Genomic DNA, 144,179 nt, shown 5'->3' with positions numbered 1-144,179 from the left:
ATCCACTCCCTTCATGTTAGTGAGATGGGCAAAAGAGATTAGGAGGAAATGGAACAAGCCTAATTGCTGGATGGTTCTGGCTAGCGCTGTGCCAAAAATTTATCTCACATTTCCTCCCAGCCATTCTTCATCAGTGTAAGAAATTACAATGGAAAATTATCACATGGGAGAGAAAATGTCAGTGAAAATCTTATGGTTGGAGTGCAGGTTTCTGCTTCTGTTTTACTGCGCTTACCTTACGTTGGAGGAAGCTGAAGAGTCTTTTCCTGCCCCCCCCCCCAATGTCATGATGTAGAAAGAGATATTGCATGACTTGCATGAATCAGATGGTCCCATCCAGACCCCGATGGCAAAACTCTGCAGAAGATATGCTTTTGGTTTTATTTACTTATTAAGATATTTTTTATAATGCCTCCCACAACAGTCTTCAGGCACTATTGAAAACTAAAAATACAATACATTAATATAAACAAAACCCAGTAAAATAAATGCAGCTGCAAAGAGGTAGGAATAAAATGGGTACAGGAATAAGTTTTAAAGAGACACAGAAATGTGAACTGTGAAAGTGCCTGCCTCGGTTTGGTGGGAAGGGAATGCCACAGCGGAAAAGAAATTCAGTATTTATGTATTTATTTAATATATTTATATACCACCTTTCAAAAGGAAAACTCTTCCCAATGAGGTTTGCAACTATATCAACATACAAAACAGTAAAATATCATTTAACACCTATTTATTATTACTTGTTAATTAATGAGCTTCTTAATTATTCACCCACCCCAGCATTATCAATACTATCAAGCCCAGCCCAATATATAAGAAAAGGCAGCATAAAACAACCATCCAAACCAAACCACAAGTATCAGAACCACAACTAGGCCACAATTAGTTTGTGATGTGCACTTTCATAGCCAGCAAACTTGCTTCATTAGCTACATGAAGTGGACTGCAGAAGCTCCCCACCCTCTTCCCTATGGGATTAGAGACATTCCAATTTATGTCAAGCTGAAAAATATTATCTCTGTGCCCTCTTGCTGTCTCTTGGCTATATTCCTAACTGCAAATGCATTTCTAGCTCTTCTGCTTTCACACTGCAAATTAATACATCGCTTTGCTATGTTGCTGAGCCTGCAGCCAGATGGACGGAAATAACCACACTTAGAGAGGCGGCAATTACTCTTCTTTCTCCGAGGTCCTTGTACTAGGGCTGTTGACTTGGAGAGGCTGTTGCCCAAGAAGTAAGGGCTATTCACGTTTTCCTTTTCTGCGGGATCATGCAGCAGATATAAAGAAAAAACACTCCAAAAATGACAAACTAGCTGCATTCCAGATGTGCAGAAGTTGTTAGCTAAGGAGGTGGGGCCAAGGCAGGTCCAGATGTGAATGGAATTCTGTAGCTTCAGGAAGAGGACACACAGTCAAGCCAGAAGTACTGGCACACAGGTCCATTGTGACGATGAAGTCTATTTTTAGGCTGCTGTCTCTCTCGCCTCCTTTCTGATAATGAGCACATTGTTTTGACTGATGTACAGGTTAGCCGAGATGGAGCCATGGAAGGCTTTTTGCTAAGGGTGGTGGTGGTGAAACATATCTCTGTCCTTTGCAATAATAGCAAAGAAGAAACAATGTGAGCTAGATTGTTTCTATGGACACAATCTAGCTCACATTGAGCATTTTTATTGGCCCATTGATTTCAGGGAACTTAAGCAAACTTTTAAAAGCAGGACACCATTGGCACAGTGCCCTTATTGTCCTATAAAAGAGTAATTTGGGGGCATGCATTGTATTACAGACAAAACAATCTGCCTTACCTTATTCAAAATGTCTGCTATCAAGTGCAGATATAAGCATAGCTAGGGTAAAAGTGGCATCAGGGTTTTGATTTCAGACAGGGGATTTTCCAAGCTATACCTGGAAGTGCCAGGGATTAGATCTGGGGCATCCCTCAGATGCTCTCCTTCTGACCTATGGCTCTTCCCCAAAGGGAAGCAATGGGTGCAGGAGGGGTCGGCCATGCACCCCCTCCTGCCCATTGCTCTTTTGCTTGAAATCACTCCCAGCCTCGTTTCATAAGCTCTTGCATATGTAGCTAAAATTGAAGGTCTAACCATTCTGTCTAGTTCTGCCCAAAGAAAGCTAGATAGCATTTGCAAAAGCCTCCCTAGATATTGCAATATAATGACCTGTTTCACATGTGATGTTTTAGTATGGCTTACATGAGTAGTGGTGAGTCTTGGGTTCACACTCTCAGTGCTCTGTCAGGAGGAGGAGATTGGAAGAATCTGCTTCCGCTTTTAAATTTACTATAATTCCCTATCACATTCAAATGTGAGGTAACTCTGGGTTAGTTCACAGCAACCTTTAAACATAACCTGGTGCCTCAACACATGTTATACTTTTAACTCCCACCATCCTCGACCATTGTTTACTGGGGCTGATGGAAGGAGTCCAACAATATCCAGAAGGAAATGGGAAATGCCAGTTCACTCTACGGTTTGCTAACATGCTAGGATGATTGCAAACCATAGTTCAATATTGGCTTGTTTTGCCGAACCATCGTCCAAACCAAATCCTTCGACTTCGGATGAAAAAAATCACTTAGAATCATAGAATTGTAGAATTGGAAGGGACCGTGGGGGTCATCTAGCCCTTGCAATGTGGGAATCTTTTGCCCACAGCCCTGAGATTAAGAGTCTCATGCTCTCTGAGCGAGTTTTCAAAGCAGAACAGAAAACCTTCACTTTTTCTGCCATGGGATTTTGAAGTCTCCCCCTTCATTGCTGAGCTGTTGTTACTGGGCACAGGTCTGCTTTGTTCTGGCCTCTTGATTCCCGTCTCCATCGGGGAGAGCATAGCCAGCTGTATCCACATGCACACAGAGCATACCTTAACCCCAATGGCTGCGCTCTCTCCACATCACTGTAGGCCTGACAGGAGTCAGCCTATATTGTTTCCAGCCCATCTCTTCCCAGCAGGGATCTCTGAGTGAGACTTTTGCCCGAGGAACTGGGGAATTTATGGGAGCCTAGGTATTACATTCAGAGACAGATAAAATTTCTCCTTTGAAAACGCTTGTCCCAGAAGGGATTTTCTCCTCAGGATATTAAATAATTGTGTTTCAAGGAGACCTCCTCCTCCTCCTTTTCCTTTCATTTGATGTTATGTAGGACAGTGGCTATAATAGTATGGCACGGGCAGTGACCCTTGCTTGGTCTATTCACCAAACTCCCTACTCTTCCCATGGTAATGCCTTAGATATACCCTTTTCCATCTCATGCAGTTGAAAAGGAAATCCCCCATGGAAAAGTGTATATATATATAAAAGCAAAATCCCCACTGCCACTTTCCCAACCCTGTTTCTGAAGCTGCTTCTCCCTTCTATTCTGCAACACCCCTTTGTTTCCCCCTTCACCCCCAGTTCCATGCCTCTTCCTCCCTCTTTCCCACATCCCCCCTCATTTCTCTCAATGCCTCCTCTTGCTTCTCCCCAGAGATGCAAATGCCCCCTTAACTCCCAGCCACTTTAACTAGTTCCCTCCCCAGTTCCTCTCCCTCTCCAATTTTCTCCTCAGCCCCCCATGGTTACTTACTAAATTCATACAACTGTCACCCACCCACAACTCCCTCCCTCCCTCTCCCCCATTTCACCCCATCTTCCTCCATTACTTCCAGCCAATTCCACCTGCCTCCTCCTCCTCCAATCCTCCTCTTGCCCTTCTTCTGTCCCCAGATAACTTAAACTGCCACATGGCCACACACACACTCCTCCCCTTACACCAGAGAATTTAAGCAGATGTACAAATAGACAAAGAAGCACACAAACACTTCTGCCCCTTCAGCCTTCCTTTAACCACTTCATCACCAGACTCCTCCTATGTATGGGCACTCATACCTCCCCCAGGCCTTCCCTTAACATCCCTCCAAGTCATGGCAGCCTCCTTAGATGCAACAACAGCTTGAACCTGGCTTTTATTCTCTCCCCTCCCCCATATGTTAGCATTCCGTGGCCATAGAGCATGTTCAGTCCTTTCTGAGCTGTTTTGGGAACACTTCTTTGATTTCTTCCCTCTGAGATTTATTTATTTTTATTTTTTAGTACTTCTGCCAACCTTTGGAGTCCCCTGAGCCTGGCCACCCTTTCCTTTTCTGCATGGCTGGTGCTGTTTTCACTACAAAACACCGAGTTTGCTGTTAGCATATAAGATGCTCCCTTTTGCATATTGAGGTCCTGTATAGCTAGAATAGTTAAGAGTCATTAACACCTCCCCGTGCACCCTGAAAACTGGTGCAAGGAACTGTTAGTGGTCATACTTCATTACGCAGGGTTGCTTCCCGCCCCCCGCCCCCCCCCCAGCTTTCACTGGCATTATGCTGCAGCTTCGGCATCTCACACATAAAATGAGAGAAATGAGAGGCAGTTACAGCCCTCATTACTCTGCTGACACTGACCAAAATGATTTATTGTGTGTGTAGCGTTGAGCACCCAATCCTGTCAGAAAGAAGGGGGGGGGGGCAGGAGAAGTGTGTAGCCTCCCAGCAAACAAACCCAGGCAATGATGGACTATTAATATCTCTTTGGCCAGATGTATTGTTTAGTGGCAAAAGGTCTGAGAAATTAATTAAAAAACCTGGGCGGGGGGCGGACGATTCCTTTGCAAAGCAGATTGCCGGGATATTGAGTCAGAGGAAGGATGCATGGCAGAAGAAGGAGAAACAGCAAGCGAGAGGAGTGGGATGGAGAGAGCTGTCAGTTTGCAGCGAAAGCACACCCATGCAGAGCCGTCTGCGGCTGCCTCTGATTTTAATAACACCAGCTGTACGGAAAGCCAGATTGCCGCTTTGTCTTCAATCTCTCAAACAAACTAGTGATGATAAACGGCTGAGATGTGAATCAGTATAATCTACATTTGATGCGCAGGATGTGGGCTGGTGCTGTGATGGAAAAGGGCAAGAGGAGACCAGGGGCACCTGCCACAGAAGCTAGGAAGACAGTCCTTCCACACCAACAGCCCATCAACACCGCCATCCTCAAGTGGTGACCTTTCACAAGGAGGCTGTTTGGGATGTAACCTACGGAAGCTGCCTTATACTGAGGGAGACAATCAGCCCATCTAGCTTAGCCAGTATGGCAGGGGTGAGGAAGCTTTTCTGGCCAATGGGCCAGGTTTTTAACTCCTCAGTCCCCCCGGTGGGCCAAATTTGACAGGTGGGTAATGTTTTGAAGTCTTGGATGTCAGGACTTCAAAGCCAGAGCAGTGAGGAGGTTTGAAAGCCCTCTTGCTGCTTGCTCACACCCCTGTTTGAGCTCCTGAAGGTGCTGTCCGAAATCCCTTTCTAAAAGGGAGAAGCCCTGGGTGCTTTCGTAGAGCAGCTTTTTCCGCTCCATATCCCAATGGGACAGCCCTCCCCCCTGTTTCTTGAGCCCTGTACAGAATGCAGATATTCCTCCCTTCCTGGTGACCTGATGGGGATGTGAGGGGGCAAAGGTGCAGGCAGGCCACTTCAGTGGGGTGTATGTGGCCACATCAGGGGGCATGGCTGCAGCAACAGGGAAGCAGGAAGAGGCAGTAAGTCCAGTGCCTGGCAGTGGTGCGCTGCATGTGCAGCTGGTTCACAGTGGTGGCAATGCCTTCAGGAGCCTGCCACCCTGAGGCAACCACCTCACCATGCCTCATTCATGCCCTGATTAAACATTGTTCCTTGCTGCATCACAGTACAGTGTTGAAGATTCAACTGTTTGTCCAGTTGGCCTCTGTACATGGAAGTTGGGCATTTTGGCCTTTGCTTCAGACAGCAAAATGTCTTGCTCTGGACCTGGTGGTGCCAGCGACTGATCTGAGCTCCTTCCTGAGGCCACATGGTCAAAATTTCTTTCTTTTAGCTAGCAACAAACTCTGCAGTGTTATTAGACTGGGCATAAGCAGCCATCAGTTTAATCAGAGATGGGGGAGCTGTGGCCATCCAGATATTGGTGGACTACAACTCCCATCAGCCCCGGCTAGCATAGTTTACGGTCAGGGGGATGGGAGTTGCAGTCCCTTGCTCTCCCCATCCCCTAGATGAATGAAGGAAAGCTCAAGCCTATAAGGGAGCTGGTTGGAAAAGGTGATATTTGTACTGTGATACAGCAAGGAGCAATGTTTAATACCACAATCTGGCAAGACCTTTCAGCGCATGTCCCCAAGATATACTTAATCCACCTGCTCCTGCCTTTCATCTCTTCTCCAAGTTACAAGGAGCAACTTGACAGATAAAATCATGTCGAGAATGAGAGTGAACAGCTGTTGCTTGTTCCTATTTTTTGGGCTGGAAGGGAAGTTATAAAGGTCTGTTCACCTTCAAGACCTATTATATTTGCACCTGCTATGGATGAAATCTAATATACTGTTCAGAAAGTCCTACAGAGCAGACTCCGCTGCCTCCCCAAGTCCCTAAGCAATTTCTCCTATTGCCCACTTATGCATATGATCATAAAATTATTGACTTGAGATCTTTTACACTTTGCTCAGTCAGGTAAGGCAGAGCTCTACAACATTAAGTATTCAGCTTCGATATGTAGCCACTTGAAGATTGCTCAGATATTTAAAGGGTAGAGCAATCTGCAGGCTGAGCAATGGTATAGTTTGGTGACCGTCTTGACTCTGTACCCCCTACTTAAATGGTGATATGTATTGATTCACTTCAAAATCTGAAGTATAGTTTTGATGCATATCAGATAAATATCATTAACTACATAACCCATTTCACTGTCTTGGCTTATTTATTTTAAGAGCTTTTCCCTTTATGAATTAGCTCCCCTTTTGGGGTGTGGGTGGGTGTAAACATGTCCTGGTGTAAATGTCTATTGCTTTAAATTGTCATCACTTGCCCTTGCTCTCAATTGCCCTCATTTGTCTCCAGTGATGTAAGCATGTAGCAAAATCCAGTTGTTACTGACACTTAGTAGCAAGGATGGCGAAAGCCAACTAATTGCGTCAAAAATCGCATGATGACTGGCCAGAGTCATCACCCGTGCATCCGGAACAAACTGCAAGCTTGATCAACTGACACTGAACTTATGCTTTCAGTAATATGATGGCTCCCATATCAAAAGATCTGTTCACTCCCTACTTGCAGCCTTCAAAAATCAGACCTAAACTGCTACACCGGGGTCAGATGTCAACAAACAAAAGCTGGATGATTTCATCCTCAGTGGTGCTATCAGGACTTTGAGGCAGACGTCCAAAGCCTCACTCAGCAGAATGAACAGGAGGGTTCCCAACTGCATATGCCAGTCTGGTAAGGAGGCCGCAACACTATGCTTTCATTTTCCATTTGGGATGATGTGAATAATACAGCAACCTCCTTTTGACAGGAGTAAGGATTAATTAATAGTAGCAATGTGGTTTGAAGATAAGATCTAAGTGTTATTATTAAAAAAAAATTACCTGCAATTTGCACTGTAGCTTAGAAGACAGGAGTAATTTACCATGTAATGATGTGATATGTACCATGGGCCAAATTAAGCCCTTGAATGCATGTGCACTGCCCCCATGGACATTAATGAAAGTTGCTATTGAAATAGAGGGGGGTGGGCAGGTGGCATGCTTATGTAAGCATCCTTCTATTGCCTGGTAAATTGCGTAGAATTAACAAGCAGTTAAGAGATGAGTGTCTTGCAATCTGTTTGATACACAAGCCCATGCACATAAAATACATACTCCAAACAATGAAGTGGATTTATAGAGTAATTCTTTTGGAAGCAATTTAAAATCCAAATGAGAACATCAAAGTTATGAATACCTTTGGAAGAGAGGTTCCTTGTAATTCTACAGCATCTGTAATTCTTCTACATTCTCCCTCCTTCCGTAGCCAGATGACAACTCGACAGTGTAGTCTAAAGCTGAAGGGGGAATAATATTTCAAATCCATAATTTGAATATCAATGGTAACAATGTGAGTTCTGGTGTAAATCCAATCATTTTATTTGTCTATGTACTTATGGGCTGCCTTTTAGCAGTATTCAACTGACTTTTGCTCAGACTTAATGGAGATCAATGGACCTCACTTAGTAAAGTAAAGGTAAAGGGACCCCTGACCATTAGGTTCAGTCGTGGCCGACTCTGGGGTTGAGGCGCTCATCTTGCTTTATTGGCCGAGGGAGCCGGCGTACAGCTTCCAGGTCATGTGGCCAGCATGACTAAACCACTTCTGGCGAACCAGAGCAGCGCATGGAAACGCCGTTTACCTCCCCGCCGGAGCAGTACCGATTTATCTACTTGCACTTTGACGTGCTTTCGAACTGCTAGGTTGGCAGGAGCAGGGACCGAGCAACAGGAGCTCACCACGTCGCGGGGATTCGAACCGCCGACTTTCTGAACAGCAAGTCCTAGGCTGTGGTTTAACCCACAGTGCCACACGCGTCCCTTGACCTCACTTAGTAATGCTCATTAATTTCAGTGGATCTACTCTTGAGTAAAATTTAGTTGAATATATTAAAAACAAGAAGATCCAAACCATTATAAAACAGCAGCATCAAGACTAAAACACAGGCCAGATAATTCAAACGTTAGTGAAACAGCAGCTTCAGACTTAAGACAGAGCAAAATATTTTAAAGACGTCTCAGCAGTTGGAAGCAGCAGTGTTAAAAGAACTCAGGAGAAGGCAGCCTGATACAAAAGCATTTTCAAAAGACTTCAACAGCTGTGGCCACATAAAAGATCTACAAGGGCTTACACAATTGGGGCTTAGTAGGGAGGATCCACAACTTGGGGGCCACCACAGAAAAGAATATGGCTTGGTTGTGGCATTTGGCTTCTATTTCATATTGCCACTTAAGCTATACTACACCTGTCATTTGCAAAGTGTCTTATATGATCTCGTTCTAGGGCTCACTACATTAACTGGATATTAAGCCCCATTAGTTTTATTGGGATGCCCTTCAGTTAGAGTGTGCACGGGATTGTGCTAAACTCACTGGCTTGTATCTACTAAGTTAAATTATGGAGCAGGTTCTTTGAAATTAATGAACCCATTAACTTCAATCAGTCTATTCTACATAGGGCCAGCATTGGATACAACACAGCACACTGTGTAAAGCAGGGATGGGAAGCAACATGGCCAATGGTCAGGGAGGATGGGAGCTGGAATCCCAGAACATCTGGAGGGCCACCAGTTCTGCATGCTTGGTGCAAAATCACTTTATAGACATGGGGTTGAAGCCAAATGTTCCTATCCTCTAGTGGAAGAGGTTCTGTGTTTCCTTCCATGAGTGGAAGGGGGCTTTTGGATCCAACCCAACTGCTCACATACAGAAAACCCATGACTTCATTCCCCAATTAAAATTTAAATCATATATGGGGGGGGGGGCAAAGGAGAGAGAGATTAAAAAGATAAATATTAAAATAGAAAACTGATGGTGGTGGGTAGGAGGAACCCCATCAATAAAGACAGACTAAAAAAGACAGACTTGACATGAATCTATGGCCAGTGTGGTCTTTGAAGGCAGCCCTGCCAGGCAGATGTGGTCCCTTTCATGCTTTATTAACTTTAAAAAGGAGAGAAAGAATCGGAATAGTTGACAACAGTATCTTATTTGCAAAACTATATTTTTTCCCTACTACCCCAACTAACCCTTGAGTCAATTTATCTCCTGCTGTTTATCCCATTCATTATCCTAACTAGACAGTAAATGCGTACATCACCGCCAGCAGTTGTTGCACCATGAAAGAGCAAGCTTAAGCTTCAAGGGACTCGGATTTAGTGCTGGGAAGCCAGAAGGCCCATAAACCTAAGTGGCTACGGCAGGGGAAATGGAGAGAGGAAAGCGGCCAGTTTAGACGATGACATCCTTAGTTTATAGGTGAGAAAGCAGCCACCTTTACTTATGCCTGACTGCTTATTTGCTGCTCAGCACCGAATGAGGCTGGTTGAAGAGAGTCTCTAGATAGCTAACACACACACACACACACACACACACACACACACACACAGAGGCTGTAGGGGAAAGGAAGTCGCCACGCATCTGCCCAATGTTAACCTAGAGCGGAGCAGAAATGACTTCCTCGCTATCGTAAACCAACAAGCATCGCTTTGCAAGTATCCGTTTTATCTCTTTTCGAGAGCCTCTGGTCACGTTTTATTTCAGTGGTTTATGAAACTGTGGGCTGAACAGCTTCAAAGGTAGGAAGAAATGTATCTCCCTGAATAGAGCAGTTTGGGGATGCAGCCAGAGAGAACCACCACCAAATAAGGAAGCCTTTCTCGCCTAGTCCCCAGGAGCGCAGAGATGAGGCACCAGCATGAAGCAACATTCTGCAGCTGTAAAATTACAACTTACAAAAGGAAGTAAAACAGGTTAAAAGGCTCTGAATCAGGTTAAACCCACCAGCGTGGGTTCCTATTAATCTGAGGCACTGGAGTATTTTACTTTATCACTCAATGTTTGGAGGGGTACAGGCTTTCTTCTCTTGTGAGAGAGTGGAATAGCTGTCTCCCTACTCCTAGCCCTTATAGTCATGCACCAAGGGAGTCCTGTCAGCATGATGACTCTGACCCAACTTTTGAGCTTTGAGCAGGCCTCAAACAGAGTCAGTGGCGTAGCGTGGGTTGTCAGCACCCGGGGCAAGGCAAGTAATTTGCGCCCCCTAACCCGGGGCAAGGCAAGTAATTTGCGCCCCCCCCCCCCCGCTGCACTGTCCCTCCCCTAGATAGTCCCTCGCTCTCTCTCCGCACTGCACCACACGCCTGGCACCCTCCGCTCCACAGTGGGTGGCGACCCGGCGGCTCGGATCGGATTTGCACAGCCAGCACTGCAGTGAGAGAGAGTGAGCCAGGTAGGGGCAGAGAGCTGCGAGTGCGAGCGCCCCCCCCCCCCCGATGTTGCGCCCAGTGCGGCCGGCCCCCCCTGCACCCCCACGCTACGCCACTGAACAGAGTCCTTGGCCCAACCTGGAGCCCTGCAGGTCTGAGGATGCTCCCATCACCCAGCCATGATTCTTGAAAATGTGTTCTTTCTTCTGTGCACCAAGGCCTGTGAAAGACCTACCTTTGCTTGGTTTCCCTCACACAACCACCCAGGGAGACCCTCACGTTTTGGACTGACTCCACCCACCTATCCACCCAGGATGCTGACTACATCCTTCCAAACAGGAAGGAGTATAAGCTTCCAGTTCCAGTTAAGCCTTGCCCAATTGTGTCCCTCGGCACACAGGCAATTCACAAAAGTCAAGAGGGGGACAGGCTTCGAGGCTCAATCCAGCTCCCCCTTCTTGTGTTCAGACTTAAAAAAAGGGGCATGTCTTTAAAAAAAAAAGGAAGAAGAACTCCTGCAAGAAAATGCAGGCTGCCTTAGCCTGTGCATTCATGTGGGGCAGCGGGGTGGGTGGGTGGGTGGGAGAGGGAGAGACTGCGTGTGCAGCCCCTGGAAGCTTGGCCATGAAGGAATGTTTCTCTTAAATTGAAAAAGAGGTGTGTGTGTGTGTGTGTGTGTGTGTGTGTGTGTGTGTCCGTTCTGAGTCTTATGTCTAGATATGCAATATATAAAGATAAGATGCATATGGATTTTTAAACTTTCCGGCACTTCAGCCATTTTGAATGCGCTGCATTTTATTAGCCCTCTGATTCCACACAGAAGTTTCCTTTCCTTCAGCCTTCTGCTAAATCTGTCTATTCAAAGGCTTCATTATGTCTCAATCTTCGTATTGTTGAAATATTCATTCAGAGAGATGTTGCTAGCCAGTTGGTATTCACAGAGGTGTGTCTGAAGGGATTTGAAGCGATCTGTCTCTTGTAAGAAGCAGTTCTGAATCTGACCTGGCTAGAATTCAATGGTAATCCACAGAAATGTCTTTCAGGTGGTATTTAAAGCTGATGCCCTGATCCTAGCAAAGTCCTCTGGCTGTACAAGTTTCAAAGTTCACACCAAGCTTCCCTGCATTCCCAGAGTTTCTCTGTGCACTTTATAATAATGATTTTATTATTGATACCCTGCCCATCTGCCTGGGTTGCCCCAGCCACTCTGTGCTGCTTCCAACACTAATAAAAACACAGTGAAATATCAAACATTAAAAACTTCCCAATACAGGGCAGTCTATGCTGAAGAGGGCAGTCTATGCATACAAAATATGTATGAACAGAGTTGTCTTCTCCATTGAAATGAATGGAGATTCATGTGCCCATCAACAGAAGATAAAAGGTCTGGACTGGAGCATAAGCCTCCTCCTGCCTTGCTCTTCCTCTCTAGGTAGACTAGGTGAAGGTAAAGGGACCCCTGACCATTAGGTCCAGTCGTGGCCGACTCTGGGGTTGCGGTGCTCATCTCGCTTTATTGGCCGAGGGAGCCGGCATACAGCTTCCAGGTCATGTGGCCAGCATGACTAAGCCACTTCGGGTGAACCAGAGCAGCGCATGGAAACGGCGTTTATCTTCCCGCCAGAGCAGTACCTATTTATCTACTTGCACTTTGACGTGCTTTCGAACTGCTAGGTTGGCAGGAGCAGGGACCAAGTAACGGGAGCTCACTCATAGCGGGGATTCGAACTGCTGACCTTCTGATCAGCAAGTCCCAGGCTCTGTGGTTTAACCCACAGCGCCACCCGGGTCCCTAGGTAGACTAGGTAGTAAAGTAAATCTTCTTTACTACCTAGTCTTCCACATTCCACTCTTATCTTGACTTGTTAACTAACACACCCTCCATACTGTATTAGTCTTTATCTCTTCACCTGTCTGTGCAATAGGAACTGAGTATGGTTCAGGCACCATAGGGTATGAGTAGCCTGTGTAACTTGCAACTGCTAACCATGTTGTTACTTTTGAAGCATCTACCTGATTTCAATCAGTGTCAGGGCTTATCCACACTTCCTCTGGTCCTGCTGCTTTCCCCTGGGGCAAATGGCTGTGTAGTGCTCCATCAATCAGAGCAAATGGCAATCGAGGTTTTCTCCTGATTGACGTTTGCTCCAGCCCCAAAAAGTGTGGGTGAACCAGAAAAGCACTTTAGACACAGGACAAATGGAAGTGTGGACTAGCTGTCAGTCATGTTGCATAATAAATATTCATAATCATCATAGTTGTGTGGTTCTTGCTAAATTACCCTAAGTACGCAAGGCAATTATTGACATTTTTGAGCCAATCGGTTCCATTGCAGTTTACAAACATAAAATAGAACAGTTCCTAAAATCTAAAGTAGCATAAAAACCACAATGCAAAACCAGAATAAATCATCAGCAGAGGATGACAACAGTTTAAAAAAACTGCATTTCATAATAGCTTGGGAGCATTACTAGAGATAATTCTAAAATCACTAGAACTGAGGGCTGTCCAATGAAGCTGAATGGTGGGAGATTCAGAAATAGGGATGGGGTACCTGTCCATTTTGGTTTCTCTCCATTTCTCATTTTTACCAATGTTAAGTTCAGTTCTCCACTTGTCCACATTAGATTGTGACTTATTTATTTATTTTTTTAAAAAAAGCTATTATGAAAAGTTATTATGAAAATCCATTAGTATTTATGCACTTTTATAAAATGCAAATTTACATTATTGCATGTTATTTAACCCAGTATTTGCACTTTTGCATACAAGACATGGCTAGGAAACTGTACTGCAATATTAGGAGAAGTGCAATTTTTGAAAGACGGCTGTGTTTTGGTCCGTGTATTGTTTCGGATGGTGAGAATTGAGTGGCCTTGCTTTGAAAAGCAAAATGAGTGGGATTTCTCCCCACCCCTATTCAGGACAGGCAAAGAAAAAGCAGTTCTTCACAAAAAGCATAGTCAAAACTGTGAAATTCGCTACCAGTGACACAGTGATAGGCACCACCTTGGATGGCCTTAAAAGGAGATCAGGCAAATTCATGGAGGATAAAGTTATAAATGACTACTAGGCCTTGGTTATCTCCAAGAGCAAAAGCTGTCTGCCTCTGAATACCAGTTGCTGGGGAAGAGCAACAGGAGAGTCATTGCATCCTGCTTGGAGGCTTCCCGTGAGTATTTGTCTGGCTGCTGTGAGAAACGGGGTATTGGATCAGGTAGGCTTTAGGTGTGATCCAGGAAGATACTACTTCAGTTTTTAATTAATATTCCTTGTTTGCAGTGTAGTTTCCTGGCAATGAAGAGGAATACCTGTCATGAGACTGATGTTTCCACTGGAAATAGTAAAGAGAAGCCAAGCAAAACATACATTACTAGGTACAATTGTTCACCACACATTTGATATATAACATCTTTCAAATCATGCATGTCCCCAGAGTGCTACAGGGAGTTCCACACGTTCCGACCCCCCTGTTCTTTATACAAATCTAGCCTTTTTCAGTAATTAATGCAAAAGATTACGCAGACACTTGAAAACATCTGCTATTGTTACAGGGATTGTATAGAGGAGTCTGTAGCTAAGTTGTAATAACAGAACATTTAAATAAGCAGCATGGTGACAGCAGTGGGGGTAGGGGAAATTAAGACCAAGTTGAAACATAGCGGAGTCTGAGGGGCATTTTTCTCCCCAATTTTTGCAATTTTGAGGCAGTCTAGAATGATGTATGCCTATTACTCGTGATGGGGAACAAATTTGTTTGGCCTGCTTTTCACAGCAGAACATCACAACCTGATGCTCTCAAACTTGCTTGCAGGTTAGAATTCAGCTCCTTGGCATATTATATACAGTGGTGCCTCGCAAAACGAAATTAATTCGTTCTGCGAGTTTTTTCATTCTGCGAGTTTTTTCGTCTTGTGAAGCACTGCTGTGTGTTGACGGTTTACCATAGGAATGCATTGGCGGTTTTAAAAAAAAGGCGCAAGACGTTTCGTCTTGTGAAGCAAGCCCATAGGGAAATCCGTCTTGCAAAGCAACTCAGAAAACGAAAAACTCTTTCATCTTGTGAGTTTTTTGTCTTCCGAGGCATTCGTCTTGCGAGGTACCACTGTACTTCTCCGGATTGTAAATGCATTTTTGGTGCACAAAACAAGTATTTTATGTAAAAGGTGCATGCAAAATGCATATTTGGCTGGTGATCGCATTGAAAAGTATGTATATCTTCACACATACAAAGACACCTATAGACATACATATATAAATGGCTGCCATCGTGCTGTAGGTTGCGTGATCACTAACAAGCACCCATGCCAAGTCTAACATGATGAACAACAGGCAGACAGTCCAGACAAGCTATTTAGCAGAGGTACTTCACAGAACAACTTAGAGGAAATGTAGTGAATGTATACATATCGCTGGAGCCATTTTTCTCTTCCTTGCTTTTTATATTCTTCCTGATTATTATAATTTCTTTTCACATTCAGAAAATGTCACCTGTCCACATTTGAAAGGTAAACATCTTAGCCTGAATTTACAGCTTGAGATATAGCAGCATCCTGTCTTTGAAAAGCTTTTTGAATGGTTTGATTTTTTTGATTTTTTAAGAAAAAGAGAGTGGGAGGAACAGAATATGCATTTTGCTCGCTACAGTGTCCAGAATGTTCAGGGTGAAGGGGGAGATAAAAGCTCGAAATGAATATAAAATGACAAGCAGTGAAATCAACTTTTTAATTACAACTGGTATTCTTGGCCATGGCAGTAGCCATCTTGTGGAGACATGATTTGCCATCTTGGCACTGCTGGAGCCCTGCATCACAGACTGCAGGCGGGTTTCCGTGCTGCACTGAGTGTCGGCTTGCCAGCTGAATAGTAAGAAACCCAAATGCCAGGAAAGCATGGCTTGCCAAGATTTCTCATTGTGAGGTTGCTGTAAACATCACTTAAATTGCATCATGCCCAGAAAGATGCAGAGAGCCGTTTGTAGACACTGTGTACGAAGAGAGTTCTGTGTACCCAAGTGTTTACAGCTAGAGGCCAAAAAATTATCTAATAGCCCATTGATCAAAATATTCATATTCATATCATTACAGTGGCCTAGAATGACATGAGCTCTACACTGTGACTAATGGATGATCAAGGGATGTTCCCTCTGGGTGCGCTGCTCAAATGACCCAAGCATAGGGAGCTGCCTTCGACTGAGTTATTGGTCCATCTAGTTCAGTATACTTTGTTCTGATGGGCAGCGACTCTCCATGATTTGAGCACACATCCCTTCATGCCCATGGCTTAATTGCTTGAAACCATTCCCATCCTCATAGCTATTGGGCATGAAGGAACCTAAATCTGAAGATACAGATTTGCAGCAGTCATGTTTAGTTCTGACCTAAGAAAGCCCAATAGCATTTTTGAAACCTTTCCTAGATTTCCCAGTGCAATGGCCTGTTTCATACATAATTGATCATGACATGCAGGAGGAAAAGCAGTGAATCTTGGGCTCACATTCTGCCTTCTTCTCCTCTGACAAGAGGTAGAGACTGGAGTCATGTGCTTCCACTTTTACATATACTGGAATTCTGAGTTTGGGTTATCTTAAATCAGCCTTCCCTAGCCTGGTCACCATCATTTCTGAAGGGAATTCATTTGTTAGGGGTTTAGAAAGCTGCCTTATAATACTGAGTCAGACCAAACTCAGTACTGTCTATACTCCAACCATACCTGGAGATACCAGGAATTGAACTCAGAACCTTCTGCATGGAAAAAGGATGCTCTACAACTGAGCTACAGTGCTTCTTCAGATTCCATAGCTGAGCCAGTGCCAGAAAGTGTGAAAGACCGCAGGCGGTCTTTTTAGTGCTTTCCTTATCTAGTTTTGTGTGTATTTTTATTTATTTCTTATCTTTGTTTATCCTTTTTACTTTATAAAACTTAGGAGGGGGGAGACTAGGGGAAAAGCTGCCCCTGTGCTCCATTAAACTGGAAGTTAAAGGACTCAGGAGGCAAATTAGCAATAACGCATTAAAAGAGAAATGATGATAACATCTAGTTAAGGCTGCAAAATTGCTCCTTTGGCTCAGTTAGTAAGAGGCTGGATGGGGGAGTTCATGAGTTTGTAAAGGATTTGTATTTAACGTAAGAGCAAGCACTAGCCGCGGCATAAATAACTACAGAGAAAATGTGCATACCTGTAAATAAGATGTGGAATCTATTCTATATGTTAACCTGGAGTGGCATGCTGATTGCTTGTGGTTACATGTCATGCTATCAGTCATGTCAGCTGCTTACCATGGGAAGCCTTACTACATGGCAAAGGCTCCAGAATTCACTGCACGACGGAAAGCAACCATATAATGTATGTGCCAATCTAGATGACCAACCAACTCATGCATTGTGTATGCCAGGGGTCAGTAACCTTTTTCAGCAGGGGGCTGGTCCACTGTCCCACAGACCTTGTGGGGGACCGTACTATATTTTGGAGGGGGGAGGCAAAGAACGAATTCCTATGCCCCACAAATAAACCAGAGATGCATTTTAAATAAAAGCACACATTCTACTCATGTTAAAATATGCTGATTCCCGGACAGTCCGCGGGCTGGATTGAGAAGGCGACTGGGCTGCATCCAGCCCCCGGGCCTTAGGTTGGCTACCCCTGGTGAAAGCTAATGGACTGTTAGTGCATTTTGACCTGATTGGGCTTCTGTAGTTCTTTTCCAGTTCTAGCAGCTGGATGGAGCATTTCCATTAGTCTAGTTGCATTGATTGTGTTTAAAGACCTAGCTATGTACTGTTTTCTCCTTCAGCCACAGCACAACACCATGTGTGTTGCTGACTTGCCATGTAATAAGCCGGTCATCTCTATTCCCTGCATGTGTTTGGCAAAAGTATATGTTACCTGGAGTGGCATGGAAGCAACCACAGAAGTGGCAGTAGGACAAGTGGAAGTGTGGATGAGCCCTTAAGAGTCTTTTCTGGTATGAAGTGGCATATAACTATATGAAATAAATGAGTAAATATTATGTGAGCAGAAAGGACAAACTAATAAACGTCACATGGAGCAGTTGCAAGGCAGCAAAGTATATGCAGCAAACACGCATGAACATTTATATCATTTAGGAGTAATTGGCCATGTATGGGTACATGTATGTGAGGTCTGGTTTCCACTGTGCATGATGCTGAATGAGGTGCAAAAATGGGCAGCATTTCTCAAACCCCAACAGATTCCAAAAGAACTCTTAAAAGAAGAGCAAGAAATCCATTGCAGTAATAAAGCAGTACAATAAAACATACCAGGAGCAGCAAATAAAATCCACATGATCTAGGGTCTCTAATTATGCCCACAGAAATAAGCTGAAGCTAATGTCATGAGAAATCTCATGGGCAATGAACAGTATTGCGGCTGTTAATATTGCTGTATTAATTCACAGTCATGTAGGTTTCCCCAAGGCTTAATTTTGATGCCCATGCATGTCTACTCAGAAATAAGGCCCATTTTGTTCAGTGGGGCTTACTCCTAGGTTAGTGGATATAGGATCGCACCCTGGATCCTATCATGTGAGGGACCGTGCCTCAGAAGATGTGCAGGAGCAGGGCTTCTGTGGCAAGGTTGTGATTTACCCAAAGATGTGCTTCAGCACCTCCTGGGTGAATTATGTAACTCTGTCACTAATTCCCTTACCAGCAGACTGCTCCTTTCTAGAATGAACAAGGCCTACTGGTGCCATCAGTAGGACAGACAAGGGCAAAAGTGGGTGCCGTAACTGATATGACTCTTGTGCATTAATCTACATTCCAGTCATGCAAAAGTCAAAGGTTCATACTAGGGCTGTGCGTGGCCCCACTCACCCCCTGACCTGCACTGTGCCCCCCCTCCCAGGTCAGGGCATTTCACACTGTTCCACCCTGGGATCTGTCCCTGAAACAATTCAGGGGGCAAATCTTTTCTTTCTTTCTTAACGATACTAAAATCATTTTAAAAGGTCAGGGGGAAACATGGTGCTGGCCAGTGGTCTTTCACAAGTGCTAGTGCTCTTTCAGGGCCAGTTGGGGTGTTGTCTGGGGAGATGGGGCATGATCTGGGAAAGTCCTGAGGGCAGGATAAGAGAGGCTTAGATGGTCACAATTGGTGTCAGGCCTGTAGGTTACCCCACCCTTGACCTTAGAGGGCTACAGTGTGGTGTAGTGGTTAAGAGCTGTAGACTCGTAATCTGGTGAACCGGGTTCGTGTCTCCGCTCCTCCACATGCAGCTGCTGGGTGACCTTGGGCTAGTCACACTTCTTTGAAGTCTCTCAGCCCCACTCACCTCACAAAGTGTTTGTTGTAGGGGAGGAAGGGAAGGAGAATGTTAGCCGCTTTGAGACTCCTTCGAGTAGTGATAAAGCAGGATATCAAATCCAAACTCTTCTACAATCAGCTCCCAGCCCTGATGTTCCTCAACCCCGATCCCTGGTATACAGCAAAGCTTGGGGAAACGTGAGTGGATTGTTTTGAATGAAAATAGGAAGCTTTGTCATATCTGCTGAGACTATTTGTCCATTTAATTCAATATCATCTGCTCTGACTGGAAGTAACTTTTCAAGGTTGCAATTAGAGCTCCTTCCCATCACTGGGAGCTACTGGGAGCTTCTGCTTATAAGGCATGTGCACTGGACCTAAGCTACTGCATACATATCTGTTTCACCATGTCCATGTATGGTGTAAAGTCCTGATTTGCCACAAATTCCAAGCATATATACAACATTTCTGGGGTCATCACCCACCAGTACCACATTTCAATCACCCACAGCTACCCCTGGTTCTTTCCACCAACCTAGGTCTGAATTCTTGATCCATACACTAACCCCAAATCTCTTGGGCAGGTGCAAGGCAGGTCTCCACAGAACCTTGCATGGAACCACTGCTTGTCTATCTCCTTCCTTCACTCAGGGCTGGATTAAGACCTTTAGAGGCCCTAACCACTTAAAAGATTTCGGTTCCACCATTTTTAACCCACCAGGCAACACTGTACTGAGCGCCACTGTACTCACTCTCAGTGGATCACTGAGCAGGACAGCCAATATGACCAAGAAAAGAGTGGACCAAGTGGTAGTTTACCAGTTAGCAGATTCTAATTTTGGTGTATTCCCAAGATTAATGGATATCATTAATCTCTATTAGTAATATTTTATTATTACTATTATATTACTTGTTTTGTCTCTCTCTGTGTGTGTTTCATTTATTGTGGGAATCTTCTTTGTGTAACCTGGGTCAGCTGCATCATATGGTCCATGGTAAATATGGCAATGGAAAATTTCTGTGGTGCTCTGCTTCCCTCAATGCTTTAAGCATGAGAGCCAGTGTGGTGTAGTGGTTGAGAGCGGTTGTCTTGTAATCTGGGGAACCGGGTTCGCGTCTCCGCTCCTCCACATGCAGCTGCTGGGTGACCTCACAGAGTGTTTGTTGTGGGGGAGGAAGGGAAAGGAGAATGTTAGCTGCTTTGAGACTCCTGAAGGGGAGTGAAAGGCGGGATATCAAATCCAAACTCTTCTTCTTCTGCTGCTTATTTTCTTTAATAGTTAATTCAGCCCTGCCCACTCCCCTTCTCTCTCTGTGACCGACTCACTCACACATGCCTGCCCAACTCAACGAATTGCAGAAGTCCTGCTTTTGATGTATTTTTAACATTAGAGGGGAAGGGTGAGATGCTAGCTAAGTCTACTGAACTACTACCATTAAGCAGAACACTCCCCCGCCCCCCACCAAAAAGGGGTTTACCTGTCCTCTGGAATTTTGTTCCATATAAAATTTGTTCACCATCATCAAAATGAAATTAGTTGATTGCATTTCCCCCTTGCCCTGGGCCTGCATAATTTCTAATGCATATCTCAACTATAATTTCCATTCTGAGGCCAATAAGGCAATTGGTAATATGTAAATAGTGTGCTACAAACCAAACCATTTTGCTTAGCAATAACAGCTCTGGAATGTGTTCATGATAAATCTGCCCTTTGCAATATAGCTTTCAAATCCATCATAAATTTTCTTCTAACAATCTGTTTTGGATTAGTTAACAAGCAATACAACTGCCACTCTCTCCAGCTTTACTGAAATAATTCCCTTAATATGGGACATGGAATAGGAAATCATTTTGGATCAAACTGTACCTCCTTGATTCTTTCCCCTTAGATACCCATTTGTTGTCCTACCAAATCGCTGCTGCTTACTTTCAGTATGCAGGCCTCCTGACTCTACTGCTTAGAAGCACAACATTCATCCACTTTTCCACACTCAAATTACTGTAGGTTCCCAGGCATCAACCCCTGTTACTACCCCCAAATAAGTTTAGACTGTAGGGTTTGCCTGAGGGGCCAAATACATAAGTTGCATTTGGCCCTCTGGTCCTCCATTCTCCACCCATAGTCCATTACCTTGGTGTTTTAGCAGGTGGCATCATTACTCCTGCTTTCAAAGGCACTCCAGAATTGCACACACCCCTTGTCCCCCTCTCAACCATGCCATTGTGTTTCAGAAAAAAGGGAAATAGTGCCAGCAGCACATATCATAGGGAAGCACTTTTTTAAAAATTTGTGACCAATAAAAATCCAGCTCGATGCCTCTGAATCCCATCAGGCGGCTTCCCTCTGTTGCAAGGAGTGGACCATATAAAGAAAACTGGCTCTGCCTTCTTGCCTAGCCACTGGGGAATGCCAGCCCATGAGATGCTGTTTCACACCAGAGAGAGGAGACCACCAGCTCCATCTCACACCCATGGGGAATTCCTCCCTCTCTGTCTCCTGTTATGTCTCCGTGTTGTGTAATGACTTTTGATTATTTATACCCCACCCATCTGGCTGGGTTCCCCAGCCACTCTGGGCGGCTTTCAACAGAATAGTAAAAACATGATAAAACATCAAACATTAAAAACTTCCCTAAATCCGTCTGCCTTCAGATATCTTATAAAAGTCAGTTTATTTCCTTGACATGGGAGGGCATTCCACAGGGCAGGCTCCACTACTGAGAAGGCCCTCTTTTTGGTTCCCTGCAACTTCACTTCTCTCAGTGAGGGAACCATCAGAAGGCCCTTGGCGCTGGACCTCAGTGTACGGGCTGAACGATGGGGGTGGAGATGCTCCTGCAGGTATACTGGGCAGAGCCATGATGACTATAGCTCTGTCTCCACAGTTGGAGGCAGCAATGCTGGTGGAAACCACAGGAGGGGGAGAGTTCTCTTGTGCTTGAATCCTGCTTGCAGGTTTCCCATAGGCATCGGGTTAGCCACTCTGAGAACAGGATGCTGGTTGAGATGGACCCTTGGCCTGATCCAGCAGGGTTCTTCTTATGTTCTGCTAGCTTCTATTTGTGTGGCCAGATCTTCCACTCTGGCTGCTGTGCACCGTTGTTGTTGTTTTTCAAAGAGATCTTATTTTCCTGTTTGCAATTAGTGTTTTGAGCATTTTGTGTTCAAAATGGGCACCATCGTTTCTGTAAGAAACCAAACAAACCCAGAAACCTGTACTGTACTGCAGCACATTATACATTTGAGTGTATAGGTCTATCTTGCTCCATATTGTCTACACTGACTAGCCAGGGTTTCGGGCAGCAGAGATGGAATTTGGGACCTTCTGCATACAAGGCAGATGCTTAACCACTGAACTATGATCCTTCGCCAAGCATCCCATGGGGTTTCCTGCCTTTTAAGAAAGGAAAAGTGAACTCCTCTTGGCTTGTTCTAGAATAGGGCTCAGCAAAGTGAAATATTTTCTGTCGCCCAAGTGGAAAAATAGCTCAATTCCTCCCCCCAAATTGATCTCTTTAATTTTTAATTTTTTATTTATTTTTTAGTTTTGAGCTCAATTCCAAAATTTGGATCCTGTCATGCCTGAGCCCCTAAATCAAGCTGAATTGCTGAGAGAATCAAGAGGAGAGTTGTTGGTTGTTCCGCCATGTTACAGAGGCCCAAGTGGCCTCAACTAAAAACAAGGCATTGAGTGTCATTGGTTGTAAGAATATAAGAAGAGCCTACTGGATCAAAGGCTGCAGATGAGGCTGTTGTTGTAAGAGGATGTTAAACTTATTATTGTTATTATTTGGCCAGGTTTCCTTTTGCTCCAACTGCGCAGAAATGTAACTAATGATGACAAACGTTCATGGAAGAGGTTTCCATTTCTCAGGCTTAAGTTCCCAAGCTGCATGTACTCCCTGGTAACAAAGATGCTTGTTCAGAAGACGGAGAGGGGAGATATTTGTGCGCATAAATAACAATGAATTGCTCAGTATATTGTGATGGCGTAAATAAATCCCTAGGGAGCGGCTGAAGTGTTAGCAAAAATACTCCTAGCAATACATCCCGGGTAAAGAGCTTTCTGAAGAGTGAAGCTGCTCAGCTTTCATGATATATAGGGTCTGAGAGGCTGTGGTAGTGTGGTTGTAATTCAGCCCTTTTGCTCAGAAATAAATCTCGCTGAAATGAGAAAAGGGGAGGCCTAGAGGAGGGAAGATATTTTATACAAGATCATTGCTGTTTCAGTCTTAGTTTATCTTAATTCTCTCCCTGCTTTTTACAGATGTTCCTCTTGTGCTTTTTTCCAGTTCTCCTTATGACAGTTGACTTATCAGAGCTCCCATGTAGAAGCTACTTGACATTGCTTTGTGCAGCTAGTTATTTGCTTACCTGAGCTTCCTGCACAGATCAGGTGATTTTCATCTTGTTCCTACAGATGTCCAGTGAGTAGGGTGGGCTGAGCAGAAAATTTTGTTCCATTTTGGTTTCACAGGCACCCATTCATAGTTCTGTTCTGTCCCCTGGCATCCCCCTGCATCCCGTTCTGGGACTGCAACTCAGTAGCAGAGCATCTGCTTTGCATGCAGAAGGTCCCAGTCTCAATCCCTGGCATCCCCGGGCAGGGCTGGGACAGACCCTGAGCTGAAACCCTGGAGAGCTGCTATCTACATTGAGTATTGTCTACACTAATACTGAGCAAGATGGACCAGTGGTCTGACTCAGTAATAAGGCAGCTTCTTAAATTCTGTTGCCTCTATTTCACTCTATTGTACACATTTTGTACACATTCAAAATGTGCACCTCTATGTGAAATTCACTTTTCAAGAGCGCAACCCACCCTCAGAAATTCAGGAAGCTGCTCCCCAGGGGAGGAAATTCTCTATGATAGCCCCAAAGCTCTGGAATTCCCTCCCTACAAAGGTGTATCAGACAATTTCATTGTATAGCTTTTGCTGTGCGCTGAAGATGACACTCTTTATCTTGGCCTTAGACAGCTGAGATATATATTTTAGGACTCACCTTCTTCTAAAGAGGATCAGACCTATTCACAGGATTGTTGACAGGGGCTGGACTGAGGAGGAATGGTGGGAGCTGCCACCCCCTCTCTCTGCACCATCTCAGGAAGAGGATGACAGTGTAGATTTAGAACAGTTGTTTGCTGAAGGGCATTAGGGACGCGGGTGGCGCTGTGGGTTAAACCACAGAGCCTAGAACTTGCCAATCAGAAGGTCGGCTGTTCGAATCCCCGTGATGAGGTGAGCTCCCGTTGCTCGGTCCCTGCTCCTGCCAACCTAGCAGTTTGAAAGCACGTCAAAGTGCAAGTACATCAATAGGTACCACTCTGGCGGGAAGGTAAACGGCGTTTCCGTGCGCTGCTCTGGTTCACCAGAAGCGGCTTAGTCATGTGGCCACATGACCCGGAAGCTGTATGCCGGCTCCCTCGGCCAATAAAGTGAAATGAGTGCCGCAACCCCAGAGTCGGTCACGACTGGACCTAATGGTCAGGGGTCCCTTTACCTTTACCTTGCTGAAGGGCATAGTTCAGAGGCTGATGAGGGAAAAAGCTGGGATATATTGAGGGAACAGCAGGAAGGAGAAGCATCGGGGGAGAGACACTTAACAGATTCAGTGTCTCTTGAAAACATTCGTGATCCTCCCTCTCCCAAAACCAGATGGGCTGTGAGAGTAGCAGAACAGAAAATGAGAGGCAGAAAGCACTGACCAGCCGGCGCAGGGGTGATGTAGATTAGGAGGGACTGAAGGGGTGGGACTTTACTCGGAGCAACGCCGTTATTATAGAGACAGTGTTCCTTTGAATCTCTTTGTGAATATTGAATAAATTACGTAGTAAGAATTCTTTCGGTTATCTGCCTTTTGACTGCCACCAGGGGAGGGATCGTAATTCCCTGAAGCCGTGATAGAGCCTTGGCAATTGTAGAGTTGGAAGGGACCCTGAGAGTCATTTAGTCCAACCCTCTGCAATGCAGGAATAGAATAGAAATTTATTTGTCATTGTCCGTATATACACAGTATACACAACAACGAAAATCAAACACCCACCCAAAGACCGGCTTCACATACACATTTGCACGTACCTCCAACACTCTCATCCCATTCAGACATAATCTATAAAACATACATAATCCAGAATATAACATGACCTATTAAAAGCATATCATGACCTAAACCCTATCTCATTCCTTCCTACTCCCTGCTTGCTATTTCTTACAACTGGCCCTGAGATCATTATTTAGTGCAATCAGAGCTCTTGGATACAAACTATTCAGAAGGCGTGTGGTTCGTGTTTTCATTGTCCTATATCTTCTGCCCGAAGGCAACAGAATCTGCTATTGGTTAAGGCCCTACCCTCTGGAGCAGGAGAAAACAAATTTGCTTCACCTTTCATGTGACAGCCCTTTAGGCATTTGGCTATCATATTTCCTATCAGTCTCCTCTTAAGCATGGAGGCTACTAGCTCTACTTGCTATGTTCTCCCTCCACAGTCAGAGGCACTATGCCTCTTAATAACAGGTGCTGAGGATGACAAGTGGGGAGAGCGAGTTTCACTCCTGTCCTACTTTCAGGCTTTTCACAGGTCACCAGGATGCTGGAGTTGATGGGCCTTTGGCCTGATCTATCGAGGCTCTTGCTTTGTTCTTAGTTCCTTTTAGGCCCCACACCCTCAAGAGGAAGCTTCTCCCTTCTTCAGTCTTCTCTTCTGCCTCCTTTCTTATGACTTCCTATGAGGCTTATATAAGCCATTGAGAGGGGTTGGAGGCTTGCAGCCTCTCCTCTATCCTTATCCTTCCTGTACCCACCTGCAGCCCATCCAGGCTGATTGCTAGTTGAATTATTTGTGACCAAGTAACCAGACCAGTAGAGTCGTACCTTGGTTTTCAAACAGCTTAGTTATCAAATGTTTTGGCTCCCAAACACCGCAAAGTGACTGTTCTGGTTTGTGAGCTATTTTTGAGAGCCAGCATGGTGTAGTGGTTAAGAGCGGTGGACTCGTAATCTGGTGAACCGGGTTCGCTTCCCCGCTCCTCCACATGCAGCTGCCGGGTGACCTTGGACTAGTCACACTTCTTTGAAGTCTCTCAGACCCACTCACCTCACAGAGTGTTTGTTGTGGGGGAGGAAGGGAAAGGAGAATGTTAGCCGCTTTAAGACTCCTTTGGGTAGTGATAAAGCGGGATATCAAATCCAAACTCTTCTTCTTCTTCTTCTTCTTTTGGAAGCCGAACGTCCGATGGGGCTTCCGATTGGCTGCAGGAGCTTCCTGCAGCCAATCAGAAGCCACAGTTTGGTTTCCAAACATTTTGGAAGTCGAACGGACTTCTGGAACAGATTCCGTTTGACTTCCAAGGTAGGACTGTACCTTCTAATATAAATGAAATAAACATATTCAGAATTGCAATGGTTCAGTTCCCTACATCAGTTTGCATTTTTTTAAGTCCTCGTGATAATACATGAACATTTGAGTGCCAATTTCTTTGAATGTACACGTTTTGCTGTGCAATTTTGCCTCACGTACACATTTTTGCAAAGCAATGTTATCTAATATAATGTGTTTTCACTCATTTATATGCCTACTTTACCCTTGCATAAGTACTCATTATTTGGCTGGTGAACTGAGTTGCAAAATTCAGAGATGCATGAATTTTGAAGGATAGTTGTGTTTCGGTTTGTGACTTTTTTCAGAAAGTGCAAACCAGGTAAGTTCACATTTAAAAAAAAACTGAATTGAACTTCTCCCGAACCCTAATTCAGAGTAAGCCCTGTGAAATCAATGGGTTGAAGTTAGATTTAAGGATATATCCACATCTAAGCAGCATCAATGCACTTGGCAGAAGTGATTGTGTACACGTTAGAAACGCTGGTTCTTATGGCTTATATATATATATATATATATATACACACACACACACACACACACACACACACACACGAATGAGAAAGGTTATTTGCTGCTCTCTGTCCAAGTGATGAGAATGTGTTACTTTTGTTAAACTAAGTGAACAAAATGCTGGTCCTGTTGGTTTTCCTCCCCTTTAGCAAGCTGTCACGCTGCTACGATGCTCAAAACATATATGGTCTTACTTCTGCTTGGTTCAGTTGGGACATGATTCTAACAGATTTGTTCAAGCCGAATAGTTTATAAATGGTCTCACTGCAGTAAGTAATAAGGCATGACTGAGTAATGACGCCAGAAACTAGACCTTCAGAGGAGAGTGCCGCTAATGCAGAATTGCAGCCTTGACAATTATTGCATCTCGTGGAATGGTGACAGCTGTCAACACCTGTTGTTCCTGGTTGATGCAAAGAAGAGTTGGAAAGTGCAATCCACATATCATTCCCATGAACATGAGGGATACTCAATAGGGAGTGCACTGTAATCTTGTCACTGGGGAAAGTTGATGACAACAGTATTCCCACCATGAATTTTCCAGCACCCATAAGCTTTTTTAAAAAACAAAAAACCACTATCCTTAACATTGTACTAATCCTACCATCTAGCATCATTTTCTTCTTGCTTCTCACACTGGGCTTGATGGATTGGGCTGCAGTCTTAACTCCGTTTACTGGGGAATAGGTAAAAGTAAAGGGGCCCCTGACCATTAGGTCCAGTCGTGGCCGACTCTGGAGTTGCGGCACTCATCTCGCTTTATTGGCCAAGGGAGCCGGCGTACAGCTTCCGGGTCATGTGGCCAGCATGATGAAGCCGCTTCTGGCGAACCAGAGCAGCGCATGGAAACGCCGTTTACCTTCCCGCCGGAGCGGTACCTCTTTATCTATTTGCACTTTGATGTGCTTTCGAACTGCTAGGTTGGCAGGAGCAGGGACCGAGCAAGGGGAGCTCACCCCATCGCAGGGATTTGAACCACCGACCTTCTGATCGGCAAGTCCTAGGCTCTGTGGTTTAACCCACAACGCCACCCGTGTCCCTTACCGGGGAATACCCACCATTTAATCCAATAGATATACATCTAAGTGGATATGGTTTGGGTTGTGCTGTTAATCACCCGAGAGCTTGTCACTGAAAATGGGACTTCCAATCAGAAGCTGGTCAAATCACCACTGTTGACAGGTATGGAGTTGGAGTCCAACAATGTCTAGAGGGCCAAACATTCCCCACCCCTGCCATAACTAAAAAGGCAGGGTGGTATCATATGTCTGTCAAAATGTTTCCATATATTTCCGAGCACAATTCAAAGTGTTGGTGCTGATCTTTAAAGCCTTAAACGGCCTCGGTCCAGTATACCTGAAGGAGCATCTCCACTCCCATCGTGCCGCCTGGACACTGAGGTCCAGTGCTGAGGGCATTCTGGTGGTTCCCTCGCTGCCAGAAGCCAAGTTACAGGGAACCAGGCAGAGGGCCTTCTCAGTAGTGGCACCCACCCTGTGGAATGCCCTCCCATCAGATGTCAAAGAGAAAAACAACTACCAGACTTTTAGAAGACATCTGAAGGCAGCCCTGTGTAGGGAAGCTTTTAATGTTTAATAGAATATTATATTTTAATCTTTTGTTGGAAGCCGCCCAGAGTAGCTGGGGAAACCCAGCCAGATGGGTGGGGTATAAATAATAAATTATTATTATTATTATTATTATTATTATTATTATTATTATTATTATTAATTATTATTACTACTACAAAATGCCAGACACTCTAGACAAGCCTTCCTAAATGTGGCTCCCACCATCCCTAACCATTGGCTGTGCTGTCTGAGAATTGATGGAAATTGCAGTCCCACAACATTTGAAGGGTACCAGTTTAAGGAAAGCTGCTCTAGGCAAACATTTCCCATGATATTTGCCTTAAATGATGTCCAGAGGGAATATGTGCTTTCTTCCTCTTACTCTGAGTAATGGCAAGAGGAAGCCAACAGGTATTCAGTAATGCCACAGAAATTTGTCAGGGATGAGCTTTGCAATGAATGCACAAGCAGCTGCCACCATGCAGCAAACACTTCTTTGCAGCCCGATTTCTTCCTTGTGTGTACTCAAAATTACCTACTGTAGGTAGGTAGGTATTCACCAAGTAGATGGTGAATATAGGGAGGGGGGGATTTTTTCAGCAAATCTACCTGTTTTTGCATCTCCCGGAATATTATGTGAACTGAAACTCAGCTATCTTTGAATTCACGCTTATTTGTATATTGCAATCCCATTCTCCAACGCAGCGTACAGAAATGCACGTATTAGGGGAATGTGCATACAAATACACAACACACAAAAATGCATTATATTGAGGAAGATTACTTTCCGAAATGTGTGTATTGGGCATAAATGCATACAAAACTGTGCACAGAATGCATAGGCAAATGCTAATGAATTTTCACAAGGACATTTAAGATAAATTGGCAAACCGTTGTGAGAAATGTTTTGAACCGAGGATTGGAAAAAATGAGAGAACCCAAACTGACAGCTAGGTTTATCTGTAACCCCTATTTACCTAATGTGTAAACAAATCAGAGTTTAAATTGGTTCAGGGATTATCATTTTAGGATTACTGACCTTGTAAGTAGAATGCTATCACTACCATCCATCTAAACATCTTTAACCTCCTCTTGGTATCCACTAAATTGATACAAATGTGAAATACCCTGCAAAGCTAATAAAGGCTCCTATCTATCAGCTTTTAAATGAGCTAATGCATTTTAAAAGTGGTCAATAATTTATTCCCTCCTGCCGCAATCATGTACAGTGTAAACCTTCCCTTAACTTGCACCCCTCCACACACCCCTCCAGTGCTCTTTAGGATAAGCCTCGAAGCTCTCTTGAAATAAGAAAAAGAAAAGAATGGACCAAACCATAGTCACATTCAGTAAAGGAAACCTGAATCTGATTTCTGTCACTTCAAGCTATCTTGTTGGTTGGAGGACTTATAACCACTGTTACTTAGCTGTTATTCTGAAAGGCACAATGCCATTTCATCCATCTCTTGTCACATGCATGCTGTCCAGTTTGTTATAAAATAAAAATAAAAACTAAGTGATTCCTGTGCCCACATTGCTTCACCATTACCTTCACACTCCATTGTTTGCCTAGCCTTTCTCCTATATCCATGTCGCTTGCAGTCTTTCAAAGTATATGATGATTTGATTTTGGAGGCTGCATGGATCCAATTGCACATGCTGATATTTTATTTTATTTTATTTTATTTATCATGTTGCAAACCTGTGCCGTTTTATCTTTGAAATTCAGCCAGGTGCTGCAGTTGTACATCATTTCCAATCTAGTCAGATGCAAACTGGAAGTAACTAAGAATTAAAAAGCATTTTTAAAATGAGGGCTGCAGGGAACAGGAAGTTTTAGGGCTGCTGTGCCCTTTTCATATCTAGGTACTTTGGCTTTGAATACTCCTTTGGGACACAAGGGAATTAACCTGGATGGGCTCAGCCTTATGTCTATCATAAATATATTCTATAACTTAGTTAAGGCTTCCCTCTTTTGTTCAAAATGAAGCAGATGAAGTAGAACCAGACGCCCCCATTTACACTGCGCTGACTCTCTACTAGAAGCAAAATTTGAGGCAGAGGAGCAGTTGGTGCTGGAAGGACCTTTCTATCTCACTTACCACCAAAGGAACACAAGCAAATAGGAAAGAGAACCCGCACAAGCGACGTGACACAAAACCCCACAGATACATTAAGTAGAATAGAAACATTGCCACCCGACCCCACCCCCACTTCCCAATCCCCCCTCCACCTCTTTCCCCCTTTTCTTCCTAATGTAACACTAATGTCTCAACAAATGAAACTGATCTGTAGTAAATGTAACTTGACAAAAAAGACATTGCACATACTTTTGTAAACCAAGAAATCTTTAATAGAACTATGTTAGAAACAAACAAACAATGGAAATGGAAGGTGGCCTCAAGGTTGTTTAATTTTATTTCTTTTTTTTTTTAAAAAAAAGGTGCCTGTACAGTAAAGAGATGTCTTGGATGTCATAAGTATATCATTATTAAATAACTGAATAATGCAAGAGCAAGAGCAAGAGCAATTCTATAGATATTTACCTAGGAGTAGCCTCTACGAATTATGCTTTTGAATTATGGTGCTGGAGGAGACTCTTGAGAGTCCCATGGACTGCAAGAAGAACAAACCTCTCCATTCTGAAGGAAATCAGCCCTGAGTGCTCACTGGAAGGACAGATCCTGAAGCTGAGGCTCCAATACTTTGGCCACCTCATGAGAAGAGAAGACTCCCTGGAAAAGACCCTGATGTTGGGAAAGATTGAGGGCACAAGGAGAAGGGGATGACAGAGGACGAGATGGTTGGATGGTGTTCTCGAAGCTACCAGCATGAGTTTGACCAAACTGCGGGAGGCAGTGGAGGACAGAAGTACCTGGCATGCTCTGGTCCATGGGGTCACGAGGAGTCGGACACGACTAAACGACTAAACAACAACAAGCCTCTATGAAGACTCCATTGAAAATCATGGGGTTTACTTCTGAGTAGACATGTATAGGATTGCACTGTCAGGTAAATTGAAAGGATTCATATTTATTCTCCCTCTTCTGCACCTGCCCCTCAGCGGCAGTATATCTCTCTTGTTTTGGTCTCGTATGTCAATGTTTGCAACAATTCTGGAGGACATGCCAGAAAAGGAAGAATTTGATGCCTTAGTCAGCATCCATGCTCAAAAAAGTTCATTTAATCACAATTCTTTTTTCTAAGACAAGTACTAATTTGATGTATTTCCCCACCCCCAGCCAAATGGCTGCAAAGGTCCAGTTTTTCCACAGAGCTAATGAGCTTTGTATAGATTGGTTTCTTCTGTGATCAAAGTTAAGGTAGAACTGGGAAATAATTGACTGTTGAGAGGACCAAGTGTGTGTTAAGAAGAGGCCTGTAGTAATATAATTGTGCTACTTTTTCTCCCTAAGAGCAAGTAACACAAGGGCACCATGAAGAAAAGGAGGCCATAGTGAACGTTTCTGGGCATAGATGGTCTGACCACAGTCATTCATGCTCTGTGCTGACTATTCCTCAGTGACTTTTGCCTAGGCAAGCCACTCACTAGCTTGCCTACCTCTTTGCCCGCCTGCTGTTCTGTTATCATGCTGCAACATGACAACATCATTACATTTTTAGTATATAGCAAGACAAGGAACTCAAGGCTTCTCCTTCCCATTTCCCCCTCCCAATAGTGACTGATTCAAAGTCATCCAGTGAGCACCATCAATTTATGTAGTGTTTATCAATGTTCAAGAGAACAGAAGCTTGACCCGAGAGCCTTATGAACCTGATAAAAAGACAAATTTGGAAGAGGGAAGAAATATTGATGGGGTAAAGAGGGGCAGACACACAATACATTTAGATCCATTACACATACCTCATTTTGTGGACTGGGAGTCAGGGAATATATGGGTTTTTGTCAGCTTGATAACTGTGTGTTGTGATGGGGGGGGGGGGGGAGAGAGAGAGAGATGTCATTTTAGGTTTTTGGACTCCCATTTTAAGACCAGAATGCTTAAGTTCCTAGTATGCAGCTAAGCTGGGAAATGGTCTGATGATGATCATGATCATGATAATGATTAACAACAAATATTTTATTGTTTATATCCCACCCATCAGGCTGGGTTTCTCCAGTCAGTCTGGTCAGCTTCCAGCAAAATATAAAAAATAATAAAATGTTAGACATTAAAAGCTTCCCTGAACAGGGCTACCTTCAGATGTTTTCTAAAAGTTGTGTAATTCTTTATCTCCCTGATATCTGATGGGAGGGCATTCGACAGGGAGGGTGCCATTGCCAAGAAGGCTCTTTCCATTGAACTGTTACATTTGTCTGTCTTTAGAGAAAGCAGCGAAGGCTTCCAACTGAATCCATGACTTGAAGGAAGCCAAAAGAACTGTTTCCTTAAGGAGCTGGCATCTGGGTCTGTGTAGCAATCACAAGCGAAGAGCTATCTATGCATGCATATTTGATAAGTGAGAGCAATGTGGGAATGATAGCAACATCCTCGCAATTGACTATGCTAGGTAAGAACAAGACGTGCTAAGAATTCAGGGATGGCAATTAAATATATGCAAAGAAAGCTAAAATTTTATTTTGGATCATGAGTCGTTGAAGATTTTTAAAAGTTTGTGCTTCTGTTCTTGCAAGACACAACTTGCTCTTTCTAATTGCTGCAGCACCTTTGATGGGTACTGATCCCTCCCAGAGCTCCCAGAATCAGTGAAACGTGATGGAAGTGAAGCTGCAATGATTCAAGTGCATAATTTATGTTTTTTAAAAAATAAAATAAAATCTGCATTAAAAGTTCCAGTCTATGAATTCTAACTCAGTGAAATATTCAAGAGACAATAAATACATTTTCAGGTATAAGATGGCTCTGGCACTGCAATAGCTCCTTGGACGTCAAGCCAGAGAGTTCCCAGTCGTGTTGGTGACTCTCTGCCAAATGACTAACGTACTGTAAGACATGTCTTGCACCAGCTGCCGGGTAACTAGAACTGCTGAGCTCTGACAGCTTGTTTGCACATTTGTATAATATGCTGGGAAGAGGTGGTGATGCTCCTTTGGGAACCTCTTTATTAAATAATGTGCTTCTGCCCTCTGCATGATTGGTATTCGTTGAATAATTCTAATTTTTTATTTCTTAAAAAGGACTGCACAGCAGACCCATTCACTGCAATACACAATCCCAATGGGTGACACCGGGGTGATGAACATTTTTTCCAGACCGAAGGCCACCTTCCTTTCGGGACAGCCTTCTGGGGGCAAATGGACGTGGAGTGATGAATGTAATTTTTACCTTTGTATAGGTGGCTAATTTCAACACACACACTCACCCAGTCCTCTGTCCTCCATTCAGGAAAGCAAGAGGCATCACCAGAGTTCAAGGACACATTCCAGCCAGGCAAAAATACTCAAGGGGAGCTGCAGCGAGAGAGGTGTGGCCTGGGGAAAGAGCAGGGCCAGATTTAGGTTTGATGAGGCCCATAGCTACTGAAGATAATGCAGCCCTTTATATGTCCAGCTGCCCTTTCCCAACAACAAATGGTCACTGGTTTTTTTGTGTTGAATATATGCTATATCGTATTTGCACATAACAAAATATGTATTTTATCAAAGTAATTCTTGAACTGAAATACAATTAAGAAGGAGTATATTAATAGTGAAATACAATATAAAAAAATGGGGGCTCCTAAGAGAGTGGGGCCCTAAACTATAGTTTGTTTAGCTTATACGTAAATCCGGCACTGGGAAAGTGTGTGTGACTGAGAAGGGGTTTAGACTGGGGAGGATCCCGAGGAGGAGAGAGAGAGAGAGAGCGCACTGAAGGGATGCACTTGAGTCAGTGTTTTTTTCTTTTCTTTTTAAGGTAGATTTTCCAACTCCACAAGTTGCTTGTCAGAAATGCTACACACACACACACACACACACACACACACAAGGGAGGGGGAATTAAAAGCTAAATGAGCACAAAACATTTTCTCTCTCCTTGCTTAAACCCTGTATCAGTGATGGCTTCTCCACAGAAGTTCTTCTTTACTATACAGTAATGAACAGGACAATCTAATGGCCCTTTTGCATGTTCAGACCCAGACACCTCCCCCCTAAATAATTTCACACTTGACTCAAATTTTGGTTTTGGTTTTTGGCAGAATTTAGGCCACAACTTTTATTGATTACAGAAAGTGACTGGTTGCATAGGCTCTGGTTCAACTAGCTACCTGCCATGCAGGTAGCACTGACCCAGGGCACCAGCATAGGTCAGCCAAGGGTGAACACCTGGATAAGTGGAAAGCTGGGAATGAGCTAACTCCGCCACCCAAATGTCCCCCTAGACTTAGGCACAGGCACAATCCCCTCTCAGGGGTTGACCAAACCATTGAGTCCCTGGATTCCTTTAATGGAATACCCTTCACATAGGGAGGGCGAGAGTGTTCTTCCATCCCTATCATCTGAACCAGCGCCTATCCGCAACCTTACAAGTTGTGACGATTTGCTACGCAGCAGGCGAAACCCAAATCGCAACAGCCAATCAGCCAAGTGGGGAAAATTCCTGCCGTGCCCCTGTCCCAATGACAGACAACACACGACGGCATAGCAAGGTCAAGCGCAACAAGCCCTAAAAGTAGGGAGAGGTGGGCAGGTGTTCCAAATGCACACACCAAAAGAGGAAGCTCTGGGTCATGTGCATGGGCATAAATAGGTCCCTCGAACTGTTTAGACTGAGTCCCATTGGCCAGATTGCACCCAGCTTCGAGGGACCTACCAATCAGGTGTTGTGGCTGACCAATGTACCCACCCACAACACAGGGTGTTGGTTGTCCAGGTCTCACCGCAATACATGCCCTCTTTAAGGGAGGACCCGATTTGCATCAATGTAAATCCTAGCTCAGTGACACACCAGTGCAAGGGCCATGGTATCATCTTGAAAGTTAGCTATATATTGATGCTGCCTCATCAAACTTGTGCTGTCCAAATTTTACCTCTCAAGCATTGGGTTTCTCTTGATTTCACCAAGATGGCTTCTTAAGCACCACTCCATTTGTGTTTGTATGTGGGTGTAACACTCCTCCAAGAAAGCAATAAATAAATAAATAAATCTGTTTCCATGGATGAAGAATTTGGCCTTGAGGATGTTGAGAGTGTGTGCTCTCCATGGCTTTGAGGGAGAAGGTCAAAGGATTGCCAAATGACAAGAAAGTAGGTCTGATCCTCGCCTGCATACTCTGCCAAATGTCGAGAGGTTCATAACTATTGCACTCAGAGGTAAAAGCAGGGCCTCACTGTCTGGAAAGAGAAAACTTCAATCTTTACAACCATTCTAGTATACCAATATGATTATACTATGATCATATGAGAGAGACTTCAGACCAGCTGTTTTGCATTGGCTGCAGAAAATGGGACACAGGGAGTGAGATAGGCCCAAGGCACAAAAACAAGAGTAATTCAAGGATTATAACTATAAACTTCCCAGAGTGAGTCATAGGAAGTGCCAGAATGTTCTTATGCACTGGCTAACTTAGTTGTTCACTTGTCAAAATGTTACAGGAACTGGTCTGTAGTATTTGGAAGGGGCTGGAGAGCACAGTTACATTAAATACACAAAACACTGACAGAGAAGTCGATCTTGGGATGAACAAGTTTTTCTGATCACCAGCTCTTTGTCTCTTTTTGCACAATGCTCTTACTCGCAATGGGACTTACACTCAAGTAAGCGTGGATAGGATTTCCATCTAAGTGACACAATCAAAGCTCTCTGCAAAGATTTCCCATAGTTCATTACTTCCGGGAGCCTTAGAGCAGCAAACCACAAGGGAATGACAACTTTAAGATGCAAAGAGTGTATTGCCTTTGTGCACAGCTATATGTGAGAAATAAAAAAATATATACATTTCATCACAAAACTCTGCCTTAATGTAACGCAGTAAGCTACTCAGCAAAATCTGGAATGTAAAAATCATCCGTCATCCTGTGGTAAATGCTCTAACGTACTTGAATCCAGCAGTAACTGCAGGACTCCCATCAGCAACTTCCCATTTACCGTATTTTTTGCTCTATAAGACTCACTTTTCCCCTCCTAAAAAGTATGGGGAATGTGTGTGCGTCTTATGGAGCGAATGCAGGCTGCACAGCTATCACAGAAGCCAGAACAGCAAGAGGGATCACTGCTTTCACTGCACAGAGATCCCTCTTGCTGTTCTGGCTTCTGAGATTCAGAATATTTTCTTTCTTGTTTTCCTCCTCCAAAAACTAGGTGCGTCTTGTGGTCTGGTGCGTCTTATAGGACGAAAAATACGGTACATCGTTGTTGTTGTTGCTGCTGCTGCTGAAGCTGCTGCTGCTGCTGCTGTTGTGTTATTATGGGAGAGTTGCGAGTGTCAATTTCACAGACGGGTGTATGCGATAAACAGAATCTCAGAGCCATTGTTCTTGATTGAGAAGGTTGAGGAAAGAGCAAAGAATATAATCTAGATTCCAGTCAAATCAGAAACTAAGGAAAGAATGGGAATGTGTGGAAAAATACATGGCAAAACATTGTTCCAAAATTAAATTATTGATATGCATTGAGGGAAGTTTGTGAAGTTAAGGATATATTATGGAAAGATGGAAAGTGGGGAATACGTAAAGTACGGTATATTTACAACACAATATAAAAGTAATGAATAACAAAAGAAACCAAGCTTTGGTACAGGGAAGCCATAAAGGTAAAAATAAGGAAAATATATATACTAACAAATAGATACATATATATTACATAATGTATAACGTGGACTGTATGGCAAAATGAATGATAATGTGTAATTGAATGTAATACTGCAAAATAAAATAAAATAAAATATTTTTAAAAAGAAAGAGCAAAGAATAAAAATATTGTGGTTGTGGGGTGGGGGTAGGAAAGTGATGATAGATAGATGATAGATATAGATAGATAGATAGATAGATAGATAGATAGATAGATAGATATAGATGATAGAACAAACATGCAGCTTTGATGATTCTAAAGAGCAAAAAGGGTGGACATATAAGAGACGAAAAAGGAAGGACATCTTCCCTGGGAGAGAGGGATATTAGATTTAATGGAGCTCTTTTTTAATACAAAAAAAGTGAGGGGAATTTGTGGGGAAGCAGCAGCTGTGGGGATTGTTAACGATGAGTTATAGAAAATGTTTCATGTGAACTCAGCCCCTGAGCCTTTTTTCTGCGACTCTGCATGGGATCAGATCTAGAATATCAAACATTTCTTGTCTGGTTGCCAGTTATGACTAAATAATAAACTACATTTCCTTCCATGCAGCCCAAGGGAATTGCTGAATGGGGTAAATTGCTGATTATGTGAGGGAAGATGGTTTTGGAGGCCAGTATCCAGAATATTGAGGACAATGGCATGCTTCCTGCATCTCTGAGGTACTAAAAGAGAAATAAAGAATGTGTTGAAGACAGTTCTCTTTCTGACTTTGGTCATTTTAGACCCCCCCCCCCATGAATATTATGCTCTCTGCATTAGGTTGCTATTGGCACCACATTCCTGCCCCTTAAGATTTCAAAGGTAGAATGAGAGGAACCAAAATGATAAAGCAGCCAATGCTCTTTCCCTGTGAGGAAAGGCTATGATACCACTTTAAGAGACATGGCTTCGCCTAAATAATCCTTCCTGGGAGCTGCAGTTTGTTTAGGGTGCTGACAGTTGTTAGGAGACCTCTATTCCCCTCACAGAGCTGCAATTCCCAGATTTCCCTGGAAAGAGTAATTGGTTGTTAAACCACACCAGGAATTGTAGCACAATGTGAGGAACAGGAATCTCCTAATAGCTCTCAGTACCCTTAACAACCTCAGGATACTCAACTTGGTATGGAGCTTTGACTCATGTACACATCTGGGCAAGCGATGTCACCTAACAGAAGACAAACATTGGTTGGAGGAATTGCATCACAAAATTCAACAGAAAGCAAATTTTGAAGGATGGCTGTGTTTCGGTTCTCCTATTGCTTTGGAAGGAGTAAATTTGATAAAGTCATCTTTTAATCCAAAACCGCATCAAATTTCTCCCTCATCCCTAAATACAGGTCCTATTGGAGTCCAACACCATCCAATAAGGGCCATAGGTTCCTTAACACCATTTATGGATTTTATTAGAAGACTGAGGGAGGGACTCTAAGTCAGGGGGAGGCGTCTTAATTTACCTTTTTGAGAGGGTAACATGCTACAGGTAACAACAACCGTTGAACAGCATACCGTACTTTTGATGTTTAAGGATTCTGTTTGAGAACGATTCCACTCAGTAGAGCATGAGACTTAATCTCAAGGTTGTGATTTTGAGCCCCACATTAGACAAAAGATTCCTGCATCACACGGGGTTGAATTAGGTGGCCCTCATGGTCCCTTCCAACTCTACAATTCTATTATTCTAAATATTAGTGAAAGAAAGACTTCAGTTGCTTGCCTTGCTTCTGAACATTCCCCAAGCACAATAAAAAAGGCAATGGAAATATTGCATTTCTTTTTAATACTATCACATTTCCAGCATGCAGGACTACTAAAATACTCATTAGATAGGGCTCATTTCCTACAAGCTAGTTTCACAACCCAAGCATCTCAAAGTAGTTTATGAAGCAATGTGCTATATGAGTCACAATAAATGGCTGTGTGTGTGTGTGAAATTAGCTACTTAGTGTTCAAGTATTCACAGCCTTTAGTGAGAAAGGAAAGCTAGCCGATACATAGTAAGATCTATAACAAGGTGGTGTAGGCCTTCAACTTTTCTGAGAGATGCTCTATAGACACACCATCAGCTTGGAGAAGTGTGCTGTATTCACTCCTGTTGTCTGCTGGCAGCACATGGTGGATTGGATTGCTTGGCTTTTTATATTATTCTGTGTTGGGCTGTTCTGTGGTGTTTACTTCTGCACTCCCCTTTATGCCTTCTGAGCCTGTGCATTTGTAGATACAATGGATGATCACAGAGACACCACATATTTGCAGGGCTGTCTCTCAGACAGTGCTTGTACCCACCACTTGGGACAGGTATGCCTTGCCTTGTGGGACAGAGCTGCAGCAATAATATAATAATAATTTATTGTTTGTACCCCGCCCATCGGGCCGGGTTTCCCCAGCCACTCTGGGCGGCTTCCAACAAAGATTTAAAAATACATTAATATGTCACACATTACAAACTTCCCTAAAGAGGGCTGCCTTCAGATGTCTTCTAAATGTCAGGTAGTTGTTTATCTGGTGGGAGGGCGTTCCACAGGGCGGGTGCCACTACCGAGAAGGCCCTTTGCCTGGTTCCCTGTAGCTTTGCTTCTCACAGTGAGGGAACCGCCAGAAGGCCTTCGGCACTGGACCTCAGTGTCCGGGCAGAACGATAGGCGTGGAGATGCTCCTTCAGGTATACTGGGCTGAGGCTGTTTAGGGCTTTAAAGGTCAGCACCAACACTGTGAATTGTGCTCGGAAACATACTGGGAGCCAATAGCCTCACTGCACCCCAGCAGAGCCATTCTGGGAAATCCCTTCCATTCCTCAAGTCAAACTCCATAGGGCCTGCTTGAGGACTTCTAATAGGCATCTGGATGGCCACTGAGAAAATAGGATGCTGGAATAGATAGACCTTTTAGTCTGAATCAGCAGAGCTCTTTACTATGTTCATTGTCCCCAAGGCTGACTAAGTTATGATGGCACCTGAGCAGCCATTATTGATCTCTACACATTTATGCTTTCAATAAGAAGAGGGTTCCTTCCTTCTTTCTTTCTTTCTTTCTTTCTTTCTTTCTTTCTTTCTTTCTTTCTTTCTTTCTGTCACTTCTTTTATGGAATGAGTCCCAACAGCATTTTGTAAAAAAAAATCGCTGCTTTGCATCCAGCTATTGGCAAGAGTGCTCCGTTCCTGAATAAAAACACTTCTTTAAAATCCTCCATCCAGTGAACAAAGCTGCCTAGAGAGACGCCTCAGGATGTGGGCCAAACCCCAGCGCTATTTCAAACAGGTTTTTACAGGAGACCTTAATCAGCTAGCCATCTATCTGCTCTGCCACCGTGCTGTGCGTTCTGGATTAATGCACTTGATGAAGGAGATGGATCAGCTGCTCGAAAATGGCAGCTTTATTGGGTATCCGGTACCTCTAGGGAGCAGGAGCTGATTGGCTGAGAGAACGACATAATGTGTTTTCTCATTTGTCCTTCCTCAAGGTCACTGCCGGCTCGCAGCAGCTGTAAAGATCCTAGACCTTGCTAATTTACCGCAAACCCCCATGTTCTCCACACATGACAGTTTTTGCTCTTCCCGTTGAAAGTTCTCTTGACTCCTGCCGAACTCTGCGGAGGGAAAGTGAGTGAAGGGGCCTCATTATTTTAAATGGGGCTTGACAGAACCTAACAAAGAGCATAAAACAGAGCAATTTTCACAGGCAATAGCACCAAGGCAGTTAAAGCAAGGCTGAGAACTCAATTACAGCCCATTACTGTCGGAGCTGTCTGTTTCTTTCCAGCACATGCTTAGTCTCTCTGGCCATCGCCTTTTGCATCGTACAATCCGCATGGGCAAAGGTTGCTCACTATACTTCTATCTCTTTGGTTAATGATATTCACCAGCTCTCAGGATTCCTCCAAATACAAAGGAATCTCAGGATTCCTCTAAATACTATTTGTGTATAGTAGTCTTAAAAGGACTGGATTAACGGTTGCAAAAATCAGCCAAAAAGACAAGGCAGAGTTAGGTTCCTAAGAGAGAAATTTCATCGCTCATCAAAAGGTAACATTGAGATTGATAAAGCTCCATGAAGGAGGCAACTTGTGCTTCCTCTGTAGAGTTGCACAACTTGTGATTGCCCTTACAGTTTGGCTGCTACAACCCTGCTGAAGGCAACACCTTTCATTAGATGCTGTCCCATATCATTAAAATTATAATATGGCCACATGAGGTACAGGTGGGTTTGCCGTTATGAACCTGATTAAAAAGTGGGGATGAGTGATGATGAAGATGATTTCTCACCTGTCCTTTAACCTCAGGTCACAGCATTTAAAACTTTAAAAAACAAATTGCAATTGCAAGGAATGAGTGGGTCCTAAAATATGCCTCTCAGATGTCAACCATGAAGTCAGGCAGGCCTTGGGGATAATCTTATAGAGGTTAGTTGTATGTAGTCTATGACTATAGACAGTGGTGGCTGCTGTCCATTGAAACTGGTAGGGTGGAAGGCAGGGAGATGCTAGAGCAGTATAGGGGGTGCTAGAGCCAATAACAGACAGAGACAACTAATTCTAGATTTCTCCCCATCTTCCTCCCAGCTGAGTTCTGTAACAGCAGTATTGAGACCATGAGCAAGGCAGCACCACTCCATGGAGCCAGGTAGGGGGAAGCTAAGCAGGTGGAGACTGGCTGAGGACAGACAGAACTTGGTGGGACAGACAGAACTTGCGTTCATGGACTAGTCTCCCCTAATTACAGGACTAGTTTAAATAGCAAAGTCTCTCTCTCTGTGTGTAGGGGTGGGACGAGAACGAAATAAATGAGTACTATTTAATACACAGTTATTCCACACAGCACCACTCAAAGTTAATTGATGGGAGATAGAAGAGGAGTAAAAGACAGAACCTGGTGTATGAATACATCCATTTCCACCAATAGTTCATTTCTTGAGAAGTGGTAATGTTAAGCTTTCCTAAGGCAGACATAACTTCCATTCCTGAATCCCTGCACTCTTCTTCCAGTTGCAAGGAGCTGGCAGGGAATATTTTTACTTTAATTACATATATATACAAAATATTTATATAAGGCATATTAGAACCACAGATAAATGCAACAGATAATTCAAAGGACACTATTCATTCACTCATTCATGACATTAAATACCGGTAAAGGTTTGTGTACACAGGTATTTCTTAAACAAGGGCCAGGATGTCATCAGCATTGATTCTTGTTGGAGCGCCAACAGGAGTCAATTCCATTGAAAGGGGGCCACCACAGACAAGGCCCTTCCCCTCATTGCTGCTAACTGAGATTGAGGCATAACCTGCTACTGAGCACTATGCTGAAACAGGGCATTAGAGATAGAGGTAAGTCTGAAACCACCGTGGTCTCAAAAGTTATTCAGGGCTTGACAGGTTATAACCAAAGCCTTCAACTTGGTGTGATAGATTATTGGTGAGGCAAAGGCTCTTTGTGCATTCTCAGAGTCACTCTTATTTCACAACTTCCAGAATAATACCCTAGCATGGTTCTGGAGCAGATTGAGACCTGCATTTTTAAAAATCTCTCGTATGTTTCCTATGAAACTTCCAATGCCTTACAAACTGTGGGAAATGCATGCATCTATAATATTCTACCGCCTCACCTAGTTTGCAGTTCAGCTGTGCTGACCCTGGCACAGGGCCCAAGAGGTGTGTATCACTGGCCTAATTATTCCTGATCATTCCATTCTGGGGTCAGCTGCAGTCTCAATCAAAATTTTAGCATAAATTGGAGCAGACTGAAAGGCTGCTCTAATTTACAACCAGCTGCTCACAGCATTTGGCTCAAGCTGCAGGTGAGAATACCCAAAGTTATGGAACACTTTAGCCACACCCCCATTTGCACACATGGTGGGGGAGGGAGCAGAGGTGGCAGAGAGCCCATTGTGCACCATCTGGCGGGCTAAGAGAAAGTAGCTGAAACCAAATAGACCCTGTGAGTGCCAATTGTTTCACAAATGGGATTAACACACCACAGTTTATTAAAGGGCTTTTTGAGAAGATCAGTTCCTAGAGCAGCAAAAGCACTGGAATGTCTTTTGTTTAGTTTGTTGGCTTGTGAGTCAGAGGTCTCCTCTCAACGAAACATGTCTGTTGCATTTGCCCAGCATCCAAAGCACAATATATCAGGCAGTAGCCAGCTAAATAGATCTGCTAGTCAAGGATTTATGCTTGTGCAGTGGAACTTCTCCTCCCTCTCTCTTCCGACACACCCTTTAAATTTGTTGTGGGTTTCCCCCCAGACCTCTGGAGCAGCTTTGGGGAGGCTGTGAGGGTGCACAAAATAACACAAAAGGAAAAGGAATTGAAATGGAGGAGGGGGGAAATGGCACATAAGGGGCAGGGAGAAAAGTTGTGCCATTTCCACTGCTAATGGTGAGCCCCAAGAATTTATCCTCCCCCTTGAGATATTTGATGAAACAGTTCTTCCAATTTCTCTTCCCACAAATAGGGTAGAGATTTCTGAGAGATCATTTGCACACAGCTCTAAGAAAAAATTCTAAATACAAATCCTAGACTCTTAAGCACCTTGCTTTTGTCACTTGATCCTGTGTAAGCCCCTCTTGCTTTTGTGAAATCCTGAACATATATGATGAAACAATCACAAATGTTTCCAAAGAAGTTGAGCACTACAGTAAAGAATTGTTTCAAACCAGAGCTAATTCTGTATGGATATCCAGTTTTGTTTTCATTTGACTGGCAACATCATAGGGTATATGTGGCACCTGAAAGCACCCTCTGAGTTGACTTTCCCTTCATTAGATGTCTTCTAAAATCTCATTTTCTTAGACCATTGAGCTAATAAATCCAAGGTGAAGCTTTCCTGCCCTGTCTAATCCATTGCAGGTGGCTGAATCATAGGTTTCTCCAGCTTGTCAGATCAATGTACCGGTATTTGCACATAAGAAAGAGGCAGGTATCCTTGGAAATATGCTTAGCTATTCTGGTGAGCAAGCCATGCACAGCATTCATTTTCAGAGAGTACAAGGACTACTAAAGCAAAGCACTGATTGGCCGGTTGGAGAGAGCGCTGCCTCTGATGTGACCCTTGTATTGCTGTAGGCAATCACTTATCCCCCGTCTTCCAAGCCCTGAAATGTGGTACTAATCTCCCATCTCCCCTTCATCTCCCATCTTCCAAGGCCCAAAATCAAAGGGAGTCCTTTCCTCAGCCACCTTTGGAACAAAAGGAATTATACTGGCGATGCTGATGATAATGATACAAAAGTAATGTAGTAGAAATGTGATTGTACAGTTGGAAGGAAGTGATAACAAGATCTAGAATTTTATGTAACTAATAGCTTTAATGAAACTTGATGGCTGGTGTCTATTAGCTGCACCATCTGCTCAGGTGGGGCAACAGGAATTAAGAGGCAGCCATTGCCAACAAAGTGTGCAGCAAAAAGGAACATGCTTTGGAGATAGTCTTCAAGAGTATGCTGTTTGCTTTTGTGTTTCTTTAAAGACTTGCACCATCTGGATGCTTGCCCACTTTCCACACTTAACTTTTGTAAATAGAGACTGCTGGACTCCTTCGTCATCACAAGAAAGCTGACCCCAGGCTGATTGCAGTCTTGCACAGCATTCCCCAACCTGGTGCCCTCCATGAGCTTTGTACTACAACTCCTGTCCATCCCAGAAAGCATGGCTGAGTTAACTGGGGTTTATAGGAGCTGTAGTAGAAAGCATCTGGAAGACAACAGGTTCAGGAAGACTGGCTTTTTATTATTTACTTACACGCGCACACACCCCTGGAATCCACCAGTGATCCACCAATGTGTTTTTAAGGTTACGAACAGGAGTGGCTTTAGCACACATAGCTCTGTCCACCAACACTTCACCTCTGCTCCCCATCCCTGCCAGCATGTGCCTCTTGAGGCAACTTCTTCACTTGCCTAACGATAGGGCTGGCCCCAAGTAACACAAAATGCCATTGCCACCACCAGGGAATCTGGCAGCTGAAGCCCACAAGCCTCTTCCGTCTGCCTCAGCCATTCTTTACTCAGCAGTATAGTCAGACACCAGCAGGAAAGGAGGAGAACAGGCTGACAACAGTGGCTGAGGAGCTGTGTGGCCTCTGACCCGTCTGCTTGTCTGATTTCCTAGTGGCAGGAAGCCAAGAGCTTTTGGGGGATTTGGACAGCCATTCTGTCTGTCATTATCCAGGTTGATTCAAAGAGCTAAGGGCATTCTGAACAAAGCAACAGAAACAGCAGCTCTTGCATTTCATTTAGGAGAGGAAATACGGAGGTCAGTTTTGGACTGTCGGATATCACATTCACTGAACAGGAAGGCAAAATTTGGCCTAGGACCAGAGCTGCTTAATTGGAGGAGGGGCAAAAGATGACTCTCTGTAAGGCAGTGGTTGGCTGTTGATGTCCATTGGGACTGGTAGGATGTAAGGATGTAAGGAAGGAAGTCAATAGTAGGTGCAGCCAGAGCCAATGAGAGAGAGATGGGAAAACTAATTGTAATTTTGTCCCTATCCTCCCTGCTGAGTTTTACCAGTGAAACATGAGGCTAAAGAGGAGAAAGCTGACAGGCAGTGCCACCTGACTGGTTGTAAGAAAGAAAGCAGATAAGCGAGGGCTGACTGAGGGCAGATTGATGCTGCTGGGGCAGTGCCCCCTTTGCCTTAATGGACCAACCTCTTCTGCCCTCAGGACTCACTCTTTCTCCCATTTTCCTGCACCTACCTTTCCTCTTTGTTTCCCCTCTTTCCCTCCCATCGTCTCTCCATGTCTGAGACTCTGGATGTTGTCATCCAAGAGCTCCTCGTAGTTCTTAACAGGGATTATATGAGACTTGTACAGGAGATTAGAAAGACTGTCTTGTGTTTATCCTTCTAATTTATTGAGCCCTCTCTTGCCTTTTATGAGAAGAGTTATTTCCTTACGGTTACATTTCTAATTTTCAATTTTATTCACTGGGTCTATTGAGGTCTGATTTCCTAATAGATGAGGTGATTGTGAATGGATTGGCAGAAGAAGGAAGGGGAAATATCTTTATTTTTGGTGTTGGACCAGGACCAAAATTGCTTTCTGAAAAGAGGGGAGATGAGAGAATCTCTTACAGTTTATTGAGCAAAGGACTCTTCCATGCTCACCCGTTTAAGCATCACAAAGCTCCTTTTTACCCCACCCCAAGTACCTCGGGTTAAAAACTTATTTCATTCTGGAGATCCATTCTTAAGCTGAAACTGTTCTTAACCTGAGGTACCACTTTAGCTAATGGGGCCTCCTGCTGCCGCTGCACCGCTGGTGCACAATTTCTGTTCTCATCCTGAAGCAAAGTTCTTAACTCGAGGTACTATTTCTGGGTTAGCGGAGTCTGTAACCTGAAGCATCTGTAGCCTGAAGCGTCTAACCTGAGGTTCTACTGTACCTTTTATTATTCCTCTCAATACCAGCTGTTGGAGAACATCAGCAGGAAAGTGCTATTGTAGTCATGTCATGCTTGTGGGCTTCCCAACAAACATCTGTCTGGCCTAGATGAACCTTTGATCTCATCCAGAAGGGTTCTCCTTGTGTTCTTATGGAAGCAGAAGCCTCCGTGCTGAAGGAGAAGTGGGAAGCGCAGGAGTCTGATGCTCCCCAGGCTCATTCAGGCTATAGCTCAGAGTGTCTGCTTTGCATATAGAAGGTTTCAGGTGACATGGAGGGCTGACTTCAGTCACCAGGCTCATTGGCAAACCAACTAGGCATTACAAAGCTATCTACAAACATGACATGAAGGCTGGCAACATCAACCCCACCATGTGAGAATCCTTGGCAGATGACTACAGTGCCTGGAGACAGACAGGTCACACATTAGTAGCAGTGACCCAAGGAGGAATGACAACCAGACAGCTTCATCTGCCCAAGCTGCAACACAACATGTCTCTCCCATATCAATTTAACTTCACTCCTAAAGGTGCACTCCTCCACTGTCTCTCAAGACAGACAGATGCCAACAAGGGTAGCACTCCCTTAAGACTGAAATGACGTTTCTGTTTTAAATTGTATGAATTTATATTCTGCCACCCCAAATTATAACTATTTAGGTGTTCAGTTCTCCTAAGGTTCTCAATCCTAACATGGATTTGGATTATTTGGTCTCTAAAAGCTGCCTCATTAAAATTGGCAAGAGGCTCTTTCCTTTGACCGCCTTAGGGTCCGCCTAACCTAGAACAGGGGACGCGGGTGGCGCTGTGGGTTAAAGCCTCAGCGCCTAGGGCTAGCCGATCAAGAGGTCGGCGGTTCGAATCCCCGCAGCGGGGTGCGCTCCCGTTGTTCGGTCCCAGCGCCTGCCAACCTAGCAGTTCGAAAGCACTCTCGGATGCAAGTAGATAAATAGGGACCGCTTACTAGCGGGAAGGTAAACGGCGTTTCCGTGTGCGACTCTGGCTCGCCAGAGCAGCGATGTCACGCTGGCCACGTGACCCGGAAGTGTCTTCGGACAGCGCTGGCCCCTGGCCTCTTTGAGTGAGATGGGCGCACAACCCTAGAGTCTGTCAAGACTGGCCCGTACGGGCAGGGGTACCTTTACCTTTAACCTTGAACAACTTTACTTCAAAACTTCATCCTTGGAGTGCCTCTCAGTCCTGCATGATAAACTGCCTTGTTTGAAGAAATTTGGTTTGGAAATTACTGTGTTATAAACATTAGAAAACTGCCTGCTGAGCATGCACAATCCATTACCTTCTTTGCTAATTTAAGATTGCACCCCAAGTGTGATTAATGTCCCCAGGTGTGGCTATTTGTTAGTGCTCTCAGAGAAATTATAAATGGAAAAAGATCTATAGCATCTAATTCGTTGAAGATATCCATGGTTAAAGGATTCTTCCCGATAAAAGGCATACTTGTCAGGTGGCAGCGGAGAAAAATTATAGAAGCACCATTCTTCAAGAATGAAGGAATGTTTTTCTTTCTTCTCTCAATCTGTTTTACTGTGAGCTTGACCTCTGAATCCTTCTCCTCTAACCAGAACATCTCTGGCATCGCCAGGTAGGCCTGGGATGTCCCCTGCATGATACCTTGGAGAGTCACTGCCAGTCAGTGTGGACAACACCAAGCTCAATGGACCAATTCGGTATAAGGTAGCTTCCTATGTTTTTATAAATTTTGGGACTGAATCAGCTTTGGACAACCTATATCAAAAGCAGGACAGTGGGAGTGTGACTCTGCTTCTGCTTTTTAAATTTTTCAGTGGTTTTTTATGAGATTGACACTCCTGGACCAGCTGTGGGATGGACAGTGGGGGCAATATTTTACAGTGGTCCCACTCTTTCCAAAGGGGCATGTCCAGAGAACAGCCTTGGCAGAAATGATAGCGGTGTTGTGTGTTCCAAGTTCTTGAGTCCAGGAGCTGGCCTGTCCTGTATGGTTGCACTTTGCTGGAAGGAGAAGGTTCATAGATCAGGAACACTCATGGATTCAACACTGTCACGCTTGTTAGTTCCACCACCCTTGGAAGTTTGGTGGGTGGCCTGGCAGATGGCATTCTAGTGGCACCCTTGAGTTGTGGAATTCCCTCTCCACAAACGTGCATCTGGCACCTTCACTATATGTATTTCAGCAAATGCTGAAGATATACCTCTTTATCCTGTCCATTGACACCTGAGACGTGCATTTTCAAGACCCACCCTGTTCCTGCTAATTAGATTTAACTGTTTTAATACTGAATTTTAAAGTCATGTAAGCCACCTAGAGTGGCTGGTAATGATGATGATGATGATGATGATGATGATGATAATAATAGAAGATTGTGTTTTGAACCCATTCTCCTTGTGCTATGGTGTACCACAGGGTGCAATCTTGTCCCCAATGCTAGACCAGTCTACAATGAATTTGTATTTAAAGCCATAAAGTCCTGTCATTACATCCTATGACAGTGAATTCCATATATTTATTAAAACTGTGTCTTCTTCTTATTGCACCCTTCAAGAAAGGATAAGGCAGCAGCCATATTTGCTTCCCTCTCTTTCAGACTCCCTCTTTCATCAAATAAATATCTATGTAGGGTAGTGGGTGTATCTTTCTGGAATGCACTTGTGTAAAAATGTGTGTGCATGAGCATGAAGTGACTGTGTATTGCTCCCCTCCTTTCCCACCATAACTGCCTATCAAGATTGCAAAAGCCGCTGAATGTAAAAATAACAAAGAGTGTCTTTCGACTCTTAAGATTTACTGTGGCAGAAGCTTCTGTGGACTGGAGCCCACTTCATCAGATGTGCAATAAATCTGTGAAGTCTTTATGGTGCCACAAGACCCTTTTGTCATTTTTGTTGCAACAGACTAACGCGGCGACTCCTCTGGAAGCATGTTGGATGCCTTCAAGCTTTAGCTATTCTGCCAGATCCATTGTGAGATTAAACTTTCTTTGGGGTGGTTTCAAGCATGTTGCAAACTCTCAAACTGTGGCACTCACAAAAGCTTAGGTAATTGCAAGCATCCTTGAAGCAAACTCCCCAACTCTCTTGATGCTGAGAGTTTGTCATGAGCTCTCCCTGCCCAGAGGAACAATAATTGACCTTGGAGTGCTAGAAGGAGGCAGGTGGAGGGAGTCACAGAATCCTTGGCAGGAGAAGATGCTCTGCAAGGGCTCCAGGTGCAGTCACAATTCCTGCTGGATTCATTGCTGGTCAACTGCTGGTCCCTTAGGAGAAGAGAGTGGCAGAGGTGGTAGAATTGCTAGAATAGGACGCTTATAAGAACATAAGAAGAGCCCTGCTGGATGAGGCCAAAGGTTCATTCAGTTCAGCATCCTGTTCTCACAGTAGCCAACCAGATGTCCATGGGAAACCTGCAAACAGGACTTGAGTGTAATAGCACTATTCCCATCTGCGATTCCCAGCTACTGGCATTCAAAAGCATACTGCCTCCTCTGACAGGTACCATTTTGGGGTTGATCCTGAGAACATTTCCCTTCCAATCCAGGGGTTAAACAAATAGCCAACATTCTGAATGAAGAACATTCAGTAGTGGTGCAATGATGATGATGTTCCGATTTTAATTAACAAATATAATAGAAATACATAAGAAAGAAACTATATCTGCCCACATTAACCATAAGAATAACCTATCAATTCATATTTAAACATAAGTAGTCCAAACGGCGCTTCTGTGAGCTGCTCTGGTTCGCCAGAAGCAGCTTAGTCATGCTGGCCACATGACCCAAAAAAACAGTCTGCAGACAAACGCCAGCTCCCTTGAGCGAGATGAGCGTGCAGCCCCAGAGTTGTCCGCGACTGGACCTAATGGTCAGGGGTACCTTTACCTTTACCTAGTCCATATGCCCAAACAGATATTCAAATAAGACTGATGATTATTCAGGTATAGAAAGGACAGTAAGATCTTCAGAACATGGAGTGGTGGGTGCTCATCCTTCCAGCCTTTAAGTATAAGTCTCTTTGCTACTGTAAGGGCTCACTGGATCTTAACAGCCCTTCACCATTAGGTCCCAGGGGACGTTACATATAATATACATATTATATAAGAATTCAATATTAAAACCAGTTAAAACAACTTACAACCATAAGAACAGAATGGGTACACGCACCCACACACATGACCAGGGTAAAGCAGTAACTCAGGCAATCATCTTTACCCAAAAGTGCTATGCAAGTTTACTCAGAGGTCAGTCCCATTAAGTTCAATAGGGCTTAGTTTTTAGGAGCATGAATAGAACTGCAGCCTTAGACTGGGCTGAATGTGCCCCCCAGATCTCGCTCCCTGCCCCTGGCAGTTCTCCTCAGTAATTCTGCCTGGCATCCTCAGTGACCTGTGATGATGCCTCTTGCTTGTATGTATGTGTGGAAACCAATGAATTTTGTGTGTTTGGAATGCAGCCTACTGCCTACACTACAAAGCTAAGAATCACATCTGTTTCTTGCCCCACTTCTGCCTGTGGCACCACCCACTTCTGGCAGCCAGTCCCTGGAAAGTTGCAGCTGAGGGAAAGTGGGTCCCAGGGCTGAAGCAGATTCCCCAACCCCCTGCTCTACATTTGTACTATAGGGAAAACCTCTGGAACTTACTTCTGAATAAACATGGATACCATTGCTCAGTTATTGTAAGAATAGCAATGTTATGAATTAGACATGCCCCTGTTTTTGCCTCTTGAAAAATTGTTGGAAGGTTTCCAGGATGTTTTGTGAACCTTGGGTGCACCATTGTTTACAGCTCATGTGGGCTTTTATCCTCCTGCAATAACTAGGCTGCTGCTGCTGTTGTTTCTTTATTTGAAGACAGTTTTAATATTTTCCTTTCCTTTCATTCACACACCAGATGTGCAGACAGTCAACATGTGCCTCTTCAATACTCTGATGAATTTGTTTACAAAATCAGAAAAACAGAGTGAGGTGACTTTGAAAAGGCATCTCTGCAAGAGACTGCAAAATATGAAGGCATGTGAATAACCAGGGTAGGCAGACAATAAGGGTGGGTGGGCAGATAACATTGGACAGAGGAAATTATCCTTATTAGTTAAGGTGGTTCAATAACCAAGCTGTGTTAAGCAGCAAAAACAACAGCACTGTGGAACTTTAAAAGCAAAGACATTTATTTTGGCATCAGCTTTTGTAGTGTCATTCTTCAACAACCTGATGCCCTCTAGATGTTTTGGGCAATTCCTGTTGTAGTCCAACTGGCTGGAGAAGATGGGAGTTGTAGTGTACAGTGGTACCTCGGGTTAAGTACTTAATTCGTTCCAGAGGTCCGTTCTTAACCTGAAAGTGTTCTTAACCTGAAGCACCACTTTAGCTAATGGGGCCTCCCGCTGCTGCTGTGCGGCCACCACACGATTTCTGTACTCATCCTGAAGCAAAGTTCTTAACCTGAGGTACTATTTCTGGGTTAGCGGAGTCTGTAATCTGAAGCGTATGTAACCTGAAGCATATGTAACCCGAGGTACCACTGTATAGAGGTTGGCAAAGACTGGGTCCTAAAAGTGTATACAGTGGTACCTCTGGTTACAAACTTAATTCATTCCGGAGGTCCATTCTTAACCTGAAACCGTTCTTAACATGAGGTACCACTTTAGCTAATGGGGTCTCCCACTGCCGCCGCACCGCCAGTGTGTGATTTCTGTTCTCATCCTGAGGTAAAGTTCTTAACCCGAGGTACTACTTCCGGGTTGGCGGAGTCTGTAACCCGAAGTGTTTGTAACCCGAGGTACCACTGTATATCAAGAGACTAAGGCATCTTCAGCATTTGCCACCAGCTGTATAGAGAGGAAGTCAGATATTCAGTGTCGCACTGTCCCACATACAAATACATTGCAAATGGGATGTACTTTTGCCTTATGAAAGAAGCAGGGTGGTTTCCCCCTGTTAAATTACGACAATCCAAATATATAAATCATATATCACCATAATATATAAGCCATCCTATCTTTAAATCAAAACATAATATAAATTTATAACTGCTATGGACAGCAGCAACAATGCAACTCAGAATTGTATCAGTGATGAAAGTAATACATATGGCGGAATGTTATCTTGATATTTCACATTCCAGTGATTTATAAATAAACTCCACTTTTTAATGAATTTGGCTGGTGAGCATACTTTCTGACATCTCTGATGATATGTCTCGATTGGCTTACAGAACTACTGTCCAAATGTGCTTATACTAGGAGAGAAGCAAGGTTTTAAGCAAGACCGTAAAGAGATCAAGATTCACAGACGTTCTGGTTGTTCCCATCTTAAATGAAAAAAGAAAATGGAATATATCTGAACCGGGGAGATGGGCCACTGCCCTCTGTTGGTGGGCTAGCCTTCCCTGGCAGATAGCACCAGTGGTCTAAGCAGCACTAGATGGTAGCTGAGGGCTGTTGTTTTAATTTCCACAAAACTGGGAAGGCCCAGGGGAAGTGTCAGCAGTAGATCCTACAATTTGCTCTACAATGTTCAACAAATAAATAAAAAAATGCATCAACCCTACAAGAAACAGGTTCAAAAGACTGAAAGAACATAGGAGCAATTCTGTCTTCACATGAGATGAATACTGACCATTTAGAAAACCATCAGACCTGGGGGGGGGGGGGGACCTTGAATTGCACTTATCTCAATGAAAAACAATTGATGATATTAACCAGCAGAAAATTAGGCAAAAAGAACAATATTGGCAATAAATCTTCGAACAGTTGATTGCTTTGGTCAGAGTTCTTGGCAGGCTAAACCGGGCATTACGTGGTACAACTGAAACATTGTACACCGCTAGGAATAGAATTTTTTGAAGTGTGTATAAGTGTGTATCTAGCCCTTTTTGATCCTATCATGAATGAATGTTAGCACAGAGTTAAAGATCAATAAACAAGGATTAACTACCTAGAAAAATATATCCAAAATGAGCTTATACAGCTTCTGGTAGCTGCTATAAAGCAGAAAATTTTAACACATGCAAACTCAGCCAAATACTAGTTAATTATTCTGCACTGCATGTCTGATATAAGTCATACTGAACAAAGAACCATTTTACTGTGTTATGTTGATGTAATCAAACCATCAGATAATGAGATGTTCTGAGCCTGAGGTCAGAGAGAACATTTCTTGGGAGCTTGAGCAACTGGGATTACCAGTTGAGAATCTGCATGGTCAAGGTTTTGATAATGGGAGTAACAGTAAAGGAAAAGGAAATGGCATACAAAAGAGGGTTCTGGACATAAACTCATGTGTCTTTTTTCCCCCTGCAATGCATATGCTTTAAACTTGGTAGCCAATGGTGCTGCTAAATGTTGTCTGGAAGCAACTAGTTTCTTCAGTTTCATTCAACAGATCTATATCTTTATGTTATTTTTTTGCACCGACTCAGCATTGGCAAATTCTAACTAGCCATGTACCAGATTTAGGGAAAGCTGTTAAGTCATTGAGCAAAACAAGGTGAGAGAGTTGGATCAATGCTGTGAAACCACTGAGATATCATCTTGGGAGTATATATGATGCTTTAATAGAGATCTTTGATGGCCCAGGCTTAAAAGGTTTACCTGGAAATACTTCCTGAATTGAAGCTCAGGCCCTTGCTGATGCAATTTTAAAGTTCAGGTCTGTGATATCCTTTGTTACATGGTACAACTTCCTTTTTGAAGTCAATCTTACAAGCAAGCTACTACAAAATAAGGAAGCTGATTTAAATTCAGCTACAAGCCAATTGCAAGTGACCCAGAATTACCTTGTGGGCTGCAGGTGTGATGAGGGTTTTCAACAAGTTTTGATAGATGCTACTGAGATTGCAAAGGAGCTAGAAATACTATCGAACTTTCAGACAGAACAAGTTAGGAAAAGGAGAAGCAAACAGCAGGCATGGAAAGATCCAAAGCAGAAATTCAAAGTAGGTTTCTACATTGCTGCTTTAGACACGGCCATACAGACTGCTGAGAGATTTCAACAGCTACAAAAATATAATTCCCTATTTGGCAGCAAGAATTTTGAAAAATCATTGATGCACAATGGAAACAAAGATATTGATGCTGAAGATCTGTGCTGGGAACTTATAGCAATACAGTGGTACCTTGGTTCTTGAAGTTAATCCGTTCCAAAAGTCTGTTCCAAAACCAAAGCATTCCAAAACCAAGGCATGCTTTTCCATAGAAAGTAATGAAAAATGGATTAATCCATTCCAGACTTTTTTAAAAACAACAACCCTAAAATGGCAATTTAACATGAATTTTACTATCTAACAAGACCACTGATCCATAAAATGAATGCAATAAACAATGCACTGCAGTCGCACAGTCAATCAATCAGCAGCTGAACTGGGTTCCACGCAGTCACAAAAACAAAACAAAAAAGCTGCAAAAACAAAAATTCAAAAATAAATAGCAAAAACAGACTTCAGCCTAACACTCAGAACGGAAGTGTAGCACTCAAATTGGAAGCGTAACACTCAAAACAGAGCATGTTCAGCTTCTGAAAAAGGTTCGCAAACCGGAACACTTCCTTCCAGCTTTGCAGTGTTTGGGTTCCAAGTTGTTTGAGTACCAAGGCATTTGAGAACCAAGGTACAACTGTAGTTCGAAGACTTCCAAACTCTATAAGGAGTACTTCTCTTCATACTATAACAAAAACCTCCTGGATAATGTGCCTAATGTTTCTCTTGCTCTAAAGATCCTTCTCATACTTCCGGTGCCAGTGACAAATGGTGAAAGCAGTTTCTCAAAGCTCAAGCTTATAAAAACGTACAATCACCCAACAATGGTGCAAAAGAGACTAGTTGGCTCAGCAACTATATCAACTGAACATCAGCTCTTGATCTGAAGGAATTGGTGACAAAATTTGCAAAGGAAAAGGCATACAGTGAGATTTTGATGTGCCTGAAATTGAAACTTTTAAGAGACATAAATATTAGCATCACAATTCACAAGATTATTCAAAACGATTTCTGTGCTGAAACATTTTCTTTCATATTTGAAAAAGATAATTTCATTGCTGTAATACTTATTCTTGTGATTTAAAATAAATTTAGCAGTTTCAAGTTTTGCGCTTTTCATTTTTTCTGCAAGAAATCTGTTTCTGAAAATTGAAGTTGGCATCTTTCTTTGGGCTAGCCGGGCACTGGTACTGCTTTCAGACTTCCTATAGGCATCTGGTTGGACACTGTGAGAACATGATCTGGATTAGATGGCATTTTTGCCTGATCCAACTGGGCTCTTCTTATGATCTTATTTTTATGCTTGTAAACAGCATGTTTTATTTTCCCCTAATTGTCACAGATCTGCACTATTCTGTGCTGCTTTTCCAACCTCTGGATGAAAGATCCACATAAGAATATAAAGAGAAGCTTGGAAAGACATTGTCATTAAAAAAAGAAGAAAAATAATTGTTTTGAAATCAGGTCATGAAATTCAAAAGGTGATCTATCAGAATAGAAAATGGAATTTATTTAATTAGCTTTAGAAATTAGAGTTGACAGTATCCCTCCAAGCTCATTACATCATGTTCTGTCCTTGTTCACTAATGAGAATGATTGGTCTCTGTCCTTCTCTCTCTCTCTCTCTCTCTCTATATATATATGAAGACATAGTTCCATGTTGATATGACTAGGTTATTGGACTTTAGTGGTATATTAATAATCTTCCCTGGAGTCAGACAGCAACCTGAATTGCAGACTATGCTAGCTATTCTTTGCCTAATGTCACATCATGCCACCATAAAATATTGTTCGGAAGGAAAATTCTTAACGCAGTGTGTATCTATGGAGAACAGGCACTACTTTTATGTATTGTCTCCTGCAAGGTAAAATTTTTTGCTCAGAACATGGCAAACAAAGGAACAAATCAAAGGTCAGTCTAGTCCAGGGAGTGGTCAACTAGATGTCCCTGGAAAGCTCATGTGCAGGACCCTAGTCCACTAGCGTTCTTCATGGGAGGTACATGAGCAGGACATACACACAATAACCTTCTCCCACTTGCGATCACCAGCAACTGATATTCAGAGACATACTGCTTCTGAAACTGGAGAAAGTATATAGCCACCATGAGCAGTAGTTATGCATTGTCCTTATGTGCCATGAATTTCTCTAACTCCCTTTTAAAGCCATTCATGTTGGTGGTCAGCACCACATCTTGTGGTAGCTATTAAAAGCTGAGGGAGCCAGAGAAGCTGGTGGATGAGGTCTTCAGGGACCTGTTAGTGGCATCTCACTGGCAGGGTGACATCTGAATACCTCTAATTAGTAGAAAATGGGAATCAGAAGTGGCTGTTCTGCTTTCGTCCTGTTTGTGGACTTCCCAGAGGCATGTGGTTGGCCACTGTGAGAACAAGGTGCTAGACGAGATCTGATCCAGCAGGGCTCTCCTTACGTTCTTACAGGTTGGAAAGCAAGAATCTTAGGAACACAATTAGCACCGTTGCCATGGATATTGATACAGTTATTCCTGTCAAGAAAGCTCAGGGGAAATTCAAAGTCAAAACAGCGAATAAATAGGAACTGCAGGAGCAAATGATAGCTTAGCCGGGAAGACACAACCTTTGCCCTTTGCTATGTTTTATGATTGAGAGGGCTATCTTTACAATCAAGAAGATGGCTGCAAACTTAATATACAGTACAGGCACATCCATATTTCTGCCACAGAAATTAGGGAGGGGGAACTTGCAGAAAGGCAATTTGTCAACAGGTTCATAAAGGAGGAGTAAAGAATGGAGCAGATGGGGTCCAATCTTCCATTCCTCTTGCTTTCTAATGGAATTGCCAATGACTTATGATGTAGTGGCACATCAGGAGTTTAGATGGGCAAAAATTATTGGGAAGCTTTGCTCTCTGACAGAAGGGAGGATTGGCATTTAATGGCACATGAAATCCACTCCATCTGGCTTGAACAAAGCTATTATTTTCGAAAGAGTTGTACAGGCCCAGAAAGCATTTTCTTTCTCTCCCTCCCTGCTTTCCGGTTCTCAGTGGGCCCATGAATCTTTCTTTCAGACATCAGGTGTGAAGCAAGCTCACTGGGAAACAGACTAACTCAAGCATCCTGGTGTAGATATGATTCACTACTTCAGGAAGTTTTTCATCTGGACTTTGGTGATGCTGCCCAAAGACTACAGGCAGATTGTCTTTTACCCTGCTAGTTATACTGAATCTGAGTTGCTTGGAGTTATCTCTGAGGTGGTGTGCAGCAAATAGGGTGGCCATGTGCCCTGATTTACAGAGGACATCCCTCTGTTTGAAGGAGTCCTCTGTTTGAGCGGTTGTCTTATTTAAGAACCATAAGAAGGGAGAGCAGGCACCTTGAAGTTGTCTCTTCTCTCCTCTCTTTTGGTGATTCCTTCCTTCCTTCCTTCCTTCCTTCCTTCCTTCCTTCCTTCCTTCCTGTGATGTGTAAATGGTCACCTTAGTACAAAAGCAAAACAAATAGCTGATCATGTGTTTAATCAAATATGTAAAATATGGACCACCAGCTTCCTTCTTCCAATGACAGGCCAGCTAACATCCAACAACTTTGTCCAGGATACCTTAGGAACATCTTTAGTTCTTATATCCCCGCCTGCTTTTGAAGGCCTTCAAGGGAGTTGTTGCTATTTACTTACTTGCTTGCTTTCATATTTATATGCCATACTTCTAAGAAACATATCAAGGCAGTATCCAACATATGAGAGTAAGGTCAACAAAGGTATTCATAAATCCCTCATTAAAATATCAACAGATACTACCACTACTAATACTTCTTATCAGTGCTCCCCCCCCCATGGGATACTCAAGGGTACATAGTACCAGCACCTCATTTTGTTGTTGTTAAAAAGTGTGACACTTACTGTAAGAACTTTAAGGTGAGTACCTGTACCTATTTTTCTAGAAAAAAGCGCTGCTACTTACTACTACTACTACTACTACTACTACTATTTAGACTTGCTTGTTATCTTAAGGTCTTCAAGTGAGTTAAAACACATTTAAAAATATGATTTGTTATTGTTGGTGGTGGCGGCATCCATCTGTCTCAGGAGACAATGGAGGAGTGCACCTTTGGGAGTGAAGTCAAACCATTGGAGAGTTACAGTGCCTGCTGTGGCTGTAGAGACAGATATGGGACAGACCTATTTTGTTGCAGCTGAGGCAGATGAAGGCGTCCAGTTGTGCTATTATTTTACACTAATATAAATACATTATAACATTAAAAAAAAAATCCAATCCCCATAACAGCCGCTGGAAATTTGGGCTGCACACTAGCAAAATAAATAAATAAAAATCAACATCTAAGTCTATCAGACAGATGTCAATATAGACCAACATAAGAGGGGGGATGTGCTATGGAGGAGAAACTCCAAAGGCCCCTTCTGTGTACATCCAAAGTTAACAATAATTAAGTAAATAAAACACCAGGGCTGTGCATGCCCTTCCCTGGTCTTATTTGGGGCCTGATCCAAGATGGTCTAAGGACTGACCAGGAACCTAGATCTGGGTCCTGAACTGTTTCAAGGGCCTTGAACAGTATTTAAGGTTTAAAGTAACATGCAAAATTTCTGAGTGGTGGTTACAGGAGCTAGGGAGTTTTGTTAAATGAAAAAAAGACAGCTTCAGGCTTGTGCTCTGATCAGCTGGTGCAAAACATCACAGGGAAGCTGGACGCAGAGCTGATTTGACAGGAGTCGATATGTGTGCATGTGGCACAGGACTTGAATGTCTAGTCTTTTCCAGGAAAACTTCAGTAGCGTAACTAGCAAAGAGCACAGCACATACAAGAGCAAGATCATACATTACTTCCACAGAGCACTGTCACTAGAAAGCCATGGTAAAGCTGGACCTATAAGGAAAACCGTTTCAGTTTTTGCAAGCACACTATGAAGATTTTTCTTATTAAAAAAAACACCAATATGTGAAGTGGCCCAAAGCACTTCAGTGGTTCCCACGTTGGTTCAGGGTGTTTCAGAGAGATCCTACCCCAAATCTGTCTGCTACAGCCATGCTTCAATTCTCAACTGGTGATTCATCCAAATATTTAGTGCACCCCTAATTGTAACATCTTCCGGCACTTGTGATCGTACTAGTAGAAACATGAGTATGGAACCTGCTAATCCTGCTATGCTTGGAGGGTGAAGGATGCCATAATGTCCTAAGCAGTTTGAGAAATTCTGAAGGCACTGATTTCTTTAGAAAAGGTTATTTAAATAGATTTTGTTGGTATCCACCCAGAGTGGCTGGGGCAACGCTGTCAGATGGGTGGCATATAATTAATAAAATTATTGACTTCCGGGGGCGGCGCGAAACCGTGATGGCGGACCTCTTCGAGCTCTGAAGAGGGGCACCGCAGAAAAGGGTTGTTCGCGACGGCGCAGCGACAACCCATCAAGAGAAACCACGGGCAGAGTGAGTCCGTGGCCGTGGGACCCGGCGGGCACCTGGAGCGACCCCGAAATCACGAAAGGAACCCCGTAAGGGGCTCCGGAGTGAAGGAGGGGGAGTGGTGCTGTGGGTTCATCGCTCTTTCTGCGGAGGCGAAGCCGCGCGGCTGTCACGGATGAGCGCTGATCCTTCTTCCAAGAAACATCGGGCTGAAACATCAAACCCGTGAGTAAGGACCTAAGATCCTACAAATTAATTCGGAAAATTTGGCTGAAAACGGGAGACGAGAAAGAGGAAGTCCGTCTTCCGGCACTGCTTGCAAGATCAAAGCAGATGATCTAAAGAGCGGAAAGCGCTGTGAGTAGAGAAGCTTTCAAGCTTTAAATTGGGACTTTCGTGCACATTGGAAACTTTCCTTTTAAGAATAAATACAGCATAAATTGGACCTGAAGTGGTCCCCCAAGAGGCAAGGGAAGACTCTAACTCCATATTCCCGGGTGGCCGGTCAAAGTTGTATAAACTGCGGAACTGTTGCAAACTTCCAGACACTTTTTGTAATTGGAAAGTGTAACTTTGAGCTTATTTAGCTGAAGTGGATACATTTGCAGGCACCTTGCTGGAACTTTGTTACATGTTTAAAAGTGCTCTGCAGGACTCTTTTCTTAGTGCGTTGGAACTAATTCGCCTTTAAAGGTGCTTTCAAAGGTGCTTTAAAGGTGCTTTCAAAGTTGGAACAAAGGGACTTTGATGGTGGAAAAGTTACCTTCTTCTCACTAAAATTTTGGTGGCACTCCCCCTAGAGGATATTGGTAATATAGAGGCCTGGGAAAAGTTTTCTGTTTATCCTCTCTCAATGGACTGTTTTTAAATTTGGGCTTGTCTTTCCCATGGGACTATAACATTTGACCTTGAACATTGACTGATGAGTGGCGCAGGAAAGACAAGAGCAGCCAAAGCTAAAGAAGCTAAGGAGAAAGAGAAAGCAAAAAAGCAGGCACAGCTTGTTCAAACAACTTTAACTCAGGGACGCAGATTATCAGTTCCAGCTGTGCTTGCGACACAAAAAGTAGAAACCGAAAAGCCTGAAAAATCAGAGGAGGGAGATATGGCAACAGGAGGAGCTGAGGGTGTACTGAAACAAGTTTTGGAACAATTGGCAGTGATAAATCAAAAAATTGATAATCAATCAATAAAAATTGATCAATCAACATCCTCAATCCAGAAGTTGACAGAGCAGGTTTCCCTACATAACCTAGCAATTGAAAAATTGCAAGGAGCATCAGAAGAGAATCGTAAACTGGCAGGGGAAGCCGCTCAAATTGCAATATCGGCTAAAAAAGAGGTTGAGGAAGTTAAAGCGGAAGTTAAACCTCTTTACAAACAGATAGGTGACCAACAAACCTATCTCTCATTGGTGGAATTGAAAAATCGGGAGACTAACCTCAGGCTGAGGGCAGTCCCAGAAATTGAGCAAGAAGATTTGATTGGACTCTTGACAACAGAGTTTACAAAGTTCTGGGATCTAAAAGAAGAAAGTGACTTTAAAATTGTATCGGCTTTTCGGTTGGGAAGATTGGTAAGAAAAAATAGATCCAGAGACTGCTTAATAGCTTTGAGATCAAGGGAAGAGAGAGACAAAATACTAGGCCTACACTTTAAAAACTCAATTGTGATACAAGAGAAAAGGGTGGAAATTTACCGAGACATTCCCAAACAGTTATTGGATTTGAGAGCCACCTATTCAGAATTGGCTAAATTGTTGAGACTTAACACAATTCCTTACAGGTGGGAGTTCCCACAAGGACTATCATTTACTTACAAACAGAAGAAGGCTAAAATAAGATCACCAGAGGACCTACAAAAGTTCCTGCACGACCACGGAGAAGATCTCCAAAAAGAAGCAGCAGCTAATTGGCCTTTACCCAACCCAGGTGGACCAACGCCTGCACCTTCGGAACCAGAGGAGAAAGAAGACACACCGCTCTAGGTGTGACAGAATAGTTCAGGATGTCTCTGCGGCTACTCAGTTGGAATATTAATGGCGGAAATTCCCCGGAGAAAAGAAGGAGGTTATTTCACATATTGAAGAAAGAACAATTGGACATTATTTGCCTACAAGAAACTCATGTGACCAGGCTCCATAGAAAGGTTTTAGTTAATAAAAGATTAGGCCAAGAATTTATATCGTCGGACAAAGTAAAGAAGAGAGGAGTGGTGATTTATGCTAAAGAGAGTCTGACACCTAAATTTTTATTCAAGGATGAACAAGGTAGAATTTTGGCAATTGAAATTCAAGCTCAAGGAGAAAGAATATTGATATTAGGAATTTATGCTCCAAACGATGGGAAATCAGAATTTTTCAAGAAGCTGCATGAGACGCTGCTGGACTATCTGGATTATGCTAACATCATAATGATGGGAGACATGAATGGAGTGGTGTCTACACACATGGATAAGTCTTACAATCAGAATTTAACATCAGATGGCAGACTGCCTAAAACTTTTTTTGAACTGACTGACAATCTGGATTTGATTGACATATGGAGGACAAAGAACCCCCTAGGTAAAGAAGGAACTTTCTTCTCTGAGGCCCATCTGTCCTGGTCAAGGATCGACCAAATTTGGACCTCCAGGGGGATGGCACCAAAGACTAAAAAGGTGGAAATCTGCCCAAAAACATGCTCCGACCACAACGCCTTGAAAATAGAATTTAGACTAACTCAACCCGGTTCCTTCAGATGGAGAATGAATGACACATTATTAAGAGATCAAGAGATTGTGAAAAAGGCCCAAAAAACACTAAAGGACTACTTTGAGATAAATTTGAATACTACAGTAGAAAAAAGAACGATCTGGGACGCAAGCAAAGCCGTTATGAGAGGGTTTCTGATACAGCAGAATACAATCAAGAAAAAATTCTGGAATGGAAAGAAAGATAAAATATTGGAGAAAATACACCAAGGAGAGAAAAAATTGAGAACTAAACCAAAGTCAAAGGAGGTGCTGAGAGAAATTAAATTCCATCAAGCAGAATATTCAAAATTGATTAATCAGGAGATTGAATGGAAAATAAAACAGATGAAGCAAAGATCCTTTGAATCAGCGAATAAATGTGGAAAGCTGCTAGCATGGCAGCTGAAAAAAAGACAAAAGTTAAACACGGTTACAAATCTAGAGATTGAAGGAAGGATGATTCAGAAACCAGAAGAAATCAGGAAGTGCTTCCACAGATACTTTAAAGAACTGTATGCACAGGGGCCTCAGAAAGAATCAGAGATAGATCAATTTTTAAAGACAAATGGATTATCAAAGATAACTCAAGATAAAAAATTAATCTTGAACTCTACAATAACTTCACAGGAAATTGAAGGTGCCATTCAGAATATGCAACTAGGCAAATCTCCAGGCCCGGATGGGCTTACCTCCAAATATTACAAGACTTTGAAGGACTATTTGATACAACCCTTGTTGGAGGTATGCAACCAGATCATGGAGGGGAAGAGGGCACCAGAAACGTGGAAAGAAGCCTTCATCACATTGATACCCAAGTCAGAATCTGAAAAGACTCAGCTCAAGAACTACCGTCCCATCTCACTCCTAAATGTGGATTACAAAATATTTGCAGACATTTTGGCAAATAGACTTAAAAAAGTATTAAATGAAGTAATTCATAAGGACCAAGCAGGCTTTCTCCCTGGTAGACACTTATATGAAAATACTAGAAACATCATTGACATTTTGGAACTTTTGCAGACTGATAGGAACACAAGGGCGGTGTTAATCTTTATTGATGCGGAGAAAGCATTTGACAACATATCTTGGATGTTTATGAAGAAGAACTTGGAAGGGATGGGAGTGGGACGGGGGTTTGAGAATGGATTACAAGCAATTTATTCAGAACAAAAGGCTAAATTAATAGTGAACAATGTGGTGACGGAGGAATTTAGAATTGAGAAAGGGACACGACAAGGGTGCCCCCTATCCCCTCTGTTATTTATTTCAGTCCTGGAGGTGCTATTGAACATGATCAGAGAGGACCGGTTGGTACAAGGGATAGAGGTCGGAGTGAAACAATATAAACTGAAAGCATTTGCAGACGACCTAGTTTTGACACTGCAGGAGCCAGAACCCAGTACAAAAAGAGTTCTTGAACTTATATCTGAATTTGGTCGGGTGGCGGGATTTAAGTTAAATAAACAAAAAACTAAGGTGTTGACCAAGAATTTGACAATTACAGAAACAGAGGGGTTTCAGAGAGAAACAGAATTGAATGTGGTAAAAAAAGTGAAATACCTAGGGATCTATTTGTCCTCCAAAAATTTGAATTTATTTAAGGATAATTATGAGAAATGTTGGTTGGAAGTTAAAAAGGATTTAGAAATTTGGTCAAGATTGAAACTTTCCTTGTTGGGAAGAATCGCAGCTATAAAAATGAATGTGTTGCCGAAAATGTTATTTTTGTTTCAAACCTTGCAGATCGTGGACAGAGTGGATTGTTTTGGAAAATGGCAGAAGGACATATCTAGATTTATCTGGCAGGGCAAAAAGCCCCGAATAAAGTTTAAAATACTAACAGATTCAAAAGAAAGAGGGGGGTTTGCCCTGCCGGACTTGAGGTTGTACTATGAGGCTGCAGCCTTCTGCTGGCTGAAAGATTGGTTTTTGTTGGAAAACACTGATGTCCTAGATCTGGAAGGATTTAATAATGCTTTTGGTTGGCACGCATACCTATGGTACGACAAGGTTAAAGTACATAAATTGTTTAAAAGCCACATTGTCAGAAAAGCAATTTTTGCAGTCTGGATGAAATATAAAGACCTACTAGAGAGTAAAACTCCGAGGTGGTTATCACCAGTGGAGGCCAAGGCCCGAAAAAGACCCAATATGGAGGCCTACTGGCCGAAATATTGGGAACTAATTGAAAAAATTGGAGACAATTGGAAGCTGCAGAGCCAGGAGAAATTAAAAAACAAGGTGCGAGATTGGTTACATTATGCTCAAATTCAAGAGGCTTTCAAAATGGATAAAAAAGTTGGATTCCAGGTGGAAAAGTCGAAACTAGAGATAGAATTGTTAGAACCAAAGACAAAGCTGTTATCTAGAATGTATAACTTGCTGCTTATGTGGAATACACAGGATGAGATAGTTAAATCTGCTATGATTAAATGGGCACAGGATGTTGGACACAACATTATGTTTGAAGACTGGGAAAGGTTATGGAACACCGGAATGAAATTCACGGCAAGTACTGCCTTGAAGGAAAACATCATGAAAATGATATACCGGTGGTACATGACCCCAGTCAAGTTAGCTAAGATACATCACCTGTCTGACAACAAATGTTGGAAGTGCAAAGAAGCAGAGGGGACATTCTTTCACCTCTGGTGGACTTGCCCAAGGGTTAAGGCCTTTTGGGAAATGATTTATAATGAGTTGAAAAAGGTATTTAGGTATACCTTTCCCAAGAAACCAGAGGCCTTCCTGTTGGGCATGGTGGACCAGAGAGTGTTAAAGAAGGACAGAATTTTGTTTATGTATGCTAGTACAGCAGCAAGAATACTCATCGCTAAGAACTGGAAGACACAAGATCTACCCACGCTGGAGGAATGGCAGACGCAGTTGATGGATTACATGGAGATAGCTGAATTGACCGGCAGAATCCGAGATGTGGATGTAGAAACAATTGAGGCGGACTGGAAAAAATTTAAAGATTATTTGCAAAAGTATTATAAGCTGTATGAATCTTAAGATTATGCATGATTTGGAAATGATATGCTTTAGCAACTATGATTAAGTGAACAGTAAATTAAGTGAGAAAAGAGAAAAGGAGATAATATGAATTGAACATGTTACGTTTATTTTTAAAGGTATAAAAATGGTGACATAATATATTGAATTTGGATACATAACATGTGAAAGTTACAATAAGGTATGATATAAGGTAACAAATTGCTGACATTGTTAATACAAAGAATGCAGAATCGGAAGGGGTGGGGAAGTCCAAGTTAGGACTCTTTTTTTGGTTTGATTTATATTGTTTTGCTATACAAAAAAAAAAAAAAAAAAAAAAATGGTTTCTTGTAAATTTGTAGGTATGTTTGCAATGCACAAAATTTGGAAAGAAACGCAATAAAAAATATTATAAAAAAAAAATATAATTAATAAAATTATTATTAAATTGATTAATAAGTATGAGGAATAAATAAATAATGATTAAATCTGTTGGGAAGAAAACAAAGCAGTCATATAACAAGGTAGGCACTTATCAATTAATTGCAAACAGTAGGGAGGCAGCAGGATGACAGACAGAGCTGGTCTCACACCAAATGGATCAATGTAACCGTCTTTTTATTTTGTTTTTATAAGGATGACACTGAAAGCTGAAAGTAATTGGCTCTCAGTTTTGGAATCTGGAGCATCTGGAGAGAGCTCAGTAACATCCAGCTAATCATATTAGCTGGATTGATTTCTGTTGTGGATATGGGACAAATAAGCAAACACTGGCATTTTCTACTGCTCTTTTAATTTTTGTCAGAATTCTCCTATGTCCGTAGAAATCATTAGCCTGTGCCTCTTGACTTAGGCATGGCATGAACTATTTCTGTCCCCATGGAATGGAGGTGTCCCCCTACCTCTATGAAAGTAGAGCTGTAGCAGGTTAGTCTACTAGACCTGGGTCTACATCACCATAAACTCACAATGCCATTTATCAATGTCCATCCACAAAGTATCAGCATAGCACAGGGATGTGGATCTGCCAGATTCTTTCGATGGCTTCAATATACACCCAAGAGCAACAAAACAGTATGATGGATCTGAAAACGAGGAAATTTGCCCATCTCTACTTTTAAGCAGAAAGGTAGAATACTGGTAGATAGTTTGCTATGTTGACAGCGTATTTTAATCTGAACCAATGTTTTTTTTTCTTAAAAAATATTTAGGGGTACTCTCATTTTCCTACTCACATTGAAACACTGCCCTTCAATGAGGCCAAACTAAGATTCACAAAATGTTTAGGGGTATGCGTACCCCTGCGACCCCCCAGAAAAAAAGCACTGGTCTGAACCCCCTCCACAACAGTGGCTTGAGGGCATTTTTATTTTAGTGAAGTTCGTTTACTCTCCAAATTCTGTTTCTTTTATTTTACCTTTCTTCTTCCTCTTGCATTACCAATAGCTGTTCACATATTGTGCAGTACCAATGCCTGAATCCTTAGCATATCCTGATCCGTCCTTTGGGATAAGAAAAATAAAATAAAATCTAATTTCCATGCATAAAGGCATTTTTGCAGTGCTGCCAATAAATCCCCCACCCCCATCTGTACTGCATCTACTGTGGATGCTGTTAAAGCTCTAAAGAGAAGGAAAGACAATCATTTTCAAAGTGGATGCACATTCTGATCAATGTGACTCTTCATTTGGTTCACAAACATGGAATTTAAATAGAGTTGCTAACATTGCTTCATTTAATAAATCCATATCTACCTTTTTGTGAGAGCTTTACAATAAATGAAGAACAAATGAACAATATCCAAAGAGTTAAAAACTAAGATATAGCAACTGAAACAGCAGGGGGCTCAAGCCAGTAAAAAAAATTCATTATGGAGTAGAGCAAATAAACATGTTTTTGATGCCCACTTAAAAGAAACCAATCAAAGGGCTTACACCCCTCCAAGCTCAGGGGATTTCATAGCTAAGAGGCCACCACCAAAAAGGCCTTTTACCTGGGATCCCCCAGCCCAATATCTCTTAATGGTGTGCTAGAGAGCAGAGCACCAAAGGCAAAATTCAAGGCCAAGGCAGTTTCATATGAGTGAAAGCAGCCCACCAAATAACATCATTTGTGAATTATCCTGATCCTATATATGCTTGCCTGGATGTAGTACTAGTGAGTTTAGTCAGGCTTACTCCCAACTAACTGTGCATAAGATTCAAGGATAAAAGAGAAATTATTTCAAATGCAGGAGAGAATTTATTATTGTTGTTATTTAACCAACACAGAAAAAACCTTTTGTAAACAACAGCACATCATGCCATACTTTATAATTTTAGATTTGACAGAGATGGTTAAAAATAATTACTTGCTTCTTTAATATAGTTATATCTCACCTTTCTCCCAAAGTGGGATTCAAGGCAGCCTACAATGTTTAAAAACAAAATTCTACAGTACAAGGTAATAAAATCAACCTAGCTTAAAAGCAATAATTAAAATACCATACACTCCAACACCTGGACAGCAAAATCCAGAACATCATCTTCCAGGGTGCCATCTTCCTGTTTTTTTCCTCATGACAGCACAGTGGCTATTTGGGGAGCTGTGATGTCATGCAATTTTGTTTCACAATTCTGCCCTGTCCCCCCAAAAAGTGCTTTTTCGGGCAAGGCACAATCTTGGCTTTCAGCAGGGATAACAACACGAAATCATGCAAGATCACAGCACTCCAAATGGCCGCCGTTCTTTCTGGGACATTTCTGCAGTATGAAATACATCAAAACACATTTTAAACCAGCAATTAAATACCAGCAGTCCAGTGATCAGCATCACCTGCACCTTAATTTCCAAAGGCCTGTCTGGACAAGAAGGCCTTAGCCTGCCAGAGGAAGGATATCAAACAGGGAGCCAGTCTTCTTGGAAGGGAATGTCATAATATGGGAGTATCCCTTGCTGGTATTGATGGGACCGAGAGAAGGTTAGCACCCAGGCACATTTGCATATTAAAATATGAACTTTCAGGTAGCCTGGGCCCAAATCACACGTCCTTTATAATGTCCTTACAGTGGTGCCTCGCAAGACGAAAATAATCCGTTCCGTGAGTCTCTTCGTCTAGCGGTTTTTTCGTCTTGCGAAGCAAGCCCATTAGCGGATTAGCGGATTAGCGCTATTAGCGGTTTAGCGGCTATTAGCGGCTATTAAAGTCTTAAGGGATTAGCGGATTAGCTGCTAAAAGGCTATTAGCAGCTTAGTGCCTTAGAAAAAGGGGGTGGGGAATGGGAAAAAAAACCCCAGGAATCGCAAGACATTTTCGTCTTGCGCGAAGCAAGCCCATAGAGAAATTCGTCCTGTGAAGCACCTCCAAAACGGAAAACCCTTTCGTCTAGCGGGTTTTCCGTCTTGCGAGGCATTCGTCTTGCGGGGCACCACTGTATAAAGTTTTTTGTTCACCATCCCAATGTCAATCAGAGCAAGCAAGGCAGTTCCAGTGCCATGACTAGGCCTGAAGTCACATGCATTTCAAAAACAGGGGAGTGGAACCTGTGACCATCCTTATGTTGCTGGACTCCAGCTCCCATCAGCCCTAGTCCACATAACCAATGGTCAAGGATTATGTAGTTCAGAATACCTGGAGGGCCCCTGATTCCCACCCTGGATGTAGCGGAAGAGAGGTGCCAGCTTATGAGAACAATTGGAGGTGGAGACCAGTGTCTCACACGTGACATCCCAACATCCTAATGTCCCGACGTTGTACATGTGACATCAGGACATTGGAAGGAGCCAGGAGCAGAGCCAAACATGGCGGCCATGTGACTTCAATGGCCAATGACTCCTCCTCTGCCTCCTCTTCATGCTAACATCAACAGGAGGCTGCTTCAACCCTCCTTCCCCTCTGTGGCAGGAGGAGGAGGAGGAGGAGCCTCTACACTTTTCAAACATGGGGGGCATTCATGGGGGGGCAACCCCAAAAACATAGGGCCCCAAAAGGGCTCAGCCCCCTGCAGTTGGTGCACCCATAGTGGAATCTCAGAGGATCCATTGCAAATGTGCCTTCTCCCAGGAAAGGATGCCTTAATCTTCAGTTCTGCTAGTATAAGGGCTACCTGTGTTTTTTTTAATAACTTACTCCTGTTCTCTTACAAAAGAATTGTGAATCCATTCCAGTTAGCGTTAGAGACAAGTCTGACTAATTATACTGATGAACTGTATTTCTAAAAAGCAGTTCTCCAATTGCCTCTCTGTCCCAGCACGCCTTTGATCTTTTGTACGGGTCACGGTTGTCTAACCTAATTAGACTGCAAGGGCTTCCCCCATCTTTAAGACTGAAACAGTTTGCAAGCAAGGCTTAACACGGTGCCCCCTCTCTCTCAGACATCCTCCTACCACACCATTTAATTTCCTTTTAACATTCAGCCTGAAAATGGTTTTTTTGCGGCTCAGAAATCATGCCATTCCATGAACATTGCTTTGTCTTTATTCTTTGCTAAGATGCTACATTCATATTATACTACTGGCACAGTGGAACAAATGGATGAATGAATGAATCCTGTCACAGTGAATTGGATAAATAGGAGATATGGGCAACTGATCTTGAGATCATGATAGTTCACTGGTGCCTCCCTTGAATGTGTGATGGGGTGCTGATTTTGGCTTTCTTGTCCACCTCTTCACCTTCTGTGGATCTGAACAGGAAGCAAAGGAGCTCAGCAAAATTGGAGAGGGTCAGAAATAAAAAAAAGATTCAGAAGTGTCATCCTATATAACGAAGCCTTCCTTAAAGATCAAGTCTCTGCGGGTAACCATAGAAATAAGTGGCAGTCAAGACTCAGGTCCACCAACACTTGCAATCAAAGGAAAGTGATAACCTGAGATAAGTCTTTTTGATCCACACTTGCAGCTCTGATAGAAGCCGGAAAAATCCAGGCTCTGTTACAGGATGTCTCTTCCGTTGCATTTCATCTTGTTTCAGAAAACAGCAGAAAAAGAAATGACAAAAGCAGATGGGGTTTGGATCAATGTTTCAACTTTCCAAATGCTCTTAGATTGGTGTGTTGCACACATATAAGGCTTCCAGTCTTCTTGCTAATTTTAGCCATTTCTGCTTGCCTGGAATGATCACTACACATCATTCCCCTTGCAATTTTGTTTTACATCTTCTCTCAACACCTATTTATTTTGGCAGACTTATCCAAGATAACATCCTTTGTAGATTTCAAATGCTAGATTTTATCTTAAAATGTTGCCCAGTCTGGGGTGTAATTGCTTTGAAAATAGCAGTAGCAGTAATAATAATAATAATAATAATAATAATAATAATAATAATGCACATCAGGTCCTGTGATCTCTTTCTTTCAGATAAGTTATTTAGGCTTTTAAAGGCTTTGCTGCTGCTGCTTCTTTTGTGGCCTTCATTATTGCTGACTATGCTTCTGTTTGTTTATATGTTAGGATTTTGTGATTTTACTGCCATATTATCCATGGTTATGTTATGTCTTTTGTATAATGCTTTGGGGGCCTCGGGGCAAAAAAAATCAATAAATCAGTCATAGACACTTCAAATGAATGACTGAACAAACACCACCACCATGCCTGGAAACAAAATTCAAGATGTTATACATTTTTTTTTTTAATGAATACCTCTTCTTTTATTTAGCTGGGAACATGCTTGTTGCATGCCCTGGCCCCTTCCATTGGGTGCTTAACAAAACGGTATTCCTGGTTGAGTCTTACACCCATCTTTGTGTGTGCTCTCTGCAGGCTTCCTGCCAGGAGCTATATGGGTGCTGTGTTGTATGGGCTCCCTGTCATGTTCTCTGACCTCAATCCCCACTCTGGTTCAACAAGAGACTGAGAAGGATTGCCTGGGCAGCCATTGTCACTTGCTCCAGAACTATATTATGTTCAGAGGATGTGGTTTTGCCCAACTCATCAGACTCAGAGGGCACTTCCCCAAGGCAATCCTTGATTCTCCTTTGCCGTAGGAGTCAGCAACCCTTTGAGAAATGGACAGCTCCTCACAGGGCTTCACAAAAACAAACAAACAAAATATACAAAGAATGGAATTCACCAAAAGTTAAGCTTTTTCAGCTATTTAATCCCTTCCATTTAATCAATGGGATTGAAAAGCAGCTTGATTGAGCCCCAATTGTTCAAAACACCTTTACCTGTTACTCAAAAGAGATGTTTAAACTTGGTCTTTGTCCTGTTCCTTTCATGTTCCTTACATCCAATTGTTTGTTTTTGCTACTGTGGTCAACCTTCCTGCCACAGCATGGAATATTTGTTCTTTGTCTTTCTTCTGTGTGGCCAACATGCATAGAACAATCTGACTATGGACAGCTGTGGAAATGACTGTTAACAGTTATTTTTATCTAATGTATACCTCTTAATGTATACCTTCTCTATTCAAAAAGCATTAGAAAGTTCAACCAGAACACTTTCAGAGTTGTTCCCTGCATGTGAAAATTGGCACAATGCAATTGTTCATCCCATTTATGCTTGATGGCGCATGTGTGCAATGATCATGGATATAGCTGGGAGCAATGTTTGTGATTGTAGCTAGGAAGAAGTTTTAGTCTCAGGAAGAGCTGTTGTTGGTATCTGTGATGTCCAGGTTCACCTTGACCCAAGTCTTGCCCAAAGATTTTGCCTCGTCTGCTTTTTTTAAATGTGCTGATTGATTTGCACTTTCTGGACTAATACCCAGATTGAAATACCATACTTTCTCAGAGGTCTGAATTTTGCAATAAAGTATTCTGCCCAAAAATAATACTGAAATGCATATAAAAACATTTATAAATGTTTTTAGAATTCTAGAATTTCTTTAAAAAATTAGAATTTAGAATTTTTAGTAGGAAATGACTATTTTAGAATGATGTGCATATACAAATGTGTGTCAACACATGGAAATACAGTATGCACATTTTACAGAAAAAAATACCAAAAATGGCATGAATTCTGTGAATTCCCCCCCCCCTTTTTAATGCAGTTGATGTGGAAACGAGACAGAACCGACTTATGAATACATGTGAAACTCACATGGGCCACCCATTCCTGAGCCCAGCTGTAGTCATGCTTAAGTTATTGGGGCTTATGTTCCATTTAGATCAGTTGTACACCTGATTTACATATGTCAATAGGTCTTAGGCATGACTAATATTTCCTTCACTGAGGTCGTTATGTTTTTTTGTAAGTGTGCAACCTCAGGAATGACTGCAATTTCTTGTATGGACAAAGTATTTATTACAAAATATATACTCAACTAGGCCTTACTGAGGGTTTGATTTCTTTTTTCTTAAAAAAAATAAATCCCCAGAAATAATAATTTGGGGTGATTATGGAAAAAATTGCTCCCAGTTGAGCTGAGAAGACTGGGGAAAGGTTAAGGCAAATCAATGCTAAGCTTATTCCAGATCAGATAAAGTTTAGAGTTTTGATAATAAAATTGGCTCTGAACATCTAGCATTTATGCTGTATTTATCAGATACGCTTTTCAATTGAATTTTAATGTCTTGTGAGGGTATCTTAACTTTCTTCAAGACTGCTTTTTATGGCTATTTAATCTTCTCCAGGTTTCTTAATGAGCTAGCCCCGCCTTTCATGCCAAGATTTATAATTGTTTTTTAATTAAGAAGTCATCAAACAGCACTTGACAGGCCATTTTCTGCCTCAGTACAAACGTTTTCTTGATTAAATTTTAGATACAGTCAACATCCTGTAAATCAGAAAGGTTCTGTGTTCTCCTTCCCATAGTCCCTGAATACATGCGACAGGTTTATTCTCTGTCAATAATGTCTATTTATTTTCTGGTACAATACATATTAACAATGAGCTGTGGGGCTTGCATGAGCTTAGTTTACGATGCATGAGCCTAGCAAACGGGGGGAGGGGGAAAGAGAGAACTGCATTCAACACAATCATAACTGTGATGTGGATAACTGGCAACTCGCATAAGAAAAAAGGGAAATGCTTATTAATGCCCAACAGACTTTGGTTGAGCAAAGACTTTTCTATATAGTTTCACATGTCAATGGGCTTGCAACAAACCCTTTTAAAAACTTCTTTTATCTGATTTTGAACAAAGCAAGAAAAACATGATGACACAAGAATCAATGAAGCACAAAGAATTGACATATGTTTCCTTTATAATACAGAAAATCATTGCAAAAACCAGACTGGTACGTGGATGCTTCTTTTCACTTGGGTATGCTTAGGATGAAGGGGGAGGGTGGAATATGCAGGTGTCCTCTCCATGAAGTGATCTGGGTCATTGTTGGATAGAACAGAACTCCATCTCTATTTACATAAAACAGAATGGGTCTCCAGATGCATTCAGAGTTATCCCTCCCATTTTGCTGCCCCTCTAAGTGCATCAAACTGATATGCCAATCGTTCAGATAAGGCTGCGTCCCATGTTTTAGCTCACCATCCTTTCCTAGTGAATCCAGATGTCTTCCAGTCACTAGCTCTTTTCAAGAGGGCTGCTTCAATGAATAAATCCAAAGACAAAAACAGTTAAGCTTGCTGGGCAGTTGTTCTGTGCAGTGGGTAGGGACGAGCAGGTTGTGCCCTGTTGTCACACTCTGGCTTGAGGAAGATATAGAGCCCAAGGAGGGGCTATGGAAACTAGGGCAGGCTCATTCTCAATGTCCCACATTGAGTTCTATGATACATTGTATTGAGCTCCAACTGGCAAGTAAAGCTGAGGCAATTCTATCCCATGCCAGTGTTAGGAAGTGTCAGACTTCAGGGAATCGACTTCCTCCTCCCTTGGCAATAGATACGCAGAACAAAGATAAAGGAGTCTTCTTACCAGTTAGAGACTTTAATGATCACAGCGAGAGAACAAAGAATCCATTCCTAGGAATGAAGGTGCTCCCAATTAAGGGTTCCACCCACTACCTCCCTAGTCACCCACTCCCTAGTTCATAACCACTGTGCTTTCTGTGATGCCACCTTATCTGCGCTTCTTGACCTTGGGCTGAGTGAATGAACACTTTCCAGAGAAAGCGAGTCTGTTAACTCTCTCTCCTCCAGTGCTTTCCCTCCTAGTTGTTCCCCATCCAGTACTTCCCTGCTTCTGCCTTCTGAACTATGTCCCTCTGCAAACCACTGTTCCAAATCTATACTGTCCTCCTGCTCCTGGGAAGATTCAGGATTCTAATCAGGAGCAGGTGGGGGGAAGGCTCCCACCATTCCTTCTCAGTGCAGCCCTCCTCAGCACGGTCCCTGACAGGGAGCAGGCATGGCCCCCACTCACACAAAGAATACAGAAGCTGATAAGCTATTCAAAACTCAACATCTCAGAGTTATTCAACTCTTCTTCACTGGAGGTTTTTAAGCAGAGGTTGGATGGTCATTTGTTATGGATGCTTTAGCTGAGATTCCTGCATTGCAGGGGAGTTAGACTAGATGACCCAGTAGGGTCCCTTCCAACTCTACAATTCTATGGCTATATGAAATATTAAATCTGCCTATATCACTATTTCTCAAGGCCTACGGAGACGTTGACACAGTACAGCATTCCCTCTGGGGTATGAACTGCAGGGTTGAGCCTATACAGATTCATTTCTAGAGGGTTAGGTCAAATATTAAATATTGTAGCATTATCAAATTCTGTCAAATATGAACTACTGTTGCATAACAGCCATCAAGTAGTGGTCAAATATTAAATACTATTACATGGCAAATATTAATAATGTCAAATATTGAAATCAAATATCATCAACTACACATATCAAATATTCGGTGAATCTTTGATGAAGAGCTGAATACTCCCGAATCTGTCGGTCAATATTTGACATTAAAAAAACAACAACCATAGAGGAGAATTTTGAGAATTTTGTTTCAGTTACAGCTAGCAACCCACAGGGTGACTCCTAAAGAAAAAGGTCTTTAGACCATTATCACACAACACACACAAAAAATGCCTTGGAGTCTCTCTGAGGTGTTTATGTGTGACATGAGTGAATGAGGTGAAGAAGAAGAAGAAGAAGAAGAAGATGAAGAGGAGGAGGAGGAGGAGGAGGAGGAGGAGGAGGAGTAATTTGGATTTGATATCCCGCTTTATCACTACCCGAAGGAGTCTCAAAGTGGCTTACATTCTCCTTTCCCTTCCTCCCCCACAACAAACACTCTGTGAGGTGAGTGGGGTTAAGGAAGGACACATGATGGAAGGGGGCCATTTTAAAACTGAATGTTCATTCTTCCCCATGTAGTATCTACATTTTGCATGACTGACCGCCTAACTGCAAAAAGCACTTTTGTGTCAGCCATGAAAACAGCTTTAGATGGAATGGAAAGGCTTTTCTTCCTATTTGATCCATTCTCCTAATGGACAGTATAATACTTCCAGGTGACCCAAGAAAACATAGTCATATATTAAAGATTACAACATTTATCAGGACCAGGTTACTTGAAAGACCACCTTAGTCCTTATATGTCCAACGGATCACTGTGGTCTGCAAGAGAGTAATTCAGAGCAGGGCTTTTAGCAGGGCTGCCCTTGTTTCCAGCATTTGCATTCCTGTCAATATATGACAGCTGGCCACCATCTGCACTTTCTGGAAACAACTGAAGACATTTTTATTCCAATACTCTGTCCCAGCTGGATAAATGGGTCTTTACTAAGAGTGTTTGGCTGTTAGGGTTTTAGGCTTGTTTTAAATGTACTTGTTGCTTTTCTGTTTTCAACTATATTTAATTATTTTATATGTAAATTGTCTTGAGATCCTGCTTTACAAGGTGATTAATTAATCAATGTTCACCACCATCATCAAATACTGTTATGTGTGATTGCATCACAGCAAACAGGAAGCTGTCAATATTACTGAAGGACAAATAATGCTGTAAAATACTGAAATCAAATCAATATTTCAAGTAATGAAATTTAATTAAATGCAAATATCAAAAGGAGGAAAGGGAACAAATGCTGTTTCCCTGAGAGAAAACATTGTGCTTTATAGAAAACAAACACAACTGTAATCTCCCTTCAGATATATTCCAAAACATTAGCAGGTGATAATTTCATCTAGTTGATTGCCTTCTGTTTAAAACTCCTCTGATCTTTTAGAGTTTGTATTGTTTGCTCTTTGATATTTGTGGATCATAAAAGAGATCAAATGAGAATGATGTGATGGCAATTTGACAAAATTGCTCAAAAAAGATATTAGCTGGGAAAATGCAGATAAGAGGATGTTTGATAAAAGCAACTGGTGGGGAATTCTTCTCCAAATGGAGAATATCTAGGGCAATGTTACTGTCCCTAAATAGGGGGAAGAATTTTGGGTGACTGTTTTCTTAGTTCTTGCTCCTCGGCTGAGCCAAAATCTCTCAGAAAATGTGCTTTTTCTGATATGCTTTCTGAGAATTTGTTTTCGAATGAGGGTGTGCCTTGTACCTTTCAACTTCTGTTTCTTCCCTCTGCTTATTTCGTTCTCTGGAGTACAGAAAAACAAGCAGATTAGAATCCCTAAATCATAGCATGGGAAGCCGGCTGATAGGCCAGTTTGGCCGGCTCCATTCTTGTTGCAGAAGTTCAGAGGGACAGCATTCCCAACCAATAGCTCTCCAGCTCACTGATCTCCAGCAAGAGCAAGCCTGCCCACTCCCTTCTAGAACATGGCTTCCACCATGAAACTGCTGTGGCCAACAAGGAATGTCTCCTGATATTCAGCCAAAATGTACCCTTCTGTAACTTAACTTGCCCTATCTTCTGGGGCTTCAGAGAGCAAGCCCTTTTCTCTCTGTGTGAGACAGTCCTTCAAGTATTTGAAGTGTGCTATCATGTCTCCTCTCTCTCTCTCTCTCTCTCTCTCTCTCTCTCTCTCTTTTCCAGGTGATACATAGCCTTTTATTTCAACCTCCTCCCTCTAGGACTTGTTTGCTCTACCACTTCCCCCCTCTGAACCCATTCCAATTTGTTGATATCATTGTAAAGTGTAGCACCTCAGACTGGACACGGTACTCTAGAGAAGGTCTGACTAACAGCATCTCAATGTGGTAATGGGGTGAAGTTATATGAAACTAGTAGCAGAGATTTCTGCTGGGGTATTAGCTGCCAGGGGAAATCATGGAGAAAAATGGGCCATTTAGACATTATGGAGGATCAAATAAAGACACAAGGAAGTGGGTCAACAGTTCCACTAAACCACCAGACAAAGTATAATAATGCTCATGTTTCAGGGTGTAAATGATTGCCTGTCATAGTTCCTGTCTTTTACAGCATTACAGTATACTGGGTTTTTCTTCTTCCCTCTGAAGAGATAGTACCACTTCCTTAATTGCATTGCTTGTAAAATTAATACAAATGAAGAGAATGTGGTTATGTGGATCTGCTGCTGTCAGACAGCCAACATGAAAAGTTAACCTTTATATGGAAGTTTTTATTACATTGCCTACAGGATTCAATATGGCAGTTGTGCCATCATTTCCTGTTGGAAAATCTAGCAACACTGAATAAAGGAGAGTGTTAAGAATAATTTCCATAGCTCTTTGAGGGCAAAGTCAGTGATACCGAGTTAAATGATGGATACTCTCAAGGAAGTATGAAGAGGATTATGCAATCATGCTTGTACAATTCGGGGACCATCTAAGTCCAACTGCCTGCTCAATGCATGATCTGCAGTGCTGAATGCATCTATGATATACTGACAAATGGATGTCCAGCCTGAGATTCTGCATAAATATCAGCAAAGGAGAGCCAACTCCACACCCAAAAGACATTCTGTTCCACTATTGAAGAAACCATGCCATTAGAAAGCATCTCATATTGTTTTCTGAAATCTGCTTCTTCACATTAATTCTACTACTGTTCTCTGAAGTAGCAGAGAACAAGTCTGCATGACAGTCTTTCAGATATGCAAAGACATGATCTCATCCGTCATGACATCAATCTGACAAGCTGGTTCCTGTTTCTGAAAACTGAGGTTGTGAGCCAATGGTCAAGAAAGGGTTGAATCCAGTGCTCCCAGGTCTCAGCCCAACCATATGGTGACACCATCAGATGCTAAAGGACATTTTGAAGGATTTTTCTTTGTTATTCCAGGTCTCGAAGATTCAAGAAATAGTATTTCTATGCCTCTGGGAGTTGAGAGAACATTTTGACAAAGTGTCTGCTCTAGCTACCTTGACATAAATCCAGTGCAATATAGTGCCAAAAATAGCTAAGATTCAATTTTATTGTGTGGCTGGGGATTTAATCCATGAATGCAGATTGGAAGAATTAATGGCTGTTTGAAAAGGAATAGTGGGGGAAAGTACCCAAGAAGATATGTGGTGACATCCACAGGCCTGGTAGTACATGTGATACTGGGAGATTTGCTTTCCTAAATGCCTTACCTGTGCAGAATAAGAGCCCAGTTACTTCAGTGGCATTTTTAAGAAACTAAGTTTGGAATTCTGCTCTAGACCTAGACTTGTCACGAGGCCCATGGAGCTGTCTTGGAGAGGTTTGTCAGCTTAAGAATAGAGGAGCTTGAGGAGCTGGAGTTTGATGAGGGACAAGGTTCTTAAGGAATCTAGTCCAACTCTTTGCCATCACTCTTCCTCACTCAGCCCTCAAATAATATTCCCCTCTCCTATAGAGCTGTGCTAGCCTCATTGGGAAATGATATATAACGAATTGAAAAAAATGTTTATATATACCTTTGTTAAGAAACCAGAAGCACTCTTACTTGGTATTATAGGGAATGAGATAAATAAGAAAGATAGGAAGTTATTTTTATATGCAGCGACAGCAGCGAGAATATTGATGGCTCAGAAATGGAAGCAAGAAGAGTTACCAACATTGGAAGAATGGAGAATGAAGATGATGGACTTTGCAGAACTTGACAAATTGACAGGAAGAATTTGAAATCGACGAGATCAGATATTCACAGAAGATTGGGAAACGTTTACAGAGTATATGCATAACTTAAGTGAAAAACAAATAATGCTTGTAAGCTTTAATGAAGCTCTGTAAAAAAGAAAATGCGAGAATGTGAGCGAATAAGATTTAAAATTACAAATAATAGGTGAGATTTTAGAAATGTGTAAGAAATTAAGAAGGGAAGGAGTACCAGCCAAGTTGAGGGAAGTCAAAAAAAAAGAGATTGGATGTAAAAAATGTATGAATTGTATTAATTTGTTTTATTTGTAAACTAAATAAAAATTATATATATAAAAAAGAGCTGTGCTAGCCTCCTAGAGCTGTGCTGCTTGTCAGAGAACACTATGTTCTCTGTTGTATACAACAGACCTAAAGACTGATTTTACAAGAGCCTTTTGTCCTAACACTCTGGAAAATCAAGCATCCTGTCAATTTTATTCTGCTGCCTGTCACAAACATTGGAAAGTGCAGCAAAAGTGTAAGGGGGCGGAAAATGATATTGTAGAGGATTCAATGGGTGGCAACAGAATGACAGAACAGAAAGCTCATTGCAATGTATGTCAAGACATCCACCACTGCACTTCCATCCTAAGTGGATGTCTCAAGTGCATACCCAGTCAGAACAGAGTGTTTGAGAACCTTCTTCTAACCTCCATTCTGTATTGCATCAGAATTTTCCTTCTCCTAGATGGGCTACCTTCCCAGGTTGATGATCCCCATCTGCCCCTTGCTTCCCTCTACAGTAACAGCCTTCTTGACTGTTGGACCTTGAGCCTAGCCTGGCAGTATCAGGGCAACATCCATGGAGAAGCACTCTGGTGCATGCAAACTCCACAAACATGTGAAGATTACAAACCTAGTAAACTGTGACATGCAATGAAATTTTCTGTAAGGGAACAGTTTGGTCTAGAGGTGCCAGCTTGCGAGAGTGATAGGGAGGGCTGAGGTCATGCATGTGAGCATCATGTCTCCCTCCCCAGCCAGGGCAGAAGCTTCCACTCACCGCATGCCACTGCTAGTAAACATAGAGGAAGTTCCTTCCTGGAATAATTCAGAAAAGCAAGTACAATAGAAACTTCTTTTTCCCTTGCTGTTTTCCCCAATCCTTCTATTCTCTTCAAACCAAGTGCATTAAACTTCAACAAAGCACCTCTTTGTTCTAGCCAGCCTTGAAGGTTTAGTTTCTGAAAACAAATGGGATACTACTTTGTCATGATGGAGTTTCATTTTCATACTGCTTAGCTGGATAGTAATTACAGTGCAGTGTAGGTGGGGGGGAGAGAAAGAAGGTATGTCCTAAATGGTTAATGATCCTCGGCAAGCAATCTGTCCAAAGAAGGAAAGATTTCTTCCGTACTCTGGAAATTGATCTATAATCTTGTTCTGCTTCATTGGTGTTCTTGGCCCTTCCCCACCTTTCCTTGTAGGGTTGCAAGTGCCTCTGATGAAACTGCCTGATATTATTTATCAGCACATCGCCAAGCCATCAGGCAATACTTCTGTTAATTTCAATGTATTTTCTTGGAGAGGAAAGCAACCAGGGTTTAGAAATGTATGGATGAGATTCTCCTTACAGCCCAGGGGGTGTTAGCTCTGATAAGTAGTGAAAACTGGAAGCAAGAAAGAGTTTCCAAGTGATTCTAAAATATATTGCTTTCAGAAATTCCTGATTGCAGGGAGCAGCCTGCTCTTCAGAAAGGACAGGACGGTTGCAACTTGGGATACCGTGGGAAATGAGTTCTCATTTTTATGTAAAAGTGCCAAATCCACACTTCATGGACCAATACAAGGACCAAAATGCAGCTATACTTCAAAGTTTCGTTAATATGTATGAAAATGAATATATTTGGGGAAATAGCATACCAAAAAAATACATTGCATATGGGAAGACTGGTAACAAAAAAATTGTACATTAGGCAAAATGTGTATTTTAGGAGGTATATGCACAAAAGTATACTGATGTGGAAATGGGGCAAACTGAACTTAAGACTGGAAAAAGATGAAAAGGGGGAGAAACTGAAATTGATGCATAGAAACTGAAATTGACAGATTCAGCCATCCATGAACAAGGGCAATTTTGGTTGTATACCCAATCTCAAAGCATTATTAAATTTGCTCGGTAAGGGGGATGTCCTGTTGCGTTTTCTTTTTGGTCAGAAATTATTTCTTGTATCAATTTGGTCTTGGGAGAAATCCTTTATATTTGTGGATGTTTAAGTGCTCTTAAATTATATTCTTGTGGTATGGAGGACAAAGAAAAAGACAACAAAAGTGGGTTCTGCAAACCTTTGTGGTGGCTAAGAGACTTACACAGCAAAGCTGGAAGGACATAAATCCATCATTCAGTAGTTTGAAGATCTCACCACCCTTTCTACATTTGAATGTATGGCTTATAATCACCAATTGCATTTAAACACCTAATTGGAATGCTTATATTAATGTATATGTTTAAATCATAATTGGTGCAATATTCTTATTGTCAATGTCAGCTGGCAATAGATTTTTTTTGTTGCTATTTTGTTCTTATTATTGCTTGTGTTTGTTTTTCTTTTCTTTTTTTCTTACAATTGCAAATTAAAAATGGGGGGAGATTAAAAAGAATTTTTGAAAATTGCTTAGTAAATGCTATAAGTAACTAATAGTTTATTTTTTGAAAAATAATGGCTTGCAAAAACATTGTGAGAACTCTAGGGATACGGCTATCTCTATATTTCTAAAAAGAGTGTTTCATTCTTGGACAACATTCATCAATTTAGCACCTGCCTCACACTTCAGATGGTGCTACCCACCATCCCTCTTTCTTCCCTCAAATATACTGATGGGCAAACTTCTCTGGCTTAATCAAGAATTGGCTTGGCATTCATGAGCTCTCCTAAAAACATATTGGGAAGGAAATCTCCTGAGAATTTTCTTCCAGTCCATAATGTTGGTGCATGCATGTTGATGCACACATGCACCTTATTGCACCCTTTGCTGGAAATTGTAGCATTCAATTTACCTCCTTACTTTCTCCCAAAAACCATATATAGGGAGAAGATGAGTCTTTTAATCTGGAATAGGAGGAAATAATCATGGAAACTAACCCAAGCAGTGAAAACACCAACAAAAGACTACTTGGTCAGGTGTTCAGGATGCATAAGGCATGTTCAGAAATATGCCTCAACAAATGAACACTGTATCCAGGGATGGGAAGCAGGGACGTGAAAGAACTGTGAGCTCCGTTCAGTTCTGGTCCTATTTTTACCCTCTTATGCTAAGAATTATTTCATTCTTTTGAGCCAAGTTCCAACTGGTGTAACTTGGGGTTCTATTAAATGACAAAAATGGACCATGAAAGCCTGAAGACTTCTGAGTCCTGGCATCCACAAATGATGCTAAACAGCTCAGTGGAAGAGCACATACGTTTCATGAAGTAGATCCCACGTTCTAATTCCTGGCATCTCTGATGAAAAACGATCAGGCAGATGGAAAGAAGACAAAGTCCCAATCAGAGAAGAATGGCAGACCAAGCTGACGATCTATGCCGAAATGATGGGAAAGATCAGAAATCAGGAAGACCAATTTTTTAAAAAATTAATGACGGGAATAGTTTTATAACATATCTTAGAGACCACTGTAAACAGTTGAAAACATTAGCAGAAATACAATAACACTTGTAAAGTAACATGAACTTTAGATACTATGGATAGATTACAGTAAGAGATGCAGGAATAAAATTTAGAAATGGAACCCAGGGAAGGAGGTCTGAAAGTTCGAGAGAACCTTTTGCTTTTTCTTTGGAATTATGTTTGTTGTATATGATTATTATGCAAAACTAAATTACAAAATTACAAAAGAAAAGAAAAATGATCAGGTAGCAGATGTGGTGAAAGACCTCTGTCAAAGACCCTGGAGAGCCATTGTCAATGCTAGGCTAGATGAACAAATAGTCCAACATGGCAGGGTGCAGCTTCCTATACTCCTAAGTAAGTACCGTATTTTTTGCTCTATAAGATTCACTTTTTCCCTCCTAGAAAGTAAGGGGAAATGTGTGTGCATCTTATGGAGCGAATGCAGGTTGTGCAGCTATCACAGAAGCCAGAACAGCAAGAGGGATTGCTGCTTTCACTGCGCAGTGATCCCTCTTGCTGTTCTGGCTTCTGAGATTCAGAATATTTTTTTTTTCTTGTTTTCCTCCTCCAAAAACTAGGTGCGTCTTGTGGTCTGGTGCATCTTATAGAGCGAAAAATACGGTAATCACAACCTCACTGAAATTGATAAATCATTGCCTCCACAAGCTACATTTGGAATACTAACCTTACGCCCCGCCACACACACTAAATATTACTTCCAAATTTGGGCTGTTTGATGTGCATATGCCAGGCTTAACGACTGCTGTATTTTGTATTCCCTGTGGGCCTATTGAATCCTCAGAACTGCAGCGTCTTCTGATTTCCTTTTCTCCTCTCAAACCCATAAGGAATGAATGAGACACAACTTTAGGTATGGTGCACAGCCCTGCTAGTCACCAGCTTGTATGTAAACAAATAGATTTGATTGTAATCTGTACAATGCATCCTATCAAAAGCATCGTTTCCCCTGTACAATGCCTACTTCTGATTTTGTGGAATCAACAAACACTTTGAAGAAGGGGAACAATGTAATCAAGGGAAGCGATGTAAAGGATACTAATTTTGAATTTCATTCAAAATGTGAATTCCGTTCTGTGTCTGTTTTTACTTCTTTTTCTTTCTTGCAGTGAGCAAAAGGTTAACCACTCTCCTGTGCAATGGGCAGTTCCAGGAAATGGACATTGTAATCAGCTGCTTTGAATGTTATTGCTGCCAATAAATCCAGGTTAATAAGAAGGTCTGCACTGTTTACTGCAAGCACTGAAACTCATGTTCAGATATACAAAGAAAAGTATGTATGTATCCCTATCCACACACACACACACACACACACACACACGTTGGAGTGTATGGATACTACGCACTGCCTCTGGCCTGGCCTGGCCAAGTATAACATAAGTCTGCTCTTGCTAAGCACCCATGCAGAGTTTCAAAAAGAACTAGCTTTATCTATTGACACGGTAACAACTACAGCATGCACTTCAATATACTTGAGTGCTGCTCAGCTCAGTTAATGCTCTCTTAATGGAATGGCAGCGAAGTTTAAGTGGCTGGAATGATTTTAATGGCTGCTGCTTAAGCATCATAATCGAAAAAGCAAGCAAGGACAACTAAAATCAAGTTCCTTTAGTTGTGGCACAACCAGGATATTCAGGCCTATGAACATTGGAGCCTAAGCCTGAGGCAGTTGAGGGGATTGATATCTGGTAGGTTTTTCTCCTGCCCACTGGGGAGCGAGTAGGGAGGCAGCAAGTAGGTTGTCTGGTGCAAATGCAGAAGAGCTGCATTGAGTTTGCCAGTGCATTTGCACCACGCCGGCCTTTCTGTCTCCTCTCACCTCCCCATCTCATAAGCAGCAGTGACTCGCCTGCTGGGAGGTCAGATAAGTGCATCCTACCAGTGTGCCAATGGCTGTCAGGCAGGAGAGGAAACAGCTCCCGCAGGTTGCCGGGAACAGATAAGATAAAGAAAAGTTCTTACCAGCTGCTTTTTATTCAATATTTACACAGAGAGGCTTAGAATGCAGCCTTTTGGAATAATGGAGTTGTCCTGAGTGACTATCCATCCCCTTTTACTCCCACTTTCTCATTTTTCATCATCTCCTCCATGGATGGCACTGAGGGCTCTTTGCTTCTTTCAAGGCTCACTGGGTTCTGGGAGAGGGGAGGTCTGGAATGTTTTCCAAATATACTGTATCTGTCAGCTGTTTCCCTCCCGGTGCTTCCTTCTCCTCCTTTCCCATTATTTCCCCCTCATCTGCCTCTGAGCTGTGACCTCCCTCAACCCTCTGCTGTAATTCTGAACTGTCTTCTTTTTCTCTGGAAGGGTCAGGCTGGGGAGGCCGTCTCCACTATTCCTCTGCTGCCCGGTCCCTGACAATGGTTACTGGTCAGAGCTGAAATTCAGGCAGGAGTCAGGAGCAAACCAGACATAGAATCATAGAAATGTAGAGTTGGAAGGGACCCTGAGGATAGTCTAGTCCAGCCTTTCTCAACCTTGGGTCCCAGATGTTTTTGGCCTACAGCTCCCATCACCCCTGACCACTGGTCCTGTGAGCTAGGGATCATGGGAGTTGTAGGCCAAAAACATCTGGGGACCCGAGGCTGAGAATCACTGGTCTAGTCCAATCCCCTTCAATGCAGGAATATACAGCTGTCCCATACTGGGATCGAACCTGCAACCTTGGCATTATCAGCATCATGCTCCAACCAACTGAGCTGTCCATATCATGGCCATGGCACAAAGAAGCCAGCCAGATTGGGAACATCATGTTGGGAGGCTCCTATAACCACTATGATGCAGTTGGCCTTCCTCTCCATCTCCTGACCCTCATCATGATGAGGTGCCTTCCTCCTGAGCCCACAGCATTTCCTTTTCTGGTTAAGTTCTATTGCCATGGCAAAACACCAGGTATTTTTAAACATCAGGCAAGTGTTCTATCTCAATTTAATCTAGGGAATCCCCACCTTCCCGGCTTCAGAAAGAGTGTTCAGGGTGGATTAGCTTAGAAAGCAAAGTCCAGATGGCTCTATGAAGTGTTTTTCATTATAATTATGCCATGTCCCACTGCAGAAATAGTTTTGCAAAGCATTCTGGTGTTATTGGGCCCCAGAGAGCATGAGGCACATACTTATGCTGCTGTCACCTGCTCTGAAAGCCCCAGGACCACCCTCTTGTTCCCAGTGAGATGGTTTGAACTATTAACAGATGGCTATTATGGGATCAGAAAGGAACAGATCAGAAGTTCAGTGGTCCTAAGGGGGGTTAGCAAATGTTCCCAGCAGGAAGGTGTCAGTGGAGCTTTAATTTCCACGTGCATTGTAGCTTGCCACTTCCCAGACGTCACATAAACTGGAGCCTCAGCAGACTCACAGCAGGTCCGGGTTATCAGATTCCATTCAAAGGCTCAGTTTGAATCTGCAAGAATATTAAGTTAACAGCAGTAGTTAACCATCAGCAACTGCTATTATGAGTCAGAATGGAAGCAGTGGGTATTTGCTCCACAGCAAAGGAAACACAGTTTAAGCGAGCAGAAATGTAACCTGCATTTTTTATATAACTAGGTAGAGATACCAAGATTAGCAGTAGGGATGGGTGGGGAAGACCTACGAGAAATGTTGCTTGTCCAAATTCAGGGACATGTGTTGAGGGAGAGTGGAGGGCTGTTCAAGACCTTGTTACTAACATAAAGCACTGAACAATGTGGTACCACGTTACCTCAAGGACTGTCTGTCCCTGTGTTGACTTAGATCTTCTCTTGAACTTTTATTCATGGCACCACACCTTACAGAAGATCATAGGATGGTGATCCCCAAATGGGCATTTTCTGCTGTTACCTGCTAAATTTTGGGATGGTTTTCCCTCTGCTATACATGAAGCATAATCCATTATTTGCTTTAGATGTCTTGTAAATACATATTTTTTGTGTATTTTCCCCTGATCCACAATAATGAATAACATATCACTGGATTTCTGTTTTTGTGATATTGTTTTCATGTGTTAGTGTTGATTTGTATTGTTTGTACACTACTTAGATTTTTTAAAACAACAACAACAACTATGTGGTTTAGAAAGATTTTTAAATAGATTGATAGACTGTGTTGCTACTTTGGTACAATGATTGGATCATTTAATTAATCCAGCATGGATGTGTGTGCCCAGCACATCCTGTCCCTTTCAGAGTGGCTGGATCCCACCACACTATGAATCCACCAATGGAACTGGGACATCTCAAATTAATTTTAGGCTGGGGGTGCAAGATTAGAAAGTCATATGGACGGAAAATCCTGGTGGATTGGATGTTTTCCAAAATCAATCACGTCAGTGATGGACTTGGGTAATATGGCACCCTTTGTGAGACTAAAAAGACAATAAAAAAAATGGCTGACTGATTGCCCACATAGGTAATAAAACTACCCTAGATTAAGATATCTTACCCTAGAGTAGCTGTACAAAGAATTGTAAAGGTAAAGGTACATGACCTCCTGGACAGTTAAGTCCATTCAAAAGCGACCACGGGGTTGCGGCGCTCATCTTGCTTTCAGGCTGGGGGAGCCAGCGTTTGTCCGCAGATAGCTTTCCAGGTTACATGGCCAGCATGACTAAACCACTTCTGGCACAACAGAACACCGTGACAGAAACCAGAGTGCATGGAAATGCCGTACCAGTACCTATTTATCTACTTGCGTTGGAGTGCTTTCGAACTGTTAGGTTTGCAGGAGCTGGGACCGAGCAATGGGAGCTCACCCCATTGCAGAGATATGAACTGTCGATCTTCTGATCGAAAAGCCCAAGAGGCTCAGAGGTTTAGACCACAGCGCCACCCGCATCCCTGATACAAAGAATTGTGTTGTACATCAGGTGCACAAGGGCACAAGGGCCATCTTCCCAGCTACTTCAAAGGGAGAAATGGAGCCTGCACACCTTGTAGCAGTTGTTTGGACCACACTGATGAGGTCTGCCTCCCCTCTGAGAACCATGGCTCTAGCAATTTATTTTTGGTGAACTGAATTTTTGGTGATCTGGCATTCTAGGGCAGTTGCCATAGTTCTAGTGACAGGGCCCACCATCGCAGATGCTTTCTCTGGGCACACCATTGCCCATGGCCTGGGTCCCAGCTTACCAAATGGCAGCTGTGGACAACTGTGAAGCTACCATTCAAAAGTGCCTATAATGCCCGGAGTGCAGCTATGTTTCTGGGGCATTAGGGGGAATTCCTATGGCAGGTAACTTGCAGCCAGTCACTGCAAATTTAGGTAAAACCATGGCTGCCCTTGCTTGTAAGCCTGCTTTAGGAGAAGGGAGTTGTGATGTTGAAGGGAGCCCACTGGAGTGCACTTTGATGGCAGTGCCCTCACACCTTGGAGACAGGTATCTACTGCACAGAACCCTATGGTTGCTGGAAGTTGCTGCTGGCTGGAAGACAAAATAAGCCAGATGAAGATTGAAAGAAAACAAAAACAAAAAAACCCCATGAACATTAGACATTCATTCTTTCTCTGTTTTCCCCAGCAGGGAATAATTGCTGGTCAGGCCCAGGCAGGAGGTATACAGTAATAATGAGCGTAGCTGTCAGCGTAAGTGACAGATATCTGCTGCTGTTCCTTCTGTTCTGTTAACACAGGAGGGACATTTTTGAATGAGAAACATTGCCATTACAATCATTATTTATGTTCACGTGTTGCTTTCACTGCAAGCCACGGACCAAAAGAGAAGAAAGCAGACTGAGTGTAGGTATCAGAATTACAGGCTCTTTTTTCTATTGTGCATCGAGGCCCCGTGACCGCCCTGTTCCCTAAAGTGTAAATAGCTAGACACCACACAGGATATTAGTTTGGGATCAAATAAGGCCACAAATTTATTGGTTAGAGAAGTGAAGTTTGGCCATAGGCATTGTGGTAAGCAACTGCATATGTCACTCCTGCCCATCCGCTGGGAGTGTTTCTAAGGGTGAAGCTGGTGGGGGGGGGTGCCCTGTGCCCTACATAAAATTGGGGTGTCTCTCAAGTGGTCCCCATTGTGAGGAGTGGTATGGCCTAGCCCCCATCTAGGCATTGGAAAGGAGCCACTCCTCCTGGATCCTTTTTAACAGGATACCCTTACCCATGGAGGGGCAGGCGGAGACTACAACCTCCCCTCCAACCAAGACTAGGCTTACCCAATTCCTATCCACCATACACAGTTGTGATGATTGCTACAAGGTAGGCAAAAGCCTGAATGGCAATGCCAATTAGCCAAGTGGGAAAAATCCAAGTGGGAAAAATTAGGCGACTGACATTGTCTATAGCAAGGTCGTACCATCCATGAAAACCCTAATCTGAGGGAGGGTGGGTGGAACGCCCGCTACCTCCCGCCGCCATTGGCCCATTGATGGCAGGAACATGATCCAGCCAGTGACAGGCCAATTTACAAGGAAGGCCCAGGGCCTGCCCGCAAAACCACCCACCCACAAAGGGGGCAAACGGACATACTAAATTTTGCTGGCTGGCATATCAGGACTTTCAGGAACTGCAGAGCTGCAGTTCCCAGAGTTCCCTGGGAAGAGGGATTGGCTCTGTGAGGGAAATGCACCCTGATAGCTGAAGATGAGACTTCATGGACAAGATGAAGTAGACTGCAGTCAATTATAAGTCTGCTGCAATACTTTTTGATGTGTTCATTCACAGAGCATTCCCTGAGAAAGGCATAAACATGGAAGCCCCTGCTTGTGTAGAGCTTACAATGTTTACCAGAGTTCCCACCTAGCACCCTGGAAATACTGGACTGAAGCAAACATAATTTCTCAGAATACTTCAGTACTCCTTATTTTCTTTGCTCTGACTGCGGATATATATTCAGTCTGTGTTGCATGCAGTCCTTTATCCCTTCACTCAGGTGGTAAACAGTACAATATAGCATGGCAATGGCTGATTCCGAAGGGGGATCACAGTCCTTTTTAGAGACACCTTCTGGCATTTGAGAAGCACACAGGCTACTCAGAAGAGAAGTGTAGGTTTCCTGGGATACTAATGGAGCCAGATCTGTCCAAAATTGCCTTTGGGCAGATGAAAATCCAGTTGCAAAGGTTGTAGAGGTTCAGAAAATGTCCCAATTTCTTTGGCTGATAGGGAAAGAGATGTCCCTGCAGATCTGGATCTTTAATCTCCAAGGAGCAAGAGTACAGTAAACTGGCTGGCGGGCTGACAGAATACATGTAAGGGTTTGTATCTCCTCCTGCTCAAACCAAAGGTTGTAAATTCTTCCCTGTCAGAAGCTTTCCCCATGTAATACTCACACACACCTAAATAGGGAAAGTGCAGCCTGTATCTCTGCTGGCAATGCTGCAGAATGTATAGATGGAAGTATGAATTTATAGGCCAAGATTTCATTTTAAATCAGGGTTCAAGAACCTCAGGCCTGTGGGCCAAATGTACCCCAGCAACTATTCATCTGGCCCTCTTAAGTGCCCCCAGGCAACCCCCCTCACTGGCCCTGCTTCATATCCCATGCAGTGGCATAGAGTGGGTTGCCAGTGTCTAGGACCACATGGAGTGGGGTGGGAGGGAAACAGAGTACGCATACACATTCAACCACCTAAAGGCATCCGCCAACCCAGGAGATCGCAGACACAGAAATAAGAAAAAAAAGTGTTGTTCCATTGTCTGCAGAGATCAATCCCTGGTTCACATGGAGAAACCATTTTCAATGGAGCCCAGTGAAAGAAGAATGCAGCTGTAATGAGGCAGCAGTGGGTGTTGAAATTTTGTGCCTCTAACAATTCTGATCCTGCGGCAACTGCCCCAGTTCCACCCCATGCTATGTCGCTAACCCCACAGGCTTTTGCCTGGCTGGAATTTGTCCTTGAATGTGCCTATAAATGCCTGCTGCATCTATGGATAGAGATAGAAAAGGGTGTGTGAGTCTGTGTGTGTAGAAATGAGCCTACGTTACTAAGGTAAGTTTTGCATCCATTGCTCTGCCCACTTTTGCCACTGGTGCTGCCCATCCCTGGCATCTGGCCCTAGGCAGATTGCCCGAAAAGGAATGTGGCCCCTGGGATGAAAAAATAACCCCTTCATTATCCCTGTGTTTTTTTTTTAAAAAAAACCAACAACTCTGGGTATCAGTGGCAAGGTTTGTAACACACCTAATACCATGATATTAGGTGTGTTACAAACATGTCCTTATTTTCGTTTGTGAAATGTTGGAAGGTGCATTGAAGCAGCTGTTTTTAACTAAATGTATTCTGCAAAACAAACCACTGTTGAAAACTTATGTTAAAACACAGATAAGGACCCTGTGCCCCTCAGATGTTGATGGATTCCAGTTCCCATAAACTCTGATCACTGGCCGTATTGCTCCAAGCTAATAGGATTTGGAATCCCTAATAGCCATCTGCAGAATCACAAGTTTCCCATTGCCATGTTAAAATGTTTCTGTTTGTTTGTTTTTAAGTGGGAAGTTTTGTCTAACCTCACTCTGGCAGACATATGCTGTAATTTTTGCTTTGGCAAATCAGGCATACTAGATATTTCTTTCTCTCTCTCTCTCTCTCTCTCTCACACACACACACACACACACACACACTGCAATGTGCCTTTATTTTGCTAACCCATTTGCACAGCTAACAATTTTCCCTTCATCTCCATGAATGTAATAAACAATTTTGACCAATGAATGCCTTTACAGAATGGAAACTCCTGATGTTTGGACCTTGACAAATAGCATATTTTCTTATATATATCTCTCTCTCATTGAAAATATGACATTTTTACAACAAAGAGAAAAACTCAGCTTTCCACCCGAGGGTGAATAAGACATGCTGAACTTTATGTCATCTTTCTTGTGAAAACTCCCATCAACTGGATTGTATGAAACTTTTGGATAGAACGTAAGTGTATAGTTTGATATAATCAGACTGGCTATAGAATTTTTTTAAAAAAGCAAATAGAGCGAGCACCTATTTCCCACATACTCCGTGTTTCAAAGACTGGACAGCAAGTGCCGTTTGGGGTTATTTTGGGGAACGATAAGAGCAGGCTAGTTCTAATAACTTGCAAATCTTGATAGACATTGGAAGGATTTCAAAACATTTCTTAATCCATTTCAGCTGCATTGTATTATGCACCAAGATAAACTAAGCCATTACCACCCAGAGTTAAATCTTATCCTTGACTAATTTAAGTCCAGTTGATTTCAATGTGTCTACTCTAAGTATGATTAAGTTTGGATCCCATCCTGTGTGTGCCTTTCAATGCTGAATATTTATGTAAAGGAACCCAGAGTCTTGTAGCCCCTTAAAGACTAGCAGAGTTATTATGGCACAAGCTTTTATGAACTGCTACAGTTTACTTCATCAGCTCTATCAGATCAGCTATGAAGTTTGCTGCAGATCTCAGTTACGACTCTACTTTAACCCAATCATTGTTTCTGCCTCATTGTTTTGTATTTGGGGCTCAAAAGTGTCGTCCTATTCAGAGGTGGATGCAATGCCCCACACCCAACACATCTGTACCAAGCAGGAAAAGGGAAGGAGAGATGCTGCGTCCTTTTCCAACTTCTCCCTCAGAGTTTCCCTGCGATATTCTGTTGCAAGGCTATGACATGGTGTCGAGTCGCATTAAATGAGATGAGATGGGAAAAGACAAACTCTAATACTCCTTGATTGCCTTCAACCACTGTTAGCTTTGGCAATTAAGAAGACAGTGTTTCGTGGGCAGCTTATGTCTTGACTATATGAATTCTACTGTTGGAAATTCCCTGCCTTGTATAAATACTCACCTCTTGGACTTCACAATCTGGGTGAATCTGCCTGTTTGGTTTCTCTTAGTTTCTTATTTTTTCAACCTACAGTTCAGTTCTCCATATTTCCACATCAGTTTGGATTTTATATAAAGAAGTCCTCTTGAAAAGCCGGCAGTATTTTAGGGTAAATTACTCCTAATATACACATTTGCATGTCATTTTGCGTAATATATACACTTTTGCAAAGCTATCTTTCCATGTCATTTCCACTAATACCTGCAATTTAATGCACATTTTACCACAGTACATTGCATTTTTGTACACTTTATTTGGCTGGGGGAAAAATAGTTAGGAGGATTTGCTTGGTATTTTAATGCTAATAAGAAGCTAGATCATAACACTGTAGATGGGTGGGATGGATTATGCTGTACTGAATCCCTACCACCCATTTTATGAAACTTTTCACCAACCAGCAAAAATGAGGTGCACTTTTCTGCTTGCTTGCTTTGCCAGGGCTTGGTGATCTTTCTGAAAAGCACAGGAGGAGCAATTTCACTCCCCATTGTGGGTCTGAGTGGTGAAGCTTTAACCAGCCCTGCCATGTTACCCCTTCCTCTTCTTCTTCTGGAAAACATCAGAGCAGGTTAGAGCACTCTGGAAACAGGAGGTACTGCTATGTCTATTGAGCTGTCTTGACTCATAGTTCCAGATGTATTAGCTGGTGCTCAGGCCTGGAAAACATGTGTGAGGGAGTCCCATGAATGCAGAAGGGATGAATTCGCAGAAAAAATGCTGACAGACAGGAGGGAGAGGGCCTGGCTGGAAAATTCAGAAGGTGCAGCAGGGCCAAGCTGGGGAAAACCATGCCTTGTCCATGAAGCTATATCTCCTGCAGCTGGAAAAACCAAGGGGGCAACTGGTGTGCCATTTCAAAAGGCTTGGAGGGATGGAACTGGCTCAAAGACTGGCAGATCACTACTCCTGCTGTAAAGCAGGAACAAATCCTTTTCAGCCTAAGGACCATATTCCCTTCTGGGCAAGCTTCTGATGGCCAGAAGCAAAAGGTGGAGGAGCAATTAATGTACAGTTTACCTTTGTACAGTCAGCTGGTTTCTGTACATGCTCACACACCCTTCTGTACTCCATTCAGGGAAGCAAGAGACATTATCAGAGTTACAGTTTGAACTCTGAAGCTTCTGAAGAGGATATGAAGTAACCTAGTGGAGACAAGTCTGGGGATGGGTGTCTGCCTTAAGGAGAATTCTCATGGCCAGATAGAGGGACCTGGGGGGGACCACATTCAAATATCAGTCCTAAGGACCCCTACCTGCTGTGAAATAAAAATAAAGGGAAGATTACACAACTCAACCACCTCATAAAATTATAACTTGGTTGTGAAGGTAAAAGCTGTGAAAAATCTCACTGAAGTTCTCCCACTCAATTCCCTCCCTCCATCCCCCCACAAATGTTCAGGGGATGAAGGGCAAATACCCACCAAAGCTTCCAGAGTTTTCTGATTTGAAACTCTCTCACGCTATTTGCTTGTCTATGGATCAAGTATGACTCATCTCTGTTCCTGCACATCTCCCACTTCTAGCAACTAAGTTTCCTTGAAAAGCTCACGCGCATGCTATATTTAAAGAAAATAGGTTGCAATTAAGCAAAGTTATTAATCACCATTGTGATTCACTATAATGAGGGCAATTTGAGCATTCAATTTTTTTTTCCTCCCCGAAAGCATTAAGACAGATGTATGCTTCAACAGAGTCTAACTAATGCTCAAATCCAATCTTACGCTTTCTGTAGAAGAAACCCGAGGTTTCAAAAGAAGACCTTGGAACAGCAAGCACTTTGTTTTGGTTGTTTCGTAGCACTTGTATCTTTCTTTGTCATTCTCCACCATCTCAGAGGCCAGCTGGTTTGGTGACAGAATTATTCTGCCTCAGCTGTCCTCTTCAGCAGCCATTCCATCAGGCTGCAGGAGACAGAATGAGATGGGGGCAAAGGGGCTCTTCTAGCGGCTGCACTGAAATACCAGTACCATTCATTCATCCACCTCCATAGTTCCGCCCGGACACTGAGGTCCAGCGCCAAGGGCCTTCTGGTGGTTCCCTCACTGCGAGAAGCCAAGTTACAGGGAATCAGGCAGAGGGCCTTCTCAGTAGTGGCACCCGCCCTGTGGAACGCCCTCCCACCAGATGTCAAAGAGAAAAATAACTACCAAACATTTAGAAGACATCTGAAGGCAGCCCTGTTTAGGGAAGCTTTTAATGTTTAATAGGTTATTGTATTTTAGTATTCTGTTGGAAGCTGCCCAGAGTGGCTGGGGAAACCCAGCCAGATGGGCAGGATACAATAAATAAATTATTATTATTATTATCATTCATTCATTCATTCAGATTATTTGGAATTTCATCCCATTTTTCACCAAGTCCCTAGGGCGGGTTACAAAAATAAGTAGTAAAGTAAGCACAATGAGCATTGCAATTATAAAATAAAACCACAAAAACAACCAAGATCAGAATAACAAAGCAGCGGTGAGGCATAGCAATTGACAGAGGTGCAGGAGGAGAGAAAACATGCACTCAACCAAAGGCCTGGGGAAAGAGGTGTGTCCTGACCAATCATCAAACTGCATACATGGATGGTGTATTCATTTATGGAATTTGAGCTCATGATACTTCTTCCTTTCCCCTCACTCTTTCTATTCCATTGCAATGGCAATAGTATCAGATGTATCAGTATCAATGGCAATAGTATTCCTTTTTTTCCTCCCTACCTCCTACAGCTCTTAAAAAAGTGCTGTGATGAACTCTTTCCTCAATTTTTTTTCTTCCCCTGGGAAAGAGGATTCCACCTTTCTGCCTCATTCTCAGGGCACCTACTTTATCATTCCTGAGGGCTGAAGCTGAGGGTAAACCTTTCTTCATCATTCTGCAGCTTCCCCATTTCCTGATCTGAAAAGCCTAATGATGTCTTCCCTAGGTTGTAATGGAAGGGTAGGAACTCAGGAAGGCCACAGTTTGCATACCATTGATGAGATGCTTGAAAGAAAGGACGCTGAAAAATACCCCTTGTAAAGTAAGCATGACAAAAACCTTGTAGCCCACCTATAAGGAAATTCACTGAATTTTTCTACTCCCTTTGATATTTTCAGATTATTATTTTTTATTTGTTGGATTTGCATATAGCTGTTCAAATTTATTAAATTTGTATACAACTCTTCATCCAGTTAGCAACAGAAAAATACAAAATGGGAACTCAAATTCATAATAAAACAAAAATAAACCAATAACACCTCCCCCACAAACACATTTTAAAAAGCCATGAAATGTCAATCAGCCAAATGCCTGGTTGAAGAGAAGCACTTTTGCCTGGTGCATAAATATATGTAATAAAGGGGCCAGGCAAGCCTCCCTGGGGAGAGCATCCCACAATTGGGGAGCCACCACAGAAAAGGCCTGTTCTCATGTTGTCACCCTCTGGACCTCTTGTGAAGGAGGCACACAAAGAAGGGCCTCAGATGGTGATTGCAAGGTCTGGGTGCAACAGGGTTCTCATTAGTTGATGGAGGATGGATGAAAAAGCATAAAAGTGTTTGGCACAGCATTAACAAGAACAGGACCATGGACAGCTCCAAGGGACCTGCAGGCTGAAGCATTATCTTTTTACAGCAGCTACAGGGAAATGTTATAATCAACAGCGGCCTAGAGGCAAAATAAGCCTTTCATAGAATAGTGAAAGCTTTCATAGAAGCTACAGTTAGAACTGGATATAGAACAACTGATTGGTTCAAAACTGGCAAAGGAGTACGACAAGACTGTATATTATCTCCCTGCTTATTTAACTTATATGCAGAATTCATCATGCGAAAGGCTGGACTGGATGAATCCCAAACCGGAATTAAGATTGCTGGAAGAAATATCAACAACCTCAAATATGCAGATGACACAACCTTGATGGCAGAAAGTGAGGAGGAATTAAAGAACCTTTTAATGAGGGTGAAAGAGGAAAGCGCAAAATATGGTCTGAAGCTCAACATCAAAAAAACGAAGATCATGGCCACTGGTCCCATCACGCCCTGGCAAATAGAAGGGGAAGAAATGGAGGCGGTGAGAGATTTTACTTTCTTGGGCTCCACAATCACTGCAGATGGTGACAGCAGTCATGAAATTAAAATACGCCTGCTTCTTGGGAGAAAAGCAATGACAAACCTAGACAGCATCTTAAAAAGCAGAGACATCACCTTTCCAACAAAGGCCCGTATAGTTAAAGCTATGGTTTTCCCAGCAGTGATGTATGGAAGCGAGAGCTGGACCATAAAGAAGGCTGATCGTCGAAGAATTGATGCTTTTGAATTATGGTGCTGGAGGAGACTCTTGAGAGTCCCATGGACTCCAAGAAGATCGAACCTATCCATTCTTAAGGAAATCAGCCCTGAGTGCTCACTGGAAGGACAGATCCTGAAGCTGAGGCTCCAATACTTTGGCCACCTCATAAGAAGAGAAGACTCCCTGGAAAAGACCCTGATGTTGGGAAAGATTGAGGGCACAAGGAGAAGGGGACGACAGAGGACTAGATGGTGAGACAGTGTTCTCGAAGCTACAAACATGAGTTTGACCAAACTGTGAGAGGCAGTGGAAGACAGGAGTGCTTGGTGTGCTGTGGTCTATGGGGTCACGAAGAGTCGGACATGACTAAACGACTAAACAACAACAACAACAGAACAGTGAGACTGAAAGGTTCAAGCTCTCTAGAGGAATGTCTGGGTGATTAAATGTCCTCACCTTGTTGAGTGGCCTTTGACTTCTGTGAGACTGGGAAGGTAAAAGTACTTCATGGGATACATATTATGTGTCAAACGATGGTGGCAGGGCTATATCTTCCAACAGGGCTGGATCTTCTGCTTTTTCCACTGAGGAAGCAGCCTGAAGGCCATCTTCATCAGAGTCTATCACCATGCACTGAAACGTCTGCCACTCATTGATCATGATAATCTCCAGGTTCAGAAGCAGCAGGTCCCTGAATACCAGTCACTGGGGAACAAGACTGGGAGATGGCTCTTGTCCTCCTTCCCTATTTATTGGAAAATAGGCGTCTGTTTGGCCACTGTGAAGACAAGGATGCTGAACAAAACTGGCCTATGCGTTGATCTTCTTGTGCTTGTGTACTTTGTGTCTATGAATTGTTAGCTTCAGAAACATGCTAATTTAAAAAGAACATTTTTTTTTTTAAGTTCAGAATATTTAACTTATTTATAATGGAACATCTTCCTTAATTAAATAAATACTTCATGCAAAGAAGACAGATTTATGAATGAGTTTGTGCAGGCTTATGTGAAAGCTGAGAGTAACAGAAAATTAATTAAAAACACCTTTGACTAAATGACTGGGGTGTGTGTATTCCTAAGGATTATTAAACAAAAGTAATAATTAACAGTAAACAATGAACACAGTGTAAAATAAAACAGAGAGTGAGTGAGTGGTGACGGTTCCTCTTAAACATTGTCTTAATTAATTTTATGTTGCACACCAATATAAATAACAACTCAAGAACAAGAGTAAAGGCAAAATCCAACCCAAATATAGCATTGTTCTCAATGGGGGGGGGGGGGGAGTGAAGCTGAGCACATTCTTCCCTTTGCCACTGAAATCGATAAGCCGTTTTTAACTGGGTGCTGGAGATATTTTTCTGTCCAGCAGTTTTGATGAAGCTGCATGCTGCTGGGTACACATTTTGGAGTATAATTAGAGACAGCAGGGGAAGCAGTGCATATCCAGGGCACTAGCAGCCTTCCGTGATGGCAGGGGAATACACAGGCCTGCTACTTAATGTATGCATCAGTCTCCCTGTTTCTCTTCTCAGGACTCTCCCTTTGATTATGGGGTTGGAAAAGAAACAGCATTTTTTTCCAGCTCTGAAAACGGAGGATAGAAGCTGCTACGTTGGTTTACATCAGGAGTGTGCAGCTAAGGAGAGCTCTGCTGGAGTAGACGTCTGGCTAGCCAGATGCCTGTAGGGATCCACTAGCAGGACCCATGCACAAGAGCACTGTGTCCCCCATGCGGTTTACAGCAACTAGTGTTCAGAAGCATTGCTGACTCCAGCAATGGGGGCAGAGCATCACCACCATGACTAGTAGCCATTGATAGCCTCATTGTCCATGAATTTGTCCCATCTGCATTTAAAGCCATCCAAATAGGTGGCAATTACTGCCTCTTGTGGGAGCAAATTGCATCGTTCAACTGGTGGTATGTTGAGAATCAGTTGTGAAACAAAACCAGGGGAGAATAGGAGTAGATGGCTGGCAGAGGCTGATGAATAGGGAGGAATAGCCATCACAGCCAGAGGTAATCAGGTGGCAGGTGGGTGGGAGACACTAGCTGAAAAAGAAGACATAGGAAGCTATCTTATGCCAAGCCAGGACTTTGGTCCATCTAGCTAAGTATCACCTACATTGATACATGTATGGTTGGCCACATGTCTCCATCCTGGACATTTGCTTAACTTCTTTCTTCTTTGGCGATCACTCGTAGGTGAGTAAATTGTCTTCGGTAAACATGGTTTTAACAGTGAGTCCATAAGTGACAGTGGAGGCCAATTCTGGATCCACACATCCTTCCACAGTGGGGACATAGATTTCTGGCCAGGAGCTAATCATGGTGAGGGTTTGCCAAGTGTGCCTTCCTCTTAGCACGTTTCTCCCTTGCATCCTGAGTTTGAGTGTCTTCAAAGTCCATGACACTTTTGGTAAAGGCTGTTCTCCAATTGGAGCGCTTGCAGGCCAGTGTTTCCTAGTTGTCGGTATTTATACTGCATTTTTTTAGATTTGCCTTGAGGCAGTCTTTAAACCTCTTTTGTTGACCACCAGCATTACACTTTCCATTTTTAAGTTGGGAATAGAGTAGTTGCTTTGGAAGACGATAATCAGGCATCCGCACAACATGACCAGTCCAACGAAGTTGATGTTGATGTTGAAGAATCATTGCTTCGACATTTGCTTAACAACACCCTAGATGTGTACAGACATTCTCGTTCACCATGGCATACACTGGATTCTTTTTAATGTGCAATTCCATTCAGAATAGTTTCCACCGAATAGTGATACATTTCAAATGCAATTAAGGAAGATCATTTAGCACATTATCTATGATAAATGAGAGCTTTAGATTACTAATGGCTTTGTGTGAACAATTGAGCTTTGGTAGGGATGTTGATTAGGAGGCAGTTGCATAATTAAGGTTTGAAGCAGGTTTCCTTTATTTTAAATCTTTTTTTAAAAAAAGTTCCAATTATCACATTAATTAACATGAAGGCACTTCAATGATATTCATCAGTAGAGATAGATAAAGTGGGGGCAGTCTAACATTTCCTTCTCATTCAGTATTCTGTACTGCTCCATCCATTTCAGCTATTTATTTTTGGCCAGGTTTGAAGACTATCAGAAGAGTCTCTGGAATGTGCAATTTGAAATCTAAGGCATATTCGAAAGATACCTTCTTTGCAATTTTAATTTTTTTATTATTATGGACATACCATAGCTCAAGAATAGTTTGCCCTAGAAATTGAAGTGTGGCTTTTTCCAAGCGGTCTTATTTATTTATTTCACTCTACTTAGTGGATAGGACTTCTGGTGTGTTGCTGTTTTTATTTTTGGTAGTTATTAGCTGCTGTGCTAGAGAGAGAAACATAATTTGTCACCTGTTGAGATTCAGCATACCTGATTACTGTCACCACAGTTGCACTGGAGTTGCATAGACTTAAATGACAGGTTGGCACAGAATTTTTTAATGGATTTTTGAAGGGTCACCAGTGGTTTCCCCCACCTGACAGGACTCCCTTGCTCTTACATGCTCCTGTCAAGCAAACATTTCATAGGCAAAGCTTTTGCCTGTATTTGCAATATGCATTTAAAGAGGTAGTACTTTCGTAGTAGGAATATTATTCCGTTTGTCATATTGGTTTCCTGCCCAGTTTTAAAAATTGCTGTTTGTTTGTTTCTTGTTATATTGCTGTTGCTATTGCTGTTGTGCTTTGTTCATAGCTGGGGAAGCAAGTAATCAAGAGAGTAAGATAATATATACAATGAGTCTTTCCTCAGTGGAGATTAGGGTGGGGTGCATCCCATTTTATTCTGTTATTACATTGAGGGAAACAGTGATTTACTCAAGGTGCTGAGCAGGGATTTTTGAACTGAGGTGTCCAAGGTCAACACTCCAGCTACACAGCACTGCCATACTGGTTTTACTTATTTAGCAAAGCATTTTCTAACCAAAAAGAATGAGATACAGCCAGGATCCTGTAAGGATTGCTGAGTTAGTACGTTGCAAGGCTAACAGTGCCCCTTCCTGCTTCCAATGTGCGTGACAGCCATGCCCCACACAAGTGATCCCTACAGAGGCTGCCTGCAAAAACGAGACTTACAGGTAACCATGTAAGCATGTATATGACTGCTGTCTTAACACACTTATTTTCTTTTCCCAGTTTCATTCTTTTGTGCCCTGTATGACAACCTGTTCTGGCTGTGCCCTGTTTATTCTTCATACACCAGCCACAGAACTTTGCTCCTACTAAGCAATCAACCAATCAATCAATCAATCAATCAATACTACCAGTGGATGAATGCATATGGAACACCTCCATACTTCCATACAGCCTTCTCTGGAAACAAGTTCCACTATGATTTTGGTTCCCAAACCTTTACTGGAGACTACAGAAATCACAGCAGTTCAAGTGTGGCTTTGTTAATTTTCTGGTCACTCAGTTCCATTATGTCACTGTGGCTATCAACACAACTGCTGACAGGCTGTGGATTTTTTATTTTACATGCACATGCAAATGGGAGTACTTTAAGGCAACTGGAGAGCTAGTAGGGTTGTGGAGAAAGCAGTTCAGCTTGTATTTGACCCTACCTAATTTAGGGTTGCCATTTTTCAAAAAGTAAAAACAAGGACACCTCAAAAGTTGTTGACAAACACCAAAAATGCAAAAAATATATGTGTGATTTTTTGATTGACTTGCCTAAGATCCAGGACAAAGCACCGCATATCAAAAATTCCCCCCAGGTGTCAATTCCACCTTTGAAATCCTGGTAACGTCTGGATGTTTGGCAGTCCTACCTTATTTGAGCTGGTCAGTATTTGAACCAATATGCAGTTTTCCTTTGAAGCCAGCACTTCTCTGATTTTTAACAAAGCAGTACTCTGACTTAAAAATGCATGTTAAAAAAAATGTGCCTTTGGGGAAGGTGTGCAAAATATGCATATATTAGTTAACATAAAAATGCATCATTTTGAAGGAAATTGCTTGCAAAAATGCATATCTTTTTATGCACTAGGGTTGTATATATATATATGTATATATGTATGTACAGTGGTACCTTGTTCTTGAACAGCCTAGTTCACAAACTACTTAGAACCCGAACGTCACAAACCTGGAAGTGAGCATTCCAGTTCTTGAATTTTTTTTGGAAGTCGAACATGTCCTGAGTCCTGAACTTCCGTTTTTACTGTTGCGCTTCCGTTTTTAGAGAGATCATGCTGATTGGGGAGGTGAGAAGCGTCCTGGCAGTGCTCTGTGGCCCAGCCACTTTGATGAGAGAGAGAGAGATCGAGAGAGAGAGAGAGATCGAGAGAGAGAGAGAGATCGTGCTGATTGGGGCGGTGGGAAGAAGCGTTTTAGGGGTAGTTTTTCAACAGCCGGGAACAGATTAATCCATTTTGCATTACTTTCTACGGGAAAGTGTGCCTTGGTTTTGGAATGCTTTGGTTTTGGAACAGACTCCTGGAACGAATTAAGTTCAAGAACAAAGGTACTACTGTGTTAGGGTAAATGCACACAATCTTCATATCTATCTATCTATCATCTATCTATCTATCTATCATCTATCTATCTATCTATCTATCTATCTATCTATAATCAGAAAGTGATGGAGACTGAGAGAAACTGAGATTGACAGATTCATTCAACCCTAGTAGCTGGTGGCCATGAGAGGAAGAGGAGGGGAAAGCTAGGACCTGTGGTTTCAGAGCCTGGGAGAGAGTTGCCTACGGAGAGACATATGCATTCCCCCACTGCATTCACCAATGTGGAAAAAGAATTCATTTCCCAGAGCTACCGCCCAGAGAAAGGCTCGTCCTATGCACACTTTTCCTGGACACAATGCAACCATAATGCAAGTAAGTGGGGCTTACTTTTAGTAGCCATGCATAAGGGATGAGGCTATAAGCAACATTGATATCCAGATTATGTCCCAACATTATGTCCTAACATAAATTATATTTTATTGCCATACTATATTTGTTCAATATGCCAACATTAAAATGACTGTAATTGAAGAAGCTGGAGCTTTTGTCAAGTGACTGAGTGGCCTGCATCCCAATGCCTCAGAGTCCCTCAGAATCTGGAAATGGAAGAACAAATGATCTATGATGTTGCACTGAGTGCAGCACTCAGTACCCCTCCCCTAAATTATTTATTTGATGGCACCTTGAGCCTAAGGACTGAGCCATTACAATCTTTCCCTTGCAGTTATGGAAACTGATAGTCCATTATAGGCTTCTTTTGTCAGTTTGAGTGGAGCTGAGAAGAGTTTTATGGGACAGGCTTAAGATGGCTTGAATTACTTCAGTGAGCCTGATCAAAACAATACATTTATTTTATTTTATTTTGTCCACGCCAGAGTGGTGCACAAATGGCCTCTCAAAATTCTTCACACTATTTGTAAGTTAAAGGGGTGGCGGAGCATTTCACCAAATTTCCACTGGCGGGAAGAGAGTAATTCTCCAACCATTTCTCAAGGGTAGGACTCACAATTAGCAGTGGCATTAATGCAGCTTCTTCCTTTCCCCCTATTTTTTGTCTTTCTTAATTGTTACTTCAAAGGGCAGTAGGAGCAGCCATGTTGGCAGGCCACCAACTATTTTGCATCTTTCACAATTTCTCTGGATCTAGGATCATTCCAGGGCTTTGGGTTGAGTCAGAGGGACAGCCACAGCAACAGTATAGGAAATGGTGGAGGATATGTAAAGAAAATTTAGTAAAGTGGTCATATTTCATTTTTATTTTTTTCTGGGTAAGGGGATTAAAAAAAGAATCTTGACTATTTTCCCAGGAAAAAAGTCTTTTGAGAAATGTTGACTTGACTCTAGTCCATATACAATCTCTTGCACAGATGAGAAGCAGTAGTGGATGGTGTGGTGGGATGGAGGTGTCTACCTGCCCTTCTGGCATGTGAGTTGATGCTTACCAAGAGGGCAAGGGGGAGGCACTGATGCACTGCAAAGGCTCCAGTGGAGCTGATCTGGTGCTTCTGCATGTGCACTTTCCCACTCTCCAGACAGCCTGGCTGCTCCTACTAAGCAGCAATGACTCATCTGCTGGGAGTTGAGTCCATCCCACCATTCACTATTGGTGAAAAGTACCTCTAAAGTCAAGGATATTGGGTTGGGTTGTATCCAATGCTGGTTCTACTCAGACACATTAAAGCTATCGAACACAAGTAGCTTAAGAACATAAGAAGAGCCTGCTGATCAGGCAAGTGGGCTATCTAGGCCAGCATTGTGTTCTCACAGTGGCCAGCCAGATGAACCTCAAGCAGGTTCATTAGGTTCATTGATTTCAGTGGATCTCTTCTGAGTGTGATTTAGTTAGATGCAAACTATAATATCTGTCATCACTTGGTTGACTCATTACATTTGCCCATTTGAAGATACACACAAGATGGACAAGAACTGCTTGTTGTTGTATTTTTTTTAAAAAAAAAACCCTATTGTGTAAACTTCTCTTCTCTTTTCCTACTTTCAATGTTCTTTCTTATCATACATTATTGTTCTTCACTTGTGTAACACCACTGATGTATATGCTTAGGGCTGCCAGGCTGCAGGTGGGAGGAATCCACCCCCCCCCTTACCTTTAAATCTGCTGACATTTAAATCTTCTTCTAAATCAGGAGATAACACAGCCATGGCCTCTCCTGTCTGCAGTCAGTCCTACTTGGTAGAGGAGGGTGAAGATGAGAAGCAAATCGTAACCTGATTCTCTAAGGTTGCAAGCTAGCATTCCCACACAGTGTTTATGCATTGCAAGTATTCATAATCAAAGAAGACAGACCTCTGCCTCAAGGAGCTTGCAGTCTAAAGGTCAGCAGAGGGAGAGACAACAAGGACTGTGGAGGAAAGGAAGAAGAAAGTGTTATTGATTTGTTAATTTTATATCGCACCCTTCATCCGAAGATCACAAAGTGGTTTACAGTATAAAGAAAAGAGGAATAGGAGTAGAGGGGTTACTTCCACATCACAAGAAAGAGAGGAATGGCATAAACAAAACGAAGAACCAAAGAGGACATAGATTTGCATCAAATGTACACATAGAGATTGATGTTGAGAAATCACTACTATTATTTGAAATGCAGTGATTTTCATCATAGTGGAGAAGAATGTGTCCAAGGGCCTATATGCCTGCTCCTTCTGTTGTCCATTGATAGGCAACTTCAAGGACCTTTTGCTCCCTTCTTAGGGTTCTTTATCTTCCTTGATCTTTAAATCAGACTTGGGCCAGACAGCCCTTCAAATAGAGCAGGGGTGGCCAACTCCCAAGACACTGTGATCTACCACAATTGAGTTAAAAGCTGGCAGTGATCTACCCCCTTTTTTGGGGTGCAGACCAACACTGTTGAACTTTTTTTAGGGGAGACAAAGTTGTTGAGCTTGTTTGGGGGGAGCCAGTGATCTACCACAGACATCAAGTGATCTACTGGTAGATCATGATCTACCTGTTGGATGAGCCTGAAATAAAGCATGCCTTCAAATGGGAGGCGTGACAGCCCTTAAAAGAAAGGACTCTTGTTTAAATTAGGACACTTCAGCACCCTGAATGAGAGGTAAATATAATCATTTCACAAGCATCATTTCAGCATCCACCCACCAATTTGTTTATATAAAAGTAAACACCACAAGACAAATTAGATGTTACACAGTATAGCAGACACATAGCAGGGCATTTGCAGGAGCCTTCAATGGAGGAATATGAAGGCTGCTCAGTCCTCTCCCTTTTGAGTGTTTTTCTCCTCTTCAAGGTGCTGTTCCACTTACAGAGGTAAAGATAGAGAGTTTTCTTCCACCCCTGGGTGAAAAACCAGTTTAGGGGGTGGTTGTGATTTCGATCAGAAAACCACTGGAGGTAAAAGGATTAAGCAGTCCATTGTCTCACCCTGCTTCTGCTCAGATGTACAGCCAACTGTGGCAGCTTTTCATATTAAAAAATAAATAAATGTGAGGAAGTTGTTACATGTATCTGCTGTGGAACATCTAGCATGTCTCCCAGCTCACAGATTTCAATGCTTATGTGCTCAAGAAGAGGAAATATTGCAGTAACACTAAACTTTTGCATGCAGTTGCTTAATTAACCCAAACACATGTAATGGCTTCGTGTTTTCTTCCATTTGTATGATATGACATTGATCTTTGCCTGTAACATGCTTTAAAGAGAGCAGCACTGGTTTGCATATGGACAGCTTCAAATTACTGAATGAAAAGAACAACAACACACACCATCCAGTACCCTATGAACTACCTGACAGCAAATGATATTTGAAGCTGCTAATTGGTAATTATCAACTGACATTCATGCTTCATTCTGTTTGATGTCAATTGATATTAAGCAAGGGGGAACAGCGGCGAATTGGTGCAGAATAGTCTGGTGAGTAGAACCTGCTTTAGATTCAGTTTCTTTTTAAGGATGATAAAACCCTGCAAGGTGTTGTTAGAGGTGTTTACGCAGGTTCGATAGCTGCTATCAGGGGGTAATGTAGTAGTAGATTTATTGCACTGTTGGGCAAGATCAGCATTTCCCAAATAGTCCAGCTGTTTTTGAACTACAATTCCCATCATCCCTGACCACTGGTCTTGCTAGCTAGGAATGATGGGAATTGTAGTCCAAAAACAATTGGAGACCCAAGTTTGGGAAACACTGGGCTAGATGTCTTTGGGGTACTTACAACTCTTTCATTCCGTGATTTTATCATGTCCATCATCTGCTGTGAAGCCACCCTCTTGACACCGGCATTGCTGCCACTTAGCAGGATGGTGTCGAGAATGGCAGTGCCTGTGCACTGCCATTGGGCCTGTGCAGGTACATCAGTGGAGCAAATTTGGCACTCCCACCAATGCACCAAACATTCCTCACCTTGCTGCTGCCCTACTCTGTCCCCACAATCTTCTGGTAAATAGCAGAGATGTCTGTGTTGAGAGGGTGGCTCCACAGCACTACTCACCATGTCAGCTGCTGCTGGAAACATGGGGGTCATGCTAAGGGCTTCTAAGAACAGGTGGGTTTATGTATGAATGAAGTAAGCAGAGGTTCTGGGAGGCAGTTACAAGCAGTTGGGGCAGCAAGGGGGACATCCCTTGTTGGAATGGAAACACCACCGGCTGACTAGGGGTACTTGAAGAGCCCCCCTCCTCCACAGCTGCAAGAGCTGCTCCAGAAACAGGCTGCCCATCTGAAATGATATGCTGAGTTTTGAAGCAACAGACCAAAGTAAACAATGGCCCGTCAAGTGTTTGATGAAGGGAAAACAGCAAGGGAGGTAGAAGTAACCAGAGAGAGATGTATAAAAGTGGACAGAATCGCTAGGCACTAATAACATCTATTTATAGCTACTGGAGGCTGCTCCAGTCATAAGCAGTTCAGGTTATGCTCTGTGACAGTCAGATTTCTAGATAGCCAGACCGACACCAGTAATAACCCGCAGGTGTGTGTGGAAGGCATCTCAGAGCACAGCTAAATGATTTGTGATTTTATGAAACCATATTCCTCCTTGAAATCTCATCATCGAAGCAGCAAGGGAAACACGCACACTATTTTTTTCTGGAAGACGATTGAATTCTGCTCCATTCTCTTAACCCATGTGGAGTGGAGAGTGAGCTGACTGGTTACAATAAGCACATGCGATGCTTGATACCTTGAAAGATGTCACCAGCTGACAGCATCCAAAGTTCATTGTCAGACCAAATTAGGCAACGTCTGCCATGTCAGTGGAAAGAGGCAGGAAAGCGTGCAAGATGCTAAAACATCTGAAGGGAAGCAGGCTCCCTCTCTTTTGTGCTTGCCTCTGCCTCCCAATGACCTCTATTTGTGGGGCCTGAAGACACAACAGTGTCGACAGCTATTAGCAGGCACTGGAGTTGCATTCTAGCTCATGAAGCCCAGCTTGCCTTATTCTGGTGGTTCCCAAACTTCTTTCTCCATGGACCACTTGAAGATTGCTGAGGGTTGACCACTTAAGGATTTTTCTGCCTATTGCAGTGATCCTAATGTGCTAGGTGCTTTGGGGGGGGTGTTCTCTTATTTATTATATATTGCATTTTCTTGAATTTCGCAGAATCCCACCACCAAGCACAGATCCACAGACGTGTGAAAGAGTATCTGAATGAAGCTTCTCGACCACTGATGGTCTGTGGATCACGGTTTGGGAAGACTTGCCTTATCCCAGAAACTGGAGACTATAGAATCTCCAGTGTTGGTGGACAACAATGGGTTGTATCCATGACTAGTCATACTCAGAGTAGACCCACTGAGATAAATGTACATGACTATCTTAGAATTATTCATTTCAATAGGTTTGCTCAGAGTGGCATTTAATTGGATATAGCCCAAAAGATTCTTGTAGAAGTAGCCAGAAAAGGTTACTCTCCTCATTTGATCCTTATTTTTACCCCCACTAGAAAAAGCTATATGTGCTGAAACCTTCAGGTGCTGAAACTTTCTTTTGACCCTCACTATAGAGTTATAAATAATTATTAAACGGGTAGAAAGCGTAGTGTGATTTTTTTGTTTTGTATTCAGGACTTGCTTAAAAAAGTCTGTCTGTCTGTTTGTTTCAACAAGTCTATGCAGGCAATTAATTTTAACATACCATTTTACCAAGTAATTGTAATATGTATAATTGCTTTATATCCTGCACAGATTTGAAGAGCAGATGAACAAGGTTAAGAGCATTGTTAGCTTCATAAACAAAACTATAACATCCACCTTTCAGATGACTTGAAATCAGGTTTGTGGTGGAATTCTGTGGGGAGATGACCATGCCCAAGGAAGGACCATGCTCTTAGAAAGTGTCACTCTTTCACATTACACCACCCCAGCACATAGATTATTTGGAGGGGCATTATGGGAGGAAATGATGGCTCCCCAGTGCTGGCATGGGTCACAATTTTCCCCTCTTAATGGCCCACAGAATGACGCTAAACCAAGCCATCTGCCCCATAGGATAGCCAAGTGAACACTTAGAAGCAGAGTTTCAAGCTGGCTGGTACCCCGGTCTCCCTAGTAACTGTGTTCCAGGCATTTGAGGACATTTGGTTAACATCATCTTTCCATCCATGAGGCTTACAGCATGTGGGGCTCTGCCGTATTCCTCGCCCGAAGAACTGTGGTTGGAATTCTTGAGCAGCAGATGGAATCTGTCTCAAACACCCAGAGGCAGCTTCTGTCAGGCATGAAGGGAAGTAGAGCAACGGAAGGAAAAATAGTACAAAAGGGGAGACTCTCCATTGTTTTCCAAAGCTCTCCTCTGCCAGCTTGGCTGTCAGTCCACCCAATTACACTGTGAAGCTTGATTTTGGGGGGCACACTATGATTCTTTCATAAGGCCTCCCAATTGATTTCTGAAGGCAGGAAGCTATAGCAAGGTTTACTCAACTGTTGGTGATTTTATTTAGAGCAAGTGTTAGCTGGACACAAGTAGTTGCTTCTAGTAGCAACCAATTAAAGTCCACTTTGTTCCCAAGTCCTCTTGTTTCCACAGGTGCAATTTTCTAATTTCAGGGGTGAACACTTAAACAGATTGCTGTGGGAGGAAAACATTCTCAACAAGATTTACAGGGCCACTCTTCAAGATGACTCTGCAAACAAACAAACACACGCTACAAATTATGAGAAATGAGTACTTTGCTGTGGATATTTCTTAATACCTCATTAACAGTAGCAGCAGAAGTGGGTCACTTGGTGGGACAGACCTGTTACGCTATCTTCCTGGCAAGTGAGTTGCTGAGGGGAAAGAAGATTGGCAGGGTGAGACCCCCCCCCCATCACCTTGCCCCCTCCCCTCTCCCTCCTGATAAGCAACAGAAGTCCACTTTCCAGGAAGCTAGCTAGCACACACACTCACACAACTTCTGTATAGCAGTGTTGTTAGTTATCAGCACAGGTCAAATGCTCTATATAGATTGGATTGTGAAAGGCATGTGTCTGAAACCTTGGAGACCTGGTGCCAGCCAATATTGACCAGAGATAGCTAATCCCCTTCCCTGGGGTGTGATCTGGCTCCTAAGTAAAATTTATTGCCTTTTAGATCCCACCAAGTTTGGCAGCAGCAGCAACAAACAGAAAAGTAAATGTTAAAATAAATGAAGTGTTAGAAAGGTCAGACATCTCTGCCCAGCCCAGTGGCCTGATGGGGGAAGCAAATTTCCCAATCTCTAGTCACCAGATTGATCATTTGATGGATGGAAGGGGCCAATTACTCTCTTTCTCAGTTGATAATTACAGATGAACTGAGCCAGGGTGTGTGTGTGGCATTGTATGTCCTCTAGTTTTAGCGTCTGTGGATGTGTAAGCATGAAAGTGTGAGGTGGCTATATCAATTTTTAATCAGATCCACTGGCATGAGGCCCTCTAGGAGGTTGGTCAAAGGTGAATGGTTAGTTCCTCCTCAAAAGTCATAAAGAAAGAAAGAAAGAAAGAAAGAAAGAAAGAGAAAGAAAGAAAGAAAGAAAGAAAGAAAGAGAAAGAAAGAAAGAAAGAAAGAAAGAAAGAAAGAAAGAAAGAAAGAAAGAAAGAAAGAAAGTTGGACACACAGACAGACAGATATTCATTTGAACTCAGTGGGATTTACTTTTAAGGAAACACACTTTGGATTGTGTTGACTGAGTACCTTATGAAATCACCCACTGTTAATAACATGAAATGCAGCACAATATCACTCAGAAATTCCCAGGCAAAGCAGGACATTGTATTGCATTGGCACCATAGCTCACGGACCATACATCTTCTGACACAGCTTTATACACTGCCCAGCAAAAATAGAATGAGTAGGAAGACTTAGGTGTGATGCACTCCATCACCTTCTCCAACTCTGATTCCCTTCCAAATCCATTTCAGCACTCCAAGACGAGGAGGTTGGGCGCCATCATCCCTCTAGCAGAAGGTTCCCTTTGCAAAGCACTGCACACAAGCTGAGAGGCTTCCAGAGAGTCCTTCAGGCGTCATCTGATGTCCTCGGGGAGGTAGAAATTAAATGGGATGTATTTTTAAAAGAAAAGCTAGCAAGCCCTCCTGCTGCAGCTGAATAAAGTTGAGGCAGTTCTGTCAGGCACATGTCTCCACAGTGCAGGGAAGCTGTCAGTAAGCTCTTTAAAGTTGGGGGAACTTGTAGAGGCAAAACAATTGTGTGTGTCACGAGTAATCTGCATGCACAAATTACAGTATATATCAAGAGCCGGGAGATTCATTATTATTCATATAAATATATCTTGTAGATTTCATTAAGATACGGGGCAGGCTTTTGGAGTTATCACATTCGGGCTTGTTTGCAGTTGTGTTAATCTTCATTTGCAAATGCTGATTAACAGCGTAAAACTCTTGCTGTTTACCGCAAAACGCCTTCCGCTCCTCTTTTCTTCTTGTCAGGGAGACTCAGGGAAGGAGGATTTTCAAAGCCGGGAGCAGCAGCCAGAGGGAACTTGAGACCAGGCCTGCTTAAATCAGAGAATGTGGGTTAGAGCGAAGAAGGATTGAAATGGGTTTCAGAACACTGGGGGAGGGGGGGAGGACTACAGTAGTTCAGCTGTTTCTGAGCTATGTGATCACTGACATGCACATGAAATGCCATGATGAAGGTTCGTTCTGTTCCTCCATCTACTCATTGCAACCGTAGTTCTGAAGGAGGAGACTCATAACATTGGCTGCACAACATCCTCTGCACATTTCCTCTGGCTAAGAAGTGCCTTACTGGTTTTGACCAGGTATTATCAATGGCTGCTAGCCACTAATGCTATGTTCTACTTCCACTGTCAGAGGCAATATCCCTCTGAATGCTAGTTTTTGAAAATCACAAGTGGCTGCTTTCCTGCTCATGTTCTACTTTCAGGCTTCCCATAGGCATCGGGTTGGTCACTGTGAGAAGCGGATGCTGGACTAGATGAGCTATTGGACTGAGCAGGCTCTTATGCTCTTAAAGGTCCATCTAGTCCAGCACTCAATGCGTAACAGAGGGACTAAAGCTGCTGCCCATTTTAAGGGCTCAGGACCCTCCTTGGCCCTGCAGGATCTGATTTCTTTCCACAGGGCCTGTAAGACAGAGTTGCTCCGCCTGGCTTTTGGCTTGGAGTCAATTTGATTCCCTTCCCCTCTTTCTTTTCTTCCTTTCTCCTCCTGTGATGAGGCTGCATTTTAATGTTTTTAATGTTTTAGTGTTGTGTTTTAATCTTGTTTTTAAGTTGTACTCATTCAACTTGTTTTTATTATTGGTTGTTAGCCGCCCTGAGCCTGGCCTTGGCTGGGGAGGGCAGGGTATAAATTATTATTATTATTATTATTATTATTAAATGACAGCTGGCAGTCGCCAGCTAATTAGACCTCATTTTGGAGGTGGGCATGTCTGACACCTTTTGGAAGCTGGGATAGACTGGTGTTTGGCATTACCATTGGGTCTCTTTCATTGTTGCTATCAGACCCATCTTGTTGGTTGAGTATTTGGGAGCTGGACAGTAAGGATGTGACATCTTCAGTTCTACATGATGAAGGGCTGGGAAATCCTAAAACGACAAGCCAGGGGAGAGCATAACTGTGCCACAACCTCAAGTTCTTCTATAATGTTAACATGGAAAAGAGGGGAAACCTCTGTTCACTTGCATCCCACTATGCTATTATAAGCAATGGCCAAGATCTATCTCTAGCTGCACTTCGTTGCATGTAATTAATGGTCTGAAATAAGGCTGCTCATCTTCTTCTGCATCAGATGTTTGTATCATATTCACTGGGGACTTGGTAAGCATAACATAATTCACACCTGCAACATGCTGGTTCATGTTGGTTGCCTCCAACTAAGTTATACTCAAAGTAAACCCATTGAAATTACTGGACTTAAGTCAGTAAGTCCATTGATTTTACTGAGTCTACTCTGAATATGACTTAGTCAAAGCAGCACTTGATAGGAAGAGACACAAAACAAATCACACAGAAATCAATGGGGAACAAACAACTTCGATTTTCCTGGAGCTCTCTCTGAGCATTTCAGATTTGCAAAAATGGGGAGCAGCGAGAGTGAGATGCAACAGAATTAGAGTTCATTAACAAATCTGACACTATCTCTTGTTTTAAATCAGGATTAGGGGTGGTTATCTCACTACAAAAAGTTATTTTCCCCAATGTGGCATTAACAGCTATTGTTCAGTACTCTGTGTGCTGATCTTCCAGGAAATGTAGATTATGTTCAGATTCTTAATTGTAGCTCTGCTATTCAGGTTGCCCTCCTGACATTTCCAGTATCTTTGGGTCTCAAGTTCTTCATCTAAATTTTTGCTACACCTTACCACTTACAGGAAGGCAAATGACAGGCTGCCCAAGTCACCCTGGAGAATGTAATAGCACTGGAAATGCTTGCTCCAGAGTCTTGAGTTGCTCACCACAAAAAGCAGGGAACTAAATATCCAAAGGTTTGAATGGCTGTTACAGACAGGGTGCCCCAAACTCTGGTACATCAGAAAAGTAGTCTCATGGGGTGGATAAGAACATCAGAAATGAGTCTGGAAATTTTAATTCAAAAATGTTGGCATGTCAGTTTGAATAAGAACACTCTGTACCATTTAGTCCTGCATCCAGTTCTCACAATGACCAACTGGATGCCTATGGGAAGCCCATATACAGGATCTCTGTGCAACAACATCTCCCCAGCTGTGATTTCCAGTAACTAGGATACAGAGGTATTCTGCCTCTGACAGTGGAGACAGAACCCAGTCTGTCTGGTAGTTATTGATAGCTTTGAGCCATCCAGGTTTATGTCTATTATTGTTATCATTATTGTTATCATTATGCTATTCATTACATTTTTATCGCACCTTTCCTCCAAGGAGTTCTCTTCCTCCTCATTTTAATCCTCATAACAACCTTGTGAGTTACGTTAGGCTGAGGAACTGTGACTGGCCCAAGGTCACCCACTGAGCTTGATGACGGAGTGCGTATATGAACCCTGGTCTCCCAGGTCCTAGTCCAGCAATTCTACACTTGCCGATCTACTATTTCCCAATACCAGATCTGCAGAAGTTGATCATAATTGGAGGGGCTTTGAAAAGTCTCACCCGAATTGCTCTGTAGCTTTTGAGTTTCCAACGTATTTGGCCTTGTTTTTCAAATGGAAGCAGCATTTTAAGACTCCTCCATCACTTCATTTTCTTGGTGCATTTATTTATATGCTCATATTAAGTAGTAATGGTGAGTAGTTGAGTGGGGTGCAGCGACTATGGCAGTAGCATCTTCCTGAGAGTTGCAGTGCTGTGCTCACTGTGGCAGGGCAAGACTGTGGTAAGGTGGTAGGATCTCAAAATTGGTGGTGTCCCTCCCCCCTCCTCATATGTCACAACTGATATTGATACTGGTTTTCCTACAAGGAAACACCAATAACATAAAAGAGGGAAATGAAGCAGAACTTAGTTCAGTCCCATAATTTATTTGAGAAGCTCTCCTAGTTAAATCACAATTGAGGAGCAGTGGAACTCAGGGCAGAGCGATTCTTTGCAACAGCAAATGAAAGGATTGTTCTCATTAGCTCAAACCTAATAATACCACCTGCCAGAATGAAATTAAATAAGACTTTCCACTTTGTTTTTGGACTATAATTCTCACCAGCCCCAACTAGCAGAACCAACAGTGAGGAATAACGGGAGCTATTGATCGGAGGGCCACAAGTTCCTCATTCATGTGCTTTGAAACATCAGGGGGGAAAATACTGAAGTATTTGAGTAATTAGATTCAGGGATGGTAGATACTGCTAGCATAGCAGTTCTAACACACACTAGTTCTTCTTTTCTCATTGTTAAGTGAGGCTTTACATTTCCCTGTTGGTTAAGCAGGATCCTGCTGGAAACCTGAAATACTATTAACAGGCTGATAGAATGAGTCAGCCTTTGGTCTGGCATGTTAAAGATTTAAATTTTAGCTTTGGCTGTGGTATAATCTGATCTCTCTGTTAGCTCATTTATCTGTAGCACAGAGGAATGGCAAACTGCAAAACAGACAAGGGAGAATGACATATAGCCTGATCCCATGCAGTCCAATCTGATGCATATTAACTCAGAAGTATATTCAGGTAAGTGAGCAGAAAATATACTAAATATTAAATGATCCCCCCCAAATGCCTTAAACTAAGTCAAGGTGATCCACAGCAGGAAAAAACAAAGGTCAAAATTACAAAGAAATAAAAGCTTATGAATGCACTAAAAGTGGTCATTCCCCAAGGATACCAGGATCACCATAAGTTAACCGACAAAAAAAATAAATCACAAAGCAATAGACTGAAAGAGTTATGTTTGGAGCAGAGGAAGCCATTGCCTGGTGCCATAGAGATGCTAATGATGCTAATGTCTGCACCAGATGAAGCTCCCAGTATTTGAACATGCAGCAAAATCCTCTGTATGTTTACTCAGATTTAAGTTCAATTGAGCTTAATGAGACCTACTTCCAGGTAAGTGGGCCACACTTCCCCATGGGCAAATGTCTGGGGGTCACATGTCAGTAGTGGGTGTGGACAGAAGCTCATGTGGGTGGGGCAACATATATAATTGACCTTTGCACCCATGTAAATGCCAGGTGTTTCTACCTCCCCCTCTCATCTCTCCATCCTCCATCAATGAACCACATTTCCCCAGTGCTGAATTATGTAAGCAATTGTGTACTGCAATGCTCACTAGAAATGGGATATTATAGGACTGTGACCTCTTTCTCCCATGTATTCTTTTTCAGAAAAACAGGCTGGCTTATTTTGTTCACACAGTAAGAAAAACACCTTTAATGTATAGCTGAATCTTATGGCCTGTAATATTGTGTAAGCTATGGTGTTTCCTGACACCAGAACTTGTGTCTGCTGGCCCAGCTGACTCCCAGTTAACATAGGTAACTGAAACTGGAAGGTGAAAGATTTTTGGGGGTGGCATTACTGTGGATACTGGTACTGGGCCCATTAAACAAGAGACATTATCACAGTTCATGGGCACATTCCTGCCAGGCAGAAGTACTCAAGGAGGCCACAGAGCAGAGCTGCAGAAGGGTGTGGCCTGCTGAGAGATTTGAGGACAAGCCATGGGCTTAGGAAAAACATAGGGAAACATAGGAAATTGCCTTATACCATGGACATATACCATCTAGGGTATATGTCCATCTATCCTGGTATGATCTATGGACTTCCATATCACCTTCAGACCTTCTGCATGCAAACTGAGCTACAGCATTTTGATGTTTGCTTGGTCTTATTGATTTCATTGCAGGTGCCTCATGCCTATGCATATTTTAATGCATTACCACCCATGCCAAAGCTCCTTCTGCACCACACACTGTTTCCAAGGGAAGGTGTCTCCACTGGCTTTTTCCAGTCCTAAAATAAAATATGATCTTCCTTACACATCTTGCTTTAGTTTGCAACCAATCCTTCTTTCCCATAATGTCTCCATGAGGCATTGGTTTTATCCCTCTGCACTTGTCACATCCTTGTATAGCTCTTATTTTTATATATGGGAGCCACTGTGGTTGGGTGATATAGTTATTGTGCTATACAACCAGCATATTTTCTTCTCAAGTATCGCCATTCATCAAAGTCAATAAAAAGTCAACTCTCCCTGACCTAAATGGCTCTTTGTGGCTCTACTGAGATTTCATCAGGACCGGGGGCCTTGACTCTTTTTGTTTCTATCTAATGATTCTGCCATTGTCTTCTGTGTGAGCTCCTTCACTGTTCTCTGCTTGGGGAAATTTCTTCCAATTCCACTCTGTCATTTTCAGCATTCTGCAGGTGATGAAATTATCTTGCCATTGGTTTGTATCACTGTTCTCCCTCATTTTCTTACACACTCACATCTTAATTGCTATCACTCTCATCAGCCTTTCCTCTTTGTTTTATTATTTCTGCCATTGTTGTTGTTGTTTAGTCGTTTAGACTTGTCCGACTCTTCATGACCCCATGGACCAGAGCACGCCAGGCACTCCTGTCTTCCACTGCCACCCGCAGTTTGGTCAGACTCATGTTTGTAGCTTCGAGAACACTGTCCAACCATCTCGTCCTCTGTCATCCCCTTCTCCTTTTGCCCTCAATCTTTCCCAACATCAGGGTCTTTTCCAGGGAGTCTTCTCTTCTCATGAGGTGGCCAAAGTATTGGAGCCTCAGCCTTCTAGTGAGCACTCAGGGCTGATTTCCTTAAGAATTGATAGGTTTGATCTTCTGCCATTATTTCCCCCCATATGTGCCAGGTGTTCTGGAAACCTGGTATAAATGGCATCAGCACACTCTCCCATGCCTTCCCAATGATGCCCTCTTTCTTTGGGGCACCTACTGGTTGGCTAGCCTGCGGTATCAAAAACAGCAGTAAATACTAAACATGAGGCAATCTTTGTCTCGGGACAAGAACAACACCTATTGCCCAACTGATCCTGACTCATTTGAAATGAAATAAAATGCAGGAAGGTGTTTAATAAGGGAAGCATGGGAAAGGAAAGCTATTTCAAAAATATAATAATAAATATTCCTTTCTCCCATTGTTGTTAAACAGCATGAGGTGGTCTCCATCCAGCTAGTGTCCATCTACTGTCAAGAGGCATTCATCAGTGGAAGGGGGGGAGAGGCAACTTTTGTGATCACCCCATTCCCTTGCAATCCCTGAATCCCTCAACCCTCCAGGACACATGTGAAGGAGTTGCAGAGGGGTGGAGGAATTGCTTGACTTCCTCTCCACTCTACTGGTGGATGCTTTTCAGCAGTGGAAGAACAGCAGTTGGATACCATCCTTAGCTTGCATAGAACCTACTGAAGGAAAAAGAGCATGGAATGCAAATATAAATGTAGTCCAAATATAAATGGGTTCACTAATTAGTGAAAGACAGCTCAGTTGGTTAAAGCGTGGTACTGATAATGCCAAGGTTGTGGGTTTGATCCACATACAGGCCATCTACATATTCCTGCATTGCAGGAGGTTGGACTAGATGACCCTGAGTCCCTTTCAACACTACAAATCTATGATTCTATTATTCTCTGTATTGGGCTGCACTCATGAGCACATAGTGATCATGTCTTCACAGAGGCACACAATATCAGAACCATGGACAGCACCTTAGAAACTGTGTGGAAGCTAAGAAAGGAACATCTATTGGCTTAGTTGAGATTATCTGTACAAGCCTCATGACCCATAAAGCCTTGGCCCTCATCCTCTCCTCCCCTCGCACTTCATTCCTGTCTTGCATTAAAGCAGTAATCCCTATTATGTCACAACTGAGTCATTTAGTGTTGGTTAACTTACTAGGATAATGACAGAGCAATCCCAAGTATAGAAAGCAGGTGGAATTTACTCCAATTTAAATTAAGATAGAGTAATCACGCTGATTCCAAACTCTGTTCAGGAGCAGAGCTAGTGCTGGCTGAGCTGGCCTCAGACTGGCAGAAGGAAAACAAACCTTTAAGATAGAGTTTGACTGTCATAAGTTCTGCTGCATCCTGTGACAAAAATGAACAGAGTTAGGATCCAACATAAGTCTCTCCTGCCCAGTCCCAGCCCTGCCACTCCTTGGAATGCCCTTACTCTTGCTCATGTAAGGTCTGGCTGAGACTCGGCTTAGCCCTGGCTGAGCTCAGATGAGGGAGTTTGCCAGCATATTTCTGGCTGAGCCTAAATGTGAGGCGTATACTGGTATGGCTCAACTATGTTGGGAATTGGCCAGCTTATCCAAAGACCCACTGGATCCTTATCCCAGTGGATCTTGGGTTTGTACTCCTTCCTTAGGATCTATGGCTTAATACCCTGGTTAATTAACCAAAATCAAACCAGAGTTCCACAGTTTGGATGGAACAATGAACTCTGATATGAGTTCAGAGTCAGATATGAAGCACTGAAGCTGGTGTACAAAGGAATAGATGAGAGAGGAGAGTGTGAGTCTGGTGCTCGTTATTGACTTCATAAACCATGGTTTATGAAGCTGGAAGAGGCATCTACACCCAGTCAATATGTGATCACCACCACAAGGTGTTCACCCCATTTTGTCCTCTCTAACTTTGAACCATCTCAGGTGTATGATACCATTTCACTGAACTGTCATATATAAAAGATTGCCAATTGCCTATCAAATAAAATACATGTTTGGCAGAACAATGTCATGATTCTGAGTGAATTTATAGCTTATTCATTCTAGAATCCAAAGATCTAGTTTAGGGTGGGCCAAAGATTTATGCACATCTTTGAGCAACAGACCCTCGTGTCAGTTCTCTTCAATTTCAAAAGTGTTGTAAAAGAAGAAGAAGAAGCAAGTGGTTACAGCTGCTCATAGACTTTGATGGTCTTAACAAGCAGGTTCCATAAGGCTAAGACAAAAAGATGGTTCCATGACAATTGACATACATCTACAGCCATGCATTTTATTCTTTACCATGTCACAAAAGAGCAGAGACTCCCTCCAGGAAATCATAAATAGGAGCTTATATCCCATTTACCCTCACACTTCCCAATGCCCAATAGCATTTCCAGCAAAGCAAAAAATAAAAAAAAATCCAGCAACAGTATCTGATAAGTGGGTTAGATGTTTGGCCTCTAATTGTAACACACAATCAATACACTGGGGGATTTAGGTAGAGAAGAGGATTTGCATAGTCAGCAAATTGTTTGCCTAAAATAATCAGCCCAGCTTGACCTTACACTGATGGAGATGTTACCTGGAGGAGAAGTAATGAAGGGAAATGAAACTGCTTTGTAAAGTTCCCCAGTGTAAGGCTGTGGGAAGTGTTTGTGCATATTTCTCCAAGAAAATATTAACAGCAGGGTCCTCTCCTACCCTCCCTTCAACCGCCCCCTCAATGAGTAATAAGTTATAAGAAGTTATAAGTAACAGTACAAAATTAAACTTGGTGAATATGCTGAGAGGTAATCCTGAGAGAAACCTTATCGCTCCTGAATATACAAACACACCATCTTTGTCTGCCGGATGTCAATTACTGCACTACATCTATTCAATTTGCTCTTGTACATACAATATTATCTTCTATAAGGAATGGTAAACTGCCATACATATTTCAGTAAACACCATTCTGAATCAACAGAAATGGCTTCAGTGAGCACTTCCCAGCATAATAATCCTGAAATTTAATATCATTTTGGGACAGCAGTTGAGCACAGCAAAGATCACACTCTATTCAGTAGTGTATTACTACTTAATAAATACAGCCCCATTTTGTTATGTGTGCATGCTGTTGGAGTGCTTTGATTTCATACCAAATGCCAGAGCTTATCTGCCCTGCCCCCTTACCTTCAGCAGACCCCACTGAAGGTCTTAACCAAGAATGGGGAACGTGTGACCCTCCAGATGCTGTTGGACTCAAACTCCATCATCCCTGCTGGATCAGGCCAATGGACCATCTAGTCCAGAATCCTGTTCTCACAGTGGCCAACCAAATGCCTGTGAGAAGCCAGCAAACACAACCCCAGGCACAAGAGCATTCTTCTCTCCTGTGGCAACTGGTATTGAGAAGCATTACTGGAGGGCCATAGGTCCCTGATCTAAATAATGTTTCACATAAAACACTTTAGAATGCTCCAGGTGTTAGCTGAGTAATCCTTTCAAGAGCATCATCTCATAGAACAGCATATTTATCCTCAAAATACAAATGGAAAAACTGAGGCCAAGGTTAGGTGCTATTGGGTCTGTTTCAACAGTTAGAAAACAACAACCCCTCTCTACAATGGCATCTAAAGGTAAAGGGACCCCTGAGCGTTGGGTCCACTCGCGGACGACTCTGGGGTTGCAGCGCTCATCTTGCTTTACTGGCCAAGGGAGCCAGCGTACAGCTTCCGGGTCATGTGGCCAGCATGACTAAGCCGCTTCTGGCGAACCAGAGCAGTGCACGGAAATGCCGTTTACCTTCCTGCCGGAGTGGTACCTATTTATCTACTTCCACCGTGTGCTTTCGAACTGCTAGGTTGGCAGGAGCAGGGATCGAGCAATGGGAGCTCACCCCATCGCGGGGATTCGAACCGCCAACCTTCTGATCAGCAAGTCCTAGGCTCTGTGGTTTAACCCACAACGCCACCCGCATCCCTACAATGGCATCTAGAACTGCTCAATTAGCACATCTCAAGCAGTAGTAGCTGGTGCAGTGGAAAAGGCAGGGCTGTGTAGCTCAACTGGCTTCCCAATGCTGCACATCATTGTCAGTTCCTGAGAGCGAGAGGGACAAGGCAGCAGGGAGCTCAGTGCATGTAAAACTCCCAACTGCTTTGCCTCTTTCCTTCTCCCAGTAACTGGTAGGCAGTGTTGGCAAGGCAGGTTAGCAATGCAGCTACATCCACCTCACTCCTCTATAGTTGCTGCTGAGCTCAAGACAGATACAATGGGTTTCAATAATTCTTGACCTGAGATAGCTCTGCATCCATTCTGCATCGCCACCCTTACAGCCAGAACTCACGCCACTTCAGCATTGTTTGATGGGGGAATCACATAAAACTTGCGTTATATCACTTTACGTTCTGGTATGAGTTCCGTCATTTGAGATTTGGCCACAGGACAACAGCAGATGCATTTCAACAAGAATGTACAGCTTGGGCCACAGCCTGTGATTCTCAAACTCCAGGGAATATTGGGATAATGAGCATTCATCCTGATTTGCTTGTGGGATGTTTACACATCTTTCCATTAGTCATTTGTTCACCCCACACTTTCCAGGGAATTTCCCTGTCTCGCTTTCCTAACCACAAGAAAATCCATTTTTAAAAAAGTGTATTTATTGTGCTTGGGCTTCGATCCACTTCAACATAAAGGTATCGTACACACTTGGATTCCTCCCTCAAAATAGTGACAGTCAAGAGGAATCCTCAGATCATGCCACTTTTCTCTTAGTGCATTGAATACTAAAATTCTTAAACTCTTTCTGGGTTTAGGACACATCATGTAACAATATATATATGCATGTATATGCACGGGGGATGCGGGTGGCGCTGTGGGTAAAAGCCTCAGCGCCTAGGGCTTGCAGATCGAAAGGTCGCGGTTCGAATCCCCGTGGCGGGGTGCGCTCCCGTTGCTCGGTCCCAGCGCCTGCCAACCTAGCAGTTCGAAAGCACCTTCGGGTGCAAGTAGATAAATAGGGACTGCTTACTAGCAGGAAGGTAAACGGCGTTTCCGTGTGCTGCGCTGGCTCGCCAGATGCAGCTTTGTCACGCTGGCCACGTGACCCGGAAGTGTCTTCGGACAGCGCTGGCCCCCGGCCTCTTGAGTGAGATGGGCACACAACCCTAGAGTCTGTCAAGACTGGCCCGTACGGGCAGGGGTACCTTTACCTTTATTAAGTATGAAAAGGACTATAAGGAGTTGTCAGGAAGAGATGTAAGACAAGGTTGCCTCTTGGCTCTTTTGGTTTTCAACTTTCAACTTTGATTTTAATGGAGTGATGGATGGTCTGAAAGAGGATCGATAACACCCTCCAAGAGTTATGTCTTAGATATTATTATACACTGATGATATGATTATCTCATACTCTTGCACAGATGGATTTTTTTTCTACTCAGGAAAATCTAGTGGCATTTCACCAGCAAACCAGTTGCTTCTTATTTGTAAATTTACATAAAGCTTACAAGTTGTTCACACCGGGACATTTAATTGAGAAAGTAAGATCTTTTGCACCTATGGGGGGGGGGAGGGGATTTTTATTTCCAAAATGATAAGGTCATTAAAGCATATGGGAATCTGCTGTTAAAAATTCTTCAAGCCGTGCTTTCTATTTCTCACATTATTTCTGTGCTATTTGGTTTGTGCTTTGACCCAGCAAGCGGCCTTTGTTCAAGAATTTTGCTCATATGCCCCCCATTGTGTGAGGGGTAACAGAGCAGGGACTTGCTTATTGCCCCCACCTCCTTCATAGGGATACGGAATAAATTCAATTCTGTTTGCATTTTCATGAGAAATTACTCAGTTTGCACTTCCTGAAGCCATATGCAACCAAAATGCTACCCTTTGAAATGTGCATTTATTCAAGCAGTCGACAGTACTGAGTTACTCGGTATAAGAGTTCTTATGTTTTCTAGGGTCACAGCTAGGGATGGGGACGAAATTCAATTCAGCACCCATTTAAATCTAAATCTATCAAATCCACACTTCCCCAAACAACATGTGAACCGAAACACAGCCATCCTTCTACATCTGCACTTATCTGCTACATCTTGCAACTCAGTTCTCCAACCAAACGATGTGTACAAAAATGCATATATTAGGGGGAACTGTGTATAAAATGCATGTGCCAGTTGAATAATATACCAAAATGCATTATATCAGGGAAAATGCTTGCAAAAATATATGCATTCAAAACTGTGTTTATTGGGAGAAATTCGCACTACAATGCAGATAAATTTCTACAGAAATATGGAGATCTTGGAAAAAAGAGAAACAGATAAGCTCTTCCATCATGTTCTTGGCTGCCCCGTCCCACCTCCTCCATTCTGCTGGGGCTGAACCACTGCAGTGGTCTATTTATGCAGAATCCCTACACGATGTAGGGTTCTGAATTGTGTGGGAAGCCTATATAAGTAGAGATGGCTCCCCACTGCAGAAGTCCAGCCCCAACGTGTAGAAGGTGGTAAGGCTAAGCCTTGAGGAACAGAGGGGATGGGATCAATAAACAGGTCCCTGTTCTCTCCAAATATCATGTGATGGGACTAAGGGGAAACAACTGAATAATATAATCTTCTATATGAAGATAATAAATGCTAGTTTACTATTAATGTTTTTATTCGAAATCATTATAACCCGCTTTTCACCATCTGGGTCCTAAAGCAGCTTACAAAATAAAAGCATACTTAATAGGCCTTGAATTCATCTTGATTCATCTCAATTACAATCTGTGGTTTTTATCACCGATAGTAATTTACTCCCCATCTCACTGGGTTACTACTTACAAAATTCAAACTCTGACTGGAGAACCCAAATAACACTGCTGCTTTGGAAAGGAATTGGTAAGGTAAGCACTAATATCCAAATTAACATACATGGATTGTATGTTCTTCGGACTGTAGGCAAGGGGCTGGCGTTCTTGGGCGAGTGCTGATGCCCCTGTACTGCCACCGATATCCGATCCAGCATAGCTCTATAGCTCTTCACTGTTATACCACTCACACAGAGAGCACTTAGTCACATACCTTCTCATTCTGATGAGGACTGGATGTGCTCAGTCCAATTCCCAGAGTTGCTCAGGAGGAGGAGACAGCAGGTGAGTGAGCAAGCAGTGACTGCTGGTCCTCCACACTGAAAGCTACCCATTTGTTCATCTGCCAGTTCATTGCCACTGCTGCTTACTAGCTCAGAGGAGGACAAGTTGTTGCCATCTCCTTTGTTGTTTGTCTGCCAGATTTCTTGGCAGGAAAATATAGAGGCAAGAAGGAGAGGCCATAGCCACAGATGATGGCAGCGGTGCAGAGCCCACCAAGGACAACTTGCCAGTTAATGTGGCTCTGAAGGATGTGAAGGAATTGCTTGACTGGAAGGAGCTGGGAACTGTGCAAAGCTATTTCTGAAGACAGCTGTTGATGTCATGACCTTGTATTCCAGCTTCTCTTTGAAGAGCTGATGCCAAAGAAGATTTTGCCAGAAACTAAAGTTCTCCTATGATAAAATTTAACCAAGCTGTCATGTCTGGATGACTGCTGATTGCAAGAAAAGGAAAAAGTAATTGGTAGAAAAGTGCAATGCTTTGAGGTGAATTCCCAAATGTCTGCTTTTGCTGAGCCCATGAGCTTGGGTGTACACAGTAGCATTTTTCCTTTGTACAGCTGTCTCCTAGGTCGTAAGCTACTTTTGAGACACCTCTGGGTTTCAAATTTGATTTCCCATGGCTAATATTTATTTATTTGTTTGTTTGTTTGTTTGTTGTTATTTTTAACAAGCATAATAGTTTTTGTTGTTGATGATGACAGAGCACTCAAACACATTATCTTATTCATTCCCATTTAGGGTTTGGAATAGCAACCACAATATTGATCCAGACAGTTCAAATTTTTGTATCAAAGTCTGTCTTTAAATCAATAATGGCTTTAAAAGATTCTCTTTCTCCAAATCAATATTTGTTCATTAGGTGGGCCGAAATAAAACTATGTTCTACTGCTGAGCATCCTCTCTTCCAATTAGCTTTCTCTTTTGCTTTTAGATCTAGGCTACCAGGCAGCTCTTCAGCACATAGGAAAAGGAAGTCAAATCACATTATATGCACTCAACAACATTAAGAAGTGACAATTCGCCGTATGTAATTTTAAAAGTGATCAGTTCCCCTTTAGTCGAGAAATAATTTCACTGGATCCTTTTTGCTGTGATATTTATTGGCCTGATTTCAGAGTATTGTCCCCCCCCCCACGCTGTCTTGAAATACGTACTGTTAATTCAATTACTGAATCCCCCTCAGACATGTTTTTCATAAATTTTATACCACTGAAATGACTCTTGCTAAAATACCTAATAATTTATTTGTGCTCCTAACCAACTTTCTTTTGTTCTCTTTCATCTTTCTGCAGGCGTTGACAAGGTCAACCATTCTCTTACTCTTTGTTCTTTTTACACAATTATTTCAGTTACCCAGCCTCCTGTCTCTGTTTTCTAGTCATGTATCTCCAGAAGCAGATGATGTGGGGGCACAGCTGCAGAGACACCTTCCCACCATTAGCATTGCTAAAGCTTACCTGGATGGCATCGGGGCAGGGAAGGAAAGGGTAGCAGCAAGATTGGGGCTGTGCAGGCATACCATCAGGAGTACTGAATTGGTTCCACTTGTGTGTTTGTGTAGCCCTGACCTCATCTCCCTGCCTGATCCCCATTCAGGTAGACTGTAGTGACACTGGTGTTGGGAAGGTGGCTCCACAGCTCTGTTCCACTGCACCAACCACTACTGGGCAAGACCAATAGTTTTTCTTTTCATTGGCTTACTTTACCACATTCATTATAGACTTCATTTTGGTGTTTCTCCTAAATCATCACCACCACCATCATTATCATCACCCAATCAGCCCATCAGTGGAAGCCCTGTGCAAGGACAACCAATTGTGCAATGAGGCTTTCCCCCATCTCCTCCCTCACTCATATTCCATACATGACAAAATAGGTTTAGGCTTGGGAGAACCCTGGAAACAGGGGCAGGGAGGAGAGGGGAGGTTGTTCTGTCTGACATGTTGGAAGGACCGGAAGAGCATGCCAGTGAAATCCACCTATTAGATTTATTAACTGCCCTTCACCAGAAGGGCCAAGGAACGGTTCCAGCAACATAAAATACTGCATTAAAAACAGTTTTAAGAGTGGACTTAAATATACATATCTTAAGTGTCAAAGGCAGGGTAAAGAGATGCGTCTTCGACTTCCCTCTGTAGGGAAGGAACACCACAACTTTGAGACTGCCACAGAGAATGTCCTCTCCTGGGTCACCACCTCTTGATCCTCTGAGGGTGCTGGAACTACTACAAACACCTCCTCTGTAGAACTTAACACCTGAGAGGGTCTGTAGGGAAGGAGATGGTCCTTTGCCCAAGGGGAGGGTGTCTGTATGCTTGGTCAGCTGGTGAGGAGACAAGAAAAAGTCAGCCAGGCTAAGGCTTATGCAATCTGATTTATTAGAAGGAGGGGCGTGGCTGATTACTTAAAGGTGGAAGCCCCATCTCAAAGCAGCAGTCAACGGAATTCAGCACTCACCTGCCCAGCTTTGTGGCAGCAGCAACCGGTGCTGGGTATCCATGTGAATAGGATCCTCCCATCTATTCCATGGTTCCATATTCATAAAAGCATTTGTTGTTGTGGATCAGAATCATTTGCTAATAAAAATATTATTGAGCAAAGAAATCACTCCTGTTTCTCAAAATCACCCTGGTTTCGGCACCAATATAAAAATCAGATCATTTTTATGCTTTTATTATTTATGGTATTTCATTGAGGCTGCTTTTCCGTATCAGTTTCTATATACCAGGAAACTGACATTTATTGATATGGATCTAATCCTTCAGAGCCTGTTGGTGCACTAAAAAGACAAGAAGTGTGCACAAAATTAGCATTTCTGTGTGAATCTCTCATTTGAATATCATGGCTTGGTGTTTGTTTGTTTGTTTGTTTGTTTGTTTTTAAGTCTCTGTTAACAGTATGTTAACAGTGTGTTAACACATGCTCTCTCTCTTCCAGCTCCCCAGCCCCACGCTATCCCCTCACCCTTTTAGTTTGCAGCAAACATCAGGGTGGCTCTGAAGCACTAAAAGAAATAAAGGTGGGAGCAAAGCAAAAGAAGAAGTCAGCTTGAACTAGATATGAAGGGTATTTTTATTTGGTTTGCCTGCTAAAGCAAAGCAACCTAATGTGCAGATCAAAATGCATTTCTGATAAGTTTTGCAGTGGCATTTTGATTCTATTTAAAAATAAATAAAAACAAAAATGTATACAAAAATGGGGGGATTTTTGTTTACACATGAGAGAGAGAAAGGAGAAAATGGGATGGAACTGATTTGACTGAACTCATATGAAGCTGACATGGAATAGAAATAGACTGTTCTATCTATCCCTAACTTGAAGTGATCTACCATATATTTTGGAAAGGTGCACACACACCCCCCTTGGTTTCTTTGCTCTCTATACATTTGGAGGCTGTAATGCAGAGTTCATGAGAAATTTGGTCTGGGGAGGTTCTGTCCTTGGCGAAAATACTGAGGGCCTGATAGATGTCCCTAGAGGGTCACAGTTAGGCTCTGGGTCTGAGCTTCCCCACCTCCGTTGTGCAGGAAGCTGCTATCTCATTCAGTGCATCAGGATCCTCAATTGAGAGGTGACATCACACCAGGACAGGAACAGAACGTGCTGGCAGGCTGCTGGCCAGGCCAGCTGTTAGGTATTCAATTTTTATAGTTGGCATGACGAGAGTGAAGTACAGTAACTGCTAGGAGCAGGCATCAGTGGTGGATTTCAGTCCTCCTATTGCCGTCTGTCTTTATGCAGCCAGATGAGGCAACCGCAATTTGCAACACACATGCAGAGGCTTAAACAATGGTACATGACTTGAAGCCATCCCAATTTTGTGTTATTACCAGTCCTGCTAAGTGGCCTTTATTGCCACTGAATGGTGCCAGACTTACATTTAATTTGCTGAAAGAGATGTCCTGATTAAACTGATTTCCTGATTGAATTACAAGTGATTTGTGCTGAAATGTACTGTGCTGGAGTATAGCTTTCTTGACTGTTTGTTGACCCCCAAGTTCCAGGTGTCACAGCCAACCTTCTATGAAACCCTTACAATCAGTTGCGTGTGGCTTATTGAGGGGTCAGGGCCTGCTGTTGCTTCCATGTCTCTAGGCACCTCCTTCCCTGCACATCCATATCCCACCCTGCTTTCGCTCTTGCCGCTTTACCTCCTGTTGTGCTGCGTAAGGCTTTTTGCAACAGCAGCAAACACAGCAGCTGCTCCTTGCCTTCGGGAGAGCCAAACATTCTTCCAAACCAGCTCTTCCCAGCTTAACCACCTGCCACGCTCTGCCTCTGGCTACTGAAGGCAGCCTCTCCACCTTCACCAGCCAGCCTCCATTTGAGGGAGACTTTCTCCAGAGCCCTGGACCTCAGGGTCCCCAAGCCTGAGCCTCTCCTTCCAACTTCTCTCTCTCTCCCCCCATCTAACATTTCTCTTCCTTCTTGCAGCTCCTGTCAACTCCTGTGGCTACATCCCTTTACCTCCTCCTCCAGGATTTTGGCTCCAGCTATCCACATCTCAGTCCCATGAGAGTGATAGTCAGTCCCAGCAGAAAAAGTTCTGCTCTGCCTGTGCCATTCCCCTTCCCTTCAAGCCCAGGAACGTTGAGTTAAAACTCCCCTGCCAACACCTGCATTTTCAGCCTCAGGCAGGCCATTCCCCCTCCTTCTTCCGGGGAGGGGTCTGGAAGGAAACTCTCAGGAATGGTTAAAATATGTATGGCATGTTCAACCTGGAGAATAGATGATTAAATAAGAGTATCACTGGGTCACCTGGATGGGAAGCATCAAAACCCATCATGGTCTCACTGTCAAGTTCTCACAGTGTCTTCCTTAAGGTGAATATTTCTTTGTCTTTCCGTTTGATTTCCTGGGGTTACAATTTATGAAGAGTCCCTGCTTCTACAAAAATCCCAAAGAAATTGTAAAACACAGATTTTTTAAAAATGAAGGAAAAGTCAGAAAATTGCTGCACAAAACTGTTTAGTACTGTGTTCAACATTTTGTGGGGAGTACTTCCCATTTGTTTGTTCCCCACCTTCCTAGGAGTTCTTTTAAGATTTGCTTTCAGTTCCCTCGGCCAATAAAGCGAGATGAGCGCCGCAACCCCAGAGTCGGTCACGACTGGACCTAATGGTCAGGGGTCCCTTTACCTTTACCTTTAATCAACCTTCATGGGTTATGTATTGCTGTGCTCACCTGACAACTGATGGAGCAGAGATGGAGCAGGGGAATAGTTTTTAAAAAGGCAGGTCTGAATCCAGTGCATCTGTTAAGTGGGGTGAAGAATGGATTGATGGAAAAAAAGACTCCGGCAATACCCCCCTTCTACAGCTGAGTGCACAAGAGACGTCATCAGCCATGTGGTGTCCCCTTCTTATGATAAAAGGTAAAACCAAGCAAAAGTGTTGCTTCTGTCGCCTTAAAAAATGTACTTATTTTTATTATGCTCATGCCAAATTTATTATGGCATAAACTTTCATGGGCTTAATTCTCGGGTGCATTAAATGTTATCCTCTGAGTTACAGCTATTTATGCATGAATTGAGGTCAGAATGGAATGAAAAGCCGAAGTTCAGATAGTGATCATTTACTGAGGCCATTCATAAAACAGTTGTTTTTTGTTTGTTTTTTAATCCTTTATTGAAGTTCATAGATATCATACAGTATCTTAAATCTTCACATACAAAGAAAAAAATAACCTTACATAAATTTACAGTTAAATATTAAATTACTCTTTCCCCATATTATCTAACTAAACTAAGATAAAATAAAATAAGACAAAGCAAAATAAAGTAAAATAAAATAAAATAAAGTAGACCTCCCGTCATTTCCCAATGTAATTAATGTAATATTGAATGTACTTATAATTATTACCTTCCTCTTAATATATTTTCTAATACAGTGGTGCCTTGCAAGACGAAAAGAATCCGTTCCATGAGTCTCTTCGTCTAGCGGTTTTTTCGTCTTGCAAAGCAAGCCCATTAGCGGCTTAGCGGCTTAGCGGCTTAGCGGCTATTAGCGGCTATTAAAGGCTTAAGGGATTAGCGGATTAGCTGCTAAAAGGCTATTAGCAGCTTAGTGCCTTAGAAAAAGGGGGTGGAGAGCGAAAAAAAACCCCCAGGAATCGCAAGACATTTTCGTCTTGCGAAGCAAGCCCATAGAGAAATTCGTCCTGCGAAGCACCTCCAAAACGGAAAACCCTTTCGTCTAGCGGGTTTTCCGTCTTGCGAGGCATTCGTCTTGTGGGGCACCACTGTACTTTATTATAACATGTCGTACCATTTTTCCTTATTTTTTAATATTTACTTCACATGAGGGTCATTCAAATGCTGCCATAGGTGTTATATCACTGTTACATTTTTGTAAATGTCTCTTGAACATATCCCAGTTTTGAATAAATGATTGTTTTGTATTCATTCATAAAACAGCTGTTAGTGAAAACCACACACAGCCTTTATTCCCATTTGAGCCACAGATGATAGATCAACATCAGTGCCTGCCACCCATAATGGCTGGGGTCTACCTCCACTGTCAGAGGTAGCAATGCATCTGAATACCAGCTGCTGGAGGTGAGAGTGCTCTTGTGCTTGGGTCTTGCTTGAAGATTTCCCATAGGCATCTGGTTGGCCACTATGAGTACAGGACGCTGGACTAGGTGGGCCATTGGCTTGCTCTAGCAGGCTGATCCTATCTTCTTAACTTGACCTCTTGATTAATTGTAATACAACAGTTTCAAGATGCAGTCTGCCTTTGAAGTTTCTTTGTTCAAGGATGGACATTTCAAGATAATTAAATAAAATGTCCTGGGAGGTTGCAATACCCCCCCCCACTAGTTTTTCGAATATTGCAATTTCTGGTGTCAGATTTGTGTCCATTTATTATCTTGGCCTCTTTGTCCTATGAAGAATACAAAAGGGCATTGCTGGCAGATGATGGAATATATTACATCGGAAGATGAGCAGATGAATGGACTATTGATGTCCTGGCTGACATAATTAAGTTCTGTAATAGCATTGCCAGAGTAGACATGATCTTCTTATTGTGCTGATGAGTCCCATTGCCTTGAAGCAGCACACCATGAAAATGAGCGCTGTATCATTCTTTATGCTTTCTTTAAAAAGGGGAAACTGGTGAATATTTTCCATATAATTTCACCATGCATTTATACATCAGCATTTCCCCATTTGTTTGTTTTTAGCTATCATATAATTAAGATCTCAAAAGGCCTCCCTATTCATATAATAATAGGCATTAATATCCATTACTTTGGCCAAACAGGGTTATTATTTAAGTTCAGCAGCAAAGGGTATTGATGCTGAACCCTTGCTTTGGGGATATGTTGTCACTAACACCCTCAAAAAGTAAATATTAAAAATCAATAATAGCCAGAAGCTTGTAAAAAGAGACTGGATATACATAAGTCAGAATTCAGCACAAAAGTATGTGCCTGTAAGCCCTATTGATTTACGTGGGTTTCAGAACTGAAAACTGTGCAATGGATTGGAGCCACAGTCAGCAGACAGTGTTCAAGATGCAATATCCTGGTAAAACTACTGTTAACTGAAGGATGGTAGCCATATTGTGAGATGATGAGAAAGAGGTAATATGATCATAAAGAGTTCCACAGTTTGGATAATGTGCAGAATCAGTAACAGTGCCAATCATTCACTTGCAAGAAGTAATATCTGGACATGAATATGTTTTAAAGGCTGCAATCCTTCTGCAGTTCTGCAGCTGTAAGAAGTCCCTGCCTGTTGACATCTCTCTACTCTTTCCAGCTCCTCCTTAAAGCATTTTTGTTGAAGCAAGGCTACCCACACATGTCGATGTTCTTATGTTTCAATCTCTTTTTCCTGTTGATGTTAATTATTTTGAATTGTTGTTAACTGTTCTTATGGATAATTTCAACAGTTCTGGTACACTGCTCAGAGGTGATACTCCAATGAAGTGCCATATAAATTAGGTTAAATAATAAAATACTAGACCTACAATACTAGGAGCAAACCCCAGATTAACACGTCCTTCATCCAGGCAAGCAAGAGGCATGATCAGAGATCAAGGACACCTTCCAGCCAGGCAAAAAACACTCAAGGAGGGTGCAGATCAGGGCTGCTGATGAATGTGGCTCAAGAAGGAGTGTGGCCTGGGAAGAGTACAGTGTTGTTGTTGTTTAGTCGTGTCCGACTCTTCGTGACCTCATGGACCAGATCACGCTAGGCACTCCTGTCTTCCACTGCCTCCCACAGCTTGGTCAAACTCATGCTGGTAGCTTCGCGAACACCATCCAACCATCTCGTCCTCTGTCATCCCCTTCTCCTTGTGCCCTCCATCTTTCCCTACATCAGGGTCTTTTCCAGTGAGTCTTCTCTTCTCATGAGGTGGCCAAAGTATTGGAGCCTCAGCTTCACGATCTGTCCTTCCAGTGAGTACTCAGGGCTGATTTCCTTCAAAATAGATAGGTTTGATCTTCTTGCAGTCCATGGGACTCTCAAGAGTCTCCTCCAGCACCATAATTAAAAGCATCAATTCTTCGGTGATCAGCCTTCTTTATGGTCCAGCTCTCACTTCCATACGTCACTACTGAGAAAACCATAGCTTTTACTATACGGACCTTTGTTGCAAGGTGATGTCTCTACTTTTTAAGATGCTGTCTGCTAGGAAAGGTATAAAGGCTGGGTGGTGTGGGTGCGTCACATTTGGCCCCTGCACTTGAAGTTCCCCATCCCTGCTTTAGAGAATATACTAACAGTAGCTTTTTGTGCAGCAGGGAGCCTAACACAATTTTAAGCATGTAACAGAAGCATGGCTGGAAAACTGCATCCTCTCTGTCTTGGTCCAATATGAGGCCTCACCTTCCTGTTCTGAAGCTGACTCAAACAGCTCCAGATAAAGATAATCGAGCCTGTTGTCAGGTTCACCTGTCCCATCCCTCCACACATGCACTGCCTCCACACACCGCTCAGTTCCTATGCTCGCTGCTGTGTTTGCCTATTTTTACCTGTTAAATGTTGAAAGGCATAATATACCTGTCAGTGACTAACCCTTGGCCGAAATTCACATGGCATGATCATCGTGGGTGTTTGTGTGAAAGCCCACAGAGGCCTGTGGGAGAAGGGGTGGGCTGGCTTTGTGTGTGCAGGTTATTAAACTCTGCATTGGTTTTCTCCCTATTTAAACAGCATTTTCATCACTGTTTAATGAATGAATTTAGCAGGCAGCATTGTGCAGATGACGTTTTTATATGCTGTGTGTCTGCTTCAATCTTATTTATTGTGCTTATCTTGTCTCCTCTGCTGTGGTCATTATTCACAGTTGGGTAACTCTTCACTGTTGGCAAACCCAGAGTCAATCAATGAATGCAGACCATTCCTTTTTTTCATCTGCTCCTGTTTCCTTCCAGCACCTTTGGCTGCCTTTGTGGCAGAGCGGAAGAGACAAGGCGAATGCCTTCGGAGATTGGAGCCGGGGCAAATAATCAGCAGAACTGGAGGGATTTCTTCACGAAGACTGAGGACGGAAGCAGATGCTTCTGTTAATATTAAATGAAATTGGATGGGTTTTGAAATAATAAAGGAGGGGATACTCCAAATGTATGACCTTGTTCATCTGAGGGCATAGGAGGCATTCAGCTCATTCTTCGTTAGGAAGCAGCTGAAATATTTGCAGAAATAGAGATTAAAGCTGCATGTGAATTAAGCTGCTGTTAAAAAAAATCAAATCCCAAGGAATGCTCATTCGAATGCACACTCCAGTTTTTAATGAAGTTTATGTTTCTTATCCAGTTTTGACAGCTGGGTCCTCTAGAATCAAAAGAATGCAGATGACATGGGTAAACTCACCTAAAAAGTCTTCTGGGCAGAGAGGTAAGAGATTTTGGGAATGCTCTGAAGCTCAGAGGAATCAAGGCTGAACAAGGGAGTGAGTTGGGGGAGGAGTTAGCAGCCAGAAGCCATTCTACTTAGCTGCTTGGAATCTATGGGACCTTCTGATGAGGAGCTCATGACCAGGACTTATAAACAGGTGAGTTTGCAAGGAGCTGATGCAATAGAGCTTGTGGCTCTAGGATTAAGGCAGGTTGCTTGTCTGAGCTGTTTGGAGGTTTGATTGTGAGTTTGTGTCTCTCTCTTTCTGGGTGTGACCCTGTGCTCTATTAGAGCATATGATCTGAGAGGGAGCAGGTATGGTTGAGAGGAAGCAAGTTGACCAGGACTTGTAAACAGGAGCATTTGTGAGGGCATTTGGATGGGGAGGCCAGGAGTGCTGTCTCGCAGTGTATATAGGGCCAAGAGGCATGGACAGTGAGGGAGCTGCTGCAGTGACCCACAACCCCTGTTCCATGTTTGTCTTCCTGCCTGATAACGTGCAAAACTACACCTGCAGAAAGTGCAAGGTGGTTGCCTTGCTGGAAGAGAAAGTACAGCAACTTGAGGCCTGCCTGGAACAGCGGCATGGGGCAGGGAGGGATGCTAGGGAGGAGGAAGACTGCCCATTGCAGGAGATTAACCCCTGGAGGAACAGGACACACAGAAGCAGGACTGTCAGGAGCCATGCAGCGTCATTGGAGATGGGAAAATGATTCCGTGCCCTCATCTTGGACACCGGTTCAGTGCCAGAGGGGCAAGGACAGCAGCTGCAGACTTCAGGACACACTGAGATGGCTGTGGAAGATACCATGTACAGAACAGCTCCTGCCACTCCTCAGAGGAGGAAGAGATGTGTGGTGGTGGTAGGTGACTCCCTACTGAGGGAGACAGAGGAACCAGTGTACAGAGGTAACAGGATGCCCTGTGCTGTCTTCCAGGTGCAAAGATTCAGGATGTGACAGAGAAGTTGCCAAGTCTTATAAAGCCCACTGACCACAACCCCTTCCTTCTGATTCATGTGGGTACAAACAATACTGCCAAACACAGCCTATATCAAAGGACTATGAGACTCTGGATGGAAGTTGAAAGGCTTGGGGCACAGGTGTTTTTTCCCATCACATCTTCCTATTGAAGGTTGTGGCCCAAAGAGAGAGAGGAAAACACTGGAAGTAAACCATTGGCTGAGCAGGTGGTGTTGTCAGAAAAGGTTTGGCTATTGGAACATGGTCTCTGCTTCATTGAGGAAGGACTTCTGGTGAGAGATGGGTTGCACCTCACAGCAGTTGGCAAGAATGTGTTTGCTAAGAGTCTCATAAACTCATCAGGAGAGTTTTTAATTAAGTGACGGGGGAGGACAATATTATCTATGATAGGGGAACACCTGGTTATAGGGATAATAGCTTCATTGATGTACAGGAAATGGAGGCGATGCTACAGAAACCTGCTAAAGGGCAGAAAACTAGAAGAAGGAAGCAGGTGGAGGGAATTGTTCATGGCTTTGGTTGTCTCTATACTAATACACTGAGTATGGGAAATAAACAAGACAAATTTGAGCTCTTAATACAGGATGGCAAATAAGACCTAATAGGCATTATCAAAACCTGGAGGGATGAGACTCATAACTGGAATATAGAAACAGAGGGGTATAACCTATTCAAAAGGAATAGACCAGACAGGAAGGGAGGAGTAGCAGCATTATATGAAAAGGATTTGTATACTTGTGAAAAGATCCATGGCTTGGTGCATGGAAGGCAGATTGAGAGTATCTGGGGGGGAATTGTAGGAGAGGGAGACAACAGTGACTTTATTGTGGGTTTATGCTAGAGACCTCCAAACCAGACTGAAGACTTGGATGATGCCTTCCTAAAGCAAATTACCAAACATTCAAAAAGGAGGACTTCAGCTACGCGGAAAACTGCCAAGATTGCAATGATATGTAGGGGGGAGTATGTGGACATTCCTCCTTTCCCACCTGCCTTGTACTGAATCAGACCTATCTAGCTCAGTATTGTTTGTGCCAGTATTTCTTGGGTCTCCAGCTGTTGTTGAACTCCCATCATCCCTGGCCACTGGACCTGCCAGCTAGGGATGATGGGAGTTGTAGTCCAACAACAGCTGGAGACCCAAGTTTGAGAAACACTGATCTACACTGACTGGCCATGACTCTACAGGGTTTCAGGCAGGGATTTCCCCCGCTTCTGGAGGGAGGTGCTGGGAATTCAACCTGGGAGTGGGACTTTGTGCATGCAAAACAGATTCTCTACCACCGAGCAGCAGTCCTTTCCCAGAGTGGCAAGGGTAGCACAGCACATCCACCCTTGCTTCTATAGAGCGATTTTCTCTCAGCCTTGTTAATTCAGTGATCCCCTCCTCCCTTGCCCTGCTTAAGCAGAAAACCAAGTTGTCCCCTTTGCCTCCTGCTCATTTGGTTTAAAAATAAGCACCCAGCGCTGAATGCTGACCCTTGGTCTGATTGCTGGGCCCCTCTCTTTCACCACTCACGGTGGCTTTTCTTTTCGGCCCTCGTCTTGTTTATGATTTATGAAGCTTTCACTCTATTGCATTTAACAGGCTCAGTACAGAGAGAAGAAAGCTTTTAGCTGGGAGGCAAAATGAGGGAAGCAATGGTTCATGCTGTTCTTAATGTAATTTAGAGGCGAATTTCAAGTTAAGAAAGCCAGAAAATGAAACAAGGCTAGGGTGACAGCCTAAGAGCGGCTGCAAGCACCTCTCCCCCAACTCCCCAAGAGCCCCCAGATTTTTCCTGGAGGAGAACATTAGCAGCATTGACAACATAGATGGATTTCCCCTCCAGCCACCGTGGAGGGTTTGCCTCTCCAAACATGGGGAATTGCATTTGTGCCTCCACAGAGACCTCTAACTGGGTCTCGAGGGGCAAAGCTACCCTCTGTTATTCTCTCCCCCCTCCCTTATTATAGCAGTCAAACTGACAATGGGATTTGTGAATCTCTCAGTTCTTATCTGAGAATCCTGGGCAAACCTTGCCACCTCTGTTTGATTCAATAGCAGGTAAATCACATACAGATATTGGTTTCCAGCGAAATTGCATAATGTTTTTCACCTATTTCTGCCATTGAGAGTCACAGCCACAACAACTCTCCTTTTGTAAGATGTGCAAGTCTCCAAATAAGGGACGTCTGTCTATTGGCTCATACAGCCTCTGAGTTGCTGGCTTAGCTGTGGATGGAAGAAAACAACATGTGCAGAATGCTTAGCAGTCAACAGGATACACTCTGTGCATGCTCAAAGGCAGTGCTGCTTAGGGATGTGTGAATCTGCCGATTTCTGTTTCTCTTTTTTTCTGGTATTAAGTTTTTCTGGTCTTAAGTACAATACATTTCCTCATTAATTTTAAGAAGAAGAAGAAGAAGAGTTTGGATTTGATATCCCGCCTTTCACTCCCTTTAAGGAGTCTCAAAGCGGCTAACATTCTCCTTTCCCTTCCTCCCCCACAACAAACACCCTGTGAGGTGAGTGGGGCTGAGAGACTTCAAAGAGGTGTGACTGGCCCAAGGTCACCCAGCAGCTGCATGTGGAGGAGTGGAGACGCGAACCCAGTTCCCCAGATTACGAGACTACTGCTCTTAACCACTACACCACACTGGCTCTAAAAGTAGTCATGAAAATTCGTCAGTGAAGTTCTCCTGATGTATGCAATTTTGTCTAATATACATATTTTTGCAAAGCAATTGACCCATAATATAATGCATTTTGTACGTTTCTCCCACCAATATCTGCATATTTTAGCCTAATATATATATCTTTGTGTATTATACTTGACATTTTGCCTTTAGTGTGCTTTGATGTAGCAGCAAAACCCTGATAAACTTTCCTGCCCTGAATCTTAAGTTCAATGAACAATAACAATAATAAGAAATGTAAGTGCGCAGAACAGCAAGACAACTTTCTATAAGCAGTAACATTGCAAATAGGGATAGATCTGTCAAATTCAGTTTTCTCATTCTCCCAATCTTAAATTTAGTTCTCCACATTTCTGCAATAATCTACAACAATAACAAAAATCCTCATAAAATATCACCAGTATTTTGGTGTAAATTTCTCTCATATATAATGTTTGCCTCTATTATGTGCACATCGTTTCATTTGAGAACTGCATCGCAAAATTTTGAGAAGTGTGAATTTTGAAAAATTGTTGTATTTTGGTTTTCATATTGTTTCAGAAAGTGCAAATTAAGCAGCTTTACCTTTAAATGTAAACTGAATCAAATTCCACCCCATCCTGCAATAAGACCTGCAGCAGCAGCACCTGGTACTTCCAGGAAACTGGAGAAGAGACTTACCATCTTTGCCCTCCCTAATAGTGGTGTAGGAGAGCTAAAAAAATTTATCATCTGACAAACAATGCATCCCTTTGGTTTCAGATAGTAAATGGATAGACAAATCTAAAAAGCCCAGGACACAAATTTTCACGGCCCCCTAGTAGCTATGGTGGCTCATTTACCAGAAACAATGTATTTAACCTTAACTCTGGAAGTGTATACTTGATTCTGACCAAACAGCCTTCTAGACATTAGCAAGAAATGGCTCTCTCTGTGGTCTAGCAGAGTTGATAATTAACTGTAGTTCTCTACTACTCTCATGTGAGTGTTTAACCTTAGCGCACATGGGGTATTCCATTGTTAATCTCAATCTTGAAGGGAGTTGCCGATTTGTCATTATCTGGATGCCACAGAGACAATAAAGAATGTGATAATGGCTCTCAAGGAGGTGCATAGCTTTAGGCTGGAATGCAGGCTGATGGAGGCTGCAAAGAAAGAGAAACCTTTGATTCTAGGTTTGTTTGGAAAAATATTTCTAAGAAGATTTTGGGCCTTTTGAAATTATCTGGGTGCATCATCGATTGCTTGTACCTGTTTTGAAGAAGTTCTGGTTAGTAAAGCTTTGAATCAAATACTTATGTTTAGGGAAGTTTTTAATGACTGATGTTTTAATGTATTTTTAATCTTTTGTTGGAAGCCACCCAGAGTGGCTGGGGAAACCCAGCCAGATGGGTGAGGTATAAATAATAAATTATTGTTATTGTTATTGGTCTGGGGGGGATTCCAAAAGGAGTCCATTTTTATGCATCCTGTTGCTTCAAGCTAAACAATATTAATAACTGCAATATCCCTGTGGTTTGATTACTGATAGCTAACTATTATGGTTATGTTCTACCTCCACTGTCAAAGGCAGCTTGCCTCTGAATATCAGTTGATGGCAATCATGAGGTGTCAGGGACAGTACTGAGGAGGGCTACACTGAGGAGGAATGGTGGGAGCCTCCCCCTCCCCCTGCTCCTGATCAGGAACCTGAATCTTCCCAGGAACAGGAGGACAGTATAGATTTGGAACAGTGGTTTACAGAGGGACATAGTTCAGAAGGCAGAAGCTGGGAAGTACTGGAGGGGGAACAGCTAGGGGGAGAAGCACTGGGAGAGAGAAAGTTAACGGACTCACTGTTGCTGGAAAGCGTTCATCTGCTCAGCCCAAGGTCAAGAAGAGCAGATAAGGCACAGAAAGCACAGTGGTTGCATGATCAGGTCACAAGACGCGGTAGTGACATGGCTGACTAGGGAGGAAGTGGATGGAGCTCTTAACTGGGAGCACCTTCATTCCTAAGAATGGATTCTTTGTTGTCTCGCTGTGATCATTAAAGGTTATACAGTGGACGCTTGGGTTGCGAACGTGATCTGTGCAGGATGCACATTCGCAACCCGCAGCGGCGCGTCTGCGCACATGCGGGTTGTGATTCGACACTTCTGTGCATGCGCAAAGCATGGTTTAGCTCTTCTGTGCACACACGACTGTCAAAACCCGGAAGTAACCCATTCCAGTACTTACGGGTCTCGGCGATCCATAACCCCCCCAAAATGCAACCTAGAGCGTCTGTAATCCAAGGTATGACTGTAACGGGTAAGAAGACTCCTTTCTCTTTGTTTTGCTTATCTACTGCCAAAGGGGGGTGGGGCGGGTGAGGAAGCTGATTCCCTGAAGGGGTGACATGAGGGGTGACAACACTATTGCCCTCCGGTCCTGTTTGCCATCTTCCTATAAACAACTTTGAAAACAGGGTATTAGACTTGATGTAACTGCAGCCTAATCCAGCAGGGCTCTTCTCATGTTTGGTAAGAAAAGTAAAGTAAAAAGTAAAACTTCCCAAAAGAATCATAGCACAACAAGACAGTAATTTTGGCAGAGGGTGGAGATAAATACATAAGCTGCAGTTTTATAGTCAATTATTACATGGAAACTTTAATGACAGAAATGGGACTCCTTTGTGAAGAAAAGCTAAGAGTTCCACTGTAGATTTTATGTCTCTCGAAAGGACATTCCACTCACTCCCACCCCTCAAAAAAGGTTATTTTGAAAGTTCCCAAATAAAGGTTGAGGATTAAAATGCCTACCCAGCCATAATTCATTTTAATTAGTTCATGAAGGTGACCATAATATTTAAATGAGGCTTAATTATAAAGATTGAAGAGATGATTTCATGAAAGTGAAACTTAATCTCCAAGAATTAAGACAGCCAGAACAAGCCAAGTCACTTTCAATTCGGAACGTGGGCTCTGATGCGAGCTGTCTGGGCTTGGATTTGTGCTTTATCTGAGGCTTATGCACATATTTAACAGTCCTAACATCCCATTCACTATGCGATCCTTGACTGGTTGGGATCACTTTAGGAAGGAAAAGGAAATCCTAACCAAGAAAAAGGACATAGAAACAAAAGCAGTAAAGAGGAGCAGAAAAAGTGAGCATTCTCTTATAGGCTTAAAAAAACCAAAAACCAAAAAAACTCCCTCTCCCCATCCAACCGGAAGCAGTACTTTCCACTTAAAAACTGAGCAGGAAACCATTCTGTGCAGCTTTTGATAAATTTGAGTTTGTATCACTGACAGTTATTCTACTTTCTCCTTTAGTTTTCTCTTTTTAAACTTTCATCTACTTAGTTTTGAAGATTCCTTTGGAGTGTCAGTAAATAATCTTAACAGCAGCGCTGAACAATCATTGTTTGCCTGCAAACCACAATGAAGAAACACTTCAAAACTCATTTGATGGGACAGAACTTTGAAAAACAACAATGAAATGGCAACTCCTAAGGCAGATTGTTGTTAAAGCCGGTTATTTTAAGAGTTCGGCCATAAGAGTTACTCCATCGTTTTATCATAACTTAATGTGTTATATGCACAATATACTATGATATTAAGTAACATTACTAGAATATTAAGTAACATTACTAGAATAGGCACTGGGGGGGGGGTATTTGTATTGATAGCTTGCTCCAGAATAGACAGACAGGCTGCCAGCCAGGTAGTGTTTTACTAGTCTTGTGTGAGTTAAGTTCATTATTAAATGAGAATGTTTGGATAACCCCCCGCCCAACTTACTAAAATTCATCATGGAGCTCAGTGCTACCATGCCGATCGCAGACAGCTCTGTCTCTTTCCCCCATCATTATCTTTTCTACTTTTTTAATTTTCTTTTTTTATTTTGACAATGTAATAATCATAAATAAATAAGAATAAAAATGTGCACCCCACCCGTGAGGGGTAACCTCCCAAAATTTCAACACTTCTTGCGATGGTTTCACCCCTTTCCGTTTTAACAGTACAAATTCTACAAATATCTCTCCAAAATCATTTCTCCTGCATAGTCCCCATCTTACCTTAATAGCACATGTTAATTTATCGTTAACAGGTATATCCCACACAACACTATCAAGAGAGGAAGAGGAGGTGCATTGCTACCCCCTTTGCTGCTCAGCAACCAGAATAACTGAAGAGGAAGTATGGAGAACATGAGCTGTTCCCCCAATGAGTACAGTGTGAGACTCCTCATGTCTGGCAGATGGTCACAGTTGTGCTAGATTTGCATTCTCGTGCTTAAAGAACAAAACCCAGAAGAAAACATTTATTCCTTTTTCTTTTCAGAACAGCAATAAGATTTGGCCGGAAGGGAGGGCTGCTGTGTTTTACGAAGCAGAAGTCACTTCATCTCCTCCTCTCTGCCTGGAACACCCCCTAAGGATATGGAGTGTACAAAGCGACACAAACACAATCCTGTAAGGCATCTCCTGAAGCAAATTTGGAAACGCCATCAAAAGTCGACCCTTCTAAGAGTCTCTCAGTCACCTTCAAAAGTTTGGTCAAAGACAGCAGCTTTGGTACAGAACTTTCGTCCTTACCTGCTCAGGCTAGAACAACTGGCCAGAGTCCCTCCACATGTGCAAACATAGCTATGTGTGTAACAAACTTCCCCAGCCTGCTCATCATGAGGAACAGGGCGGGAGGAGAAATTCAATTTTGCTTGTGTTTTACTTAAGAAACTACCTAAATCACATTTCTCTGACCCACATGTGAATTGAAACACAGCTCTCTTAAAGAAAATTTCACTTCCCCAAATTTTGCAGCACAGTTCTCCAAACAAACATTATTAACATTATTTATATTAATAGTTAGTAAAAGCTATGGTTTTCCCAGCAGTGATGTATGGAAGTGAGAGCTGGACCATAAAGAAGGCTGATCGCCGAAGAATTGACGCTTTTGAATTATGGTGCTGGAGGAAACTCTTGAGAGTCCCATGGACTGCAAGAAGATCAAATGCATCCATTCTTAAGGAAATCAGCCCTGAGTGCTCACTGGAAGGACAGATCGTGAAGCTGAGGCTCCAATACTTTGGCCACCTCATGAGAAGAGAAGATTCCCTGGAAAAGACCCTGATGTTGGGAAAGATGGAGGGCACAAGGAGAAGGGGACGACAGAGGACGAGATGGTTGGATGGTGTTCGCGAAGCTACCAGCATGAGTTTGACCCAACTGCGGGAGGCAGTGGAAGACAGGAGTGCCTGGTGTGCTCTGGTCCATGGGGTCACGAAGAGTCGGACACGACTGAATGACTAAACAACAACAACAACATATTAATAGTTGCTCCCCCCAAAAAAATGAACTCAAAGAGACTTAGAGAAAGAAAAACAGATGTAAAGGCAAGAATAAAGGCAACCTAAAATACAGTGGTATGCGTAGAAGAGCAAATTCAACTCTGCCTCAATTCCCACTAAAAATATGCAGAGAATTACTCTCCAAAGGCCCTGGGTGAATAAAAATGCCTTTACATAGTGCCTAGAAACAGATAGTGAAGGCCTTAGATGTGCCTCCTGGCAAAAAATGAATGTAAGGGGAGGTGGGGGTGGGATGTGCATAAAATGCATAGATCATTTATTTATTTGAATATTTATGATTCTCATTTTCATAAAATATACCAAGATGGCTTGCAATGTAAAATAAAATAAAATAAAATCAATCAATATGCATTCAACAATTTAAAAAATAGCAATAAGACTGCAGTAGATGAAAACAGTGAACATATTTAGTGGGGGGAAACTTACAATCTACATCATATTACAGAGAACTGCTTGGAAAAATCTGTACACTATAAAATGTGTACAAATAAATGTGTACATATAAGATGTGTTTATTAAGAGAAATTCAGACTAAAAGGCTGAAGTATTTTCATTTGGTTTTTTTATTTTAAAAATCACAAATTGCTGCAGAAACGTGGAGAACTGATTTTTTTCAAAATTAGATTTTATATATTTTTACGAAGCTAAACATGGAAACTATATAAAGCATAATAACAAGGGGGGCCATATTCTCTCCCCCCCCCCCAGCTCTCAGTGATACAGTTAGGTTACCAGTCAGTTAAGAATTCTAATGCTTGTCAGTTTTGTTTCATGGTGCAACCTGGAGTGATTGGAAGGAGTCTAGGTGGAGAACTGATTTTAAGATTGGAAAAACAAGAAACTGGGAGAATTAAAGCTGTCAGATTTCTCCAGCCTTAGTGTGGAAGAATCCCCCCCCCCCTGTGAGCAGCTGTGGCAGAGGCAGGGGTCTGATTTATGGTGGGGCTATTCC

Source organism: Podarcis tiliguerta (genome assembly GCF_965153285.1).
Source record: "Podarcis tiliguerta genome assembly, chromosome: 10".
Classification (NCBI taxonomy): domain Eukaryota; kingdom Metazoa; phylum Chordata; class Lepidosauria; order Squamata; family Lacertidae; genus Podarcis; species Podarcis tiliguerta.
The sequence above is the reverse complement of the archived record's forward strand: the minus strand, read 5'-3'. Positions refer to the sequence as shown.